At 46.4% G+C, this 144,179-nt stretch overlaps 1 protein-coding gene across 3 annotated transcripts; it reads left to right on the top strand.

The window, feature by feature from the left end:
• Positions 1-38,640: 38,640 nt before the first annotated feature.
• Positions 38,641-118,630, top strand: LOC115466859 (dynein light chain Tctex-type 1-like). 3 transcript variants are annotated; one of them, XM_030198417.1, is made up of 5 exons: positions 38,641-38,784; positions 55,462-55,503; positions 69,203-69,326; positions 114,087-114,164; positions 118,179-118,630. In XM_030198417.1, the coding sequence occupies exons 1-5, from the start codon at positions 38,707-38,709 to the stop codon at positions 118,247-118,249; spliced, it is 393 nt and encodes a 130-aa protein (XP_030054277.1). In that variant the 5' UTR covers positions 38,641-38,706; the 3' UTR covers positions 118,250-118,630. The 3 variants fall into 3 exon arrangements, with proteins under 3 accessions (XP_030054277.1, XP_030054279.1, XP_030054278.1); XM_030198418.1 differs by lacking the exon at positions 38,641-38,784 and adding an exon at positions 39,269-39,351; XM_030198419.1 differs by lacking the exon at positions 114,087-114,164.
• Positions 118,631-144,179: the final 25,549 nt, after the last annotated feature.

The following is a 144,179-nucleotide window of genomic DNA, read 5'->3' as shown; positions in this document are numbered from 1 at the left end:
TGATGACATCTTCTAGACCTCCCATGGCTTGGCACCACTGGGAGGCTAGAGGAAATTGAGATGATCTCATGTGATGGTGTGTCATGGGGTCAAACTGTGGAGGCCATGTGGCCCAACAACCTCAACATCTGCCTAGCATTGGCCTGCTGAGAGGATCGAACCCAAGAAGCCAGTAAGACTAGAGCAACCTTCTACATACCGAGCAGGGCTCCAATGAATTCCAATTGCTGGGCAGGGCGAAGATGGGACTTGGGTTAGTTTAAAACGAACCCTAGTGGCTCGAGCACCCGAATAGTCCTCTGCATGGACACCCAAGCATCATCTTCCGATGGGACTTGGGCTACTTTAAAACGAACCTTAGTAGCTCAAGCACCCGAATAGTCCTCTGCATGGACACCTGAGCATCATCCTCCGATGTGCTCTTCACCAGCCAATCATCGAGGTAAGGGAACACAAACACTCCCAGCCTGCATAGCAACGCTGGAACTGCTGCTGGGCATTTGGTAAAGACCCTGGGACTGAAAGTGGTGTGTTCCCACCGAAACCGAAGATACCTCCGGTGGGCAGGAGGTATTGAGATGTGAGTATATGTATCCTTCAAGTCCAGAGAGCACAGCCAATCATTTTCATTGGGAGAAGGATGCCCAGGGAAACAATCCTGAAATTTTCTTTGACCAGGAATTTGTGACGTGGAGGCGAGAGGAGGAGCGGCTGCAGAGCCGACAGCCAATGCCTGATGGGTGTCTGCGGTGCCGCACTTGATGTTTAAAAACATTTATGGCTTTTTTTATTTTTGTAGCGGCCGCTGCTGCTCAACAGGAGAAGCAGCAGCGGCCAGACAGCGTTACCAGTGGCAGCTATGGGTGGCGAGGGGGGTGTTTGATGTGCCGGGGGGGGGGGGGGGGCTTGGGTGATGCGCCGAGGGGGTGTTTGAGCGGCGCACTCACAGCTGATTCCCAGACAGGAGGAGGAGTAGGGAAACAAGCGGAGCAAGTTGCTCCGCGTGTTTCCCTACTCCTCCCCCTGCCTGGGAATCAGCTGTGAGTGATGTCAGCCTGGCTACGGAGCTTAGCGCAGCAAACTCCAGGAGCCACGGACACAGGCAGCTACTTTAGAACGTTGGTTGTGAAAATTATTATATAGGATGAAGTCATTCTTTCATACTTACAGAAATTATCAAACTGTCATATTTTGTATAGTCTATAACCTTCACATGACTGCTTTTGAACTATCCAAGTAGATAACATTCCAGTAATCAATTTCGGGCAGTAGTAATGCTTGAACTAAAAAGCTGATCTCCTGCATTCTAAAGAATTTTCACATTTGTCTTAGTTTCCTCATTAGATAAAATGTTTTCTTAAGAAAATTAACTTAAGAATCTTATGTAAGCTTATAATTGGACATTATTCCCAAAATTTTAAGGAACTAACATATTTCTAATTAAAATGGAGTGAGCCAGTTTATAAATATTACTCCTATCCACTAACATAAATTTAGGGCCCTGTTTATAAAGGCACGCTAGCGTTTTTAGCGTGCAATGTGTATATGCCTTTAATATTATAAATGGGCATCTACATGGTTAGCGCACGCTAATCTTTAGAGCGCCTTTGTAAACAAGGCCCTTAGTTCTTTCCTTATTCAATTTTAACTGATGCTGACACATCCACTTCTCAATCAAATCAATGCCCTGTTCTATTCTATTTCTTGTTAATTCTAGAGTAATAAGAATAGGAATAAGAACCGTCATGTCATCAGCATATATGAATGCTTCAAATTTTGCTTCTTCTAAATTGTTGACCCAATATATGAAGGAAGATGTTAAAAAGAATGGGGGGGGGGGGGAGTGGGTAACTTTGTGGTTCCATTTACTTACCCTAAGATCTTTTTAAGAAACCCCTAAACCAATTCAGTACATTCCCACAAACCCCAGCCATCAATTATAACAGAATACAATAATGATTTACCAAATCAAAAGTGCTTTAAGGTCAAACTCTAGGATCAATGCTTTATTTTCCCCCAGACAGTACATTTTTATTATCAATGGCCAGGTTATAGGAAGGGTTGCCGTGATAACTTTTGTAAAAGTGGTTAAAAACTGGCAAATTAAAAGTATTGCAACCTGTTTTTGAAAGATGGGGCATTAAACTCTCTTTCAATATCATTGGCCTGATCCCTAATGGTAGGAGAGTTAGTATCAGAGGAAAATCCACAGAGGTGGAAGAATAGCTCACTACATATAGAAGTGCTCACAAGAAGAGTTGTGTAGCCAGCAGGGCTCTTCAAAAAAACAACAGGAGGATGAAGGAAAGATAAAATACTTTTATTCTTGAGAATACCCGACACAGCACGGTGTTTCGGCAAAGTGCCTGGGCTTCAGAGGTCTTAATGCAGCTTGTCAATCTCTTTGAACTAATGTGGATAAAATGCATGCTGTCTTGAAAAAGACATGAGGTTAAAAGTAGGGTGAATCAATCCAAGAGCGGTATATAAGTGCTGCAACCAAAAGTCGCCAGAGAGTTAGAATCAACAGGATCTAATATAGGAAAAAAGTGTGACTTTGTATTTCAATCACTGGCAGTAAAAAAAAAAAAAAAAGTTACCAGATCATCAGCTGTTAGGCAGTTATCTTCTCCAAAGAATGACTCAGTGAGGTGAGTTCTTTCAAGACAGCGAAACGTTTCCTGGGTTACTTTACAGAAGAGAGAATCAAAGATGAGTGGAAAGCCTTTTTGGCTTATTTGAATTTGCACAATAGATACTATAGCACTGTTTGTAATTGACAAGTGTAGGAGGAGACCTATGTTTTCTCTAAAGTGCATGACAGGTTTTGACTCTTTAAAAGATGCAGACCGGCGTTACCTAACGCTTGGAATAAAAATAGGAGATTTAAAAGGAAACTTGCATGAAGGAGTGGCCAACAATACCTGGGAGCATAGGATGGAATTCCAAGTGGAGGCCTGTTCCTTCAAATGAGAGGAGGGAAAATCAGAGGTAAAGATGGCAAACTAAATGAATCAATGCCAGAAAATTTACTAGTAACATTTGAAGAGATGATACGAGTAGGTGTGTAAGCAGAACACGGGAAGTAAAAGAGAAAGAAGATTAAGGTGTGCTGATACCAGGTTATGCTAACATTCTATAATGGAACACAGGCACCCAGATTCCATTATAGAATAGGCTCCTACCATGTGTCCTTGAGACACTACTACTACTACTATTTAGCATTTCTATAGCGCTACAAGGCGTACGCAGCGCTGCACAAACATAGAAGACAGTCCCTGCTCAAAGAGCTTACAATCTAATAATGACAGAAGAGATGGAACACATTTTTGGGGGATTTTACTGTTATCCTATATAATAAAACTCACCTCCAAAGTTCTAAAGTGCTTGGGACCGTGGCTCCCTCAGCACGGAGGTGGTCTGTTAGGCAGCATCGAACTCAATGACGTCACCAGACCCAGCTGATCGCAGGAACTGGCTGCTGGCACGCGCAAAAAAAAAAAAAAAAAAAAAATAAGTGAAACAAAAAAGGCTCGAGAAGCACTCCCGAACCTGCCCTGCTCTAACGAAATCCACAACTGCCATCAGAACGCTCGCACAGCACGAGACTGCCGCCCAGCTGAGGAGAATACCACTGCCCTGACAGTGCTATCCTGCAGAACCTGCCGCTCCGAACTGCCATCCGAACCCGCACCAACAAACAAAAAAAGTGAAGAGACAGCCTCCAGCAGCCTTCGGGATACACACTAACCAAAAAAAAAAAAAACCACAAGTGAAGAAACAGCCTCCAGCAGCCTTCGGGATACACACTAAGCAAAAAAAAAAAAAAACACAAGTGAAGAAACAGCTTCCAGCAGCCTTCGGGATACACACTAACCAAAAAAAAAAAAAAACCCGTGAAGAAACAGCCTCCAGCAGCCCTCCGGACCCACACTAACAAAACAAACAAAAAAAAAAGGTGAAGAAACAGCCTCCAGCCGCCTCAACAGGGGACTTCACAAAAAGCAAAGCAAGAAGATAAAACCAACTGCAGTCTTCTCTGGACCAGGTTCACAGCCGCCCTGAACCACCCTGATACTGCAGCACTAACAACAGGGCAAGCTGGATGAGGTTCACAGACACCGATCCTGCAGGCAGCAGTGCAACGTGTAAACCAATAGGTACAATTAAGGGGGCAGAAACTTTAAGGGAGGGGGCATGGAACTTGAAGGGGAGACAGACAAACACATGGAGAGGGGGTGAGAGAACAGAATGGGAGGGAAGGGGAGAGGAAAAATTATGCAGATGGAGGGCATGGTAAAGAGAGCACAATCCCTGGATAAAAGAAAGAATTCAAAACAGAAACGGGGGGGGGGGGGGGGGGGGCACCCTTACATTGCCACTCACAGGAGGGAAGGGGGGAAAACTAACAAAGGGGGGCACTGCACTTCACACAGAAGGAAGGGGCCATGCACACATACACACAGTCTTTCACTCTCTGTGTCACTGTGACACACACTCTCTCGAACACACACACACACACACACACTCTCTCTCTCTCTCTCTCTCTGTCTCACTGTCACACCCACATTCTCACACAGGCATACACTGTTTCAATGCCCACCCCTGTGGTCCTGCAACAGCTTAAAAGAAGGATATGGAGACACACACTCACGCTCTCTCTCACACACAACCAGTCTACAAATCTCTGTTTCTCACTGTCACACACACCATGTCTCACACATACACTCTGTCTCACTCCCGCCCCTCTGGTCACAGAACTTCAGACACAAAGGGTGCGGGTACCTGCACTTTCGAAGGAATGAGGGAGTCATGAACACACACAGACACATACTCTGGCACACTGTAGCACAGTGTCACACACAGACACAATCTCTGTCTCACATACACTCTTTCACTCTCTGTGTCTGACTGTGACACACACTCTTTCAAACACACACACAATTGCTGGATTAAAAAAAGGAAAAGGAACTGAAAAACCAAACACGGGGGGGGGGGGGGGGGGGGGAACGACCCTGCACCTTGGACAGAAGAAAGGGGTCATGCACGCGCACACACACACACACACATAGTCTCACACACACATAACCGCTCTCTCTCACTTGCAACCAGTCTTTCACTCTCTGTGTCTCACTGTCACACACACTCTCTCACACACACTCACACATACACTCAGACTCACTGCTCGCTGCTATGGTCCCAGAACTTAAAACACAAAGGGTAGGGGTACCTGCACTTCTGACAGTATTAGGGGGTCATGCACACACATACACACATACTATGGCACACTGTACCTCAGTGTCACACACAGACTCTCTCTCTCTCACACACAAACTCACACTTTTCCACTCTCTGTGTGTCACTGTGACACACACTCAAACACACACACACAATCAGTCTCTCTGTCACACCCACACTCTCACACACAAATACACTTTGATTCACTGCCCACCCCCGTACTCCTGCAAGGGCTTGCTGGAAGGAGAAGAATATGGAGACATTATAATACTTTTCTAACAACTCTGTAGTTACCAAAAACAAACAAAAAAAAAACCCCATTGCTAGCGCCCGTTTCCTTTCAAACAGAAACGGGCCTTTTTTACTAGTTAGAAAATGATTTGAAATAACATCGGAATTACTGATGCCTAAATAGAGGCATCCCCTTATAGAATTGCCTCAATAGCGTAGGGATCTCTAAGGTTCTAATCTATGAGGATGGCAGAGACCTCTGGTGGCTCTACTAAAATACTGGACTTTAACTTGTGAATGCCCCCACCATTTACAAACAAGAGGGGGGGGCTTTCCTGACAAGTGTATATTCCTTCCTATACTACACCTGTAATAGGGTACTAGGCCTGTAATATGGCCCTAACAGCCCTCAGCTTTCCTAGCCTTGCTGTCTTCAGCATATTTTTAGTTTATTCCTGCAGCTGCATGCAAGTTACAGTGCTTTCTCAGGAAATGGAAAATACATGTTACATGTCAAGGTGACAGGAGGAACTGAGGCTATGCAGCCCATATTTGGCAGATACACATGGATATAACCTTGATGGTGAAGAGAGACTGAGGACTCTCCAAAGAAGGAGTTGTTCCTGTCAGATAGAAGGACACCATGTGTTTTATAATATCTACTTGCTTGCTACATGGTTGTGGCACGCTGTGATCACGCTTTACTGATAAGGAATTAGCCAATTGCCACAAAGTGTGCATGTGAACACAAGTAGGAGAGGATGGTAGAATACAGGAAATTGCCATTTTTGTATATTACTATATTGTATGATGGAAGGAAACAGGAAAATCCATATATGACCATAAGTTAGTTTAGGGAAAAAAAAAATCACATGATTTGGGAGAAACAAAACTTACAACGGTATATATGTGATGGCTAAGAAAGTTTTTGCTGAGCAGTTTTGTTAGTCAGTCTTTGCGTCTGGCTTTTCTGTGTGACAACCTGCTCCAGAGAGAGCAATTATTTTGTATTGGCTTAGTAAGATACCAATAAAGATTTTTACTGGTTGCGCCTATATCTAAGTCTGATTGTCTCTCTTATTTCAGTCATTAGGGCTGAAGTGTTTTCCCCTCCCCAGGGGCAAGGGGCAGGATTACACACCAGTGAAGTAATGGTGGGAGAAGACCCCTTTCAGATGGAAGCTGGTTAAAAAAAAAAAACCACCAGCCCTGTTTGAATTAGTTGGCTTTGGTTCCTACTTCCCTAGGTATCATACCACAGAGTGAGGGGAAGTGTCTTTGGCTCCAATACCTCAGACATTGTACCAAGTTACTGGAGGGCATCAAGGGACTTTGGCTCAGTGGCGTAGCCAGACCTGACATTTTGGGTGGGCCCAGAACTAATATGGGTTGGCACTAGGTGTGAGTAGTGTTTCTTGGGATACTCCTTAATAATGCCTTAGAGTGCACTTGATGATGGATTTCTAAGTAAACAACGGTCTGTGCAACAGCTCTACTGCATTAACACAAACCACATACCTGTTTCATGGAACACCATTTAAATATAGTGATTTTATCCCATATCTTGTATGTTTCGGGCAGGGGAGGAAACGGAAAGCAGCTGCAATCATACAGGCGATTTCCTGTCTGCCTGAGGTTGGTGATGCATGAACAGCGATATCAGTCAACTGATAAAGGCACAGCTTCAGCACCTCTAGCTCATCCTACCCGCAAACATATCAGGCTGAAGCACAAAGTGTGTCTGATTTTTAATTACAAAGAGAAAAATGTGCTTAAGAAGGGTGAGCCATGCACATTAAGCAAATCCCTTTGTTTGAACAAGGCTTGATGCTGACGGGAGACCAGCTGAAGAATGTTCAATGAATTTATTTCAAACTGAATCTCTTAAGCAGCAGTGAAGTTAACAGTCAGCATATCAGCTACATCTGTTTCATTCAGATTCTTCAAATAGCCATGGAAGGGGGAGGGATTCTTCAATTAGCTACGGAAGGGGGAGGGGAGCTGTTTACATTTTATGTATTTCATATTCACGGTGCCCTTGGATTTATTATACTGTCATAAAGCAGGAGCGTCTCTACTCACCCCACAATTTGCCCTAAGCCAAAGAACTACAAGGGTCCTTTAGAAAAAAAAATCTGGTACCTGTTAAATTATTCATTCATGGAGAATGGCCCAAGGTTACCTTGTTCCTCTCTCCTCATGCCCTGGACCACTGTCAAGGTGCCATTTTCATAATCCACTACTACCCACTACTGATTCTGTTGAACCCGTGCTCGAGTACGAGGGCCGCATTGTCATAATCCATGGCATGACACAAGAATGAGAGAAAATAGTTTCTAAGTGATTTAAACAAAAACCATATATTAAAAAGCCTGATCAACTCACAGACGAGGCGCCGACGACCTGCTCTGGGACCTTCCCTCTGCCGTGTGCGTTCTGCCCTGCATAAACAGGAAGTTGAAACAGCACGGCAGAGGGAAGGCCCCAGAGCAGGATGTCACGCCGCATCTGTCAGCTGTCAGGCAGCGCCGAGCAAATTACAAGCGCAGCCGCAGGGGTGGGAGGCGGAGACTAAAGTGCAGGAGGAGGCAGCGCCAATAGCATTAAATGCAGGTGCTACTGTGGGGCTGGGAGAGGGTGAGCCAGCGAGGAGACACGGCGAGGGACTCTGGATGGGCCTGAGACAAAACTGGGTGGGCCTGGGCCCATCCAGGCCCACCCGTAGCTACACCCCTGCTTTGGCTAGTCCAGCCATTTTTTGCTATAAAGAGTAAAGAAGGGGTGAGCAGTGACAATGTTGCTGAGGCTTCTGCACTTGCTCTGAGGTATTCATATAGAAGATGGGCTTCTAAGAAAGAATAACAGGGAATCCTGGCCCTAAGAAGCAGAAGAGGACACTGTGGACATCCCTGGGATCTACAAGGATAAGAGACTAACAGTAGTGATTTCATTGAGGTAACCCTGTATTTAAAAAATTCAAGGACTAAAAGAAATACAGAGGAGTATTTCAGAAGAAGAAAGTACTGGAGAACTGCTTGCTATTTTTGTTTTTCTGCCTCTGCCTGTACCCTTATTGCTGAGATTATTACTCGTTTTTGCTTAAAGAATATGGGCCTGGTGTTCAAAAAGGGTTTAACCAGGAAGGAGAGGCAGTGGAGAAACAGTCCATGGGCAGAATTAGGGAGGAACCAAGAGTTATGTGGGTGTCAACAATCCAAGCAGCAGCCTGAAGCATTCTCTGTTTTCCCTCCCTCCAAACAAGATCCATCCCCTTTTGACCCCCCCCCACCACACATAAACCCAGGCTTCCCCCCTCCCCCATTTGTCAAGCACCACCCACCCATTGGTGTGGGCTGAGTGACTGTGAAGACTTCTCTGCTCCTTGTGTCCATGAGTGCTCTGAACACCTACAGGAACTGAAGTGCCCTCTTTTAAAACACAATAGTGATGACCTTGCTTAGATTCAGGGGTTTTCACTTAACCCCTTTGTTCAGTTTCTGATAAGGGCATCTGGTGGGCCCTTTTTCCCGCTACAAATTTCAACACAAATTCCAAAAATGTTCAAAACAAAAGTTACATGTGTGTGTCCAGGAAATTGTCTTTTTAACTCAGACTTGTTTGGAATGAGATACCCAAAATAAATGCCTTCTTTTGTTGGGACTAGGCCCTGTCCTATCCTCCTGCTGCCACCTGTGTAACTGATTGCAGCTACATCCACACGCCAACAGAAAATAATGTCACACAGTCTTACTCCAAATCACTACAAGAGCAATGCACTGTATGAAAACTACAAGGTGGGAGGGGAGGGGGAAAGAAATTTGGACCTCAGAAAATGTACTACAGACTCTGACCCAGCTTTCTTCAGTTTGGCCTCCCAGCAGGAAGACTGTGCTCTGCTCCAACTTCTTCTTCTTATAGGGTAGTAGATTCCTCCCCAAGCCCCACCTTGGTACTAGATTGGAAAGGGATAATTGTTTCTACTGGAGGACCTAGGTTATATCTTTAGGGTTCAGGTGTTTTCCCTCTTTTGCCTGCTCCCTACCCCCACCACCCAAGATGGATTCTGCAGTTCATGGGGACAAGCTTGTTATGCAACTCCCTACTGAGACTGGAGCAGATTCATTTTAAAATCACCGCCTTCACCCTTTTCCCACATTCCTGAGTTTCTTTAACTGAGGGAATTTAGATGCCCTAACACTGTTCCCCCCCTTGCAACTAGCTTAATCCCCCTCCTGAACTCATCCCCCTCAACATGTGACAGGTCCCCAATGCTCACGACAGAAGAATCTCTCCCAGAACCTCCCTGAAGAGAAGCCTCCTCCCAAGCTACAGTAGGTTCCCTTTAGTCTACCTTAGCATTACTGACTGTCAAGGGCAGCCCTTGAGGGCCCATAACCCAGTTGGATTTAAGATTTCCACAATAAATGTGCATGACACTGCATACAGTGGAAGCAGTACATGCAAATCTCATGTATATTCATTGTGGAAATCTTGAAAACCACAATGGATTGTGAGCCCTTGAGGTTGCCCACCCCTGGTCTAGGGGATAGTCCAGGAGGACGCAGAACATTTTAGGTACTACCGTTTAATCACCAGGACATTTAGACTCTGGGATGTTTATGAACCAAAAGGTTCCACCAAGCTCATTCTCTCCTTTTGTAACGTTTATCATGATCCTAGCCCACCAATCTATCAGAGAAGACTCCATCTGTGGACCTCCAGATCACGTGTATCTGAGGGCACCTTGACCGATCCGCTTTCTCTCTGCCTCCATGAAGCTCCTGTTCCACCTTGTTCCTCTGGGACAAGCAGGGAGCACTATGGCATAGGTGATCTATTCCACCTCCTGTAAGGGCCTTGCCTCTGCCCAACACCAACCACTGTGGGCTCCCTGTCTGTGTGGATGCTCTGATCTAGAGTCTGCTCCTCCTATGATTGCAGGCCCTGCCTCTGAAACTGTCCATTGTGCCTCTGACCTCTAGTGAGGTCACCCAAGTGCCCTACCACTTCCCCTGTGCCAAGAGATAAACGAGACAGAATCAGGTGGCGTGTGTGAAGTTTAGGAACTGGGGAGGAGGCAGGCCACTTGCAGCAACATCACTAGAGGTCAGAGGCACTATGGACAATGTTGGAGCGGGACCTGCAATCATAGGAGGAACAGATTCTCGATCAGATCATCCACGCAAGCAGGAAGCTCACAGCAGTCAGTGCAGGGTGGAGCCAAGGCCCTGCAGAAGGTAGAGCAGCAGCTGATCTTCCACACCATCAAATGCTTCCCTATGGTCCAGAAAGAAGGGTTGGAAAAGGAGCTTCATATAGGCAGGGGGAGGGGGGGAAAAGAAAAGTCAGTCATATGACCTCCAATGCACGCTGGAGTCCAGTGGTTGGGGTCTCCTCTGACAGATAGCGGGCTGTGACCAGGATAAATTTAGTTATTAGAAAAAGGAGAAAATTGGCTCAGAGGGACCTTTGGTACCTAAAAAGTGGCACCTAAATGTCACACCTTATTCCAGGCAACAGCAAACCCCAATTACTCCTGTCCATGCTGGCTCTGGGCGTAAAACAGCAGCCGCAGTCTCTAACAGTAGTTCACTATTTTCCTTATATAGAAAGCTGCCCATAATGGTAGTACCACAAGACTACTGCTAGATATTGTGGCTGCAATTTTGCATTGAAGAGGTCGTATAGGCACCCCAATCAATTGGGGTTCACTCCTGCTTGAACTACCCCTTAGACAACCAGTGAAGCTAAGGTAGGCCCAGGGGAGCCCTACAGGGGCTTGGGAGAGTGGCTTCTCTTGGACAGTCCGGGAAGGGCCCTGGCTCATATTGGGGTATTCGAGAAGGATTGATTTTTGGGGTAGGGAGGGTGCATGAAGAGAAATTGGAATCAGGGAAGGGGGGGGGGGGGAACTGACAGATCCTCTTATGCATGAATATCAGCTGGGACCTGCATAAGTGCCAGTGGCCAGCACATGTCTACTCAGACCTGGATATTCGATGCCATATGCCTTGCATTTAATAACTCTTACCATTCACTAACTCCAGACTGCCCCAATTTGACCGCCCCTATCGGACTGTCCGTTCACTTGTCTCTTAGATTGTGAGCTCCTTGAGCAGGGACCGTCCCTCTATGTTAAATTGTACAGCGCTGCGTAACCCTAGTAGCGCTTTAGAAATGTTAAGTAGTAGTAGTAGTAGTAGTATATCCAGGTCTAATTAAACAGCGACGACTAGTGCTTTAAAAACTGATGACCACCACCAATCAAAAATTGGCCAATATTCAAGTAAACCCTTTGTTCCAGAACCCCAATGTGAAGTGTGCACACTGTGATGCCTACAGTAACCCAGTGATTATTAGTCTCAATTTGGATCCATCAACAATATATTTATGTAAGTGACCCACTTAAGACTGATCCAGGCGAGAAGGGGTTATAATAGCCAGGTGAAGTATGGGTCACTGTCACATCCTAAAGTTAAAATAAATAAATACAAAATAATAAAAGGAACGATCACCTTTGACAGTACATTTATTATCTTGATAGCAAAGAAAGCTGTCATATGAATCATGCTTATGGAAAAAATTCCTACCTGATAATTTTCTTTCCAATAGTCCCAACAGATCAATCCAGAGACTTGTGGATTGTGTCCCTCTACCAGCAGGTGGAGATAGAGAGAACCTCCAAGGTTTGCTATATGTGGACCTGTGCAGCCAGCTGAACCTCAGTATGAACGATACCAAAGCAGTGGAATGGAAACAATAGAAAACTCTCCTGACATTGTCAGACCAGTGGCCCAACATACTTCCACCACTTCTATATTTATTTATTTTACTTTATTTTTTAATCAAACGAAGAAACATTCAGAACAACGGAACCCCAAAAAAACTAACCAACCGCAACAAAACCGCAAACAGTAAACCCGGGGGAGGGGGCTCTGGATTGATCTGTTGGGATTAATGGAAAGAAAATTATTAGGTAAGAATTCATTTTTCCTTCCATGGCGTCCCACAGATCAAGCCAAAGACTTGTGGGATGTAACCAAGCAGTCCTCAAGTAGGGCGGGACACCCCCAACCTGGCAGAAATCACCAACGAGCCACACACCGCATCTTGACGAGCTGCCACATCCACCCGTTAATGACGAGTGAATGTATGGATTGAAGCACATGTAGCTGACCTGCAGATATCTTCCAGAGAAACCAAACAGGACTCTGCATTGGAGGAAGCTTTGAGCTCACGTAGAATGAGCACGAACTTGCAAAGGGGCTTGATTGCCCAATGCCACGTATGCCGAAGAGATGGCCTCCTGCAACCAACAGGCTATGGTGGCCTTGGACGCCATACGACCCTTCTTACTGCCTCCAAAAAGGACAAAGATGGTCAGAAAGACGAAATTCATTCGTCACCTCCAAATACCTGAGAAGAGCCCGTCTCACGTCAAGGCAGCAAAAAGCCTGGAATTGCTCAGGGTAATCTTCCCGGTGGAAGGCCGGCAAATGCAGGGACTGCCCCAAATGGAAACGAGAAACCACCTTGGGCAAAAACGAAAGAACTGTCCTAATTGATACCCCTGCCTCTGTAAAACGCAGGAAGGTGTCTCTGCAAGAAAGGACCTGCAACTCTGAAATTCTATGAGTGGAAGTAATGGCTACTAGGAAAATCGCCTTCAAGGTGAGATCCTTAATCGTAATCCCCGATATGGGTTCAAAAGGAGGACGCTGAACCGCTTTGAGAACTAGATTAAGGTTCCAGGGTGGCAGAACTGGCATGTAAGGAGGGCACAAACGATTTACGCCCCTCAAGAAACTAACCACATCCGGGTGGGAGGCGATGGACGACCCCTGAAGCCGGCCTCTAAAACATGCCAAAGCTGCCACCTGCACCTTAAGAGAACTCAACGAGAGTGATTTTTGTACAGCCTCCTGAAGAAATGCGAGGATAACCAATACTGAAGCCAAAGCCGCTGATAATCGCGAATTCTCACACCACGAATCGAAGGTACGCCACACCCTAACATAAGCTATCAAGGTGGATCTTTTCCGAGCCTACAGCATCGTAGCGATAACCACATCTGGATATCCATTTCTTCTCAACCTCGCCCTTTCAAGGGCCAGGCCATAAGACCAAAGGGGGAGGGATCCTCCATCGTGACTGGCCCCTGCAGCAGGAGACCGTCCTGTGCCGGTAGCAGAAAAGGACGATCGAACAGAAGCCTGAACACATCTGCGTACCAGGGTCATCTGGGACAATCCGGGGCCACTAGGATCACTCAACCGGGATAACTGGCAAAGCGAGTCAGTAACCTGCCCACCACTGGCTGCGGGGGAAAGGCATAGAGCAGGCCCCTGGGCCAAGGTTGAAAAAGGGCATTGATGCCTTCTGAGCCCAGCTCTCGTCCCCTGCTGAAGAAACGGGGAACCTTCGCATTGAATGCGGTGGCCATTAAGTCCATCTCTGGAATCCCCCAACAGGCAGTTAGCTGATCGAAGGCCAGAGGGGAGAGCGTCCACTCCCCCAGCTCCAACAGGTGGTGACTGAGAAAGTCCACTTGCACATTCTGTGACCCCACTATACGAGCCGCTGTCAAGAAAGAGATGAGTCTCTGCCCAACGGCAGATCAGAGCCACCTCGCGCGCTAGGGGTGCACTCCTGGTGCCCCCTTGATGGTTTACGGTGACTGACATCACATTTTCCAAAAGAACTCAAACTGGGCAACCATGGAGAAGAGACAAACTCCCGAAGGGCCAGACGAATCGCCCGTAACTCCAAGTGGTTGACGGACTATGACGCCTCCGTCAAAGTCCAAATGCCCTGGGCTGTCTGTTGCAGGCAATGAGTCCCCCAGCCAGACAGTGATGCATCCGTGGTCACTATCTTCTAGTCCGGGGTTGCCAGAGGAATGCCTGATACCAGATTCTTTTGAATTAACCACCAGTGCATGATTGTGTGAAGACGGGACGAACAAGGCACCCGAACCTCGTAATCCTCCGAGAGCGGAAACCAACGGCTCAGAAGGTGCCAGTAGAGGGGGCGCATGTGAGCTCTGGCCCACTTTACCACGTCCAAAATGGAGGCCATGGAACCTAGAACTTGTACATAGTCCCATGCCTGCAGGTTCGGAGTTTGAAACAGCGCTCGAAACTGAGCCTGTAACTGCTGAGCTTGAGCTGAAGGAAGAGAAACTATCCCTGTTCAGGTAGCGAAGCACACCACCAAGTATTCCAGGGTTTGGGAAGGCGTTAGTCTGCACTTCGGGAAGTTGATCACCCAACCAAGCGACTGAAGCAACCCGACCACTTTGTTGGTTGCCCGCCGACTCTCCTCGAAAGAAGACACCCGCACAAGCCAGTCGTCTAGATAGGGATGGACCTGAATCCCTTCTTTCCTGAGATAGCCGCCACTACTACCAGGACCTTGGAAAAGGTCCGAGGCGCTGTGGCTAGGCCGAAGGGCATCGCTTTGAATTGAAAATGACGACCGAGCACTGCAAAGCGAAGAAAGCACCTGTGGGGAGGCCAGACTGGAATGTGTAAATAGGCCTCTGAGATCGAGAGGTCAAAAACTCCCTTGGCTGTACCGCTGTGATCAGCGATCGGAGGGTTTTCATGCGGAAAAGTCGAACCCATAAGGACCTGTTGACGCACTTGAGATCTAAGACGGGTCGCCAAGAACCGCCCGTTGTAAGTTGAGGAGGGTGTGTCGAACGGCCCGCACCTTGGCGGGACATTTGCAAGGAGATTCCAGACAAGAGTCTACTATCGGACAACCCAATTCTAACTTGTAGCCGTCTCTGATAACCTCCAAGACCCATTCGTTGGATGTTACCCTGGTCCACTCCACCAGGAATAGGGACAGTCTGCCCCCAATAACTGGCTGGATATGGACCAGGGCCCCCATCATTGTTGGACCTGGATGCGGGCTGGTTTCTGTTACCGGAAAGGAAGGCCCACCTGTCACCTCAAAAAAGCTGAGGCCTTTGAGAAGACCTTGCTCTCTGAAAAGAGGCCCCGCGACCTGGATGGTAACGCCATGTATCCCTAAACTTAGGTCTTGGTCCCGCCAGTCGTACAAGCTTGGACCTGTCCTCCAGGAGGTGCTGGCCCTTAAGAGTCACCGAGGTCCTTCACAATCTGTTCTAAGTCTGTCCCAAACAAAAGCTTTCCCCTAAAAGAAAGCCCTGCTAAACGTGACTTAGGAGACCACGTCTGCAGCCCAATGCTGCAACCACACCCAGTGATGCACGGCGACCACTAGGGAAACCTCCTTCGCCAAAGCCTTCAAAAGATCATAAAGAATAGGGTTACCATATGGCTCCAGAAAAAGGAGGACGGATTGAGCCAGCCGTGTTTTACTTCCATTGCTTTCAATGGAAAGCAATTGCTTTCTCAATCCGTCCTCCTTTTTCTGGAGCCATATGGTAACCCTAATAAAGAAGATCCGCAAGGAAGGCTAAACAAGACGCCAAAGCCGGCAAAACATCTTCCAGAGAGGAGGCTTTCTGTACCCACGATAAGCATGCCTGCACCGCATATGAGCCACAAACTGAGGACTGCAGGGAAAGGGCTGCTACTTCAAAGGACAGCTTCAAGCAAGTCTCCAACTTACGATCCTAAGGGTCCTTGAGTGCCGTGCCACCCTCCACAGGGAGAGTGGTTTTCTTAGTGACCGCTGTGATAAAGGAATCCACCGTAGGGACTTTCAGCAAATCTAAGTCAGGAGCAGGTAGCGCATAAAGACACGGCATAGCTCTAAGCAACCTTAAGCCCACTGTGCCGAAATAAGGATCTTCATGACCTCATGCACATGAAAGGAACGAGATGGGCATTTGGTGCCAGACATAATAGAGGGCACTGGACCTGTTCCACCTGACGATTCAGGGGGGAAATGGACAAAATCTCAAAAGCCCTAACAGTGAGGGAGGGAAGCTCTTCCCTGTGAAAAGGCAGGCAACCGTCATATCATCCCCCTCCTCAGAGGGCAGGGTGACCTCATCTGCCAAATCCAAAGATTCAGAGGGAGAGCCCGGAGGCAAAAACGGGCCATCTGTGTCAGATAGCTCCTCGGGATCCAAAATCTCCAACCGGGGACATTTTGGCAGGAAAGACTTGAGAGTCTGCAGCAACTGAAATTTGCTGAGAAAGAGATGGGGCTGCCTGAAGAGAAGCTCCTGACTTCTTCAAAAGAAAGGCATTGTGCATTCATAAAACAAAATCCGGGGAAAAAGGAACTGCAAGGGACTCCCTTGCTCCCTGTACATCGCTTCCCTCCATCGGAGCCTGTGCCACAGAAGTGTGCTGCGCCTCTTGTCTATCAACCACCACGTATGGAGCGGGTCGCGCCTGAGAGGAAAATATGGCGCCCACCAACGCACGCTGCACTAACTGCCCCGAGGAAACTGCAGAAACTATCCCCTGCGCTTCCGACTCACCGGATGCCTAAGGGGAATTCCCATTGCACTGAACACCCGCTGCGGGCTGACGGCGGCAGGACTCACACTCTCCCGATGCTGCTCTCCAGCCCCCACACCGGGAGCAACGCTTAGCCACCTCAGAAAGCACTGGCATGCTACACAAACGCCTGCCCCAAAACTGACTCGGCAGAACATCTAGTTCCTCCGTATGATTAAACAAAAACAAACAAAAAAAAAAAAGGTAAGAGACTAAGTCAGGAGAGAAAGGAAACACCCAATCAGGCCAACAGCCCCGGGTGACGAAGGAAAGGTAGGGGGAGACCGGGAGGGGCCTGGCACCACAAGCTGCAAACAGCCACTCAACCCCTGTCTGTGCTAAACTAGGCCCAAAGGACACCAGTAGCCAGATCAAATCAGAGCTTCACAGAGATGTCCCTCCACCTGCTAGATAGAGAGAATACTGAGGTTCAGCTGGCTGCACAGGTCCACATATAGCAAAACTTGGGAGGTTCTCTATCTCCACCTGCTGGTAGAGGGACACAACCCACAAGTCTCTGGATTCATCTGTGGGATGCCATGGCCATGGAACTCCTTGTTTGCAAGCAGAGACACAAGGTTTTGTAAAAAATCATGCTGCTGTGAACTGTAGTTTCAGGAAAAACTTAAGAAAACAGTTAGTAGTAGTAATTTATGATTCCAGGCAGTGGACAGAAATTTAGCAGTTTAGGATGAAAGTATGTATTCATGTAAAACATTGTAACAGTAGAAGTGAACCCTTGCAAGCCTTGGTGGGAGGGGTGTGGTTAATTTTATAACTGCTCACATTAGTGAAAAGTTGTACATGTACATAGGTGCCAGCTCTGTGGCTGCCTGAGCATCCCCAATATTTTTTCTTGCAAGTCTGCAGATTTGGGGCAGCCAGCTCCATGCTGCAGAGTTAACAGTAAGGAAGTGCTTCTGTATTCTAGATACTACTGCTCCTACCCAAGAAGGTTTAATGACAGGAGACCACATGACATCAAAACTTTTAAGCAGTTCCCCCACCCCCACCCATAGCCACCCGTATTGGCCAGAACAAAACAATTGCTATCACTATTGAAAACAGCAAACTTGAGAGGTTTTATTAAACCTCCTAGGTGCGGTTGGGCTATGGAGGAGTGAGGAGGGGAAGTGTCGCTGCTCCGGAGCACCCGAGAAATCAGCAAAATATTCGGCACCTAAACCCAGCCTAATAGCCCAAAGCCTAGTGTAAACGAACCTGTATTCGAAAGGAAGTGGTGAGGAGACTGAGTGAGGGTGGATGGCAACAAAATCGGCACGAAAGGAGAATCGTGAAAAAGGGCGGATTGTGGAACCCAAGATGGCGGTGAAAAATTCGCCGCTGTCTCCCACACCGAGTTCGCTGTGGACTGCGGAAATAATCACAGAAATGAAAGCGGCGGTGGAACAGGCTATGGACACCAAGCTGCAAAAAATCATCGATAAATTAGATGGCATGGAGGAGAGGCACGTGTCCATGATGGCGGATATACAAGCAGCACAGCAGCGGCTCAGGACGGTGGAGGATGAGCTGCAGAAAATATCTACAGAGCACCCAAAGTTGTCTCGAAGAGTTCAAGAACTAAAAGAAAAAAATCGACGACCTGGAGAACTGATCGAGGCGGAACAATCTGCGCCTGGTCGGTCTCCCAGAGGCCTTGCCCGACAAAGATCTGCAGAATTTCTTGGAAACTTGGATCCCGCAAGCAGCAGCGTTCCCGGATATGGCTGGCGAATTTAAAGTGGAGCAAGCACATCGGCTGGGACAGCGGCCGGCAGGAGGAGATCGCCCCAGAACAGTTATCTTCAAAGCGCTCAACTATGCCCATAAAATGAAGATTTTACAAGCGCTGTGAGGCAGGAAATACTTGCAGTACCAGAACCAAAAAATCCTATGTTTCCAGGACTATTCAGCAAAGGTATCCATTGCAAGAAAGGCTTTTGTACCACTTTGCTCGAAATTGTTTGAAATGAACTGCCGTTTTAGCCTTCTGTACCCGGCATGACTGCGAATTCAAGATGGAGGTAAAGTGGTCTTCTTTGATCGCGTGGAAGAAGCGAAGGCCTATGTGAACAAAATGCAGGGCGACAGACAGCAATTCACATAAGCAGCACTATAAGGAAAGGCAGGTACAATAAGTGGAGACTGATGCGATTTAACTTTAAAGTAGGTGAAAAACCTTCTGTTTGGCAGCAGCAAGCCATTAAGATACAAGATGAGATGGGCTGAGTTCTGCGTGCCCTGCAGATGGACTGGAGGTTGCGGGACATAGCAGTATGGGCCCTGTCTGCAGGAAACAGTTGTAATAAAGGGCATATCTGACAGAAGACACCAATAAACTGAAAAGAACCAGACGAGTGGATACTGTCTGGTCGGGACGGTACAGTCTACTGAATATAGTGCTTAAACACATGTTCAGTACTGAACATAGTAGGTTACCTGTATATTGATTATTAGCATGTTGGGCAAGATAATGAATGGAGGGATGGTTGTTTGAATGTCTGAACGATTGGATGAATGAAGAGTTGACTGAAGCGAGGGGGATAAAGTGATAAGTCTAAGATTATCTGAAATGTAATCCCGCTCTACCCTACAATAGTCTGTATAATAGAGAGTTTAGACGAAGACCATTGCTCCATCCTATACACGTGGAGGACACATGGTCATATGCAGATCAGTGCAGGACATCAATATGAGACCGTTTTGACAAGGTAATGAATGAATGAATGAATGCTATTGGGGAGGCTGTCCAGGCTAACCTAAGATAGAGTGCGAATTTCCTATTTTCGATTGATCAACTGCTCAGTCAGTAGCGGTAACGGACTGGAGCTGAGCGGATATTGTCCATAGTTTCATTATTATGGAGATATAAGACAGCCTAGGACGTTATACTTATACGGGGCGGAGTGGCACTGGCTCACACTACAGAGAGTAGCAGAAACTGCTAAAGGATGCCATCTCCTACAGCTATGAGCGGTCAAGAATGGTCTGGTTGAGAAACCAAGACTGAATGCAAAACTGGAATGGGGAGAGCTGAGTGAATACCTATTATAATTACTATTCTTTAGGTCCATATACTAGGCCATGCAGGGGAAGAGGAAAGCCTGAGGATCGGCTGATAGGATGCATGATTGAAAGATATCTGAGGGACAATGTATATGCTTAAAAGAGCGGAGGGCAGAGATGGATTCGAATAGAGGAGGAGGGATTGGGTGTTCTGTATAATAAAGGGGGGGGGGGTAGCTCCAAGTCCAGAACGGAATGGATTCGGGGAACCGAATGGGAGGACTGGGGGAAGAGGGGAAGGGGGGGAGGGCGTTGCTCAAAGTATGTAGAGCTACGGGACCGGGGGGAAGTAGGGAATGGGGAATGTCTGGTGGGGGAGTGGAGGCTGGGGCACTCTCTCACAAATCAGAGATGGAAGACACTTGGGGGTATTGCCTATAAGGAGAGATTAGGGGTAGGATAACATGCCTAATCTAACATTTACCACTTGGAATGTTGGAGGGATCCAATCCCCAATTAAGAGGCATAAAATTTTGAAAGTACTTAAAGATAGGGGGACCTCCATTGCCTTTCTACAGGAGACACATCTTTCCGTGACAGAACATGCCAAACTCAAAAGATGGTGGGTGGGTGACCTTGTAGAAGCCCCGGCAGTGGGAAGGAAGGGAGGTGTGGTAATCTTATTTAGGAAGGGTTTGCATTTAGAGATTTAAAAAGTCATTACAGATCCAGAGGGTAGATATGTTCTGGCCTCGATAATCCTTGAGCATCAACCTATACTATTGTGCAACCTCTATGCCCCAAATACCTTTGATTGAGTATTTTATACAAAGGTGATCAGACAGATATTGGAGCTGGGTGATATCCCGATAATATTAGGAGGAGATCTTAACGATGTAGCAGACCCTCAGATAGATAGATCTCAACCCACAGATAGAGAACTAGAAGGACAGTGAGAGGGGTAAACCTTTTAGGGTCAGCATTGGGACTGGTGGATGTGTGGCGGACTCTTAATCCTTTGGAGAAGGACTTTACACATGTGTCAAGGGCTCACTCCATACTCTCCAGAATAGATTATCTGCTAATATCCAGAGAACTTTTTACACAGGTTGAAAGCACAAAGATAGGGCCTATAATGATATCCGACCATGCATGGGTAGAGTTAAGCCTCCAAGGAGGGCATTCTAGGCAATCCGAGAGCGGTTGGAGATTCCCCTCATCTATATAGAGACAGTAAATTTCCTCCATTTTTACTCTCCAAGTGGCAACAATATAAAATTGACAATCAGCAGCATAGATTAGATGTAACATTGTTTTGGGAGACAGCAAAAGTGGTTCTTCGGGAATAAATTATTTCATATGTGAGTCACCAAAGGTGAGGAAACGAGAGCTTTTGCGCCTAGAAAAACAAGTGACCATCTTAAGACAGCAGTACGGAGCGAGTCACTCATTGCGAATTAAGAAGCAATTATTGGAAACCCAACAAATTTTAAATGAGCTAACACATACAGAGGCAAAGAAATCATAGGCTTATTATAAATTTCAGCTCTATAAGTTTGCAAATAAGGGTAGCACTCTACTGGCTAGATTAACAAAAGGTAGTACGGGTCAGAGTAAGATAACTACATTGGTGGACTCTAGAGGGAAGCGAGTGAATGACGACAAGGCAATCAAAGTGTTTCGGGACTTTTTTACTAAACTATATGAGTCCCAGCAACCTCAGTTGGTCGATAGTGATATTTATTTGAATAGCATAGAGCTTCCACGGGTATCGCGTGAAGAGTTATCTCAGTTGAGCGCACCAATAGACACGGAGGAAGTGGCATGGGTAATCAAGCAAAGTGCTCTTGGTAAGGCGCCTGGTCCTGACGGACTCCGCAATGAGTTTTATAAACTATTACAGGACGATATTAGTCCGGTTTTGACAGAAGTCTTTCAGAAATCTGTCCAACAAAGAACGCTCCCAGTACATTTGAATACGGCACAGATCATAGTATTACGAAAACCTGGTAAACCTGAGGATCAACCAGAATCTTACCGTCCCATCTCCCTGCTTAACACTGAGGTTAAGCTTTTGGCCAAGATATTGGCAAATAGATTGGCGAGAGTCTTACCACCCTTAGTAGCTGAGCCCCAAGTAGGGTTCACACGGGGAAGGGTAATAGCCAAAAACATAAGACGGATTCTAGCAGCTCTGGAAACAATCAGATTGGAAGGGCATCCAGCTCTACTTATCAGTTTCGCCGCGGAAAAAGCGTTTGATAGAGTGGACTGGGGCTTCTTGTTTGGTATATTAAAGGCTTATGGGATAGAAGGCTGGTTTAATGAGGCTGTGCGGACGCTGTATGAGGACCCCGAGGCGTGTGTGTATGCAAATGGTATTACCTCAGATAGATTTAAGATCAGAAGAGGGACTAGGCAGGGATGCCCGCTCTCCCCATTATTGTTTGTTTTAACTTCAGACCCGCTGTTGCGGGAGTTGCAGCTTAATTCCGATGTGAAAGGGGTACATATAGGGGATTTTCTCTTTAAAACAGCTGCTTTTGCAGATGACTTATTGGTATTAATAACTGAGCCTAGAGAGTCCCTGCATTACCTGATGGAAAGCCTGGAGGAGTACGGGGATTTCTCTGGTTTCCAATTGAATCTTTCAAAATCGGAGGCGTTGGCTAGTTCAGATGATCTGCGGAGATTGTGGGGAGCGGGGTTCCCATTACAGTGGGCAAATGAATCATTTAAATATCTGGGGATACAATTGGCAATGAATCCGACAAAGATATATGAAATCAATGTACCAAGGTTCCTCCGGGAAACAAAGGTGCAGCTGATGAATTGGGCTAACTTGCCATTAACTTTATTGGGACGATTGCATCTGTTTAGAATGATGGCATTCCCTAGATGGCTCTACCTTCTACAGACCCTTCCTCTGTGGTTGTTCAAAAAAGACTTAGAAGCCCTTAGGAAATTAGTGATGAAATTCTGTTGGGGGGGTGGAAAATCTAAAGTGAGGTGGAAATATTTATTAGGGGCACAAAAGATGGGTGGTTTAGGGCTCCCAGACATTCGGAAATATAATCAGGCATGCCTGTTAAGGCATTTGAGAGACTGGCTGATGGATTCAGATGTTTACACACATGTGGAACTTGAATGAGACCACTTTAGGCCTTGGCATCTGGTTTCCCTGTTACATTCTCCAAGGAGAGATTTGCCAGAAAGAGTAAGAGGAAGCGTATTGTTAAAGTCAATGTGGCATGTGTGGAAGACAGTGCTCACATGTTGGGGGCAGGATAGCAGAGGAAGCGATGGTTACCTTTGAGGGGGAATGTATCATTTAGACTTGGAGATGAAAATAGGATTTTCCGACTATTTGAGAATAAGGGAATCCACTCGTTGGAAAAACTGGTAATGGAAGATGGATCTCTGCTCTCATACACTGACTTTTTGGAGAAATGTGGGCAGGGGACGGCGGCCTGGTTGGCGTACAGGCAGTTGTCTCATTATGTGAGTACCCTCCCACCGGATAGTCTGCGCCCACAGTGCGGGAGACAATTAAGAGAATTATTAGAAGGAGATGCAGCTAAAATATTCTGGAAAAGGATCCATAATTACCTTGAGACTCTCATAATTCCCTCATGGAGAGGGGTGTTATTAAACAAAAGGGGGGCCTATGAGCTATCAGACAAGAACATGGATCTATTACTGGGTAAGGCATACGCAGTGGGGAAAAAATGTATACTGAGGCATTGGTTGCAAGAGGAACCACCCACCATCTGGTTTTGGAGGAATAAATTTCATGAGTTGATGTTATGGGAGGCTAGAGCGGCACGCGGCATCCGAAAGAAAAGAAAAGCCTTTATTTCAATTTGGAACAGATATTTACACAGTATCTCACATAAAGCGAGAAGCGCAGTGCTCAATAATCTGCCCCTATTATAAGAGGAGCACAGTGTTCTGTTCCCTGACAGCCTTGCACTAGTTCATAACGTGATCCTAAAATGTGTGTAATGTCTTTACTGTTATTCTAATTTCTAAGAACTTTCGCTGCTGCAGTCTCTCATTGTAAAGATATATGAGCAAGGCACTGTGGTTAATGTAGTTCACAGGCAGTGCAGCCACACTTGCTTGGTTGTGCAAGAGTTGTTACCACTGGTTGTAAGGCTGCCTGGACCTCCCCTCTCTCTCTCTGCCAAACTTGGCTCCTCTGTCTCCCTGCTACCATTTCCTGTTCAGCCTTACTATCTCTGTCCTAAGAGGTCAGCCAGGTATGACCTTTCCTTCATATCTCTAGGACCACCCCTTGCCACCCAATGGCAAGCTCTGTTCCCATTGGCCTCTATCTGCACCCCCCCCCCCCCCCCGAGCCTGTAAAAAGCCCCATCACCTCTTTGTCCTTTCAGCCATGAGGTATGCTAACACCATCCAGCCAGGGGCATGGAGATGACCCCATCTCGCTCCAGACAGCTCTGTCCTGCTGAAAATCCCTGTAACGAACCTGGATTTTTTACCCTGTAAATATCTTCTTCCAAATGAGATATCGCACATCGCAGTCATCCAGCTTTGGACTATTTCTACCTGTTCAACTACCTTCCCCTCCCCCTGCAATACAACTACCTCTCTTCAGATCTCCACCTCCCACAGCCTCCAGATTAAGAAGTCTCTGTATCCTGAACATCTATCTGTGAGTAAATTATCTGTGATTTATTCAATAAAAGAGACTTCATAAAATAAGAGAGACTTCAGGTGATTGCTGCGCCAGAGTTATGCTCCATGATATTGGGGCTTCTAATTACCAAGCTCCAAGAGTCATGACAGTAAAAAATCCAGTGGTTATAACTGAATAGCTGTGAGGAAAGTTTGGAGCAGGACAACTGTGCCTTTAAGAGAACAGAAGGGTCAAGTGTGTGGAAAAGAAAAGGAAATCAGTAACTGTGTGCAATATTCGATGATCTGTTAAAGTTAAAATGCATTTACTAGATAAGTGGAGCTTGTGAAAGAAGCATCAGCAGGATGTGCCTTTGAGACAGCCAGCTGCACTGTGTTTAAAGAAATCAGTGACTCTGCTTGCACTGCCTATGTTCATTGAAATGCATTTAAGTGAACTTGCAGCCAAAGAAAGCAACATTGGACTGTTTAAAGTTTAAAAGCATGTATCAGAAGAACTTAGTTGTGAAAAAGCAGAAGATTGTGGAGTTCTAAACTCAAACCAGAAGCTGTGCTGCATGTCCTAAGGGTGATTGAGTTAAACGCCCTTCTATTGTGTTTCTAAGTATTCTTCCTTGCTCGAGAGCAGCCCCCACCACTTCTGGGTCATCAGTAAATATAGCCAGCAGCTAAAAAGTCAGAGAGAGAAGAAAACTGTTTTTGTATTGACAAACCTGTGAACGTTTAACCTTCAAGCAAGACATCAGAGTGAGCCAAAGAATGTGCAGCTAGCTCTTTGTCTGAATATCACACCTCTGTGATCACTGAGGACACTTGGAAGGTCCCCCTCCCCTCTCCCTCCAGCCTCAGAAATCTGAGCCCTGAAGGTCTTTGGGCAAGAAGGGCGGGAGGCAATCTGTTGCTAGGTTACTGCTTGAAGCCACAGCCCTGACACAGAGCTACTCTCTCCAGTCCCCCCTCCCTCCTCCTTTGCCCAGTAACATAACAGTGAAACTTGATCCAGTTGAATCCAACAGCTTGAAAGACAAACTGCTTCGTGCTGGGTAATCCTTACATCCCCAGCCCCCCTGCACACAAGAGTTGACTTTTCACTTAATAAAGACAGATAAGCAAACCAGTACATGATGGCAGAATTCAATGTCTCACAAATTGTACCGGAGAAAGCGTCCTCTGCGCCGGACACACAAGAGGCCAACGCGGATGTGATAGACACCCTCTCCCTCCAGTCCCAACAAGGGTTCCAGGGCAGAAGAGCTCGCAAGTTAACCCAAAAGGCCCTGGAAGCGTATCAAGTGAAACAGGAAAGCTATACCAGGAAACTGAACAGACTCTGGAAAGAAGCGGAAGAAAGTTTACACCGCGCTGCAAAGGCAGGGGCGGACAATGACGCCTGTCTGACGTCGATGAAGACCAACTATGCACGTTATCGGCAAAAGGCAGAAGAGTATTGCCAGTTCTTAAAGGAGACAAACACGGAGCAGAGTCTCTTGGAAAAAGAACTCCAAGAGACCACGGATCATGAGCGCTATACAGAGGTAGCCAAAGCCGAAGAGATAACAACAAATGCAACTGTAGAACCACAAGACAGCATCTCCGTGCGCTCTCACTCTTTCAAAAATTCGTCCAAAAGCTCAAGAACCTCCAGGTCACACGCAACAAATCGCTCCAACCATTCTGTAGCTCCAGAAGACAGCATCTCCGTGCATTCTCACTCTTCCATACATTCATCCAAAAGCTCAAGATCCTCCAGGTCACACGCAACAAATCGCTCCAACCAGTTGAAAATCAGCGAGGTGACCTCCAAAATGAAGGCCCTCATTCAACAAGAAACCACCCTGAAGTTAAAACGAGTTGCGCTAGAGGCCGAGGAAGCACACAGAGAGGCCGAGGAAGCACACAGAAAGGCCGAGGATGCTCGTAAAAAATCTGAGCTAGACAGCATGATAGAAGCACTCCGGCAAAAGAGAGAATTGGTTAAACTGGAGGCGAGAGCTAACTCCCTCGAAGATGCTGTGGGACAGCATGATGAGGTCGAGCGACTTAACCACCTCGTGTTTGAAGACCCTGCTCTAAGAACCGAAACTTACGTGTCAACGCACTCCCCTCTGCCTGTCAGGACAGCGGAACGGTTCGATTTAGATGAGCCCTCAAACACGGAAGTACAGCACACCAAGGGAATCAAGCCTCACCGTACCAGCTTACACACTCGTACAAGCTTCAATGCACCGCCGCTGGCTTATGCCCTGGGAGCAGCCGATGAAATGGATGTCCCACCCCAGCCATGGGCTCCAGTGCCATACGGCAGCCAGAGGCAAGGAGAGTCTGGGTCACCGTCTCTCGGAAGAGCGCCAGCTACACGCACTTCGTACAAACAAGAAATGGCAGGGTGGCCATACTCTGCACCTATTCCCACTGAGACCGAGACCAGCCAGCCCGCAATGGTTATGACTGACCAGCCCGGAACCTCAACCAGAGATGAACTAGTGAGATATCTGGCATGCAAGGATCTGGGGGGGCTCAAGGCTTACCCAGTTCGACGGCCGTCCTGAGCGGTACAGAGCATGGAAATCAGACTTCAAGGACGCTATCGTGGACATGAGACTCACACCCAAGCAAGAGATGAACATGATGTTACATTGGCTGGGAAAGGGAACAGCCGCACGTGTGGAGGAGTTGAAGCATTCATACTTGAATAACCCGTCTGAGGGGTTAAAAGAGATGTGGGGAAGACTCGAGGAGTATTACGGCAGCTCAGAAGCCATAGAAAATTCATTGTTCAATAGGCTGGACAGATTCCCAGCGGTAACCGGCAGAGACAACCACAAGCTGCAAGAGTTGGGAAACCTCCTTCACGAGCTGGAAGCAGTCAAGCCCGAGAACAGCTTTCCAAACCTCAGCCAGCTAGACACACCTCGAGGCACCAAGAGTATCCTGGGGAAGTTACCATACGACATAAGGGTGAAGTGGTCAGTAGTTGGCACACGTTACAAGGAAAAGAATCAGGGGAAATATCCCCCTGTCAACATTTTCGCAAAGTTCATAAGAGACATAGCCAAAAGGAGAAACGATCCATGGTTCATGGTCGAGCCATGTGAATCAAGCCAATCCCTGGAAGGGAAAACAGCCAAACTAGGCCGAAGACCCATATCTGTGCACAAGACAGGAGTGTCGCCCGCAACGTCTACACCGGCTGACCCCTCTCTCACCACAGAGAACGTAGAGGATCCCAAAGAACCATGCCCTATACATGGGATGCCCCACCCACTCAGAAAGTGCCGAGAGTTCTTAAGGAAACCGTGGGAGGAACGTAGAGAACTGCTCACAAGGTACAGACTTTGCTACAGGTGCTGGGCTTCTTCAGACCATATCGCCAAGGACTGCAGAGCACCTAGCAAGTATACAGAACGCGGCAGTGGCCAGCAAACCAACACTTCACGCCCGGGTGATGCCGAACCGCATCCCAACCCCGAAGCGAATCACGGCGAGGAGACGGGAGAGGTAGGGGCACAGGCACTCCAAGCCACGCTGAAGTGCACGAGAATATGCGGTAAAGGCCGCGAAGGGAGATCCTGCACCAAGATATGCCTAGCCAAAGTGTATCCCGAGGGACGGCCGGAGAAGGCAGTCAAAATGTATGTTATCATAGATGAGCAAAGCAACCGATCTCTTGCAAGGTCAGAGTTTTACGACCTGTTTGGAATCCAGCAAAGCTACTCCTCATATAGCATTAAAACGTGCGCAGGAGTCACACAAGTGTTGGGGAGAGTAGCAAGCGGCTATACGATAGAAGCAATAGATGAAAGCACCAAGTCAAAATTACCTGCACTAATGGAATGTGACCAGATACCAGATGACAAGGATGAGATTCCTACACCAGAGGTCGAGTGGAGTCACCCTCATCTGAGACCTATAGCCAACCAACTCACACCCTTGGATCCAGACGCTGAGATCCTACTCTTGCTGGGTCGCGACGCACCAGAACTCCTGGACATCCATGAATCACGCAGAGGCCCACGGGGTGCTCCCTACGTGCACCGTCTCGATCTGGGATGGACAATAGTGGGCGGCGTCTGCCTCAACTGGACGATAAGACCGAACATCCGTGCGCTCTCTACCAGTGTCTTAGAAGGTGGACGCGCCATGCTATTTGAATCGTGCGCCAATCACCTGACTACCAAAGAGGTTCACGAACACAAAGAACATAACGTTATCTCACTCCGTAAAACCAGCTCCGTAGCAGGTTTAGGAGAACATCTGGGGAGCTCGGTGTTCCAGACCACTAAAGACGATGACAGACTCGCACTCTCTACAGAAGATAAAGAGTTCCTGAACATTATGGACAAAGGCCTAGAGAAAGACGAGTAACGGCTGGGTAGCGCCCCTTCCATTCCGTAAGCCCAGGGCCCGACTCCCAAACAACAGGAGTTACGCCTTCTCCCGACTCGCTACAAAAGACCTTGAAGAGGAAACCAGAGATGAGACAACAGCTCACAGCCTTCATGCAAAACATGCTCACCAACGGCCACGCGGAGCTCGCCCCACCGTTGAAAGATAACGAGGAATGCTGGTACCTACCTATCTTCGGGGTATACCACCCACAGAAGCCACGACAAATCCAAATTGTGTTCGACTCTAGCGCCCAGTTCCAAGGGACTTCACTGAACAGCGTGCTGCTCACTGGGCCCGACCTAACCAACAGCCTACTGGGAATCTTAATCCGCTTCAGAAAAGAACCCATTGCCGTGATGGCTGACATCCAGCAAATGTTCTACTGCTTCACCGTCCACGAAGACCACAGGAATTACTTAAGGATCCTGTGGTTCCATGACGACGACATCAACGGAGACGTGGTGGAATACAGAATGCGGGTACATGTTTTTGGAAACAGCCCGTCACCAGCAGTAGCCGCCTACGGGCTCAGACGGACAGCACGTGAAGGAGAGAAGGAACACGGTGTTGATGCCAGGCAGTTCGTGGAGAGAGACTTCTACGTGGACGACGGGTTGAAGTCCTTACCCACTGAAACAGAAGCTACTGACCTGCTGAAAAGGACACAGATGATGCTAGCGGGAGCTAATCTGAGACTCCACAAAATCGCATCCAACAGCGCCAATGTGATGAGAGCGTTCTCTCCAGCAGACCACGCTACGAACTTGAAGGATCTGGACCTAGGAGTGGACACCCCTCCTCTACAGCGCAGCCTCGGCCTAAGCTGGGACCTGAAAACAGACACCTTTACCTTCCGAGTCTGCACGCAAGAGAAGCCGTACACCCGACGAGGCATCTTGTCTACGGTGAATAGCCTGTATGACCCACTAGGATTCGTAGCACTAGTCACCATCCAAGGGAGGTCACTGCTTCGCGAACTCTCAAGCTCAACTGAATGGGATGCCCCATTGCCGCCAGGAAAAAGGCAAGAGTGGGACACATGGAGAAACTCCCTAAAGACACTTGAAGAACTCCACATCCCACGGACATATGTCCCAGTGTCTCTCACGAACGCCCGCCACAAGGAGGTTTGAACCATGAGAGGTTACTATTGCGTTGTTTACATGTGTAATAATATGGTTTATTGCCTTTGTATTATGTCATCAATAAAAATATTGAAACACATAAACCTCCTAGGTTTTGCATTCTGTCTCAATCTAATCTCCTTGGTCCAATAGGCTGCAGGACAAGGAGAGAATTGCTGTAGCTTAGCAGCTGCCAATGGTGATGGGAAATGTAGCAGACAGATACTGAGAAAAAGAAGAGAGATTCAGGTAACTTTATTGGCATGACAATTTTAGATATGTTGCCCAAGTAATATCTATAGCGGTTAAAGATAAATAAATAAATAAAAACTGGGAGGGGAATAAAAGGGGCAAGGAAAGGGAGTGGCAACCCAAGACACAAAAACAGAGATAATGTTTGTGGTCCACTGTGACTAGAATATGGAGATGGTCCTCCGAAAGTTCTAGAAATGTCAAGAAGTTACCTGGACAGACTGGGGCAATCATCCAGCAGAGCATCTCAATCTTAAAGTGCTGGACCTTGAGGCAAGTATAGGCTTAAAGGATCTCCATTTATTTTGTGGTCTCAAAGAAAGGAAGTAATACCTCTGCTCCCGCTCTGCAGGCAGTACTGGTTCCACTGCTCCTAGCTCTAGAAGATACAGCAGAGGTAGCGTGACTGCCTGCCATTATACCACTGCAGATCTACCAAGCTACCCATTCCAAAAGGAAGACTGTCTGGTTCTGAATTTCTGTCAACCTCATCCTGGTGCATTATGGTACCTGCAGCACTGATTTCAATGGATAGAATCAAGGACTACAAATACTACATTGCTATACGTTTAAAACCAGGACCGGCTCAAAAGTTTCCCTCCTAGAATGGGTAATTTGGCAGCTCTGCCACTGAGCCATAGGCCAAGACCATAAAAATGTCCAAGATGAGCAAACTCCAGGGCATAGCCACATTCAACCATCTCAAGGACCCACTGGTACAAGATGATATGGGCCCACTCGTGACTGAAGAGGGACAATCTTCCCCCCCATTCAAGCCATTGAGGAGCCTGACGCATCAGTGGTGTAGCCATGGGCCCATCCAGCAGCGATGTGGCTGGCAAGGAACCCCTGAGCCCTGCCAGCTGAAGAATCCTGGTATCTCTCCCTCCAAGGAATCAAGGGGAATCACTTAACTCCCCTTCCCTGACCCCCCCTCCCCCCAGGTATTTTTAAATCCTTTAGTTCTTCACAGGCAGTGAGCAGCAACACATTCCCCCTGCTCATACTGGCTCGAGCCTTCACACTTAGGAAGTTGCATCAGAGTGAAGGCTCGGAGCCAGTGCGAGTGAGGGGAGCCAGTGCGAGCGAGGGGAATGATTTGCTCTTGGCAAAGACATAAAGGATTTAAAGGTACCAGGGGGGGAGGTCAGGGAAGTGGAGTTAAGTAACCCCCCCCCCCCCCCGATTGCCTGGGAAGGAGGGGAAAGAGATGTCAGGCAGGGGCAGGGTTGTTATGCCCACGCACTTGGGGCTCAGGCCCACCCAAAAGAGACAGATGAACAAATATTTACACAGATTAGGAAAGCTGGCAAATTAGGAAACACTATAATAATAGGTGATTTAAATTACCACAAATTATTATTAGCATTTGTATAGCGCTACCAGACGCACGCACAAATGTAAATAATCTGTAGAATTCAAATCAAACATACAAAACAATAACTTCTACAATAATGTTCTCTATCAGAAGAATTGCCAGAAAACATTCAATATAAAGTGGAGAAAAAAAGACAACACACCTAATTGAAAGACAAACCTACATTATATAGGTGGCTCACGATAATCATCAGTCATTAAAAAAAAAACTTCACTTGAATATAAATCCTCGTTCAACCACTTAAGAGGAAGGAAGCCCAGTTCAAATCCCACTTCAGCCCTTGTGATTGTGGGCAAGTCACTTTACCCTCCATTGCTTCGTGTGCAAACTTAGGGACCCTTTTACTAAACGGCACTCGTAAATGGGCTTAGTACGTCCTAACTGGGACTTTCCCGCACGATAAAGCCCATTTTCTGTTATTTCATTCTCTTGCCATTCACTAATGTGAGCATTAGCACATGGCCAATGAAAAAAAATTAACACAGGAGCCCTTACCACCTCCTATTTAAGAGACGCTAAGGGCTGTAACATTGTGTTAACCATTTAGCGCATGGTAATGTCAGTGTGCTAGTTGCTTTACACTTTCACACTCCCTCCTAAAACTAAATAGAAAAGAATTATTATCATGTTATTACTGCGTGCAGACAGGTAAATTACCGCAGGATGCTTTAGTGCATCTTTCGGTCAGTGGCATAGCCAGACCTGACATTTAGGCTGGGCACTATATATTACAAAAACATAAAGACCTTCCCTACCCTACCCCATCCATCCCAGCAGCCTGGCATCAGCTTTTCCCTTCAATACTCTCTATCCATCCCCATCCCTCAGCATCAGCCCTTCCCTACCTCACCCCCCTCCCATCCATCCCAGTATCAATCCTTCCCTTCCCCACCATCCATCCCATAGCTAAGCATCACCTTAAAACCCACCTCTTCACCACTGCTTTTGACTCCTAACCACTGCTCACCTGTCCTTTTTCCTCACCTCTTTATTCCCATACTCTTAATTGTTCTGTCTGCCTGTCTTATCTAGATTGTAAGCTCTTTGAGCAGGGACTGTCTTTTGTGTATGGTGTACAGCACTGCGTATGCCTTGTAGTGCTATAGAAATGATAAGTAGTAGTAGTAGGATGAAAAACCAGAAACCAACTTACTGATCCAGAAAAAGGCTGAACGTTACGTCAAAAAAACTTTTTTTTACTTGCCACAACAATCATTTCACATCGTACTTATCTTGGAAACAAAAGTGTCTGTATACGCCTGTGTGATTTCAATTACCCCAATATTGACTGGATAAATGTTACAATCAGAGAGTGCCAGGGAGATAAAATTTCTAGATGTAATAAACAACTGTTTCTTGGAGCAACTGGTCCAGGAAACGACAAGAGGAGGAGCCATTTTGGATCTTGTCCTTGGTGGCATGCAGGCTGCTTCAAATTAGAGAGCTGCACGGCTTCCGTCCCCGCGGGATTCCCGCGGGGACGGAGGCAGTTCCTGCGGGGTTCCCGCGGGGATGGAAGCAGTTCTGCGGGGTTCCCGTGGAAGTGTAAGCTGCACCTGCACCAGCCTCTCATGTACCGAATACCAATTTATTTGAGTGCTGTCTCCTCCTCCTCCTCCTCCTCTTCTTCCTTGCTTTAACAGCATAAATGTGGAAAGTCTTCCATTAAGGAGGTGGTAGAGTCACAAATGATGACTGAATTCAAAAAGGCGTGGGATGAACACAGAGGATCTCTAATTAGAAAATGGAAGTTATATAAAAGCTAACCTTAAATGGCTGCATGTGTGTGGATATGTCAAGTGACACTTAGATGGCGACTCTGGCTGTGATGAACTAGAGCTGATACCTGGCAGACTTGTATGGTCTGTGTCTCATACATGGCAATCTGGTGTAGGATGGGCTGGAAAGGGCTTAGACAGCAACTTCAGTGGCTGGAACATGAGGACAGTGCTGGACAGACTTTTATGGTCTGTGTCCCACAAATGAGAACATGAATAGGCTGGAGTGGGCTTCGATGGCAACTCCAGCAGTTGGAACTTAAGGATGGAGCCAGACAGACTCCTGTGGTCTTTGTTCCAGAAACACGAAAGAAAGACCATAATCAAGTATATAATATCACACTCGTTGATTTAATGATGAATTGATCATGAGTGTGACTATTGGGCAGAGTGGATGGACCGTTCAGGTCTATTTGCTGTCACTTACTATGTTACTATTAATCCTCTTTGCTCCCAGGCTGGTGCACAGACCTCAGCTCTGACACAGGCACAAGAATCAGATGTCACCTGACCTACTGGCGGTGCATGTGGCGGCCTCTCAGCACACACTGCCAGTGAATCAGAGACAAATCTTACATGTGCGCACCAGAGTGTTCCAAGTTCCAACTTCCATTCCTTCCTTGCCTACAGTGCTGTGGCTCAAATCCAGAAAGAGACTGAGGGAGCTGACTGGAACTTTCTTTTATGTACTATTAAATTCTTACGGGGATGGGTGGGGATGGGTTAAATTCTTACGGGGACGGGTGGGGACGGGTTGGGATGGTTTAAATTTTTGCGGGGATGGGTGGGGATGGGTTGGATTTCTGTCCCCGTGCAACTCTCTACTTCAAATCCCACTGCTGCTCCTTGTGATCTTGGGTAAGTCATTTAACCCTACATTGCCTCGGGTGCAAACTTAAATTGTGAGTCCTCCTGGGACATAGAAATGTTCAGTGTATCTGAATGTAACTCACCTTGATTTACTACTGAAAAAGGTGTGAGCAAAATCCAAATAAATAAATAAAATAAATAGTGCAAGAGGTGGCTGTGTTGGGTCTCCTGGGAAACACTGATCATACCATGATCAAATTTGAGCTGCTATCTGGAATAAACCCACAGAGGAAATCTACTGTAGCTGCATTTAATTTTCAAAAGGGTGACTACAATAAACTGAGGAAAATGGTTTAAAAAAAAAAAAAAAGCTAAAAGGATCGGCTGCTAAAGTTAGGACACTAAATCTGGTGTAGATGTTATTCAAAAAATACCATACTGGAAGCCCAGTATAGATGCATTCAACATATTTGCAAAGGTGGAAAGAAGAGAAAATGACTGCCAGCATGATTAAAAGGTGAAGTGAAAGAGACTATTACAGCCAAAAGAATGTCCTTCAAAGAATGGAAAAAGGACCCAAGTGAAGCAAATAAGCACTGGCAAGTCAGATGCAAAGCATTAATAAAGAAGAATAAAACAGAATATGAAAAGAAATTGCCACAGAAGCTTAAACTCTGTAATAACTTTTTCAGGTACATTAGAAGCAGAAAGCCTGCGAGGGAATCCGTGGAACTGTTAGATCACGAAGGAGCAAAAGGGGCGCTCAGGTAGGACAAAGCCGTAGCGGAGAAACTGAATGAATTCTTTGCTTCGGTCTTTACGGAAGAAGATGTAAGATCTGCCTGTATCGGAAATGTTTTTCAAGAGTGAGGATGCAGAAGAACTGAAAGAAATCTTGGTGAACTTGAAAGATGTACTGAGCCAAATTGACAAATTAAAGAGTAGTAATTCGCTTGGACCAGATGGCATACATCCAAGGGTACTCAAAGAACTCAAGCATGAAATTGCTGATCTGCTTTTAGTAATATGTAACCTATCATTAAAATCATCCGTAGTACCTGAAGACTGAAGGGTGGCCAATGTGACGCCAATTTTTAAAAAGGGTTCCAGGGGTGATCCAGGAAATTACAGAACGGTATGACTGATATCAGAGCCGGGCAAAAAAATTGAAACTATTATAAAAAATAAAATTACGGAACACAGACTAACATGGTTTAATAGGCCAGAGTCAGCATGGGTTCTGCCAAGGGAAGTCTTGCCTCACCAATCTGCTTCATTTCTTTGAAGGCGAGAATAAACATGTAGAACGAGTAGCAAGTAGATTTTTTACTCATTCCAAAAGTACAAAGACTAAAGGACACTCAAGTAAGTTACATGGAAATACTTTTAAAACAAACAGGAGAAAATATTTTTTCACTCAATGAATAGTTAAGCTCTGGAACTCTTTGCTGGAGGAAAAGTGGTTAGCGTATCTGGGTTTAAAAAAAAAGTTTGGACAAGTTCCTGGAGGAAAACTCCATAGTCTGCTACTGAGACAAACATGGGAAAACAACTGCTTGCCCTGGGATTTGTAGCATGGAATGTTACCATGATTTGGGTTTCTGCCAGACAGTGGCGTAGGAAGGGGGGGCGGTGGGGCGGTCCGCCCTAGGTGCACGCGCTGGGGGGGGGGTCGGCGCCGCTGGTTACCTGCTCTCTTTGCCCCAGAACAGGTTGCTTCCTGTTCCGGGGCAGAGAAACCAGGGAACCAACGGATCTGACGCAGCTCCCAGAGACGACATGCACTCGGCGGGGCGGAGCGCCAGCGGTAAAGATGCACTCGGGGGGGGGGGTTGCGCGCGCCGAGGGGGGGTGCGCAGCGACGACCCACCCCTGGTGTCAGCCGGCCTCGCTACGCCGCTGCTGCCAAGATATTTGTGACCTGGCTTGGCCACTGCTGGAAACAGGATGCTGCGCAAGATGGACCATTGGTCTGACCTAGTATGGCTACTCTTATGTTCTTATATTCCACCTCCCACTTACACATAACATCTAACATATACACATATTCCCCATAAAGTCCACCAACACTCCCTAAAGCATCCAATCAGTAGTCCCCGCCCACACCTACTTACACCCTTATCTAGAGATCTTTGGTGGAAAACATTTTGAACCCTTGCCTCTGCGTAGTTCTCCTATTTGTTATCTTAGGGAATAATATACGAAGTTTAACGGGTAAAGACTTGTGAATCTGACCCCTCCTGCCTGTAACACAAAAATACAGTTTACCAAATTAAGTCTTTTACTGAGCAACCACAGCGTACATTTCTAAGATCTCTACAAATCTTTTACAGATTTTACAGTCCTGCATTCAGAAAGCAAAATTACTCACCGCTCAAACTGCAAGACAGCAAAGATACAGACAGCTCACTATTCATGAGATATCCGAAACACGAGAGAAATTTCTTTTCTTTCCTTTGCTGTGGGAAGAAGAGACGTCATCAACCTTTTCCTTCCTGCATACTCGCCAGCAAGCCCCCGAGGGAGCTACTACAGAGCTACAACTTACTTTGAGTAGTCTCACTGATTTGGAACGAGTGAACAGGTGCTCTGCTGGAGTTTTCTAATAAAGTACAAGACTTCCTCAGAATTTGAGGCAATTGCTTATGAAGAACTTACAAAACAACCTAACTGAACCACTTTCAACTAAATTATTAGAGTTATTTTGAGGTCAAGCAATTGTGCAGTACCTTTAGCTAAATGTGCTTCAGGTTTGCTCCCCAGAGAAAAAAAAAAATTACCATAACCACATGATATAGCGAAGGCTGTGAAGTGAGGAAGTTAGTGTCTGAATTATACATCCTATCCTAGCTATACGGTAGTTAGTTATTTATAGACCAAAACCTCTAACCCCTTGAGAATCATGCTGCAGAAACAGCAGGGTTGGTAGATATATTTCTAGAACTAGACAAGCTTAATAACATACTTGGCCAGATGAAACACACAAATACAACATTCAAAAAAAAAATATATATATACATACCTGAACTCAACTGAACAAATGGTAGGTAGCAAAGAGAATATATCCTTTCAAATATTTGTTTTCTGTGTTCCATACAGAACCTGAATTACTAAGGCTTAGAAGAAGATTTTCAAACGATTTATCAGGTTAACTTCAGAAGATAGTCTGATATATGTACCTATAAAACTATCTAACCAGCTAAATCACAAGGTGCACAAATTGAGCCATTAGGAAGGGAATGGGACCTGAGATATTCCTGGGATTGTTTTTTCAAATTTAGCCATCCAATGCAAATTTACAGTAAATAGACAACTTAAATCTAATGGACAAATTTTGTCTGACTGATTTAGAATTTTCAGCTGTAAACATAGCTGGTTAGTTGTGGCTGGAAATTTAGCTAAAGAAAACCGCTCAGATGGTTGAATGAGGTCCTATTGGTTCAGGTCATCACATTTATTCCTCTCACAAAAGAGATTCTGATTTGCCCATTTTTGGTCTATAAAGTTCTTCATGAGGATTAGGCATGACCACCAAAAAAATAAAATTATGTAAGCTCCATAATGCAAAATTCTCATCCATACATCAAGTGCCAACCTTTTCTTTTAAAATTAAGAAACGAAGAATTTAACAAAGAAAAAACAAAAACAATCATATACAAAAGACATGTCACTCCTTGGTACACTGCAAAGCTACTAGGGACATAGCCAGACAACAGATTTTGGGTGGGCACCAAGTGTTCTTCACAACTCACCAGAAAAATATCTGAGCTGGCGCTTGCAGGAAAACGCTTCTTGCCACCTTGGTAGTCTGCACTAGGCATGCGCTGAAAACTGAGCATGCACAGGTGCCAGTATCATGGAGAGCAGCATTTTAATTACTATCAGGAGGATGTCTTCAGCTGGCGGAGCTTGGGATCCCCACCAGCTACCGCTAAACGTGTGCTACTGTTGGGTGGGCCCTGGCCCACCTGTGGCTACGCCACTGTTAATCTACCTTCCCCCAAACCTCCTGAGTCATAGGTGCTTCTAAGAACTGTCCAATAAACTTCAGTCAAATTTAGTATTATGAGTCAGGGGGCAGCGGAACACCTTTTTATTTTTGGGGAGGGGTCCAAGCTCTGCCTCCAGCTCCATTACCTACCATCTCATATTCGTTCCCCTGCTACACACAAAGCATCCAGCATCCTTCCCTACCTCTGAATCCCCCATCATGGTGCCCACCCAGCATTTCTTTCCTTCCCTGCCACCATAGTCTCCAGCACTTCTCTCCACCTCCCTGCCCCTGTGATATGTTTAATGTTGTACCTTCCACCCCTGGGGCATCTGCTTCCCCGCCCCCCCTCCAAACTTCCTGTTTCAGAAGGGGCAGAAACTGACAGACTTTAGGCATGTGCAGATGCTCAAAGTGCCCACCGACCTCAATGCTTTTGGTGCCAGTTGGACTAATACTGCCCTGGAGGAGAGAGGTAAGGTACTTAACTCATTGCGGGAATTATGTACCAAAAAATAAATAAAAATAATGGATGGCAAAACAATGCTGGCGAATCCAAACCATAGACTGTAGAGATTCCCTTCTTCCTGCTGTGAAGAGGTGTGTAGATGATCCACCACTGGCAGGAGGAAAGGCCTAAAAAAAATACCCGGGTGCTGAGACTAACTTTTCAGTTACAATCTTTTAAAGCACTCACCAGGTTCGTGCTCAGCATTGGCCAAAACCTCCTATCCTTAATAGCCTCCTACCCTCTTTAAATCACATTTGGTCGCTCGCTCTTTTTTCTTTACCTTAGAATAATGAAAGTAAAGACGAAGGTCAAGAAACAATATAGCGTTTTGTGTTATAGTAACCACTGCAGTGCAGACATGTCTTTATTAATTAAGCGCCACCACGCCCTGCTCTCCCCGTACCTCTGGCGCGCTCTGCCGACAATTGGCACCCCTCCCCCTCACCAGCGCGCGTGCGGCCCGGCAGCTGGTGTGCGCACTGCGCAGTGCGTGACAGGGAAAATATGGATGAGTTTCATTTGGTGGAGGAGGTGAGGGAAGACATTAACGCTATAGATAACCCTCTTGTCCGGGATTAATGTGCTTGTGTTACCGTCCCTGCGCATTTATTTAGTTATCCACTTTTTATCTCCTCTGGTACCTTCAGCCGTTGAAAAAATGAGGAAAGAACGCATTTAAACCATCCATCCCAGCAACTAGTATAACTATCTTAACTGGTTACTTACATCCAGGGGTGTGCTGGTAAATTGTTAACAGGGGGCTCTCTCTCGCCAGCAAAGTAAAAGAGAATTCAGGAGGGGCCCAAGCCCACATTTTGGGATCCATTTGTTAAAGTAGCTATGGAGAACCGGCTCCCAAAATTCTTAAAAAGTTAACAAATGGCTCTCGAGAGCCTGTGAGAGCCGGTTACATCTTTGATTTAAAATGTTGTTGTGTTTTTTCACTTGTCCATTTTCTTGGTCTTCCCCCAAGACCCCTTGTTTATTCTTCTCTTGAAATCTTTCTTATCTTCTTTCATTTGTTGACCTCCATCTCTTTAGGTCTATATCAGTATTACTCTTTCCCAAAATTAAGCTTGGTCAACTTCTCTAGTCCATTTTATTTCATCTCGTCATTTTCCTCCTCACTCCATCCAAGGCCGGCGCTAGGGACGGTGTAAAAGCTAGATCTGCGGGATCCTCCGGATCTAAGTACAACCTTAAAGCTGGAGCGTGACTTTGTTTTGACGGCCGCTGCTGTTTACACTGCAGTGATCACCAGCCATAACCCAGCGCAGCGATTCGCTATTCTCTTTCCTCGGCGAATCTTTAAGGAGGTGTAATAGACTGGAGTGGAAGTGAGCCTATCTAGTCCACTGTAAGTAAGGAAGACATTTGATTAATCTCTGTTTCCTCTCCCCCGCGCAGCCGTCATTGCCGTTCATCAAAACACAGCAAGCAAACCTGTGAGCTGCTGCATCCACGTTGTCAATCTTTATTGTCGGTCCATCTGTAACAAGTACTGTCTAACACTGTTTTTGTTGGGTAGGCAGTGTCTTACAAGGTGGAGGAGAAAATATTGTTTTTAAATTATGTTGCTGCAGGGCAGATGTTGGGCATACTACTTATTAATCCATCATCAAGTACAGTGCCGTAGCTAGGGCTAATGGCACCCGGGGCGGGTCGCCGCTGTGCACCCCCCCCCCCCCCGGGTGCAGAACGGCGTGACACCCCCCCCCCCCCCCCCGGAGCGCAACCCCTCCCCGGACCGCATTCTTACCTGCGGGAGGGCCGATCCGCCCCGAGTGCACGTCACTCGGAGCTGTGTCGGCCCCGCTGGTTCCCTGCTCTCTCTGCCCCGGAACAGGAAGTAACCTGTTCCGGGGCAGAGAGAGCAGGGAACCAGCGGGGCCGGCACCCTCCCGAGCGCGTACACCCGGGGCGGACCGCCCCTCCCGCCCCCGCCCCCCCCCCCCCCCTTCCTACGCCACTGATCAAGTACATTCTAATGCATTATTTTGTAGCAAGAAACACTACTTATACCTGTATGCTCTGGGCCCACCCAAAATGTTAGGTCTGGCTACACCACTGGTTTTAGTGATATTCAATTTTGTCTTTTTAAATATGGTTACATTATCACACTCTTAAACTTGACCAGGCATAAGTCTACTATAATGGCAAACATAACACACATGACAGGATCCTACAATATAAGTACTTAAGTAATGCCACACTGGGAAAAGACCAAGGGTACATCGAGCCCAGCATCCTGTCCACGACAGTGGCCAATCCAGACCAAGGGTACCTGGCAAGCTTCCCAAACATTCTATACATGTTATTCCCGGAATTGTGGATTTTTCCCAAGTCCATTTAGTAGCGGTTTATGGACTTGTCCTTTAGGAAACCGTCTAACCCTTTTTAAAACTCTGCTAAGCTAACCGCCTTCACCACGTTCTCCGGCAATGAATTCCAGAGTTTAATTACGCATTGGTTAAAGAAAAATTTTCTCCGATTTGTTTTAAATTTACTACACTGTAGTTTCATCCATGCCCCCTAGTCCTAGTATATTTGGAAAGCGTGATTCCATATCATCATGCTGATCAATCCATAGACTGGTGGGTTGTGTCCATCTACCAGCAGGTGGAGATAGAGAGCAATCCTTTTGCCTCCCTATATGTGGTCATGTGCTGCTGGAAACTCCTCAGTATGTTCTCTATCTCAGCAGGTGGTGGTCACACACAGCAGCAGCTCTGGCTAGGCCTCCAAGCCTAATTTTTAGGTTTTGTTGAGTGCCTGGGGTTGAGGGCTCTTCTTGAGCAAGTGCAAACCTGGTGGCGCCAGGTCCCTCCTTTTCTCCCCCCTCCCGCTGGCTCCGTTAAAAAAAAAAAAAAATTTGAACATCCTTAAGGGCGTTTATTTCGACGTTTATTTAAACGTTTATTGCAGCTACTCACTGGGACACCAGGTCGTTACAGCTCGGAGCGAGAAGCAGGTAATTTTTACCTTTTTATAGCGGGCAGGGGGTTCCCCGATTGATCTCCACGTGGCCTATGGCGTCGGAGGGCGAGGGCGCGAAGAATCGCTCCCCGGACCGCGTGTGCGCTTCTAGCGGGGATGCGGGGGTTTTAAAGTCTGATTCGCCCTTGTTGGGTGTCAGTTTGGAGGCCGGTCAGTGTCCCGGGTCTTCCTCCGGCGCGGCGGTTTTTCCCGCCATAAACGCCCATTCCCCGCTGCTCGCCTCCGCCATCTTGGCCGGCCACTCTGCTCGGACGGCTTCTTCTTGGGCCGCCCTTGAGCTGGGAGACGTTCATGCCATGGCCGCCCTTGATTTGGGCGACGGCAAAAAAGCGGCTAAAGTTAAGCGCTGTTCTTCCCGCGCGGCTCCTTCGCGGAGTGTCGCGCCGGACGCCATCTTGGATACGCAGCATGGTTCTCCCCCGCTCTTGTGAGCGCCGGTTGAGGGTGCGTCTAGGGCTGTGGCCCAGGCTGCTGAATTGCACAGGTTGGGGGGTTTCTCCCCCGAGTTTATTTTGCTGCTGCATCAGGCCTTCCTTATGCAGAACGCTGCCCCTTCTCCCTTGTCCGATAAAGGGGTTGAGGCCCCCGGAAGTAAACGCCCTCGGGTGGATGCCCAGGCCTTAGAGGACGCTGTTTCCTCTGATGTAGATGAGGGCAGCGTATCTGAGTTCTCCCAACGGTCCTTTGGGGATTCCTTGGAGGAGACGGATTCCCGCTCGGATGGAGCGGATGACCCCTCTGCAGCACGGATCTTTCGCTCAGAGGATTTGCCCAACCTGTTAACGCAGGCCATGAGCATTTTGAAGATTTCCTCTGCGGAGGACGTCTCTCCCTCAGCCCCTGTTGGCTCCGCCATTATGCTGGGGACGAAGCGCCCGCCCAGAACCTTCCACGTGCATGATGCCATGCACACCTTAATTTCGGCTCAATGGGATGTCCCGGAAGCGAGCCTCAAAGTGGCTAGGGCTATGTCCCGCCTCTATCCTTTGCCTGAAAGTGAGCGTGAGGCCTTTGTTTGGCCTACCGTGGATTCTTTAATCAGTGCAGTGACTAAGAAAACGGCTTTGCCGGTGGAAGGTGGCACGGCACTAAAGGACGCCCAAGACAGAAGATTGGAAGCGGCTTTAAGGTCGTCCTTCGAGGCGGCTGCCTTAAGTTTGCAGGCCTCAGTTTGCGGCTCCTATGTGGCCAGGGCGTGCCTGACGTTGGTGCAGCGGGCTTCCCCCTAGGATCCTTCCTTGAGGGCTGACTGGCCGGCCCTGGAATCGGGCTTGGCTTATTTGGCAGACTTACTGTATGATGTCTTGAGAGCCTCGGCTAAAGGCATGGCTCAGACAGTCTGTGCGCGGCGCTGGCTTTGGCTGAAACATTGGTCTGCGGACCATGCCTCTAAGTCCCGCCTGGCTAAGTTGCCTTTTAAAGGCAAGCTGCTCTTTGGGGTCGAGCTGGACAAAATCGTGACCGATCTCGACACGTCTAAGGGCAAGAGGTTACCAGAGGTCAGGGCTCGGGCCAGTGCTCGCCCCGGTATCTCCAGAGGACGGTTTCAAGAAGCCCGTCGGTACCGCCCGGGCAAGTCGGGCTCCTCTGCCCCCTCTTCCTTCAAAAGGAACTTCTCCCCCAAGCAGCATTCCTTTCGCAGAGACCGCCGTCCCGGAGGTACGTCCTCCGGTCCTCCCCCAGGGTCTCGTACCCAATGACGGGGTCTTGGTCCATGGCCCAGTGCAGATTGGAGGACGCCTGTCCTCGTTTCTGGGCGAGTGGACCAAAGTAACTTCAGACGCTTGGGTGCTGGAAGTCATCAGAGACGGCTACAAGTTAGAGTTCTGCCGACCCTTAAGAGACGGGTTTGTACTCTCTCCCTGCAAGTCTCCGGTCAAAGCTGTGGCAGTGCAGCAGACCTTGGACAACCTGATCCACCTGGGTGCGGTCGTTCCGGTGCCAGAAAATCAGACTGGCAAGGGACGTTACTCCATTTACTTTGTGGTACCAAAGAAAGGAGGTTCTGTCCGGCCTATCCTCGACCTCAAGGGGTCAATCAGGCCTTGAAAGTGCGGCACTTTCGCATGGAGACTCTCCGTTCTGTTATAGCGGCAGTGAAGGCAGGAGAGTTCTTGGCTTCCTTGGACATCAAGGAAGCGTACCTGCATATTCCCATCTGGCCTCCTCATCAACGCTTTCTGTGTTTTGCAGTCCTGGGCCGACACTTCCAGTTCAGAGCCCTCCCTTTCGGGTTGGCTACTGCTCCGCGGACCTTCTCCAAAGTAATGGTGGTCATCGCGGCCTTCCTGCGAAAGGAAGGAGTACAAGTCCATCATTATCTGGACGACTGGTTGATCCGAGCCCCCTCTTATGCAGAGTGCGGCAAAGCTGTGGACCGGGTGGTTGCTCTTTTGAGCTCCCTGGGCTGGATCATCAACTGGGAGAAGAGCCAGCTTAGCCCGACTCAGTCCCTGGAGTATCTGGGAGTTCGATTCGACACCCAAGTGGGCAGAGTGTTCCTGCCAGACAATCGGATTGTCAAGCTTCAGGCTCAGGTGGACCAGTTCCTAGTAGCCTCTCCTCTTCGGGCTTGGGACTATGTGCAGCTGTTGGGCTATATGACGGCCACGATGGAAGTAGTGCCCTGGGCCAGGGCTCATATGAGACCACTACAACACTCTCTGCTGCAGCGCTGGACTCCGATGTCGGAGGATTATGCTGTGCGCCTTCCCTTGGACCCAGCAGTGCGCAAGGCGCTGAGCTGGTGGATGCAGACAGACAAGTTGTCTATGGGAATGCCTCTGGTGACCCCGGAGTGGATTGTCGTCACGACGGACGCCTCTTTGTCGGGCTGGGGAGCCCACTGCTTGGGAAGGACAGCGCAGGGGCTCTGGTCTCCTGCAGAGGCAAAGTGGTCTATCAACCTCCTGGAACTCAGAGCCATTCGGTTGGCGCTTTTGGAGTTCATCCCGGTACTGGCGTTGAAGCCAGTACGGGTCCTGTCGGACAATGCCACGGCTGTGGCTTATGTCAACCGCCAGGGAGGTACCAAGAGCGCCCCTCTAGCCAAGGAGGCCATGAATCTATGCCAGTGGGCGGAAGCGAACCTGGAACAGCTGTCAGCGGCCCACATTGCCGGAGTCATGAATGTCAAGGCGGACTTTCTCAGTCGCCATACCTTGGAGCCCGGAGAGTGGCAGCTATCTGCTCAGGCGTTCTTGGACATCACGAAGCGCTGGGGCCAGCCGAGCCTAGATCTGATGGCGTCATAGGCCAATTGCCAAGTGCCGCACTTTTTCAGCAGAGGACGGGACCCTCGATCCCTGGGAGTAGATGCTCTTCTCCAACAGTGGCCAACACAAGAGCTTCTCTATGTGTTCCCGCCCTGGCCCATGTTGGGCAGGGTGCTAGACCGGGTGGCAAAGCATCCGGGCCGGATAATCCTGGTGGGTCCGGACTGGCCCAGACGTCCCTGGTATGCGGACTTGATCAGGCTCTCAGTGGACGATCCTCTGCGGCTGCCAGTGGAGCAGGGCCTGTTACATCAGGGTCCCGTGGTGATGGAGGATCCCTCCCCCTTTGGGCTTACGGCCTGGCTATTGAGCGGCAGCGTCTGAGAAAGAAGGGCTTCTCAGACAAGGTCATCGCCACTATGCTGAGAGCGAGGAAGCGCTCTACTTCTACTGCTTACGCCAGGGTTTGGCGTATCTTTGCAGCGTGGTGTGAAGCAGGCTCACTTTCTCCCTTCACTGCTCCAATTTCTTCAGTGTTGGCGTTCCTGCAAGAAGGTCTGGAGAAAGGCCTGTCGCTCAGTTCCCTTAAAGTCCAGGTAGCAGCTCTGGCTTGCTTCAGGGGCCGCCTGAAGGGTGTTTCCCTGGCTTCGCAGCCAGATGTGGTGCGCTTTCTCAAGGGAGTTAATCACCTGCGCCCTCCTCTGCACTCAGTGGTGCCTGCGTGGAATCTCAACCTGGTGCTAAGAGCATTGCAGAAGCCGCCTTTTGAACCCTTGTTGAGGGCATCTCTGAAAGACCTGACGTTGAAAGCAGTCTTTTTGGTGGCTATCACTTCAGCCAGAAGAGTTTCCGAGCTCCAGGCGCTCTCATGTAGAGAGCCTTTTCTGCAGTTCACTGAGGCAGGAGTGACTATTCGTACAGTGCCTTCCTTCCTGCCCAAGATTGTTTCTCGCTTCCATGTGAATCAGCAGCTCTGTCTCCCTTCCTTTCGTAGGGAGGACTACCCAGAGGAATACTCTGCTCTCAAATATCTGGATGTGAGACGTGTCATCATCAGATACTTGGAAGTGACCAATGATTTCCGGAAATCGGATCATCTGTTTGTCCTGTTTGCAGGTCCTCGTAAGGGTCTGCAGGCTGCTAAGCCTACAGTGGCAAGATGGGTCAAGGAAGCCATTGCAGCGGCTTATGTGGCCGCGGGGAAGGTGCCGCCTATCCAGCTGAAGGCTCACTCCACTAGAGCTCAGGCGGCCTCGATGGCAGAGGCCGGGTCCGTCTCCTTGGAAGAGATTTGCAAGGCGGCAACTTGGGCTTCGGCCCATACCTTCTCCAGGCATTACCGCTTGACTGTGGCTGCTCGGGCGGAGGCCCGGTTTGGAGCTTCAGTGTTGCGGTCAGGGATTTCAATGTCCCGCCCTGGGTGAGTACTGCTTCGGTACATCCCACCAGTCTATGGATTGATCAGCATGATGATATGGAAGGTAAAATTATGTATCATACCTGATAATTTTCTTTCCATTAATCATAGCTGATCAATCCATAGCCCCTCCCAGATATCTGTACTGTTTATATTCTGGTTGCATTTCAGGTTCAAGTTTAGTCTTCAGTTCCTGTTCAGGAGGACTTCGGGTTCAAGTTTTTCAATGAATTCTTCAAGAGTTGAGACGAATTTGTGTTACAGTGAGCTGCTGCATTCCTCTCCCCTCCGTTTTACGGGGCTGGATTGAGACTTAAATTCTGCCGGCGCTCCCTCCCGCTTCGTGCGGCAGTAGGGCAGCTTTGTACCCCTCCCGCTTCGGCGGTGTTAGGGTCAGTCAGCTCCTCCCGCGTTTGCGGTTGCAGGATAAGCCAGATCCCCCCGCATCGGCGGGGTGGTGTCCCTCCCCCGCTCCGCGGGGATGAGCTGGACGGATTCCCCTCCCCCACTTGTGTGGGGATGAGCTGGGTTAATTCCCCTCCCCCGTTTCGGCGGTGGTGAGCTGGGCAGAGTGTCCCTTTGTGGGTGTAATTCTCTAAGTGCTGAGTCCTGCGGATGGAGCTTGGATATCGACATACGGAGGAGTTTCCGGCAGCACATGACCACATATAGGGAGGCAAAAGGATTGCTCTCTATCTCCACCTGCTGGTAGATGGACACAACCCACCAGTCTATGGATTGATCAGCTATGATTAATGGAAAGAAAATTATCAGGTATGATACATAATTTTACCATAGACGCTTCACATCCACCTGTTCCACTCCACTCATTATTTTATATACCTCTATCATGTCTCCCCTCAGCCGTTTCTTCTCCAAGCTGAAAAGCCCTAGCCTCCTTAGTCTTTCTTCATAGGGAAGTCATCTCATCCCCGCTATCATTTTAGTCACCCTTCGCTGCACCTTTTCCAATTCCACTATATGTTTCTTGAGATGCGGCAACCAGAATTGAACACAATACTTAAGGTGCGGGCGCACCATGGAGCGATATAATGGCATTATAACATCCTCACACCTGTTTTCCATAACTTTCTGAATAATACCTAACATTCTATTCGCTTTCCGAGCCGCAGCAGCACACTGAGCAGAAGGTTTCAGCGTATTATCGACGACGACACCCAGATCCCTTTCTTGGTCCGTAACTCCTAACGTGGAACCTTGCATGACGTAGCTATAATTCGGGTTCTTTTTTCCCACATGCATCACCTTGCACTTGCTCACATTAAACGTCATCTGTCATTTAGCTGCCCAGTCTCGTAAGGACCTTCTGTAATTTTTCACAATCCTGTCGCAAGTTAACGACTTTGAATAACTTTGTGTCATCAGCAAATTTAATTACCTCGCTAGTTACTCCCATCTCTAAATCATTTATAAATATATTAAAAAGCAGCGGTCCTAGCACAGACCCCTGAGGAACCCCACTAACTACCCTTCTCCATTGTGAATACTGCCCATTTAACCCCACTCTCTGTTTCCTATCCTTCAACCAGTTTTTAATCCACAATAGGACTATAATTACAGCAATGATATTATCCTTCAAACTTTGCTTCTCTACGCCTCCATCCAGCCCGGCATCAGCCCTTCTTTACCCAGCTTCCCCCCACCCATAGCCCAGCATCAGCCCTTCCCTTCCCCGTCATCCATCTCATTGCTATGCATCAGCCCCACCCTAACCCCCACCCCTACCTTGTAGTCTAGTGTCAGTCCTGTCCTATCCCCTACCCATCCCCCATAGTCTGGCACCCCCCAACCCTGAAGCACACCAGCATTAAATATAAAACCTTTTGGGTTTTTTTAATGTCCTGGCCACTGCAGAGGCCACCCCCATCCAGGAACCTGCCTACATTAAATATAAAGGGTTTTTTTTTTTGTAATTTTAAACCTGGGCACTGCAGAGACCATCCCCACCCCAAAACCCACCAACATAACATTTTTAAAAAAGGTTGGTTGTTTTTTTTAACCAGTGCAATGAGCCTACCTCAACATTATTGGTGGGTTTCTGGGTGGGGGTGGGCTCTTCACTGTCTAGGGAAAAAAGATTAAATATACCTTTTTTCCCGTAGGCAGTGAAGAGCCCATCCCCACCCAGAAGCCCACCACCATTACACTCACAAAAAAAAACATTCAGACAAAAACTGAAATAAAGACCACCCCCCCCCCTTACCTCCACCCAAGAAAGCCAGTCTCTACAAGCAGGGCAATATGGGTAAGAGAGAAACATAAATGTTTTTTTTATCCTGTACTCTGCAAAATACAAAACTAAAAAAAAATTAAAATTTAAAGTTTTTTTAAAAAGGTACATTTCACAAAGCAGGCACATCTCAATCTGTAAAAACTATTAAATAAAAATGATTTTTTTTCTTTTCTACCTTTGTTGTCTGAGCACTTTATTTTTCTGGGTGAACTGGTCCCACTCTCTTCCACTTTCCATGTGTCAGTCTTCTAAATTCTTTTCCAGGTTGGCTTTTCCATTTCTTGTCTTTCCTCTTGTCATTCTTTCCCATTCAGTCACCAAGTCCCACTCATCTCCCCCCCCCCCCCCCCCCCGCCTGCCTGCCTGCTGCCGCCGCCACCACCAGCACTGGAGTCTTCTTTCTCTCCTTCCAGCCCCATGGTGCTCGGTATCGCCCCCCCCCCCCCCCCCCCCCCCCCCCGATCTTCCAATCCCTCCAGTTGGCAGCAGCTTCAGTGAGAAAGCAGTACACATACTGCTTTAGACCTACCCTGGAAGCCTTTCTCTCTCCTACAGTTTCCCTCCTATGCGGGAACAGGAAGTTGAAGCAGAAAGAAAGGCTTCTGGGGGCAGGTCTAAAGCAGCGTGTGTACTGCTTTCTCGTTGAGGCTGCCGGCGGTTTGGGGACTGGAGGATTCGGGGGCGAAGGGGGGGAGCAATACCGGGTGCTGCGATGCTGGAAGGAGCGAAAGATGGATGCTGTTGCAGTTCGTTTAGGAGGGGCAATTGGGCATTCTTGAGTGAGCTGCTCTTTTTCCTGTTGGCTGTGCAGTGATTGGTTGGAGGAGTAGGACAAACTGGGTGGGCCTGAGCTGTGATTGGTGGGCCTGTGCCTACCCAGGCCCATCCATAGCTACGCCCCTGACTAAAACAACTTCAAAACCTATTGTAGCTAGTAGAAACAGCAATTATAAATTCTGTAGTTTGTGCTAATTTTTCTTCAGTGTGCTTTATAAAATTCAGGTGGCCAGATTTCAGTGAGAATATTTTATTTTTGTTACATTTGTACCCCGCGCTTTCCCACTCATGGCAGGCTCAATGCGGCTTACATGGGGCAATGGAGGGTTAAGTGACTTGCCCAGAGTCACAAGGAGCTGCCTGTGCCTGAAGTGGGAATTGAACTCAGTTCCTCAGTTCCCCAGGACCGAAGTCCACCACCCTAACCACTAGGCCACTCCTCCATTATATTTCCTGATGGGTTCATCTTAACTGGTTGTAATCTGGCTTGGGAAGCCTGGTGTTTATAAAGACGATGGAATATATTGAAATTAAATGGAAGTAGAATTAAACTCTCCTTTCATTGAGGCACATGAAATCACATTTTCATCTCTTTTGTAGAAGTTTGCCTTTTAGATACACAAATGGATTATTCTGTTTTGGAACATGTTTCAAGGGCAAGTGGTTTTATAACTCCAAATAGAAATAAATATTTTGTTTAATTCAAATCTCTTTTGTTTAAACATAACTAAATGGGCTATAAGCCCCAAACGCAGTCCAGTGGTTTTCTTATATTCTGTTCAGTGTCTTATACTGTGCCAAAACTGAAAACTCTTATCTCCTTGAGGATAAATGAGGGGACATGGGATAAGCTTATCTGGCCCACAGGAGACAGTATGACTATAAAGTTGAAGCCGGTCCCCCTACAGCAGCCATCTCCATTTGTCAAAAACAATAGCTAAGTAGATTTGCATTCGCTCTTGTAAGGGGATGGGGGGGTGGAGAAGATCTAAGAGGAGTTGTGGGGGACTGGTGGAATTTTCAAGGTTCTGTGATGGGGGGGAAGGTTATTTTCAAAATATATTTCTCATTACTGCAGAAGCTGCTTTATTTCAAATGCTGTATTGTGGTTTTCACTGGAGCACTAGATGCCTGCTTTTTTCTTCTTGATGACAATAAAGATAGTCCTCTATAAAAATACTTGCAAAAGTTTTAATGCCTATGTGTGTAATTTTTTTTTAATTTGAAAAAAAAATGTAATTTATTTTAAAGCTTCCCCTATGAACACATAACATAAAATTTTAAATCAGCAAAACAGCATTAAAATTATTGTACCTGCTAGACACAGCAGAAACTCTCTTTGCATATGTCCAAAACTTTCTGGAAGGGCTGCTCACACCTAAATCCAGCTGTATTCATTGTCTGAGGGGCAGCATACACCTAGATTCAGCTCTATTTCTCATCAGAAGGGCCACATACACCAGGATCCTGGTGTATTTGGGATCAGAAGGGCCGCATACACCAGGATCCTGGTGTATTTTTGATTAGAAGAGATGCTGGTCTATTTTCGATCAGAAGGGCCGATAAGTTCCGTCATGTAATCTGGTAAGAGTCCGTAGATGATTCTGTGGACTATTGTGCATATTTTGAAAGTTATGCGAGCGTTAATAGGAAGCCAATGTAAGCTTCTTAGGAGGGGTTTCGCATTTTCGAAGCGTGTTTTTCCGAAGATGAGTCTAGCAGCCGTGTTTTGCCTGTAGTTTTCTTATGATTTGATCTTTGCAGCCTATTGTCAGCACCCCTCCTCCAGTGTGCCGGGGTAGCTCCTCCTCAGGCTCCCTAGGTTTGGGACAACCCCTTGAGACTCAAAAACATCCAAAACACAGTCTGACTCTTCTCCAAAAACCCCTTTATTAATCTCCATCAGTTCACACACCCAGTTAGAGTGCAGTTTCCCTCTCTCTCCGGTTCACATTCAGCACCCCAGAAGAATGCAATTCCTCTCCCACAGTCCAAATTCAAAACACAAAAAGAAAAGGAAATATAGTTTCTCTCCCACAGTCCAAATTTAAAACCCCAAAACAAAAGGAAATGTAGTTTCTCTCCCACAGTTCCAGGTCAAAAACACAGGGCAAAATGCAAGGCCCTCCTAAAGTTCAGGTTCACAAACCCAATGAAAATGCAGTTTCTCACCCACAGTCCAAGTTCAAAACACAAAAAGAAAAGGAAATGTAGTTTCTCTTCCACAGTCCAAATTTAACACAGGAAATAGTGCAGTTCTCCTTACACCGTTCAAGTTCATCACACAGGGAAGAATGCAGTTCCACTCCCACAGTCCAAGTTCACAACACAAGGAATAATGCAGTTCTCTCACACTCCTCCTCCTCCAGAAACTGCTCCCTTTTTCTCAGGGACAAGGCTCTTAGATTTATTCCATGTCCCCCTTAGTTGGGAGAACTGAATGGCTATATAGTCCTTTATCTTCTTCCCCGATGCCTGAGCCCAAGCAGAAATCTCCATAGGCTCTTACCTCCCTGGCTTCTCTTTCCCTGCCTCCTCCTCCTCTCTCCTCTCCAACCTACAATTCCATTAATTCATCTCCATCTGGGCTTTTCAGCTGTTGCCCTTCTGCCTCATTAGTGTCCATCAGCCAGTCCCCATTCTCTCCCTCAGCATTCTCCTCCTGGTAGCTCCCAGTCTCCTCTCTGTTTCTCCCTCACACTGCAGGGGATGCTGGGCTTTGGAGTCCTCCTCCCTTCCTTTGAGTCTGGTCCACCTACAGCCTCTAGGGGGCCTGCCCTCCCCGCCTGCAGGATTCTGGGCTTTGGAGTCCCGCTCTCCAGGTACCAGACTGCCTGTTCTGCCTCTGTCCTTATCTTCCTCTCCTTTTTCCCCTTTAAGTGCCTCACATTATGTAAATACTAGTGCAGTAGTCTACATGGGTTTGCACCATAGTTTGGATCATGTTGCGGAATGAATCCCTGGGAAAGTAAGGTTTTATACGTTTGAGCTTCCACATAGTGTGGAACATGTGGTCGTGTTCTTTACTTGGCTTTCTAGCGTTAGGTTGCAGTCAATTGTTATGCCTAAGATTTTTAAGTGGTCTGAGATTGGGAGGGATGAACCCTGTGCGTTAATTGCCAAGGGGGAACATTATTGTATTGGGACGAGAGAATGAGACATTGGGTTTTATATGTATACCTGAGTTTGATTTTTCCATGCCATTCTCAGGGCACAGACCGTAGAAGTCTGCCCAGCACTCTTCTTGTACTAAAAGTTCTGAAGCTAACATCGAAGCTCCTTAAAATTTACACTCAAGCCCATCCATATCTATTCAGTCACAATCAGGGCGTAGACCATAGAAGTCTGTCCAGCACTGGTTTCGCTTCCCAATTACAGGCATCGCCACCCAATTTTCTAAGATTTTGCAGATTCATTCCTTCTAAACAGGATTCCTTTGTGTTTATCCCGCGTTTGAATTCCATTACCATTTTCATCTCCACCACCTCCCGCAGGAGGGCATTCCATGTATCCACCACCCTCTCTGTGAAAAAATACTTTCTGACATTACTCCTGAGTCTGCCCCCCCTTCAACGTCAATTCATGTCCTCTAGTTCTACCGCCTTCCCATCTCCGGAAAAGGTTTGTTTGCATATTAATATCTTTCAAATATTTGAACGTCTGTATCATGTCACCCCTGTTTCTCCTTTCCTCCAAGGTATACATGTTCAGGTCAGCAAGTCTCTCCTCGTACGGTTTGCAACGCAAATCCCAAACCATTTTTGTAGCTTTTCTTTGCACCGCTTCCAGTCTTTTTACATCTTTAGCAAGATCTGGCCTCCAGAACTGAACACAATTCTCCATTTGGGGCCTCACCAACGACTTGTAGAGGGGCATCAACACCTCCTTTCTTCTGCTGGTTATACCCCTCTCTATGCAGCCTAGCATCCTTCTGGCCACGGCCGTCGCCTTGTCACATTGCTTCTTCACCTTTAGAACCTCAGACACCAACTCCCCAAGGTCTCTCTCCTGAGTGGAGCTAACTAATCTCTCCCCTTCTATCCGGTATCTTTCTTTTGGGTTTCTACACCCCAAGTGTATCACTCTACACTTCTTGGCATTAAATTTTAACTTGGCCCTTTTTTAAAAAGAAACCCTAGTATCTTTATATCCTAACTATCCACTTTGCTGATCTCAATTTTGCTGACACATTTTCTTAATAAATTGTGAATTGTGCTCAGTAATTGGTGCATTGCATTTGACCAAATTTCTTTGATCCATAATGTCACCTTCCACCCATCATTGCACAGATACCCTTCCTGCCTGCCATTATTTTGTTTTATTCTGCTTTAACATATTCTTAAATATGTATATATTTTCATGTATGCTAAGAATAAATAACACACTTAACTTAATCTGATGAATACGATCTCTCACTATGGGCTGATGGTATTCAATGTGATGGATTTGCGTAACGTTGATTCTCTTAGCTTGAAATTATATGCTCGATCACTCCATTTTGGTCTTGTGCAGCGCTGTTTTTCTTTCAATGTACCACCTTCCTCTTAAACTGTCTTCAGACTTTAAAAGGTGAAAAATACTTTATCCTCAACATGGACATGTTTCGCTATGAATAGCTTCTTCAGGAGGATTCAACGTCCTGAAGGGATGAGTGACTCCATTCCAGAGACATTGACTATATTTCATCAACAGCTAAAACTCCCTCCACAATTCTTATTAGTAGGGAAATTAGATCACTTATATCCACTTGTTCAAGGGAATAGTTTTCTGTTATATAAGGCTAGTGTAGTGACAAAATGTATGTCACAAAACTGGAGCTTTGATCATTCACCATATTTTTCACAATGGTGTAATGCTTTTCCTGCTTTAATAATATGGGGGGCCCAAGATGCTTGCCATACTGTGAAACGCAAAAAATGGTTTTGGACAATATGGGAATCATAAATACAGAATCTTTCTCCACGTGCACGTAGTATGATCCTTAACGAACTACAATTATAGGTATTAGTAAGAACACTCGTATGATCAATTTGATTGGAGAGAGAGGGTGGTAATGGGGGGGATGGGATCCAGGAGATTGGTAGATAGGAGGTTGGGTGATGTGAGATGTGATGTTGGGTAGTGGAGAGCCATTAGAGTCAGAGCTCTCTACTCCCTTGATTGTATTGTCTTCTATTTGGGGAGAGGGGTATATTGCTCTTGTTGAAATACAGTTTTGCCGGTTTGACGTTCTGTCATTGTAACCTTCTCTAAAAAGATTTGTATTTACATCCATATAGAGGGTAGAGAAAGATTATAGGTAGGGGATGGGGGATAAAATTGTAAAAGCTTTGATGACAGACTTTATCATGCTGTTTTTATTGTGTACACTTTGATACTTGAATCATTGTACACCTATATTGTTGGATGTGTTTCTTTTGAACTGTCATCAATAAAAATGCTGAAACATTAAAAAAAAAATACAGTGGAGCCCAATATTCAGAAAATGCTGAGCTCCTAAATTTATAGGCTCCTAAATTTGTGCCCTGTTTTCAGCCAAATTTAGGAACATAATTTTTCAGATGAAAATTCATTTTAATTTAGGGGCTTAAAAGTTATGCTTATAATTTTGGGTATGTTATTCTTTTGCCTAGATTTATGAGCCTGGTACTGAAAATCAGTGCTAAGCTCCTAACTTCCTCCCCACTAAAACTGCCCCTGATGCCACCTACCTTTTATGCTCCTAAAGTTAAGAGTTCAGTGAAATTCACTCAACCTTAGCAAATGTTCAAAGAGGCCAGTTTATTAGACTTTTTTTTCTTTTGTGTACACTTTTTTCATACTTTTGCGTCTTTTTGTAAGAGTGTTCTATGCACCATTTTTCTGTTTTACAGTTGTAATTTTCTTGTAACATATATTTGCAATCATCAATTTTTAAAAAATTGGGTTTGAAATCAAAAAATGATTTTTGAATTTAAAATCCTATCTCTTTTTCCTCTTAGACTTCTTTTATTGTTGATGAAGTAAGCCTTATCATTAAAGAGGTAAGTGGTGATTTTGTTTTCGCCATATCGACTTTCCTCAAGTTACTAAACAAATTCATAAAGCCCTACCTGTTTTAAGTTAAGTAATGCAGTTTTGTCCACTTCCAGTGTCTGACATTCTTCGTTGCGGCAATTCTGTAACAGGCAGCCAAAATTTAATTCTCCGAGGACAAGCAAAGGGTATTCCCACATGTGGGTGACATCAATTTACAGAACCCGGTGCAGAAACACTGCCCAGCGTAATGTTTCTTTTAAGAGCTCGAGGCAACACTCCCATTGCATGCGTGATGCTTTTCATTCACGGTGAAGGGAAGACACGTCTGAAGCAGCTCCTCTCAGCGATATATGTTTTCCAGTTCTTCTGGTGCCTTCCCTCAGGTGGTAATTTAATATTTTTTTCTTCCGGATCTAACTCCTTTATTTTATTTTGTAGTCCTTATCATCTTAGTTACTTTTTCCCTGACTTTAAGTTGTTTTTTTTTTTTTTTTGGGGGGGGGGGGGGGGTTGGCTCATTGGGCCTTCTTAGACCTGAGCATCGGTTGGGTACACCCATTATTTTATGAGGTGATATTTCCCTCTTTTTTTCAATCATCATTGAGTCATTGATTTAGCCACAGCTGTTTTTCCTTCCATGCCATCAAAGGTTCCCAGTGGCTCTAAGCACTGTGCACGGTGCAGTCGGACCATCTCTGGAGCTGACACACATTCCTGGTGTATAATCATAATCATCTAAACTGGATTCGCTCTTCTTTGAACCTTTTCTAATTCCGCTACATCTTTTTTTAGATATAGCAACCAGAACTGAATGCAGTAACCAAGGTGAGGTCGCACCATGGAGCGATACAGAGGCATAGTATTCTCGGTCTTATTTACAATCCCTTTCCTAATAATTCCTAGCATCCCGTTTGCTTTTTTGGCCGCCACCGCACACTGAGCAGAAGATTTCAGCATATTGTCTACAATGACACCTAGATCTTTTTCTTGGGTGCTGACCCCCAAGGTGGACCCTAACATCAGGTAACTTATGTTTCGGATTATTTGCCCCAATGTGTATCACTTTGCATTTGTCCACATTACAATTCATCTGCCATTTGGATGCCTGATCTTCCTGCAATTTTTCACAGACCGCATGTGTTTTAAGGACCTTGAATAGTTTTGTGTCATCTGCAAATGTAATCATCTCACTCATCGTTCCGATTTCCATATTATTTATAATTCAGCTACAGTAGATTTCCTTTTCGGTCCTGTGGAACAGTCTTTGGCGTCTCGCCGGGCATTGATGTTGACATCGGCCCATGCAGTAACGTGCTCAGCATCGGGAGAGGAAGCTTTCCCAGAGTCTGAGGGTAGGGCTGTATCTTGGCACCCTTCAGGGCGTGGCATGGTCTCACTGAGCTGGGGCAGGCACAGAGTTACTCAGTCCATCCAGAGTACTGATCTGGACCGTTCATGGGAGTCAGAGGAGGATCCATATTACTTCTTGGAGGAGGAGTCATACGGTATCCTTTCTGACCTCTCCCCTCCACAAGAGAGAAGTAATCCCCACCTGAGAGTCTCTCTTTTGCTAGATTTGTCAAGGAGATGGCTACTGCCGTCCCATTTAAGTTGGAGTCAGAGAAGGAGCACAGAGCAGAGATGTTATTTGTCCTAGAGTATGACTCTCCTCCCAAGGGAAGGGGTCACGGTTCTGCTGCATCCTATCTTGAACACACACCGATGAAGAACTGGGAATCTCCCTTCTCAGTGCAGGTTGTGTCAAAGAATGTTGATACACAATATTATATCCAGAAGGCTCCTGGATTCGAAAAGGCGCAACTGCCTCACCATTCCTTCGTAGGTTCCAGGCCTCATGCCTTGCCTCCCCTAGGTAGATAGGCCTGGATTCTGGACTTGGAAGCTTTATCAGGCCTGTATGCTCATTGCCTGCATCCAGATGTGCCAGCTCTATATGAGCATTAACTTGAAGTTTCTGACACGCAACATGCTTAGTCTCATGTACTCTCTCCCTTAGTAGCAAGCCACAGAGCTTTGCCAGTTAGTCAAAAAGCAGCTGGAATGCAGAACATATCTGGTAAGGGGTACATATGACACATTTGATATTGCGTCCAGACTCTCTGCCATGGGTATGGGAAGTCGTAGACTTATGGCTACATGTCTGTGACCTGGAACCAGCGATTCAAAAGAGATTGGCGGACATACCTTCCCAAGGTGATAATCTTTTGGGGACAAGATGGAGAAGGTCACTGACTTCATTAAAAAGCATACTGACACTAACCAGTTCCTTGTCTCAGCAGCATCAAACTGCATCCTCCTCTTCTAAGAGGCTCTTAAATGGCCCTAGGCCAGTGGTTCCGAAACCTGATCCTGGAGGCTCCCCAGCCAGTCAGGTTTTCAGGATATCCACAATGAATATTAATGAGATAGATTTGCATGAAGTGGAGGCAGTGCATGCAAATTTCTCTCTTGAATATTCATGGTGGATATCCTGAAAATGTGACTGGCTGGGGTGCCTCCAGGGCCAGGTTTGGGAAACACTGCCCTAGGCAGGGTGATATCTCCCGTTGGGGCGCCCCCTTCTGGCCCTAGGGATTAGGCTTTTACCCTCTGCTCTGGGATGCCTCTCCTCTACCTTTTTGGGCTAACCACAATGAAACACAAACTAAAGACCATTCAGTAAGATGCAGGTTCTTTAATATGTCCAAACTAAACAGCATATAACAGAATGTCACGCTCCTCACCTCTGTAGCGGGCCCGACGTTCTCTTCGGTGGCGCTGTGCTGGACCGACGCTTCTCTTGGTGGTGCGGTGCTTGCGCCGATGTTGCTGGTGTTGCCCGCTGTTCACACCAGTGCCGTGCGCACGCCAATGTCTTTCCTCCGGCGCTCCATCTTGCAGGCTGCTCTGGGCCATGGCCCTGCCTCCTTGCTCCGTGGGGATTGGCCTCCGCAAGCAGCCTCCTGCTCTACTTTCCCTCACTTCCATTGGCCTATGACAGCTCTCCTCCCAGCTGGTTCCTGCTGACATCTCACTAGTGCCTTGAGCAAGATACCTAATCTAACAGTTGATTCAGTCAGACAGCTCTGCAGAATTTTTTGGGAGTCTAGAACCCAATTCCACTCTTCAAAGCCCATTTCTCTTTTGTTCCAGGCTGCACTTTCACAATCAGTATGTATATAGTTTCAGGTTAATTGACTTCTAAGTGTCAACATTTCTGTTGCCCTAGCATTGTTGTTTTTGGTGATCCTGGTAGCTAGGCGATTCCTACCTGTGAAAATACCTCTTGCCTACTTGTCCTCAGAGAAAGTGAAGTTACTTACCTGTAGCAGTTGTTCTCCAAGGGCAGAAGGCCATGTATTCTCACACCCCCTCACTCCTCCCCTAGGAGTTGTCTTCCATAAGCTATGTCATCTTACTGGGGGACCCGCGCTTGCTGTCAAGTGGGAATGCATGCATGGTGGCATGCTGCCAGAACTTTCTTTGTTATATGCTCTAGGCAGAGTCTACACCGGGCTCTGTTAGAAGATGTCTCACACATGTGAGAATACTTGGCTTGCTGTCCTCAGAGAACACCTGCTACAGGTGAGTAACTTCACTGTACCAAATTTCTCAGGTTGCAAGCTTGTTATATATGAACACTTAGGCACATAACTGTTGTTATAAAATGCTGGTATTAACTGGCATTAAAGTATCTAAATGTAGGCATGCACGTTTACACACATAACTTACAGTATTCTGTAAGTTTCCATGGCTCTCTCCTGTGAATGCACCTTGCAATTATGCACTAGGGAGGTAATTCTGTAACTTAGCACCTCAGTTTAGGTGCTAGAATGGGGCGCATTTAGAACCAATTCTGTAATTCAAGGAATGCCTTAGCTGTTAGTTTGAAGCTATTTTTATTGGTAAGCAAACAACAATAGAGCAATGTATACAATGTTCAAGTATATCAAGAAACAAATGCTCTAAACAACCATACGTATATGTAAGTACATAAGTATTGCCCACTGGGACAGACCAAAGGTCCATCAAGCCCAGTATCCTGTTTCCAACAGTGGCCAATCCAGGTCACAAATACCTGTCAAGGTCTCGAAAAAGTTCAATACATTCTATTCTGCTTATTCCAGAAATTGGTTAGAAGATAGAAAACAGAGAGTAGGGTTAAATGGTCAGTATTCTCAATGGGGAAGGGTAGTTAGGGGTCTGTGCTGGGACTGCTGCTTTTTAACATATTTATAAATGACCTAGAGATGGGGGTTACTAGTGAGGTAATTAAATTTGCTGACGACACAATGTTATTCAAAGTAGTTAAATCGTGGGAGGAGTGTGAAAAAATTACAAGAGGACCTTACGAGATTGGGAGCTTCCTTCACCTTACTTTTTAACCATGCCAGCTGTCGTTTGGTCTTCCTCCCTCCTTTTTTAATACATGGAATATATTTAGCCTGGGCTTCCAGGATGGTGTTTTTGAACAGCATCCATGCCTGATGTAAATTTTTGACCCTCGCAGCCGCTCCTCTAAGTTTTTTTTTCACCGTTCATCTCATTTTATCATAGTCTCCTTTTTGAAAGTTAAACACTAACGTATTGGATTTCCTGTTTATACTTACTCCAAAGCTAATATGAAATCTGATCATATTATGATCACTGTTATCAAGTGGCCATATCACCATTACCTCCCACACCAGATCATGCGCTCTACTGAGGACTAGGTTTAGAATTTTTCCTCCTCTTGTTGGCTGCTGTACCAGCTGCTCCATAAAGCAGTCCTTGATTTTAAAGAAATGCTGTGCCCACTGTAAAGGGAACTCACCATCCCATTGCTGTTTCATCAAATTGGAAGACTTTTGAAGATTCAAATGGAATCCCGTGTAGTCTCCATATTCCCTCTGGAGTTTCAGAAGTGTAGCTAGCAAGTGCTGCAGGTTAACTAAATGAACAAAAAGGTCATTGGCAAAAGCCGCCACTGTAAACCTTCTATTTCTGAGTGAGAATGAATCTCCCTAATCAGAGGGTCCAATGTCAAAATAAACAGTAAGGGTGAAAGCGGACAACCCTGTCGCATTCCTCTGCCCACCACAACTGTATCAGATCTAAGGCCTTTGATCAAGATTGTAGCTTGAGGCATAGTATAAAGCATTTTGATCAGGGAGAGAAATCTTCCAGGGACACCATAGGTGTGGAGAATGGCATACATAAAGTCCCAGTGAAGTTTTTCGAATACCTTCTCGGCATCGAAACTAATTAACAGAGACGGTCTACTCATATGTGGCCGATATTTCAACGAAACCAGAATATGCCTTAGGTTTTTAAGAGGTTGTTCTACCTTTACCAAACCCAATTTGGGAGTCATGAATCACCGAGGGTAGCACTTTGGCCTATTAGTCATAACTTTAGCCAATTTTTAACCACTTAATTTAAAAGTGAAATAGGGCAATCAGATTCCGGGACATCAGGTTCCTTGCCCAGTTTAGGAAAGACAATTGAGATGGGTAGGCAACAGTTCCGTATCCCCAGCCACACCTGAGCCAGAATTCCCACCACATCCTCACTCAGAATCTTACAAAATTCAGCCCGGAAGCCGTCAGGTCCCACGGTCTTAGTATGTGAGCTTTGCCAAATAGCCCACTCCACTTCATCAGGAGTAATCAGAGCATTAAGCATGTCACTATCCTCCCAAGTAAGTCAGGGCAGATCTAAATTATTCAAGTAGAGCTCACCTGGTAGTCCCTTATCCGCTGGTGGATTTAGTATTGACCAATCGAGCAAGTAATTTGCCAGCCTTGCTACCATGCTCGTATAAACAATATTTATAAAAAGCTTGAGACTTACAACATAGTAACATAGTAGATGTCAGCAGATAAAAGACCTGTGCAGTCCATCCAGTCTGCCCAACAAGATAAACTCATATATTTATTTATTTAGATTTTGCTCACTCCTTTTCAGTAGTAGCTCAAGGTGAGTTACATTCAGGTACACTGGATATTCTCTGTCCCAGGAGGGCTCACAATCTAAGTTTGTACCTGAGGCAATGGAGGGTTAAGTGACTTGCCCAAGATCACAAGGAGCAGCAGCGGGATTTGAACTGACCACCTCTAGATTGCAAGACTGGTGCTCTACCCACTAGGCCACTCCTCCACTCCATATATTGTCACCAGGTCCCCCTTCCAGTAGTGCAGCCTGGGCTACTCCTGCTTAGCTCTCCGCTCGTTACCTCTGGGAAACACACATCTACCAGGCTCCAGCTCACACGTTCCTCCAGAGAGTGAGGGAGGAAGGGAGCCTCCTCCCGCTGTGTACGGGAGCATCCTTAATCGTTACAAGATGGTACCTTCACACTTGTTCTTTCCAGGTTATAGGAAGATTTATTGGGATTCCAAAACACAAAAGTTCACCAATACACAGGTTCAACAGCCCCAATACAAAACCAGGAAAAGATAAGGAAAAAGGAAAAAACATTTCTCTCCAGGGATTCCCCCAAAACGCCCCCTGTTCATCAGTTCATAATTTCAGTCAAAAAAAAAAAAAGGTAAGCCGCACCCGTCCTTCCTGCGGGGCGTATCTTTTGGTGTATTCAAAACTCAAACATTCAGTTATTCACAGTTCCAACCTGACAGCAGTGTCCACATTCCCCTATTGCTTCTCCCTCTCACTGGCTCTGAGCCGGCCCCACAGACTCTTCCAAGGGCCCTTGAGCTGGGAAAAAAGGCAGCTGCCACTGCTTGCAATTTACATCTTCCTGGAGTCTGGGCTAGAGTAGAAGTGTCCATAAGTTCTCCACAGCTCCCTCTCTCTTGGCTTTCAGGTGCCCACTCCATAAAATCCCCCCCTCCAGGTTCTGCCAGCTGACTCCCCTTCTCCTGATGAGTATCCATTAACCAATCATCTTCCACCTCCTCTGCACCTGGGGCCTTCCAGTCCTCTTTTCCCTCCTTCTTCAAAAGCCTCTCCCCTCCCAAGATCTCTGGGAGTTGTAGTCCCACTTCCCTCCTTCAGCATCAGTGAACCCCTGCCTTCTAGGGACTCCACCCTCAGGGTACTGAGCCTTCTGGGACCTGTAGTGAAGATTCCCCAGGGGTTGTAGGGCCCTTCTACCACCTCCCCCGACTCCTACCTCAAGCTCCCCTGGAGGGTTCTCACAATATATATATATACAGTATATAGTATGTATACCTGTTCTTGATTTATCCTTTTGATACTTCCTGGGAGTGTATTTATTCAACTTTCATTTGGTACACTATTAACTCTCATAATATCAAACCAGATATTTTATTTTTTGTTATAACATATAACCATAAGTTAAAATTAATGTTCTTCTAAAATTGTGTAATGTGCTCAGAAACTATTTAGTAGTTATCCTACATTGGGAGTGTGTTTAAAATGTTCCATTCCAAATGCCTCTTATAAACATTGTGTATGGGAATGTCCTCAAATACAAAATGTATCGGTGGTAGTTCATAATAGTTACTCCCATATATACAATTGGGAGATAGCTTCTGGCTTCACAAACTTAGTAACACTGAAACAGAGAATTTAGGCTCTTAGGTAGAAAGCTCAAATCCAAAACCTCTAGGGTAGCATTTTCTGAAATGTTACCTGTTCCACGCACAGGGCCCAAGAGACAGGCAGAGCTCCGGAGTCTCAATGCGTGGATGAGATGATAGTGCAGGGAGGAGGCTTTTAGCTTTGTTAGGAATTGGTCTGGGGAAGGGGGAGCCTGTTCCGAAAGGATGGGCTCCACCTTAACCAGGGTGGGACCAGGCTGCTGGCATCGGCATTTAAAAAGGAGATAGAGCAGCTTTTAAACTAGAAAGGGGGGGGGGGGAAGGATGACAGTCGCTCAAAAGCGCATGGTTCTGCATAAGGTATCTTTCAAAGATATCACCAAAACAGGGACGATAGGATATCCTAATAGTGAGGTTTCAAAAGAGACTGTAGTAGATCAGGTGTCCTTAAATAAAAATAAAAATCAGACAAAAGATTGCAAATTAATACTGTCAAGTACTAAGCTTGATGTAAATAGAAACAACAAACATAGTTTGAAATGTCTATATGCGAATGCCAGGAGCCTAAGAAATAAGATGGGAGAGTTAGAATATATTGCACTTAATGAAAAATTAGATATAATAGGCATCTCTGAGACCTGGTGGAAGGAGGATAATCAGTGGGACCCTGTCATTCTGGGGTACAAATTATATCGTAGTGATAGGGTGGATTGAATTGGTGGAGGGGTAGCATTGTATATTAACGAGAGTCTTGAATCAAATAGATTGAAAATTTTTCAGGAAACAAAACACTTCTTGGAATCACTGTGGATTGAAATTCCTTGTGTAAAGGGGAAAAGGATAGTGATAGGAGTGTACTACCATCCGCCTGGCCAGGATGAACAGACGGATGCAGAAATGTTAAAGGAAATTAGGGACGCAAACAAACTGGGCAACACAATAATAGGTGATTTCAATTACCCCGATATTGACTGGGGCACGCTAAGGAGGTAAAATTCCTTGATGAAATCAAGGACAGCTTTATGGAGCAGCTGGTACAGGAGCTGACGAGAGAAGAGAAAATTCTAGACCTAGTCTTTAGTGGAGCGCATGATCTGGTGCGGGAGGTAATGGTGCTGGGGCCACTTGATAACAGTGATCATAATATGATCGGATTTGATATTAGCTTTGAAGTAAGTATACATAGGAAATCAAATACGTTAGCGTTTAACTTTAAAAAAGGAGATTTTGATAAAATGAGAAGAATGGCGAAAACAAAACTTAGAGGAGCGGCTGTGAGGTTCAAAAATTTACATCAGGCATGGATGCTGTTCAAAAACACCATACTGGAAGCCCTGGCCAAATATATTCCGCGTATTAAAAAAAGAGGATGGAAGACCAAATGACAGCCGGCGTGGTTAAAAAGTGAGGTGAAAGAAGCTATTAGAGCTAAAAGAAAATCCTTCAGAAAATGGAAGAAGGAACCGACTCAAAATAATAAGAAACAGCATAAGGAATGTCAAGTCAAATGCAAAGCGCTGATAAGGAAGGCTAAGAGGGACTTCAAAAAAAAGATTGCGTTGGAGGCAAAACACATAGTAAAAATTTTTTTTAGGTATATTAAAAGCAGGAAGCCAGCAAAAGAATCGGTTGGACCGCTAGGTGACCGAGGAGTAAAAGGGGCAATCAGGGAAGACAAAGCCGATTTTTAAAAAAGGTTCCAGAGAAGATCCGAGAAATTATAGACTGGTGAGTGTGACGTTGGTGCTGGGCAAAATGGTAGAGACAATTATTAAGAACAAAATTTACAGAGCATATTGAAAAGCACAAATCGGGAGATGGCCGGCGATTTCTTAAAAGAGGCGAAATCTGTATAATCGAAAGCGGCATTTTTGACAGCATTGCCGCTTTCCCGTCGCGTTGCTGGTGAAAGTTCAAGGGGGCGTGTCGGTAGATTAGCGAAGGCGGGACATGGGCGGGTATGTGCGTGGCTACCAGATGGCTGGCTTTCACCGATAATGGAAAAAAAAGTGGCGTTAAGCAGTATTTCGCCGGATAAACCCATGGTCCTTTTATTTTCACGACCAAGCATCAAAAAGGTGCCCCAACTGACCAGGGACCTCCCCATACTCCCCCAGTGGTAACCAACCCCCTTCCATACTAAAAAAATAAAACTAAAAACCTTTTTTGCCAGCCTGTATGCCAGCCTCAAATGCCGTACCCACCTCCATGACAGCAGAATGTGTTGTATCCTCCGAAAGCCTTTCCCTGGTTGCGATGTGGCTCTCGGGTGAGTGTGACACCTTTTATGTTAGGTGCCCTGCAGAGTCACATTAGCAATGCATTGTGGTGGGTGTAGGGTACTGGGCTCTACTCCCATGGTGCTTTTCCCCCCTGCTAACTGGGTCAGAGTGTGCCCTGTTTTTTTTCCCGTTGTAGTCCATGCAGTAGTGGCCATTTTTGTAAGCCAGTTTTAGTTCCCTTTCCTGTGTTACCCACGTTAGAGAACGTAGTTCTTACCTTGAATGGTGCTGAAAGAGGGCATTGTACACCATTGTGCCAGCTCTGACCTACTGCTAATCTTAGTACCAGGGGACTCTTTGCCAGTGGGGCACAACCTCTGATCTGCAGTTAACTGTGAGTAAACGTGCTTATTTCAAGAAAGGACTTTTCCAGAGAGATTAGTCTTCAGGTGTGAACTGGTGTGCCAAATTTATACAGCAGCAATAAGTCCTAGACGCTGTGTGCAGGTCCCTGGAGCAAATTTAGTGGGTGCAGTGCATTTGTGGGTAGTGGGTTTGGGGGGCTCAGCTCCCAAAGTAAGGGAGCTATGCACGTGGGAGCTTTTCTGAAGTCCACCGCAGTGACCCCTAGGGTGGCTGGTTGGTGTCCTGGCATGTCAGGGGGGCCAGTGCACTAAAAATGCTGGCTCCTCCCACGGCCAAATGCCTTGAATTTGGCCGGGGTTTGAGATGGCCAACATAACTTTCCATTATCGCTGAAAAACAAACCCAGCCATCTCAAACCCAGCAAACTCCACGGCATTTGGCTGGGCTAAACCATATTATCAACAAAAAAGATGGCTGGCCATCTTTTTCGATAATACGGTTCCAGCCAGCTGTAGCGCCGCCGCCAACATAGATCGCCGGCGACGTTCAATTATGCCCCTCAATGTCAACATGGATTTAGTGAAGGGAAATCTTGCCTCACCAATCTACTACATTTTTTTTGAAGGGTTGAAGAAACGTGGATAAAGGTTGATATTGTGTATCTGGATTTTCAGAAGGCGTTTGACAAAGTACCTCATGAAAGACTCCAGAGGAAATTGGAGAGTCATGGGATAGGAGGTAGTGTTCTATTGTGGATTAAAAACTGGTTAAAAGATAGAAAACAGAGTGTAGGGTTAAATGGTCAGTATTCTCAATGGAGAAGGGTAGTTAGTGGGGTTCCCCAGGGGTCTGTGCTGTGACCGCTGCTTTTTAACATATTTATAAATGGCTTAGAGATGGGAGTAACTAGTGAGGTAATTAAATTTGCTGATGACACAAAGTTATTCAAAGTCGTTAAATCGCGGGAGGATTGTGAAAAATTACAAGAGGACCTTCTGAGGCTGGGAGACTGGGTGTCTAAATGGCAGATGATGTTTAATGTAAGCAACTGCAAAGTGATGCATGTGGGAAAGAGGAACCCGAATTATAGCTAAGTCATGCAAGGTTCCATGTTAGGAGTCACAGACCAAGAAAGGGCTCTAGGTGTCGTAGTTGATGATACGTTGAAACCTTCTGCTCCGTGTACTGCTGCGGCTAAGAAAGCAAATAGCATGTTAGGTATTATTAGGAAAGGAATGGGAAACAAAAATGAGGATGTTATAATGCCTTTGTATCGCTCCATGGTGCGACCGCACCTCGAATATTGTGTTCATTTCTGGTCGCCGCATCTCAAAAAAGATATAGTGGAATTAGAAAAGGTGCAAAGAAGGGTGACGAAAATGATAAAGGGGATGGGATGATTTCCCTATGAGAAAAGGCTAAAACGGCTAGGGCTCTTCAGCTTGGAGAAAAGGCGGCTGAGGCGAGATATGATAGAGGTCTATAAAATAATGAGTGGAATTGAACGGGTAGATGTGAAGCGTCTGTTTACACTTTCCAAAAATACTAGGACTAGGGGGCATGCGATGAAGCTACAATGTAGTAAATTTAAAACGAATCGGAAAAAATGTTTCTTCACTCAACGTGTAATTAAACTCTGGAATTCGTTGCCAGAGAATGTGGTAAAGGTGGTTAGCTTAGCGGAGTTTTAAAAAGGTTTAGATGGCTTCCTAAAGGAAAAGTCCATGGACCATTATTAAATGGACTTGGGGAAAATCCACTATTTCTGGAATAAGCAATATAAAATGTTTTGTACTTTTTGGGGGATCTTGCCAGGTATTTGTGACCTGAATTGGCCACTGTAGGAAACAGGATGCTGGGCTTGATGGACCTTTGGTCTTTCCCAGTATGGCAATACTTATGTACTTACGTATATGTACTTATATGGTTTCTGTGCTGTTGGTATGGGAGTTCTGAGCATTGGCCCAACAGAGACAATGACTTTTCATCTAAGCTTCTATCTATTCATCTAAGCTTCTATCTAGCTTTAAAACATGCACTAAATTTATCAATTTTAACCTCCAATGCTCTTTTCCTCAAGTTTTAACACAAATTTCCTGGTAAGCAAATACTTACAATTCCCAAGCGGTATCATCTGTCTGAGCACTTGCTTCAGGATAACAATTTAAATAAGTCAAAAATTAGTATCTATGAATATGAATATGTGAATACAAGAAAGTGATTGTGGTGATGGTGACACACCCTGGCAGAATTAAGATTCAAAAATAACAAACAAAACAAGGGTCTATCAATATGATTACAAAGCAAATCACACCCAAAATTCACTTCTTAACTCAAAGGCACTAAGGGGTCCTTTTACAAAGGCGCGCTAACATTTTTAGTTTGCGCTAAAATTATGCGTGCGCTAAATGCTAGAGATGCCCATATATTCCTATGAGCATCTATAGCGTTTAGCACGTGGTAATCATTAGCTACCACGCCTTTGTAAAAGGACCCCAACTACATAAGTTTTATGTTTGTTTGTTTGTTTTAAATCCAGCATTTTTTTCTTGTAATTGAATTTTGTCCGAAATGCCACTAAATTCTTCAGACTCACAATGCTTCGATTTTTCTTTTATTTTCTTATGAATGGGCCCTTTTACTAAGGTGCGCTAAGCCCTAATCTTCCGGATTCTATATAGCGCACCTAGAGATCTGTGCCAAAATCCAGGCATATTCTATAACAAAGCGAGTAACATAACTGGCTTAAGCTAATCAGCGTTGATAACAGCACTTAACAAGAAATAATGAGCACTAATTGGCAATAATTAGAATTTACGCACACAACTCGCTAAGCGTATTCTGTAATGCAGTATGCCTAACTTCTAATGTGCACAGGCAAAAAGGGGTGTGGTTATGGGTGTTCTGAAATTTTCGCACATTGTTATAGAATATGGCCCTCTGTGCCTACATCTGCGTGCTGGAATTTACGCCATGTTATTATTCGTATAAATGGAGGCACATAGTTTTAGACACTGGTATATCAGCTAAGGGTATTCTGTATACCATGCCTAAATCTAGGCGCTGCTTATAGAATATGCTTAAGTAGAAATGTTTTCCACACATTTTTTTTAGGCATCATATATAGAATCTGGCCCAGTGCAGGCTTAACTCGCCGAAGAAGGCTTACCACAGGATGCATTAAAGTGTCTTGTGGTAATTTTCTCTTTTGCGTGCACTAATCACATGAAATGTTTCCTGTTTATTTTGTTGAAGGGGCATGACAAGGATAGGGAATGGGTGTGGAAGTGTTGACCAGCTAGCACATTCACATTATCAGGCGCTAACTGGTGAACCCAGGAGCCATTAAGTGCTCCCATGCTCATATTTTTGCCAGACCCCCCACGCTAATGGAAAAAGTAGTGCAAGACTGGCAAAAAGAAAAGGTGCTATTTTATAGCTGCAGTAAAAGTGGGCTCAGCGTGTGGGAAAGTCTAGTATTAGGATGAGCAAAGCTTTTTTTTTTTAACCGCAGCTTAGTAAAAAGGCCCTGAAATTATGAAATACAAACTATAAATTAACATTGAATTAACTTTGTTAGATGTGGCACTGACCTTTGCACACATTTTTAGGCAATAGAAAATACAATTGGTGGTAGTGCTTACCAACAGAATAGAGTAAACCATTGGAGTACGAGTGTAGTAGAAGCAACTCTGAGTCAACTAGCAAAACTGGAAAAGCCTTTCAAGTATATTGGTAAGTGTTTCCTAGTTTCTCTGAGGACAAGCAGGACACAATATACTCACATAGAGGTGATGCAATCTGATGGAGCCCTGCACAGAGAACTTCCCAGCAACTGTTCTAGAAGCCTTTGGAAGACTGCACCACACGTGCATTTCTAGCAAGAGTCATTTAAATTCGGTTTGCACTTCAGTAAGCACAGCTGTGGATCTGTATTCCTCTGCCTATGCTGTCACGTAGGTGGTGCAGGACAACAGTGAAGTAACTATATGGTTCAAGAATCAACATCAAGAGATCAGTCCAAACACCAGGGTAAGATGCTCCCAAATCAAACTTTATTTGGACCCTACACGGTCTGTGTTTCAGCTTTAGAAAGCCTTCATCAGGGGTCGATCAGTGAGTGCACAATGTCTCTTGATTAGGGTAGGTATACTATCTCACACCAACAGGTACCTGTTGGTGTGAGATAGTATACCTACCGTAATCAAGAGACATTTGCTCATGCGCTCCATCGTCAGTATACAATTGTGCACTCACTGATTGACCCCTGATAAAGGCTTTCTAAAGCCGAAACACGGACCGTGTAGGGTCCAAATAAAATTTGATTTGGGAGCATCTTACCCTGGTGTTTGGACTGATCTCTTGAAGTTGGTTTCTTTTCCACTTTCTTTTGTGTTGTTGTATTATTTGTGGAAATTGTGAACCCCTTTTGTTTTTTTGCAGTTCAAGAATCAACATCTCATACTGAATACTGATAAGACACTGGCCAATTGTATTACAGGCTCACTATCTCCTCCATTGATCAGCCCTATCCTATATGACAGGCAGTTCACCACAGTCTCTTCATTTAAGTACCTAGGGATCATCATTGATTCCGCATTATCTTTTGCTCCCCAAATTTCACATGTTCTTAAGACTGGGTTTTATTTCTTGGGTCAGTTGAGATCAGTTCGAAACATGGCTAACACTGACTCATTTTGCTCCTTTTTTTAAATTAAGTTAAATTTATTTATTTATGTTATTACAACTCTCATGAGAAATAATTCAGAAATGGGAAATAAAATCTTAAAGAAATAACAATATTGTCAAAATTGAGCACAAATATAAACTATACAAACTTCGTCCAACATATTTAAGTAATTTGGATCCAAGGTGATAGGAAATTATACAAATAATTATTAAAAGAAATCTAAATTATTGCAACCCATCAGGCTTTTTCCACCCTGTCTTACAGTGTGCTCCTGTGACTTAAACAATGATATTTACCTCCTCATTAGCTAACAAAAATTATTTTAGCTGCTTAGGATCAAAAAATTGAAATGGTTTAGATTGAAATAATACCCGACATACACAAGGAAATTTAAGTACAAAATCAGCGCCCAGGGCCAAAGTCCTTGGACGAAGAATCAAAAAGGCCTTACGCTTTTTCTGCGTTTCTCTAGAAAGATCAGGAAAAATTCTAACTTTAGATCCCAAAAACTGTGAATCTAAATGTCGAAAAGAAAGTCTCAAAACAGCATCTCAATTCATTTCCAAAGCAAAGGACACTACCATAGTAGTTCTCTGTGTAATCACTTCTAGTGAAGATTCCAAGAAAGATGTAAGGTTCATACCGTCTCCTGCTTGGGCCTGAAAATTCTCATCAACCGGTTTTCTAATAAACTGCAAATACTGTGCTCGAGTTATAGGAGGCAGTGATTCACCCGACATTCCCAAAACTTGAACCAAATATTTCTTTACCATATCTACTGGAGCTGTTAGAGGTGACTTGGGAAAATTGGTTAGTCTCAAATTAAGTCTCCTAGCCTGGTTCTCAAAATATTCCAACCGACGAAAAGTAAAATTCTTCTCTTTAATTGAGGTTAATCCCAAAGATTCCAAAGTCTGAATTTTTGTATCCAGAAGTTTTACTTCAATGGACTGTTGAGCAGTTACCTGTGCTTGAATAAGGACTGCTTCAGACAAAACCTTAATTTCACTTGAGTTTTTAAATGTCACTATTTGTAAAGAGGAGTGCAAATCAAATATCAAGTCCCAGAGTGACTCCATTGTCACTACGGCAGGTTTTTTCAAAACCCCCAAAGAAGTAACAGGAGGGGAAGCATTAATAGTCTGGTTAAGAATACTCTCTAAATGTTGAGGTAAAACTTGTGCTGCAATATGGGTTTCAACCAAGCTGATCTTCTCAGTCTCCCTCGATGCGGGCAAGTTCTTTCCCTGCTCAATCAGCGTCTCAACATTCAGAGCACCAAAGGCAGGACTTGCCATTGCAGCATTTCTTCCTGGCTGTGGGGGAGCCGCACACAAGACAGGGCTCAGAGAAACCCCTTCAACATTGCCAGCTAACATGGAAGCGTCAGCTCCAATAGAAGAAGAGAAAGCTTACATAGGTCCTGACGTCAGTCTAAACCTCTCCAATGTCGTCTGCTGTGGAAGGTGGGCCCCGGTGGGGGTAGAGGGGCGCTCCCTCACCTTCTCTACTATAATAAAACTCACCTCCAACGTTCTGAAGCTGACTCCGTGGCTTCAGTGAAGGGTTCGTAAGGGTTCGAAAGATCGTAAAGTCTGTCACATCTCTCTCTGCCCCGCCCTTGCGTCAAAACATGATGACGTCGAAGGCGGCGGACCTATCAGAGGGAACCGCGTCAAAACGTCATGACGCGAGGGCGGGGCACAGACAGGTATGACAGACTAATGAATGCGAAACCTTCAATGAAGCCACGGTGTCAGCTTCACAACATTGCAGGTGCGTTTTAGCGCATCAAACCCCCCCCCCCCCCGGCCACAGACGACCCTCCTGCCGCCAACCCAACGTCGACCCCCTCGGTGCATCACCCCCCCACACCAAGGGCACATCAACCCCCTCGCCACAGGAGGCAGCGGGAACAATGATTCTTTGTAAACGTGCAGCGGCTCACTCCCCAACCAACCCTCCAAACATTTAAAGCGCCAGGTACGGCCCTCACTTCACCATTTTCCTCTCTGGATCTCGGCCGCATGCTGCGTTTTCGCAGGCTTATGTTCTGGCACTGGCAGACACCTGGTGATAGCGCTGCAGGAACCGGCACTAACACACTGCACAGGCTGCTTGCAGCAGAATCCACGTTCTGTTTGCATGCAGAAACAGCATCACTGTCACTCACACCCACATACTCCCCTCCCACCCCCCCTTAATACACAAAATGCAAAATCAACATCTCTATCTCTCACTCAGACACACACACACACTCCCCCCAAACACCTCCACAACATCATACACAAACTCTGCCACATGAATCAAGATCTGTCTCTCACTCACACCCACACACTCCCCCCCACAATAAATACACAGGCTGTACCATGGAGAATCAACATCTCTCACTCACACAACCCCCCCCCCCCCCCCCCACCAAGAACATACATACACTCTGCCGTGGACAGACAGCATCTCTCTATCTCGCTCACATACACAAACTCTACCAAGGAAATTCAACATATCTCTCTGACTCACACACAGACACATACACAAACTCTGCCGTGGTAAATCAAGATCTCTGTCTCTCACACCCACACACTCCCCCCCCCCCCCCAATAAATACACAACCTCTAACATGCAGAATCAGCATTTCTCACTCACACCCACAACCAACACAAAGAAAAAACAGAAAAACAACAAAAAAGATATTACACATAATACAACAATGTAAATTATTCATTAGCATGAAAACACATTTCTCCTAACAATCCCTTTCAAAACATTAATTGCAGGAAGCCAATACTTTACTTGCGCCCGTTTCATTGGTTTCAGAAACTGGCCTTTTTTCCTAGTTTCCTCATAATTTGAGGAATAAAGAGCCGTTCCAAGAAACGATTCAGTGTTTGTTTGAGCGCGTCCGTATCAATAACACACTACAGCACCATCTTGAATCCTCACTTTGCTCCTTATTCTATGCTTACATTAATTTACAATACAACTACTGTAGCGTTGCTTATGCAGGGATTACTTAATGCACCTTCAGATGCTCCAAAACACTGTGGCCCGGATCATCTGCCATGCCACCTACCTTGATCATGTCACACCTCTTCTATAACACCTTCATTGGCTACCGATTGAATATAGAATTAAAATAAGGATCCTCACTTTGACACACAAGGCCCTCTACACTACCACTCCATCTTACTTAGCATCGCTGACCATTCCCTACAAACCATCTTGGACCCTTTGATCTTTAACTGATAACAGGTTAGTCTTATCACATCCTTCCAAAGCAAGGTGGGAATCTTCTGCTTTTTATTTTCTGTCTCCTGCTTTATAGAATTCTCTTCCACGACATCTCAGGCTGGAGAGATCATATTCTCTCTTTCAGGTCTCTCTTAAGAGCTATCTTTTTCAGTTTGCATTTAATGCCTAATGCTTTCTGGTTGGTTCCTGAGATGAGAAGAGAAAACTCGTGTTATTTGATAATTTGAGTGTGCCTCTTTCCTTGTACACTTGGTGGTCAACTGGCTCTTTCTTATTAATTTATGGAGTTCTTTTTCCTTCTTTACTAATTTGAATTGTAAACCTCTGCAATTTGTCTGCAGCGAGAGGTGGTATAGTAAACCAATAAACTATAAACGATTTACATCTCTCTTGAGATGGGGCGGGATCAGAAAGTACCTCATAAGACTCCTCCCCATACTCAGACTGGGCTGATTTGAGTCTGTGCCTGCCTTGACTCAGTGGAACAATATCTATGTCTCAAGGAAGGCTGTGGTACAGCCCTACCCTCAGACTCCGGGGAAGCTTCCTTCCCCGAAATTGAGAGCGGTACTGAATGTGTCAATGTTGATACCCTTGGAGGTGCTGGTGTCAGATCTATGCACAGGCATGGATGGAGCCTCAGGAAGAATTTGGGGCTGATCTGCATCTGGCGCAAACACCCTTGATGCCTGAGCGGTTTGCAGCTCCTCCCTGAGCATTGCTCAGAAATGCTTATTGAAGGTAGGCATTGGCAAAGGCGGGGAGCCAGGAGAGAGGCAGCCTATGAAGGCTTTGGTGCCAAACCGGTAGCAGAGACCTGACTGCCCAGAAATTTGTGCACCAACACCTCTACCAAAGAGGGGGAGCACTCCTTTCATGCTGGCTCTTCTTGGGTACCAGCAATGTGAATGCCCCAGTGCTTCTAGCATGGTACATCAATGAGGATTGTGCTTATGCTTCTTGGGCTTCCCCCGATGCTCAACATCACGGACCTTTGGTGCTGACCAGGATGACATCGAACCCGTATATGCCCATACTCTCGGCATCCGATGTTGAGAGAGGTGGAGAGCTTCTCGATGCCAATGCACACATGATGGATGTTGAAGTCTTGCCAGCCATCGAGGTTGATACTTCCAGTGCTGAAGTCGATGCACCGATCATCGTGGAGCCAAAATTTCTCTCTTATTGGACCTGCTGCGCTTTCTGTGTTCTCAACTGCATTTTCAAACAGAGATTACAAGAGTTAGTCTCTGGTTAGTACCAAGGCACCCGATACACCAAGAATGCGAATCTGTCACAGAAATCACTTCATTACGTTGGGCACATATTTTGAAGCCACTGGAGGTCTTCTGGGACATAGAGAAAAGAATCTCAGCCAAATTAAACAACTCAACTGTAAACAATAAAAAAGGGTGCTCCAGCCTAAATGGGCCTTGTAACTCTCGAAAAACAAAATCTTAAGAGATTGGGTGGCGGAGCTGGTGGTGGGAGGTGGGGCTAGTGGTTGGGAGGCATGGCTAGTGCTGAGCAGGCTTCTACTATCTGTGCCCTGAAAATGGCAGATACAAATCAAAGTCAGGTATACACATAAAGTAGCACAGATGAGTTTATCTTGTTGGGCAGACTAGATGGACCATACAGGTCTTTCTCTGCTGTCATCTACTATGTTACTATATGTTAGATGAAAAACTACTAAAATTAAAGGGAAACAAAATTAAGAAACAAAATGCTCAAAAAAGGGGCAAAAATACCCACACAAGAAGGCATGTAGATATCTGGGTGGCTGTGGATGTGAGGATAGCATAATCACTTACCTTCCTGGAGCGAAGGTGGCGGACCTCACGCCAGGGGCGTAGCCAGACCTCGTGGTAGGAGGGGGCCAGAGCCCAACGTGGGAGGGCACATTTTGGTCTCTAACCCCCGCCAGCTGCAGCACCACCAACAAGCCTAAGAAACAAGATGGGAGAGTTAGAATATATGGCACTAAATGAAAAATTAGATATAGTAGACATCTGTGAGACCTGGTGGATGGAGGATAACCAGTGGGACACTCTCATAGCAGGGTACAAATTATATCGTAGTGATAGGGTGAATTGAATTGGTGGAGGAGTAGCACTATATGTTAAGGAGGGCCTTGAATCAAATAGATTGCAATTCTGCAGGACACAAAACCATCTTGGAATCCCTATGGTTTGAAATTCCGTGTGTAAAAGGGAAAAGGATAGTGATAGGCATATACTACTGTCCACCTGGCCAGGATGAACAGATGGATGTAGAAATGTTATCAGAAATTAGGGAGGGTAACAAACTGGGGAACACAATAATAATGGGTGATTTCAATTACCCTGATGTTGACTGAGTAAATGTAACATCAGGTTATGCTAGGGAGGTAAAATTCCTTGACGAAATCAAGGACTCCTTTATGGAGCAGTTGGTACAGAAGCTAACAAGAGAGAGAAAAATTCTAGACCTAGTCCTTAGTAGAGCGCATGAGCTGGTGCAGGGGGTAATGATGCTGGGGCCTCTTGATAACAGTGATCATAATATGATCAGATTTGATATTGACTCTGGAGTAAGTTGTAGATGTAAATAAACAACTCTTATCGGAAAACAATTCCCCACAGGTTATTTATTCCAAGGTTCCTAGCTCAGCCTAGGGGAATATTATACAGAACCTTGCTTCTGGCACCTCGCCAGGTCTGTCCTGTTAGAGAAGAGAAACCATGTCACAGATGATATATATATATATATTATTTATTAGAGGTAAGAAAATCTCAACCTCGATCCAGGACAAAATCTCAGCCTGCTTGTCTGACATTGCTGCTTGGATGTCTCAACGCCATCTAAAGCTCAACATGACCAAAATGGAACTTCTCATTTTTCCCCCTAAACCCACCTCCCCTCTCCTCCCTTTCTCTATCTCTATTAATGGCTCTCACATCCTCCCTGTCTCCTCGGCTTGTAACCTTGGAGTCATCTTTGATTCTTCTGTCTCCTTCTCTGCCCATATTCAACAGATCGCCAAAACCTGTCGCTTCTTTATCTACAATATTTGCAAAATTTGCCCCTTCCTTTCTGAATACACTGCCAGAACCCTTATCCACACCTTTGTCACCTCTCGCTTGGACTATTGCAATTTACTTCTCACTGGTCTTCTGCTCAGCTATCTCTCTCCTCTCCAATCTGTCCAAAATTCTGCGGCACGACTTGTTTTCCGCCAGAATCGTTAGACCCACACTAGTCCGCTCCTCATGTCAATTCACTGGCTCCCTGTCCGCTTCCGCATTCAGTTTAAACTTCTCGTACTGACCTTTAAATGCATCCACTCTGCAGCCCCCCATTACCTCTCCGCTCTCATCTCTCCCTACATTCCTCCCTGTGAACTCCGCTCACTGGACAAGTCTCTCTTGTCGTCCTCCTTCTCCTCCACTGCTAACTCCAGGCTTCGCTCCTTTTCTCTCGCGGCACCTTATGCCTGGAATAGACTTCCTGGACCTATACAGTGGTGGAAATAAGTATTTGATCCCTTGCTGATTTTGTAAGTTTGCCCACTGACAAAGACATGAGCAGCCCATAATTGAAGGGTAGGTTATTGGTAACAGTGAGAGATAGCACATCACAAATTAAATCCGGAAAATCACATTGTGGAAAGTATATGAATTTATTTGCATTCTGCAGAGGGAAATAAGTATTTGATCCCCCACCAACCAGTAAGAGATCTGGCCCCTACAGACCAGGTAGATGCTCCAAATCAACTCGTTACCTGCATGACAGACAGCTGTCGGCAATGGTCACCTGTATGAAAGACACCTGTCCACAGACTCAGTGAATCAGTCAGACTCTAACCTCTACAAAATGGCCAAGAGCAAGGAGCTGTCTAAGGATGTCAGGGACAAGATCATACACCTGCACAAGGCTGGAATGGGCTACAAAACCATCAGTAAGACGCTGGGCGAGAAGGAGACAACTGTTGGTGCCATAGTAAGAAAGTGGAAGAAGTACAAAATGACTGTCAATCGACAAAGATCTGGGGCTCCACGCAAAATCTCACCTCATGGGGTATCCTTGATCATGAGGAAGGTTAGAAATCAGCCTACAACTACAAGGGGGGAACTTGTCAATGATCTCAAGGCAGCTGGGACCACTGTCACCACGAAAACCATTGGTAACACATTACGACATAACGGATTGCAATCCTGCAGTGCCCGCAAGGTCCCCCTGCTCTGGAAGGCACATGTGACGGCCCGTCTGAAGTTTGCCAGTGAACACCTGGATGATGCCGAGAGTGATTGGGAGAAGGTGCTGTGGTCAGATGAGACAAAAATTGAGCTCTTTGGCATGAACTCAACTCGCCGTGTTTGGAGGAAGAGAAATGCTGCCTATGACCCAAAGAACACTGTCCCCACTGTCAAGCATGGAGGTGGAAATGTTATGTTTTGGGGGCCTTTCTCTGCTAAGGGCACAGGACTACTTCACCGCATCAATGGGAGAATGGATGGGGCCATGTACCGTACAATTCTGAGTGACAACCTCCTTCCCTCCGCCAGGGCCTTAAAAATGGGTCGTGGCTGGGTCTTCCAGCACGACAATGACCCAAAACATACAGCCAAGGCAACAAAGGAGTGGCTCAGGAAGAAGCACATTAGGGTCATGGAGTGGCCTAGCCAGTCACCAGACCTTAATCCCATTGAAAACTTATGGAGGGAGCTGAAGCTGCGAGTTGCCAAGCGACAGCCCAGAACTCTTAATGATTTAGAGATGATCTGCAAAGAGGAGTGGACCAAAATTCCTCCTGACATGTGTGCAAACCTCATCATCAACTACAGAAGACGTCTGACCGCTGTGCTTGCCAACAAGGGTTTTGCCACCAAGTATTAGGTCTTGTTTGCCAGAGGGATTAAATACTTATTTCCCTCTGCAGAATGCAAATAAATTCATATACTTTCCACAATGTGATTTTCCGGATTTAATTTGTGATGTGCTATCTCTCACTGTTACCAATAACCTACCCTTCAATTATGGGCTGCTCATGTCTTTGTCAGTGGGCAAACTTACAAAATCAGCAAGGGATCAAATACTTATTTCCACCACTGTACGTCTAGCTCCATCTCTACCTGTTTTCAAATCTATGCTGAAAACCCACCTTTTCACTGCTGCTTTTAGCTCCTAGCCACAATTGCCCTCCCCTTGTCCCTTCCTCCCTTCTCACCCATTACTTCCCTCACCCGTAACTGTCTTGTCTGTCTGTATTATTTAGATTGTAAGCTCTTTTGAGCAGGGACTGTCTCTTTGTATCAGGTGTTCAGCGCTGCATGCGTCTGGTAGCGCTATACAAATGCTAATAATAATAAGATACAAATATAGAAACTCTGGCAAAGCTTTAGCTGAATACAAAATTACTGGCTGATAAAATTACAAACTATATTGTCACACTACACACTCTGTCCTTACCGGTTGCTAGGTAAATTGCACAACTGATTGGTAATGCTACAACTATGTTACGAGGTAGTACAGTTATTAGCAGCTTATCTCCTGACCATGGTTATGACTATAAACCAGTCTTTTGCTCAGGTAATCACCGCTCACTAAACCCAGACTAATAGGAAATACATCACTGTATCTCTCACCAGGCTGACCTTCGTGGCAGTCTCTCAGGAGTTGGCACAGGACACTTCCCAGACTCAAGCTGAGTTTTCCAGCAAGTCTTGGTCTGAGATAGGACAGGTACTCTGCAGCAGACAAGGAGGGCACAGGTCACTCCATGCAGGTACAGCTGAACCAATGATACTTCCTCCGGATACACAGTTCACCAGACGATGGACCTTATCAGGTCTCTCTGGTCTTCCTTCCAGTATCCACCTTCTTCCAAGGATTCCGACTAACTGATTTCTCCTTGTTCCCGCTTTTCCCAGTACCTCTCGGTCAGGTGACTGCAAGAACCCAATCTGGATCTTCCTCAGCTCACTGCATGTCAAGAAGGGTCCGTTGTTCTTGACCTTCAAGTTGTTACATTTTGGTATGCATTTTCTGTTTCTCACCCGGTTTGCTGGAGCCATGTCTCACTCCCTTTCAGCTTCTTAGGGAGATAAAGGGGGGCTGGTTTGCCCACAGCATGCCCTTAGATGTTACATGACTGCTAGTGATTTTCCAGAAAGCTGAATTAGCTCAATCACTGAAGTGCAGGTCATAGGTTGCAGACTCCATCTTGATGTCATAGGATTATACAGGCCAAGACCAGCAAGGCAAGACACAGGGAAATACCCCTACAAAGTACACACAGGAAATCCAATATGTTAGCATTTAACTTTCAAAAAGGAGACTATGATAAAATGAGAAGAACGGTGAAAATTTTACATCAGCATTAGATGCTATTCAAAAATACCATCCTGGAAGCCCAGGCCAGATCTATTCCATGTATTAAAAAAGAAGGAAGGAAGACCAAACGACATCCAGCATGGTTAAAATGTGAAGTGAAGGAAGCTATTAGAGCTAAAAAAAAATCCTTCAGAAAATGGAAAAATGAACCGACTGAAAATAATAAGACACAGCACAAGGAATGTCAAGTCAAATGCAAAGTGCTGATAAGGAAGGCAAAGAGGGACTTTGAAAAAATGATGCGTTGGAGGCAAAAACATATAGTAAAATCTTTTTCAGGTATATTAAAAGCAAAAAGCCAGCAAAAGAATCAGTTGCACCGCTAGAAGACCAAGGGGTAAAAGGGGCACTCAGGGAAGACAAAGCCATAGCATAGAGATTACATGAAGTCTTTGTTTCGGTCTTCACTGAGGAAGATTTGGGAGAGATACTGGTGCCAGAAATGGTATTCAAAGCTGACGAGTCAGAGAAACTGAATGTAATCTCTATAAACCTGGAAGATGTAATGGCAAATTTGACAATCTGAAAAGCAGCAAATCTGGACCGGATGGTATTCATCCCAGAGTACTGACAGAATTGAAAAATGAACTTCAGAACTAGTGTTAGTAATATGTAATTTATCTTTAAAATCAAGCATGGTACGGGAAGATTGGAGGGTGGCCAACATAGAGCTGATTTTTAAAAAAGGTTCCAGAGTTGATCCGGGAAATTATAGACCAGTGAGCCTAATGTCAGTGCCGGGCAAAATGGTAGAGACTATTATAAAGAACAAAATTACAGAGCTTATTCAAAAGCATGGACTAAAGAGACAAAGCCAACATGATCATCAGTCACCCTTGATACGTGGTGCCAGGAGCTCTGGGGCGTCGAAGGATTCAGCACCCAGGAAGCGTCTGCACCGGGAGGATTGCTCTCCCTCCATTCAGGAGGTACTGATGCGCCTTCCTCCAAGCACCCGAGATCCTGCTCCCGCATTGAGCCCTGCAGGTCTGTAACCTATGCCTCAACCAGCACACCAGCTTTTCCTGGTGTTGGCCCTCGATGAACACATCCGGGCCTTGCTTCCAGAGCTACTGGATGGTCTTATGCAGTGGTGTGCATCAGTATCAGGGGATACTTGCGCCTGCCGTACCTCCCCCATGGCCCCCAACCTGTGGTGCAGCCTCCGACGCCAGCGTTGCTTGCAGCCCTGGTGTTGACTGCTACCCAAGCTGGTACCCCCTCGACATCAGTGGAGGAAGCTTCATCGGAGTCGAGATGGGAGCAGACTGAAAGGATACGGTCTCTGCCATAGAGCCTCTCATTCCCTTCTTTTGTAAATGAAATGGCTGATGCCATTCTATTTCCTTTAGAAATGCCCAGGGCCAAGATGCTCAACTGTCCCTCTCCACGAGATACTCAAGGAAGTCCTCATTAGGAACGTGGCGTCTCCTCTGTCGGTGGTCCCTGTTGTGCTCAAGAAGATTCACACCCAGTATTGTATCCACAGTAAACCTGGGTTTGTTAGGCCTCAGTTTCCACACGATTCCTTGGTGGTGGAGTCCGCTCTCAAAAGAGCCAGGAGTACTAGGGACTATGCCTCTGTGCACCCAGGCAAAGAAGCTAGAACCCTGGATTCTTTTGGGAGGAAGATGTACCAGGCTTCAATGCTGATCTCCTGTATACTGCCTTACCAGCTCTTCATGAGCGTTTACTTGCGAAACTCGGTGTGACAGCTGTCAGACTTGGTAGATGCGTTCCCTTCAGAGCAGGCTGAGCATTTTAGCCAGTTAATCAAGCAGCAGAAGGCATGTTGAAAGTTCTTGGCCAGGGGCACTTACAACACTTTGGATGTGGCATCCAGGATCTCTTCTCAAAGTATAGCAATGCGCAGAGTCTCATGGCTGCGTGTTTCTGACTTTGAACATTCTGTTCAGCAGAGGTTGGTGGATTCCTCTTGTCAGGGGGATAACCTTTTTGGAGAGAAGGTTGAGGAGGTCGCAGACCAGATCAAGAAACACACTGATACTACCTTTTCTCTCTCCCACTGGGTACCTTCTGCATCCACCTCCTCATCTAGGAGGGTTTTTGGCAAGCCATGGAGTGGTCCCTACTACTATTCTAAGCGCTGGTAAACTCTTTCGGTTTGTCAGCGAACTCAGCCCCAGCGCGCTTGTTCATGTCAACAGCATGCACCTAAGGCCCCTGCTGGTCCCCAGTCAAAGCAGGGGAAAAGCTTTTGACTGGCTCCAGCAGAGCATAGCTGCAGTAAAAGTGTCCGTCCCAGACAACTTGCAGGTCAGGAGGAGGCTAAAATTTTTTTTACCAAAGGTGGCCTCTTATATCCTCTGGCCAGTAGGTTCGTCAAATAGTCTGTCTTGGATATGCTCTCAGTTGGCTCTCCAAGCCTCCAAATTGCCCACCAAGAGCTCATTCTTTCAGCTCTCAGCAGGTACTTGCAGAGGAACTCTGCGCCCTTCTAAAGGTTGATGCAGTCACACCCATTCCACCAGGGTAAGAAGGGCAGAGTTTCTATTCCAGATACTTCCTTGTGCAGACGAAGACGGGGGATGCGTCTCATCCTAGACCTAAGGGCCCTGAACAAATTTCTAGTCTAAGAAAGTTCAAGATGGTTTACCTGGGCACCCTTCTCCCTATGATTCAGGAAAACGATTGGCTATGCTCTCTGGACTTAAAGGATGCATATACTCGCATCCCAGTACTTCCAGTCCACCAGAAGTATATTTGATTTCGGCTGGGAACACATCACTTTCAGTATCACTTGTTGCCTTTTGGCCTTGCGTCTGCTCCCAGAGTATTTCTCTAAATGTTTAGTGGTAGTTGCAGCATCACTAGGCAGACTGGGAGTCCATGTGTTCCCGTATCTGTGATTGGCTGGTGAAGAGCACCTCAGAGGACAGTGCTCGGGAGTCCATGCAGATGACTATTCGAGTGCTAGAGCTATAAGGGTTCGTTTTAAACTACCTTGCACCCTGTCCAGCGATTGGAGCTCATAGGAGCCTTACTTGACACACAGAACGTTCGAGCCTACCTCCCGGAGACGAGAGTAGACAATTTTGTCTCGCTGGCTTCCAAGGTTCGTGCGTCTCAGAAGGTCACAGTTTGGCAGATGTTGAGATTGCTGGGCCATATGGCTTCCACAGTGTACATTACACCCATGACACGTCTTCACATGAGATCACCTCAATGGACCCTGGTTTCTCAATGGTATCAAGCCATGGGAAGTTGGCAAGATGTCACTCAAGTGTCCCCAGAACTTGTTCGCTCTCTTCAGCAGTGGACAATTTGATCCAGTTTGACTCTGGGACTTCCATTCCAAATTTCTCAGCCACAAAAACTACTGACGACGGATGCATCTCTCCTGGGTTGTGGACCTCATATAGATGGTCTTCACACTCAAGGAGCTTCCAGGAAACAAATCTTCAGTTCAATCTCCTTGACCTCCGAGCGATTTGGAACGCTCTAAAGGCTTTCAGACGTAGGCCGTTTCACCAAATTGTTCTCATTCAAACAAACAATCAGGTTGCAATGTCTTATATGAACAAGCAGGGGGGCACCGGATCTCGTCCTCTGTGTCAGGAGGCTGTCTGGATGTGGCATTGGGCTTGCCACCATGGCATGTTTCTTCGAGCCACCTAACTGGCGGGTGCAAACTACACCCTGGCAACAGGCTGAGCAGGATATGTGGTCTCTCAATATGGGCATGGCCCACACGTTCTTCTGAGCGTGGGGCACCCCCTCGGTGGATCTTTTTGCCACTCAGATCAACCACAAGATCCTTCAGTTCTGTTCTAGGTTTTAGGCACACTGCAGACTAACGGCAGATGCCTTCCTCCTCAATTGGGGGACAGGTCTTCTGTATTGGTATACTCTGATACCTCTAGTGGGAAAGACTTTGTTGAAACTCAAGCAATACCGCAGAACATTGATTCTGATCACGCTATACTGGCCATGGCAGATATGGTTTCCTCTTCTTCTGGAATTATCCTCTGAAGAACCATGGGAATGAGAGTGTTTTCCAGCCCTCATCACACAGAACGAGGGGTCGCTTCTACATTCCAACCTCCAGTCTCTGGCTCTCACAGCTTGGATGTTGAGAGCCTAGAATTCATTTTCTTGGGTCTTTTGGAGGGTGTCTCCCAAGTCTTGCTGGCTTTCAGGAAAGATTCCACTAAAAGGTGTTATTCTTTTAAATGGAGGAGGTTTGTAGTCTGGTGTGAGAGCAAGGCCTTAGATCCCCTTACTTGCCCTACACAGACCCTGCTTGAATACCTTCTACATTTATCAGAGTCTAGTTTGAAGACCAACTCCGTAAGGGTTCACCTTAGTTCAATTAGTGCTTATCAACGTGTAGAAGGTAAGTCCATCTCTGGACAGTCTTTATTTGTTTGCTTCATGAGAGGTTCGCTTTTGTCAAAGCCCCATGTCAAGCCTCCACCAGTGTCATGGGATCTCAGCGTTGTTCTCACCCAGCTGATGAAACCTCCTTTTGAATCACTGAATTCCTGTCATCTGAAGTACTTGACCTGGAAGCTTATTTTCTTGGTGGCTGTAGGTTCAGTGAGCTTCAGGCCTTAATAGTGGATGCACCTTATAATAAGTTTCATCACAACAGAGTAGTCCTGCTCACGCACCCTAATTTCCTGCCAAGGGTTGTGTCAGAGTTCCATCTGAACCAGTTGATTGTCTTGCCAGCATTCTTACCCTGATCTTATGCCCATCCTGGCAAAAGCTGCTTGCATACCTTGGATTGCAAGAGAGCATTGGCCTATTACATGGAGCGGACAAAGCCCCACAGACAGTCCGCACAGCTTTTTGTTTCTTTTATCCCAACAGGATGGGGGTCGCAATTGGGATACACACCATTTCAATTTGGCTGGCAGATTGCATTTCCTTCACTTATGCCCAGGCTGGGCTGACCTTGGAGGGTCATGTCATGGCTCATAATGTCAGTGCCATGGCTGCGTCAGTAGCCCACTTGAGGTCAGCCTCCATTGAGGAAATTTGCAAGGCTGCGATGTGGTCTTCAGTGCACATATTCACACCCTACTACTGCCTTGAGCAGGATACCTGATACTACAGTCAGTTCGAGCAGTCAGTGTTGCAGAATCTGTGTGGGGTCTAGATTCCAACTCCACCCTCCTAGACCCGTTTTATTCTGTTCCAGGCTGCACCCTCATTCAGATTGTATATAGTTTCAGGTTAATCTGTGTTATGTCCTCGCCGTTGAGAGGCTGATCAATGTCTGTTTTTTGGGTGAGCCTGGATGTTAGGGATTCCCCACGTGAGAAGATTGAAGCCTTCTTGTCCTAGGAAAAAGCGAATATACTTATCTGTTGCAGGTATTCTCCGAGGACAGCAGGCTTCATATTCTCACAATCCCTCCCACCCCCTCTTAGAGTTGTCTCCTTGGTTATTTTTACTTATTTTTTACTTTAGTATTAAACTGAGGAGACCGGAAGGCAGTCGCACATGCTCAGTGGAGGGCAGCTTGCATGGAGTGATACAAATGCATTATAGTATTTTTTGTCTTATTCACCAATGCTTTTCTAATAATTCCTAGCATCCTGTTTGCTTTTTTGGCCGCCGCCACACACTGAGCAGAAGATTTCAGCATATTATCTACAACAACACCCAGATCTTTCTCTTCAGTGCTGATCCCGCTTTTCTCGCTTTCTTTTTTTTCCCCTAAGACTAAACTAGGTCTTGCTGTACCTGCTAGAGGCTGTCTGTTAATGCTGTTTTACAAAGTTCAAGTTTAAAACTAGGGGGAAAAGAGTATGGAGATTAGTTGATAAAGTTTGCTTTTTTATATTTTTATTCTGCCTATCACTAACCTACAATTCCTCCATTAAACCCCAATCTTTAAATTCCCAAAGCACAAAGCAAAATAGCGTTCATTTACTAGAGAAATGTCCTCTTCTTTCCAAACTTTTCAGGGCCGTGCCAAGATACTTACTGCTGTGCAGGGCCCTTGGACCATCCAGCGTCGAATCCAACCCTGAGGCGACATGAGGATTCGACGTCTTCTCGTCGGTACCGAGGAGCCTCAATGCCAAGGCTCAGGCAAAGGCCAAGCATCGGAATCGATCGTCCTTGATGCAGAATGCCGGGAGTCCCAGAACGTCAAGGGATTCAGCACCCGAGAAGCGTTGGTGCCGGGAGGACTGCTTCCTCTCCATTCAGGAGGTGCAAATGCATTGGTCCTCTTGCAGCCAGGACCCAGCTCCTGTTTCAGTCCCATCAGTTCTGCAACCTGCCTTGGAGCCATCGGCCCTCAATGAGTGCATCCAGGCCTTGTTCCCGCATGTGCGTCGGAATCAGGGGAGCTTGCACCTACCTTATTTATTTATTTAGATCATTTATACCCCGCTTTGTACCACATAAAGCAGCCTCTAAGTGGCTTACAATGAACCAAAGAAACAATGACAGTAGAGAGGGTAGAGGGAACGGAGGAAGAAGGGAAGGAAATATAAATACAATATTTAAACAAATAAGTAGGCAAGGAAAAGAAAACAAAAAGAAGAGAAAGTAAGCCCCACTTGGTCCTAAGCCTGCAGTGCGGCCTCCGACGTTGATGTCACATGCAGTTGTGTTAAGTGCCACCAAAGCCGGCACTGTTTTGATGTCGGTTGAGGAAGGTTTGCTGGAGTTGAGGCGAGAGCCGATTCCCTGATGCCTCCAGAGTTGAGGCGCGAGCCGATTCCCCGACGCCTCCAGAGTTGAGGCGAGAGCCAATTCCCCGATGCCTCCAGAGTTGAGGCGAGAGCCGATTCCCCGATGCCTCTCTCGAGGACATAACTCCTTTAAGTCGAAGCAGGCTTGGTCTCAGCCTTCCCATGAGGAGTTTCTGTCTGACATGGATGATGAGGACTCATGGGAGTCAGAGGAGGATCCTTTTCGGAGGATGAGTCCTATGGCATCCCCTCTGAACCCGCCCCTCCACTGGAAAGGAGAAAATCTCCGGAGAGCCTTTCATTTTCCTCTTTTGTGAAGGAAATGGCTGTGGCCATTCCATTTCCTTTGGAGGTAGAGGACAAGCCTAGGGCCAAGATATTCGAGGTCCTGGGCTACGAGTCTCCTCCTAAGGATGCTGTGACTGCGTAAGGTAAGGTACTCCATGAAGTAATCATTCGGAATTGAGAGTCCCCTCTGACGGCCCCTGTCCTGCCCAAGAAGATCGACACGATGTATCGGATCCATACACACCTGGATTTGATAAGCCCTGTTGCCTCATCATTCCATAGTGGTGGAATCCGCCTTCAAAAGAACCAAGAGTTCTAGAGACTATGCACAGAAGCTAGGACTTTGGACTCCTTTGGGAGGATGCTCGTGTCCCATATACAGTCTTACTAGCTCTTTATTAGTGTGTACTTGCGGGATTTTAGCACACAAGTTGCTAGTCTTGGCAGACTGTCTCCCACCGGAGCAGGCCGAGTTGGTATACCAGTTGGTGAAGCAGCAGAAAAAGCATGTTGTAAGTTCTTGGCCAGGAGCACCTATGACACTTTTGAAGTGGCATCCAGGATCTCTGCTTAGAGTGTAGGAATGTGCAGACTCTCATGGCTGTGTGTTTCTGACTTGGAACAGGCAGTTCAGCAGAGGTTGGCAAATGCCCCATGCTGGGGAGATGAACTTTTTTGAGAAAAGGTTGAAGAGGTTGCTGACCAAATCAAAAAACATATTGATACCAACTCTTCTCTCTCCCGCCTGGCGCCTTCTGGAGGAGTGGCCTAGTGGTTAGGGTGGTGGACTTTGGTCCTGGGGAACTGAGGAGTTCGATTCCCACTTCAGGCACAGGCAAGTCCTTGTGACTCTGGGCAAGTCACTTAACCCTCCATTGACCCATGTAAGCTGCATTGAGCCTGCCATGAGTGGGAAAGCGCGGGGTACAAATGTAACAAAAATAAAAATATAGGAGGTCTTTTGGCAAGTCGAGAAGGGGTGGCTACTACTTCCAGAGATGCAGGTGTGCTACCTCCTCTTGCCAGCCTGCTCTGGCTCATCCCCGGCATGTTTGTTCTCATCAACAGCATGCGCCTAAGGTCCCTGGCCCCTGTTGCTTCCCAGTCAAAGCAAGGGACGAGCTTTTGACTGGCTCCAGCAGAGCATAGCCGCAGTAAAAGTGTCCATCCCGGATGACTTGCCGGTTGGGGGAGGCTGAAGTTTTTCCATGAAAGGTGGCCCCTTATGACTTCTGACTAGTTGGTTCTCCAAATTGTCTTGGATACGCACTAAATTGGCATCTGAACCCTCCAAATTACCACACCGAGAGCTCATTCTTTCAGCTCTCAACACAGGCAGGTACTTGCAGAGGAACTCTCTGCCATTCTGAAGGCCCATGCGTTTGAGCCCATTCCACCAATACTTCCTAATGCAAAAGAAAAAGGGGGATACATTCCATCCTAGACCTAAGGGCCCTGAGCAAATTCCAGCTCAAAGTAAAGTTCAAGATGGTTTCCCTGGGCACCCTTCTCCCCATGATTCAGGAAAATGATTGGCTATGATTTCTGAGTGCACTATGGCAGTGTCCATACTGGGCTCCGTGGATGACATCACCTCCCCCCACATACACATGAGAATATATGGCTGCTACAGGTAAGTAACTTTGCTTTTTAAGTAGTTAATTACTAAGTAGTTTAACTACATTTTAAGCAGTTAACAACAAAAAAAATCTCAGTTGTGTTTTTAAGTTCTTTTGCACAGCTTGCATACTGACTTACTAACACCCAATCTAGTGCAGTTCTCCTGTGATCTTTGGTTCTGTAGCAAGTGATTGGATAAAATGAGAAACTGCATTGTAATTGATTAAAATGAAAAACTGTATTTTGATTGGATAAAATAAGAAACTATTGTGAATGATCTTTAGAGTTTGTATATTATATGCTACCATTTAGGTGCCAAGAATATGTGTAAATGACCAGAAATCTGACATATACATGCATAAATGTGGACATACACAGGTAGGTGCAATATTTGGGGTAATATTCAGGCCACATCTTCTCCTGCCCGCTTAAATCGCTTTAAATATTGGCCAGATTCTGGCTAAACACTATTCTATAACATGGCACCTAAATGCAATGACAAGTACTTTGTAAATGTGAGTACAGATGGGTGGAGTGGGGGGCACACAGTTGAGGATTGAAATTATAGAATATTATATGCACAATTTTTAACAATCTAGTCATGAGCTTAACAGTGGCCATGGAGTTGGTGTAAATGTTTGTGCCTAAAATATAGGTGCAAATTTGACCTGTTAAGCTATTATTCTATAAAGAAAAGTGTGCCTTCTTTTCTGAATAGAATAGGCTCCCAATAGGTACCTTCTAGGTGCTTAATTACAGGTGCACCTTTATGGAATTGTCCTTTAAAAAAAGTAACTTTATAAACTATTTTCGCTACTAAAACTGTGTTTAGCAGATGTACTATAAATGGGCTGTTGTTCTGAGGCAAGACCCACTTTTTAGGTGTGCACAGGGGCAATGTTTTGGCAGAGCATGGGTAGAGTCAATTTCCACAATATAAGTGTACTACTGTTTTCTCCGAGGACAATTTGGGCAACGTTGCGCCATGTTTCCCGATCGGGAGTTTATAACAAGCTTAACAGAGCTTTGTGGAGCACAAGACATGCTCCACCGCACATGTGCAAATGGCTTCCCGCCCGCTGTGAGAGCACAGTTACTGCAGTTCTTTTTCTACCATGGTGAAGAGAAGCTGTTTTTTTTTTCAGTGTCTCTTCATGGGTCTGGTCTGGAAGAGCTTTTTTGTGACTTTCGGCGTTCTTTTGTAAGAATATATATATATATATATTTTTTAATTTTCCAATATATCACCACATAAAGTGAATATGCAATCGGCATTATTTAACATTAGGAAACAAAAGTGATAAGTATATATCTTTACAGCCCATTTGTCCACAAGTTAAAGAAATTTGATTCCAAGATTAAGGAAATTAAAAAAGAAAAAAAAATACAAAAATTAATAATCAATAGATGCTTCCTCTGGTTCAGACCCCAGCCTGCTAAATTAGGGAAGGTTTACTATATTCACATCAACTCTTGCATCAATAAACTCTTTCAACTGTTTTGGATCTACAAACTGAAAATGTTTACCCTCAAGCATCACATTACAAAAACAAGGAAATCGCAAAACAAAATTTGCTCCCAATGCCACCACCCTGGGGCGAAGTTCCAAAAAGGCCCTTCGTCTCATCTGTGTAGGCCGTGAGAGGTCTGGAAAGATACGGACCTTTGAACCCAAAAAACAGATTTTCTAAGTGTCTCAACGAAAGCCGTAGTACGGCATTCCTATCAGGCTCCAACGCGAAAGTGGCAAGCAGAGTTAACCTCTGAGTAACTATTTCTAATGAGCTTTCTAGGAATGAGGTAAGATTCATTCCCTCCCCTATTACGGGGGGGTTTCCCACCACCACTCCAGTACTCCCGATGTAATAAGCCCGTGTAATGGGAGGGAGTGAGTCCTTGTCCATTCCCAGGATGTCCACCAAATATTTTTTAACCATATCCAAAGGAGAAATTAACGGCGATTTGGGTAAATTAAGAAACCTAAGGTTAAGTCTTTTAGTCTGATTTTCAAGGTATTCAAGTCGTTTATGTAGGAAATTATTGTCTTTAACCAAAGCTGTTTCTATAGATCCCATTTCTTGAATTTTGATATCCACACGTTCCAATTTCTGGGTTTGCTGTGCAGTCACTTGTGCTTGAAGCAGGACAGCCTCAGAAAGAACTTCAATATCAGAAGAATTCTGCTTTAAAGTAGTTTGCATAGAGGTTTGGATATTGTAAACCATGTCCCATAGTGACTCCAGCGTCACAATTGCTGGTCTAATCACTCCACTAGCCACAGGAGGAGATTGAGATAGACTATCAGCCCAAGCTAACTTGGAAACAATAGCTTGAGGCAATACCTTTGAAGCCTGTTGTAGTAATGTTTCCCGAAATTGAGAATCTATCTCTGTTGCTGCAGTCACACCCTCAGACAGGACCAGCTGAGCCACTTCGGCGTCTGTCTCTGTTTGAACAGCCAGCAACTCTCTTCCAGGCTGGGGAGGTGCAATTCGCTCCACAGGGCTCAAGGAAGCCCTGTTTCCACTCTCAATCGACTCCGAAGGGCCGAGAGCTGCAGTGGGGGTCGAAGTTCCCTGAGGATCCGGTTGCTGCCTGGGAAATTGCAGGGTTGTTTGTTTCATCGTCGAGGAGGTCACAGGAACCGAGGGAAATTCCTTTACCTTCCCCCTCCGCTTCCCCATGGTTAACGAGGCTATAGAGGCACCGAGAGAAACTCACAAACACAGCAGCCTCCAGGAGCAAACACAGGTGCGTCTATTCACAGCGCCATCTTGGAAATCATTTATTGTAAGAATATTTTTGTGTGCCTGTGTTCAAGTCCTCTTTTTCCTCTTCCCTTATATTTTTAGATTTTTTTGTCCAATTTTTAAGTTTCCTTTGTTTTCTGCATCACTAGTCTGCGTTTAGCCTTGACTTCGGCCGGGTTTTTCCTTTTCTTCTTTTCTGGTGCCTTACCACTTTTTTCGGCACCATCACTTTGTTTGATTTGGCTGCAGAGGTTTTCATGTCCATTTCCACTCAAGTTCCCAGTGGCATTCAAGGGTCTGGTAAGGACACCCATTCTTGGTGTCTTCAGTGCTTAGGTCCCAACCATAGCCCTGCTAACTGTGTCCTCTATCTTCGAATGAAGAAGCGGACCCAGGATGCCAGAGAGGCTCAACACGTGAAGATTTTTGGAGCCAAGTCTGATTCCTTGACGTCAGCATTGACATCGGAGTTGGTGGTGTCAGCATCAATTTCGTACTGGACCTCGTGACACTGGGAGTAGTAGTGCATCGAGTGGGTCTCGATGCCGACTGTCTCGATACCGACTGCTTTGCAGGGCCCTAGGTACGTACAGCGTCGGACCCAACCCCGAGGAGACGTGAAGATTCAGCGTCGGCACTGATGAGTCTCTTGATGCCGAGCATCGGGCGAAAGGCCAAGAAGCTTTGGCATTGGTCTTCCTCCACGCATGGTACCAGGAGCTCCGGGACACAGGTATTCAGCACCCAAGAAGCATCAGCGCCATAAGGACTGCTTCCCCTCTAACCAGGAGGTGCTGATGTGTGGGTCCCCTTACAACCAGGACCCGGCTCCTGTCTCAACCCCAGAAGTTCTGCAGCGTGTCGCGGAGCCGGTGCCTCAGTATTTCCCGGCGTCAGCCCTTGATGAACATATTGGGCCTTGCTTCCTCAGCTGCCGGATGGCCTTTTGTAACGATGTGCATCGGCTTTGGGGGTGCTTGTGCCTACCCTGCTGCCCCTTGTGGCCCCACTTGGCCCTCATCCTGCGGTGAGGCCTTTGATACTGGTGTTGTATGAGGCACCAGTGTCAACAGCCACCCAAGCCGGTACTCCCTCGACGTTGGTGGAGGAAGCTTCGCTGGAGTCGAGGCGGCAGCCGACTCCTTGACGCCTCTCTTGAGGACATGGCTCCTCAAGTTTGAAGCAGACTCGGTCTCAGCCTACTCATGAGGAGTTGCTGACTGACACTGATGAGGATCGTTCTTAGGAGTCAGTGGAAGATCCAAGGTACTTTTCGGAGTGTGAGTTCTGTGGTATCCCCTCTGAACCCTCCCCTCCACTGGAAAGGAGAAAATCTCTGGAGAGCTTTTTGTTCCCATCATTTGTGAAGGAAATGGCTGAGCCTATTCAATTTCATTTGGAAATGGAGGACAAGCTCAGGGCTAAGATACTCGAGGTTCTGGACTACGAATCCCCTCCTAGGGGAGGCTATGACTGTCCCCCTCCACGAAGTACTCAAGGAAGTTCTCGATCGGAATTGGGAGTCCCCTCTGTCAGTCCCTGTCTTGCCCAAGAAGATCTATTCTATATATTGGATCCACAGCATCAGTGGCGTAGCTACGGGTGGGCCTGGGTGGGGACAGGCCCACCCATTCTTGGCGTAGGCCCACCCAGTGGCAGCGCCACACTGCTCTCTTCCCCCATCTCCTCTGCGGCGTCCCGGCATCTGCGCTGTCTCTGAATCCCATCTCTCCGCAGTGTCAATACAGTCATCCTCGGCACCTGTAGCGATTCATTCTTGCTGCCTGTGCCAGCCCTGCAGGCTTCCATTTGTTGCATTCTTCCAGACAGGAAACAGGCACTGATGTCAGCAAGGGCAGGACATGGCAGATGGAAGCCTGTGGGTGCGGCGCAAGCAGCAAGAATGAATCATTGCAGGGTCCAAGGATGCCTTTATGGTACACCAGGGAGGGACAGGGTTCAGAGACAGGAGCGCAGATGCCAGAATGCCCGGAGGAGAGGGAGGAGATGTGGGATAGGTGAAAAAATATATATGTTCTTAAAAAATATCTCTGGGAAGATATTTGTGGTGTGGTATGGGGGGGGGGGGGGGTGGCAGCACGTGCATGTGGAAGGGCCCATCCAATTTACCTCTGGGCCCATCCAAAATGCTGAGTCTGGCTATGCCTCTGCACAGCACACCTGGTTTTGATAGGCCTTAGTTGCCTCAATTCTATGGTGGTGGAATCTGCCCTCAAAAGAGCCAGGAGTTCTACAGACTATGCCTTGGCTTCCCTAGGCAGATGTTTCAGTTCTCAATGCTTGTGTCCCATATTCAGTCTTACCAGCTCTTTACAAGTGTGTACTTGTGGGACTCTGTGCACAAGTTGCTAGACTTGGCGGACTCTCCCACTGGAGCAGGCAAAGTCTGTGCACCAGTTGACCAAGCAGCAGAAGGTGTGTCGTACGTTCTTGGCCAGTGGCACCTACGACACCTTTGATGTGGGATCCAAGATCTCTGCTCAGAGTATAGCAATGCGCAGACTCTCATGGCTGCATGTTTCTGACTTGGAGCAGTCGGTTCAGTAGAGGTTGGTGGTTGCCCCATGCCGGGGATAACCTTTTTGAGAAAAGGTTGAGGAGGTCGCTGACCAAATCAAGAAACACACTGATACTATCTCTTCTTTCTCCCGCTAGGCATCTTCTGCATGAGCCTCCTCATCTAGGAGGTCTTTTGGCAAGTCGAGGAGGTGTGCCTACTACTCTCAGGCTCAAAACCATTGTGCTCATTCTCGTCAACAGCTTGCGCCCGAGGCCCCTGCTGCTCCCTAGTCAAAGCAAGGGACAAGCTTTTGACTGGCTTCAGCAGAAAGCAAGGAACAAGCTTTTGACTGGATCCAGCAGAGCATAGCCACTGTCAGTGTCTGTACCAGATGACCTGCTGGTCGGACGGAGTCTGAAGTTTTTCTACAAAAGATATCCCCTTATAACCTCCAACCGGTGGGTTCTGCAAATAGTCTGACTCTGATACGCCCTCATTTGGCTTAAAAAAATCTCCAATTCGCCTACCAAGAGCTCATTACTTGAGCTTTCACCAAGAGCAGGTACTGAACTCTCCACCATTCTGAAGGTCCATGCAGTCGAGCCTGTTCCACCTGGGAAGGAAGGGCTAGGATTCTTTTCCAGGTATTTCCTTGTGCAAAAGAAGACAAGGGAGATGTGTCCCATTCTAGACCTAAGGACCCTGAACAAATTCCTTGTCTCCCCATGATTCAGGAAAACGATTGGCTCTGCTGTCTGGACTTAAAGGATGCATATACACACATCACGATACTTTCTGCTCACCAGAAGTATCTTCAGTTGGGGCTGGGAACACACCACTTCCAGCACCGCATGTTGCCTTTTATCCTTAGGTCTGTATGTAAGGGCTTCACCAAATGCCTATCAGTAGTCACAGTGCTGCTACGCAGGCTGGGGGTGCATGTGTTCCCTTACTTTGATGATTGGTTGGTGAAGAGGACGTTGGAGGACTGTTCTCAGGAGTCCATGTGGAGGACTATTCAGGTGCTAGAGCTATTAGAGTTCGTGATAAACTACCCCAAGTCTCACCTTCACCCTGCCCAGCAGTTGGAATTCATTGGAGCCCTGCTCGATACGCAGAAGGTTCAAGGCTATCTTCCAGGACCGAGAGCAGACATCTTGTTGCTCTGGCTTCCCACGTTCGAGTTTCTCAGAAGATCATGGCTCGGGGTTGGCCACATGGCCTCTACTATTTATCTGACTCCCATAAGTACATATGTAATACGACACTGGGAAAAGACTAAGGGTCCATCGAGCCCAGCATCCTGTCCATGATAGCGGCCAATCCAGGCCAAGGGCACCTGGCAAGCTTCCCAAACGTACAAACATTCTATACATGTTATTCCTGGAATTGTGGATTTTTCCCAAGTCCATTTAGTAATGGTTTATGGACTTGTGCTTTAGGAAACTGTGTAACCCCTTTTTAAACTCTGCCAAGCTAACCGCCTTCACCACGTTCTCCGGCAACGAATTCCAGAGTTTAATTATGTATTGGGTGAAGAAACATTTACTCCGATCTGTTTTAAATTTACTACACTGTAGTTTCATCGCATGCCCCCTAGTCCTAGTATTTTTGGAAAGTGTGAACAGATGCTTCACATCCACCTGTTCCACTCCACTCATTATTTTATATACCTCTATCATGTCTCCCCTCAGCTGTCTCTTCTCCAAGCTTAAAAGCCCTAGCCTCTTTAGTCTTTCTTCATAGGGAAGTCGTCCCATCCCCGCTATCATTTTAGTCGCCCTTCGCTGCACCTTTTCCAATTCTACTATATCTTTCTTGAGATGCGGCGACCAGAATTGAACACAAAATACTCAGGTGCGCTCACACCATGGAGCAATACAACAGCATTATAACATCCTCACACCTGTTTTCCATACCTTTCCTAATAATACCCAACATTCTATTCGCTTTCCTAGCTGCAGCAGCACACTGAGCAGAAGGTTTCAGTGTATTATCGACGACGACACCCAGATCCCTTTCTTGGTCCGTAACTCCTAACGTGGAACCTTGCATGACGTAGCTATAATTCGGGTTCTTTTTTCCCACATGTATCGCCTTGCACTTGCTCACATTAAACGTCATCTGCCATTTAGCCGCCCTTGTAAGGTCCTTCTGTAATTTTTCACAATCATGTTGCGAGTTAATGACTTTGAATAACTTTGTGTCATCAGCAAATTTAATTACCTCACTAGTTACTCCCATCTCTAAGACATTTATGAATATATTAAAAAGCAGCGGTCCTAGCACAGTCCCCTGAGGAACCCCACTAGCTACCCTTCTACATTGTGAATACTGCCCATTTAACCCCACTCTCTGTTTCCTATCCTTCAACCAGTTTTTAATCCACAATAGGACATTTCCTCCTATCCCATGACCCTCCAATTTCCTCTGTAGCCTTTCATGAGGTACCTTGTCAAACGCCTTTTGAAAATCCAGATACACAATATCAACTGGCTCCCCTTTGTCCACATGTTTGTTTACTCCTTCAAAGAATTGAAGTAAATTGGTCAGGCAAGATTTCCCCACACTAAAGCCGTGCTGACTTGGTCTCAGTAATCCATGTCCTTGAATGTGCTCTGTAATTTTGTTTTTGATAATAGCCTCTACCATTTTCCCCGGCACCGACGTCAGACTCACCGGTCTATAATTTCCCAGATCTCCCCTGGAACCTTTTTAAAAAATCGGCGTTACATTGGCCACCCTCCAATCTTCCAGTACCATGCTCGATTTTAAGGATAAATTGCATATCACTAACTGTAGCTCCGCAAGCTCATTTTCCAGTTCTGTCAGTACTCTAGGATGAATACCATCCGGTCCAGGAGATTTGCTACTCTTCAGTTTGCTGAACTGCCCCATTACATCCGCCAGGTTTACCATGAAGTCAGAAAGTTTCTCCGACTCGTCTGCTTGAAATACTACTACTACTTAACATTTATAAAGCACTACCAGGGTTACGCAGCACTGTACAATTTAACACAGAGGACAGTCCCTGCTTGAAGGAGCTTAAAATCTAAAGGACAAAAAAGTGCAGTCAAACAAATTGGGGCAGTCTAGATTTCCTGAATAGATGAATAATGGTTAGGTGCCGAAAGCGACATTTTGAAGAGATGGGCTTTGAGCAAGGATTTGAAGATGGGCAGGGAGGGGGCTTGGTGTATGGGCTCAGGGAGTTTATTCCAAGCATAGGGTGAGGTGAGGCAGAAAGGGCGGAGCCTGGAGTTGGCAGTGGTGGAGAAGGGTACTGAGAGGAGGGATTTGTCCTGTGAGCGGAGGTTACGGGTGGGAGCGTAAGGGGAGATGAGGGTGCAAACTGAAGACTGAAGCAAAGAATTCATTCAATCTCTCCGCTTCATCTTTGTCTTCCTTGATTGCCCCTTTTACCCCTCAGTCATCCAGCGGCCCAACCGATTCTTTTGCCAGCTTCCTGCTTTTAATATACCGAAAACATTTTTTACTATATTTTTTTGCCTCTAATGCTATCTTTTTTTCATAATCTCTCTTGGCCTTCTTTATCTGCATTTGCTTTGACACTCCTTATGCTGCTTCTTGTTATTTTCAGACGGTTCTGTTGGAATGTAATTGTATTTTACATGCATTGCCTGTCACCTATTATTTCTCTGTGATTACTCTGTGACCTCTGATGTGAATTACTTAGAGAGGTCACACAGCTATGCAACTTCCTGTGGGGGTTAGATGCAGCAGATGCAGCACATGGAGCTCATGATCTCTCCTAACCTGAGAGGATCTATGGTGGTGTGAGCATCCATTACCATCTAAGCACATGGAAGGAGCTGATAACACAAATGTATAGTAATATGTATATATAAGCCTGTCTGATTATAATCTAACTACAAACTGTGAGTAAACAGATGTTTTGTTACTTCAACTTTAAAGTGACTCAGCAGTGAATTATTCAGGGGTGAATGAGAGAGAGATGAAGAAAGAAATTAACATTTCTAAAGCTGAAGCTGTGTGTACTAAAATCTGCTAATTATTTACTACAAATAATCCAACAAAAGGGTTATGGGCCCAGGGCCAGGAATTGAAAAAGAAGAGAAATATTACCAGGCAGAAAAAAAGGCCACATTTTTTCTCTTAAGTTTTAAAGGAAAGATTCAGTCTGTCTCTCTCTCTCCCCACACAGCAGACAGAAGGCTAAGAAAATGGCTGAGGGAAGAAATTCACCATTGTTCTATTCTCTCAAGGTGCCTAAATTAACTGAGTTTAATTATCGGCAGTGGGAACTAAGATTCATATGTCTCCTTCGAGCAAAAAGATTAAATATATGCTTAGACCAAGACAGAACAGCTGAAAATATGGCTGAATGGGACAATGCAAACTATTATGTGAAGTGCATGCTTTTGGAAGCTCTCTCAGAGAAACAAGCCATATTAGTGGAGGGAAAAGATACACCAAAGGACATTTTATATAAACTGAGAACTATGTATGCAACTACATATGCAAAGCAGCAACCAATTTGGTTGGCAGAGTTGAATGAAACCAAATTAAGGGATAAAAGTAAATGTAATGATCACATTATGCATCTTATGTCTTCATTTCAAAAGTTAGAACTTTCTGGAATTCCCATGTGTGATGCATTGAAAAGAGCATTTCTTTTTACCTCACTATCAAAGAAGTTTGATGTTTTTAGGTCTGTAAATGAGGCCATTGAAGGGCAATCTTTTGAACAGGCAACATCAAAACTAAGGCAGGAATGCATAATAAATGATTCTGAGGAGATGTGTTCTCAAAGCAAGTCAGAGAGAAATGAAACAAATTTCTTGGCAAAGAACAGAGGAAGGCGGAGCTATGGGAAAACTCCACCCAAGGGCAAGCTGATTTGCTACTCATGTGGAAAGGAGGGACATGTATCTAAATGGTGTAAGGAAACACAAAACACTCCCTCTAGCTCACCTAAGCCAATGGAACTAAAGAATTTTCAAACCAGGAAATGTATGAAGGACAAAGATAAACACAAGGGCTTTCTAATGGCAGAAAAATCTTTGACTATGGTAAATAATAATTCAAATGAAAGTACTTGGATTTTGGATTCGGGGAGCGCATGCCATTTAACCAATTGTAAGGATTTCTTTCAGGAAATGTGTCCAGAAGAAGGAATTCTTCAAACTGCAAACGCAGGGACTGCTAAGATCCAAGCAAAAGGTATTGGATTCTTAAAATGCAAAGTGTCTAATGAAGTTAAAGAAATTCCTGTAAGTGATGTCTTGTATATTCCCCAAGCAGTTTGTAATATGCTTAGTGTATCTACATTAGATAAGAAGGGATTTGCGATTCATTTTGAAAACAGTAAGTGCACAATCTCTAAAAATGATGAAGTGTATGCTGAAGCTTTGATGCATAATGATGTTTATAAGCTGAACATTTCAGGTGAAGCCTCACATATGGCGCAAGTAAGGAAGAATGATGGTAAATGTAGTCTGGAAATCTGGCACCGCCGCCTGGGACATCGTGATTCTAAGGTGATCCAGGATCTTTACAGTAAGCAACTGGCCACCGGCATTCAGATAAGTGCAGATGCTGGTAAAATGGAGAAATGCATAGACTGTGTTACTCAAAAAGGTGTGAGACCCTCATTTCCTGCATACACAGGAAATAGGAGTAATAAAGTGCTGGACTTAATACACAGTGACTTATGTGGACCGTTTAATATCCCATCATTGGGAAATAACAGATTTGTGCTAATATTCTTGGATGATTTCTCTAGATATTGTGTGGCCTATTTGCTGAAAGAGAAAAGTCAAGTCACAGACATGCTGAAGAAATACGTAGCCATGGTGAGCAATAAATTTGAAAGAAAACCAAAGGTTCTTCAGACCGACAATGGTGGTGAGTTCACTTCACAAAGCATGCGCACATTTCTAGAACAAGAAGGCATTCAGCATATCACAACAGTAGCTTATACACCAGAGCAAAATTCTGTTGCAGAGAGAAAATTTAGGTCACTTGTGGAAATGACCAGATGTATGCTGTCAGATAGCAATCTCCCTAAAAGACTATGGGGGGAAGCCATTCTCACAGCAGTGTACCTACAAAACAGAATGCCAACTAAAGGCGCTGAGCGCACACCACATGAGACATGGCATGGTAGGAAGCCAAACCTGTCACACATAAGAACATTTGGAAGTACAGCATATGCTCATGTACCAAAGCAAAGAAGGCATAAGCTGGATTCCACAACAGAAAGGGGCATTTTAGTTGGCTATGCTCCAGGACACAAAGGATATAGAATTTTGAATCTGAAAACTGGCATTGTTGGCATAAGACATGTTACATATTTTGATGAAAACAAGAGGGTTGATAAAGGCTGGATTATCCCAGATGAGCCTTATCATCCAGAATATGAAACTAGAACCATAATAGACATGCCAGTGTATATAAATGCCATACCAAGGCAGATGTCTGAAAGCAACTCACCTGTATCTAACGAGGAACAGGCAGAGGAAGCAGACACAGAAAGGATCATTGAAGAAGACAGTACAGTTGGAGAAGGGGAATCAATTGGAGAAGGACTCTCAGATTTAGAGGATGCGGAAAGGTCAGACCAACCTGTTGTCAGACGCTCATCCAGGGAAAACAAAGGTGTTCCACCCCCAAGACTGTCTTACCTAACAAAGTCAGCAGAAGCTCAAGAGCCCTTAACATGGGATGAGATTGAGAAAATGCCAGCAGAAGAAGCTGCTGAATGGCATAAAGCTGCACAAGAAGAAATTGATGCATTGGATAAAAATAATACTTGGATTCTTACAAAATTACCTCCTGGCAAGAAAGCTATAGGATGCAAATGGGTATTCAAGTTAAAAAGGAATGCACAAGGAAAAGTGGAAAGGTATAAAGCCAGATTAGTCGCAAAGGGATATCTTCAAAAATATGGAGAAGATTTTGATGAAGTGTTTGCACCTGTAGTGAAACACACGACAATAAGAACACTTCTGAGCATTGCAGTCTCAAAAGGCATGCAAGTCAACCACATTGATGTGAAAACAGCATTTCTTCACGGAGAAATAACTGAAGACTTGTACATGGAACAGCCAACAGGTTTCATAAATACAAAACAAAGACAGCTAGTGTGTAAATTAAACAAAGGTCTTTATGGATTAAAGCAAAGTGCAAAATGTTGGAATGAAAAATTGCATGAAATATTGACAAATTTAGGATTTAAGCAAGGTGAAGCAGATAAATGTTTGTACACTAGGTGCACAAATGGACAATATGCATACATTTTAGCTTTTGTTGATGATCTGCTCATTGCAAGCAAAAGTGAGCAAGAGTACAAGGACATTGTAAAGTGTTTAAACCTCAATGTTGAGATAAAAGAACTTGGTAATGTGTCATACTATCTTGGTATAGAAATTGAGAAACAAAATGATGGTTCTTATCTTCTAAGCCAGAAGCAGAAAATAAATGAGCTTATTGAAAGTTTAGGTATGCAAGATGCCCAAGTTGTAAGCACTCCCATGATCACTGATTTTCTGAAGGATGAAACAGTAAGAGAACCTTTACCAGATAACATCCAATATAGATCAGCCATAGGTAAGCTTTTATATCTAGCTACCACATACAGGGCTGATATAGCAAATGCAGTAGGAATTTTGAGCAGAAGGGTCAGCTCACCTACCAAATCAGATTGGACTGCAGTTAAAAGGATGGTAAGGTATTTAAAGGGTACCATTGATTGTAAATTAAAGATTTCAGCCAATAGTAATCCAAAACTAATATGTTACTGTGATTCAGATTGGGCAGGGGATCATTCTGATTATAAGTCCACAAGTGGATATGTGTTTATGTATGGAAATGTACAAATTTCATGGGCCAGTCATAAACAAAGTATTGTGAGTTTGTCTTCTACAGAAGCTGAATATGTGGCCGTATCGGAAGCGTGCAGAGAACTGATGTGGATTGAAAAACTTTTGCTGGATTTTGGAATAGCTGAACAGAGACCAATCCAGATAATGGAAGATAATCAGAGCTGCATCCGACTGTCACAGAATGACAAGGTTCAGTCACGCACCAAGCACATCGCAACGAAATACCACAACGTGCGAGAGTTGGCGAAAGAAGAGGTCATCAGTCTACACTATTGTCACACCAGTGAGATGACAGCTGACATCATGACCAAACCGTTACCCAGAGAACATTTTGTGAATCTGCGTATGAATAAATAATTGCATGACAGTTATGCATGAGAAGGGGTTTGTTGGAATGTAATTGTATTTTACATGCATTGCCTGTCACCTATTATTTCTCTGTGATTACTCTGTGACCTCTGATGTGAATTACTTAGAGAGGTCACACAGCTATGCAACTTCCTGTGGGGGTTAGATGCAGCAGATGCAGCACATGGAGCACATGGAGCTCATGATCTCTCCTAACCTGAGAGGATCTATGGTGGTGTGAGCATCCATTACCATCTAAGCACATGGAAGGAGCTGATAACACAAATGTATAGTAATATGTATATATAAGCCTGTCTGATTATAATCTAACTACAAACTGTGAGTAAACAGATGTTTTGTTACTTCAACTTTAAAGTGACTCAGCAGTGAATTATTCAGGGGTGAATGAGAGAGAGATGAAGAAAGAAATTAACATTTCTAAAGCTGAAGCTGTGTGTACTAAAATCTGCTAATTATTTACTACAAATAATCCAACAGGTTCCTTCTTCCATTTTCTGAAGGCGTTTCTTTTAGCCCTAATAGCTTCCTTCACCTCACTTTTCAACCACGCCTGCTGTCTTTTGGACTTCTGTCTTTCTTTTCTAATTCGCGGAATATGTTTGGCCTGGGCCTCCAGGATGGTATTTTTGAACAGCGTCCATGCCTGTTGTACAGTTTTTACCCTCTCAGTTGACCCCTTAAGATTTTTTTTAACCGTTCTCATTTTATCATAGTCTCGTTTTTTAAAGTTAAACGCTAATGTATTTGACTTCCTGTGTATAGTTACTTCAAGGTTGATATCAAAACTGATCATATTATGATCACTGTTATCAAGCGGCCCCAGTACCATAATGTCCCTCACCAGGTAGCGCTGTAGAAATGATTTGTAGTAGTAGTAGATCATGCGCTCCACTAAGGACCAAATCTAGAATTTTTCCTTCTCTCGTTGGCTCCTGCACCAGCTGCTCCATAAAGCTGTCCTTGATTTCATCAAGGAATTGTACATCTCTAGCGAGTCCCGATGTTACATTTACCCAGTCTATATTTGGATAATTGAAGTCACCCATTATTATCACATTGCCCATTTTGTTTGCGTCTCTGATTTCTTTTATCATTTCTGCGTCTACCTGCTCATCATGGCGAGGCGGACAGTAGTACACTCCTATCACCGTCCTTTTCCTTTTTATATATGGAATTTTAACCCACAATGATTCAAAGGTGTGATTTGTGTCCTGCGGAATTTGTAATCTATCTGAGTCAAGGCTTTCGTTAATATACAATGCTACCCCTCCACCAGTCAGGTCCACCCTATCACCACGATATACTTTGTACCCCGGTATGACAGTGTCCCACTGGTTATCCTCCTTCCACCAGGTCTCAGTAATGCCTACTATATCCAATTTTTCATTTAGTGCAATATATTTCAACTCTCCCATCTTATTTCTTAGACTCCTAGCATTTGCATATAGACATTTCAAGCATGTTTGTTGTTCCTATTTGCATGATGCTTAGTACTTGACATTATTGATTTGCCATCTTTTGTCTGATCTTTAGTTGTATTTAAGGGCAACTGGCCTACCATGGTCTGTTGTGTAACCTCACTATCCAGAAACCCTATCTTCCCTGTTTGTGAGGTATCCTTGCAAGATACCTTATCCCGAACCATGCACTTTTGAGCGACTGTTGGCCTCCCCCCCACCCCTCCCATTGTCTAGTTTAAAAACTGCTCTATCTCCTTTTTAAATGCCGATGCCAGCAGCCTGGTCCCACCCTGGTTAAAGTGGAGCTCATCCTTTCGGAATAGGCTCCCCCTTCCCAAGAATGTTGCCCAGATCCTAACAAATCTAAAACCCTCCTCCCTGCACCATCATCTCATCCACGCATTGAGACTCTGGAGCTCTGCCTGTGTCTTGGGTCCTGCACGTGGAACAGGTAGCATTTCAGAAAATGCTACCCTAGAGGATCTGGATTTGAGCTTTCTACCTAAGAGCCTAAATTTGGCTTCCAGAACCTCTCTCCCACATTTTCCTATGTCATTGGTACCCACATGTACCAAGACAGCTGACTTCTCCCCAGCACTATCTAAAATCCTATCTAGGTGACGCGTGAGGTCCGCCACCTTCGCACCAGGCAGGCAAGTCACCAGGCGATCCTCACGTCCACCAGCAACCCAGCTATCTATATGCCTAATGATCGAATCACCAACTACAACGGCTGTCCTAACCGTTCCCTCCCTGGCAGCACTTGGAGACATATCCTTGGTGCGAGAGGATAGTACATCCCCTGGTGGGCAGGTCCTGGCTACAGGACTACTTCCTACTTCACCAGGGTGATGCTCTCCTTCTAGGAGGCCTCCCTTCTCCAAGGTAGCACAAGGGCTACCAGCTGGAGGTGGGACTTCTCTACAACATCCCTGTAGGTCTCCTCTATGTACCTCTCTGTCTCCCTCAGCTCCACCAAGTCTGCTACTCTAGCCTCAAGAGAACGGACACGTTCTCTAAGAGCTAGGAGCTCTTTGCATCGGGCACACACATATGACATCTCACCAACTGGGAGATAATCATACATGTGACACTCAATGCAAAAGACTGGATAGCACCCCTCTGGCTGCTGGACTGCTGACTCCATCTTAGTGTTTTTGAGTTTTTCAATAATTTAAAACTTGCTACAGTATTAAGGATATTAGCCTAATATAAAAGTGTCTTTTAGTTTATATAGTATATTGTATGATTTATTTAGTGTTTCCTTCTTAGATGGTAATGAAATGTATTTAAAACTCTGTAAGAGCATTCCTTGCTTGTTACCCTAATTACAATAACTGACTATAAATGAAGAGTTGCCCTAGGGGTGGGAAGACTAAACTAGATCCTGCAGTGCCTGTTATATTCTATCTGTTAATGGTACAAAGCTTTTAAAACTAAGTGGAAAAGACTATGGAGATTAGTTGTTAAAATTTGCTTTTTATATTTTTATTTTGCCTAACACTAACCTACAATTCCTCCTTTAAACCCCAATCTTTACGTTCCGAAAGCACAAAGCAAAGTAGCGTTCACTTACCAGAGAAATGTCCTCTTCTCTCAGAACTTCTCAGAAAGAAAGTTCAGTGGGACCTTTCCTCTTTATATAGTTTTGAATCTAAGGGGCCTCTTTTAAACAGGCTCTTTCCATATCATCAAGCTGATCAATCCATAGACTGGTGGGTTGTGTCCATCTACCAGCAGGTGGAGATAGAGAGCAAACTTTTGCCTCCCTATATGTGGTCATGTGCTGCCGGAAACTCCTCAGTATGTTCTCTATCTCAGCAGGTGGTGGTCACACACAGCAGCAGCTCTGGCTAGGCCTCCAAGCCTAATTTTTAGGTTTTGTTGAGTGCCTGGGGTTGAGGGCTCTTTTGAGCAAGTGCAAACCTGGTGGTGCCAGGTCCCTCCTTTTTTCCCCCCTCCCGCTGGCTCCGTTAAAAAAAAAAAAAAAAAAATTTTGAACGGCCTTAAAGGCGTTTATTTCGACGTTTATTTAAGCGTCTATTGCAGCTACTCACTGAGACACCAGGTCGTTACAACTCGGAGCGGACAGCAGGTAATTTTACCTTTTTATAGCGGGCGGGGGTTCCCCGATTCTTCTCCTCGTGGCTCATGGCGTCGGAGGGCGAGGGCGCAAAGGGTCGCTCCCCGGGTCGCTCGAGCGCTTCTAGAGGGGATGCGGGGGTCTTCAAGCCGGATTCGCCCTTGGTGGGTGACAGTTTCGCGACCGATGCATGTCCCGGTCCTTCCTCCGGCGTGGCGGTTTTTCCCGCCATAAACGCCCATCCCCCGCTCCTCGCCTCCGCCATCTTGGCCGGCCACGCGGCTCGGACGGCTTCTTCTTGGGCCGCCCTTGAGGTTGGAGACATTAATGCCATGAACGCCCTTAATTTGGGCGACGGCACAGAAGCGGCTAAAGTTAAGAGCCGTTCTTCCCGCGCGGCTCCTTCGCGGAGTTTCGCGCCGGACGCCATTTTGGATGCGCAGCATGTCTCTCCCCCGCTATTGCGAGCGCCGGTTGAGAGCGCGCCTAGGGCTGTTGCCCAGGCTGCGGAGGTGCACAGTCTGGGGGGTTTCTCCCCCGAGTTTGTTTTGCTGCTGCATCGGGCCTTCCTCATGCACAACGCTGCCCCCGCTCCCTCCTCTGGTAAAGAGGTTGAGGTTCCCAGAGGTAAACGCCCTCGGGTTGATTCCCAGGCCTTGGAGGAATTTGTCTCCTCCGATGTAGATGAGGGCAGCGTGTCTGAGGTCTCCCAACGGTCCTTTGCGGATTCCTTGGTGGAGACGGATCCCCGCTCGGATGGAGCGGATGACCCCTCTGCAGCGCGGCTTTTTCGCCCGGAGGATTTGCCCAACCTGTTGTTACAGGCCATGGACACTTTGAAGATATCCTCTCCGGAGGACGTCTCTCCCTCAGCCCCTGTTGGCTCTGCCATTATGCTGGGGACTAAGCGCCCGCCTAGAACCTTCCACGTGCATGATGCCATGCACACCTTAATTTCGGCTCAATGGGATGTCCCAGAAGCGAGCCTTAAAGTGGCTAGGGCTATGTCCCGCCTCTATCCTTTGGCTGTGAGTGAACGTGAGGCCTATCTGTGGCCTACCGTGGATTCTTTAATCACTGCGGTGACTAAGAAAACGGCATTGCCGGTGGAAGGTGGCACGGCCCTAAAGGACGCCCAAGACAGGAGATTGGAGGCGGCTTTAAGGTCGTCCTTTGAGGCGGCTGCTTTAAGTTTGCAGGCCTCAGTTTGCGGCTCCTATGTGGCCAGGGCGTGCCTGACTATGGTGCAGCGGGCTTCCCCCTCGGATCATTTCTTGTGGAATGATTGGCCAGCCCTGGAATCGGGCTTAGCCTATTTGGCAGACTTGCTGTATGATGTCTTGAGAGCCTCAGCTAAAGGCATGGCTCAGACTGTCTCTGCGCGGCGGTGGCTTTGGCTGAAACATTGGTCTGCTGACCACGCCTCAAAATCCCGCCTGGCTAGATTGCCTTTTAAAGGCAAGCTGCTCTTTGGGGTCGAGCTGGACAAAATCGTGACTGATCTCGGCACGTCTAAGGGCAAGAAGTTGCCGGAGGTCAGGGCTCGGGCGAGTGCTCGTCCCGGTACCTCCAGAGGACGGTTTCAGGAAGCCCGTCGGTACCGCCCGGGCAGGTCGGGTGCTTCTGCCCCCACTTCCTTTAAGAGGAATTTCTCCCCCAAGCAGCATTCCTTTCGCAGAGACCGCCGTCCCGGAGGTGCTCCCTCCGGTCCTCCCCCAGGGTCTCGTACCCAATGACGGGGTATTGGTCCACGCCCCAGTGCAGATTGGAGGACGGCTGTCCTCGTTTCTGGGCGAGTGGACCACAATAACTTCAGACGCTTGGGTGCTGGAAGTCATCAGAGACGGCTACAAGCTGGAGTTCTGCCGACCCTTAAGAGACGGGTTTGTACTCTCTCCCTGCAAGTCTCCGGTCAAAGCTGTGGCAGTGCAGCAGACTTTGGACAATCTGATCCGCCTGGGTGCGGTCGTTCCGGTGCCAGAAAGTCAGCTTGGCAAGGGGCGTTACTCCATTTACTTTGTGGTACCAAAGAAAGGAGGTTCGGTCCGGCCTATCCTCGACCTCAAAGGGGTCAATCGGGCCTTGAAAGTGCGGCACTTTCGCATGGAGACTCTCCGCTCTGTTATAGCGGCAGTGAAGGCAGGGGAGTACCTGGCATCCTTGGACATCAAGGAAGCGTACCTGCATATTCCCATCTGGCCTCCTCATCAACGCTTTCTGCGTTTTGCAGTCCTGGGCCGACACTTCCAGTTCAGAGCCCTCCCGTTCGGGTTGGCTACTGCTCCGCGGACCTTTTCCAAGGTAATGGTGGTCATAGCGGCCTTCCTGCGAAAGGAAGGAGTACAAGTCCATCCTTATCTGGACGACTGGTTGATCCGAGCCCCCTCTTATGCAGAGTGCGGCAAAGCTGTGGACCGGGTAGTTGCTCTTTTGAGCTCCCTGGGATGGATCATCAACTGGGAGAAGAGCCAGCTGCGCCCGACTCAGTCCCTGGAGTATCTGGGAGTTCGATTCGACACCCAAGTGGGCAGAGTGTTCCTGCCAGACAATCGGATTGTCAAGCTTCAGGCTCAGGTGGACCAGTTCCTAGTAGCCTCTCCTCTTCGGGCTTGGGACTATGTGCAGCTGTTGGGCTCTATGACGGCCACGATGGAAGTAGTGCCCTGGGCCAGGGCTCATATGAGACCACTACAACACTCTCTGCTGCAGCGCTGGACTCCGATGTCGGAGGATTATGCTGTGCGTCTTCCCTTGGATCCAGCAGTGCGCAAGGCGCTGAGCTGGTGGATGCAGACAGACAAGTTGTCTGCGGGAATGCCTCTGGTGTCCCCAGAGTGGATTGTCGTCACGACGGACGCCTCGTTATCGGGCTGGGGAGCCCACTGCTTGGGAAGGACAGCGCAGGGGCTCTGGTCTCCTGCAGAGGCAAAGTGGTCTATCAACCTCCTGGAACTCAGAGCCATTCGGTTGGCGCTTTTGGAGTTCATCCCGGTACTGGTGTTCAAGCCTGTACGGGTCCTGTCGGACAATGCCACGGCTGTGGCCTATGTCAACCGCCAGGGAGGTACCAAGAGCGCCCCTCTAGCCAGGGAAGCTATGAGTCTATGCCAGTGGGCGGAAGCGAACCTGGAACAGCTGTCAGCGGCCCACATTGCCGGAGTCATGAATGTCAAGGCGGACTTTCTCAGTCGCCATACCTTGGAGCCCGGAGAGTGGCAGCTATCTGCTCAGGCGTTCTTGGACATCACGAAGCGCTGGGGCCAGCCGAGCCTAGATCTGATGGCGTCATCGGCCAATTGCCAAGTGCCGCGCTTCTTCAGCAGAGGACGGGACCCTCGATCCCTGGGAGTAGATGCTCTTCTCCAACAATGGCCGACACAAGAGCTTCTCTATGTGTTCCCGCCCTGGCCCATGTTGGGCAGGGTACTAGACCGGGTGGCAAAGCATCCCGGCAGGATAATCCTGGTGGGTCCGGATTGGCCCAGGCGTCCCTGGTATGCGGACTTGATCAGGCTCTCAGTCGACGATCCTCTGCGGTTGCCAGTGGAGCAGGGCCTGTTACATCAGGGTCCCGTGGTGATGGAGGATCCCTCCCCCTTTGGTCTTACGGCCTGGCTATTGAGCGGCAGCGTCTGAGGAAGAAGGGCTTCTCAGACAAGGTCATCGCCACTATGCTGAGAGCGAGGAAACGCTCTACTTCTACTGCTTACGCCAGGGTTTGGCGTATCTTTGCAGCGTGGTGTGAAGCAGGCTCTCTTTCTCCTTTCACTGCTCCAATTTCTTCAGTGTTGACGTTCCTGCAAGAAGGTCTGGACAAAGGCCTGTCGCTCAGTTCCCTTAAGGTCCAGGTAGCGGCTCTGGCTTGCTTCAGGGGCCGCCTGAAGGGTGCTTCCCTGGCTTCGCAGCCAGATGTGGTGCGCTTTCTCAAGGGGGTTAATCACCTGCGCCCTCCTCTGCACTCAGTGGTGCCTGCGTGGAATCTCAACCTGGTGCTAAGAGCATTGCAGAAGCCGCCGTTTGAACCCTTGTCAAGGGCATCTCTGAAAGACCTGACGTTGAAAGCAGTCTTTTTGGTGGCTATCACTTCAGCCAGAAGAGTTTCCGAGCTCCAGGCGCTCTCGTGTCGAGAGCCTTTTCTACAGTTCACTGAGGCAGGAGTGACTATTCGCACAGTGCCTTCCTTCCTGCCCAAGATTGTTTCTCGCTTCCATGTGAATCAGCAGCTATGTCTCCCTTCCTTTCGTAGGGAGGACTACCCAGAGGAGTACTCTGCTCTTAAATATCTGGATGTGAGACGAGTCATCATCAGATACTTGGAAGTGACCAATGATTTCCGGAAATCGGATCATCTGTTTGTCCTGTATACAGGTCCTCGTAGGGGTCTGCAGGCTGCTAAGCCTACAGTGGCAAGATGGGTCAAGGAAGCCATTGCAGCGGCTTATGTGGCCGCGGGGAAGGTGCCGCCTATCCAGCTGAAGGCTCACTCTACAAGAGCTCAGGCGGCCTCGATGGCAGAGGCCGGTTCCGTCTCCTTGGAAGAGATATGCAAGGCGGCAACTTGGGCTTCGGCCCATACATTCTCCAAGCATTACCGCTTGACTGTGGCTGCTCGGGCGGAGGCCCGGTTTGGAGCTTCAGTGTTGCGGTCAGGGATTTCTATGTCCTGCCCTGGGTGAGTACTGCTTCGGTACATCCCACCAGTCTATGGATTGATCAGCTTGATGATATGGAAGGTAAAATTATGTATAATCATACCTGATAATTTTCTTTCCATTAATCATAGCTGATCAATCCATAGCCCCTCCCAGATATCTGTATTGTTTTTATTCTGGTTGCATTTCAGGTTCAAGTTTAGTCTTCAGTTACTTCAGAAAGACTTCGTGTTCAAGTTTTTTCACTTGGATTCTTCAAGAGTTAAGACGAGTTTGTGTTACAGTGAGCTGCTGCATTCCTCTCCCCTCCGTTTTACGGGGCTGGATTGAGACTTAAAATTCTGCCGGCACTCCCTCCCGCTTCGTGCGGCTGTAGGGCAGTTTTGTACCCCTCCCGCTTCGGCGGTGTTAGGGTCAGTCAGCTCCTCCCGCGGTTGCGGTTGCAGGATAAGCCAGATCCCCCCGCATCGGCGGGTGTGGTGTCCCTCCCCCGCTCCGCGGGGATGAGCTGGACGGATTCCCCTCCCCCGTTTCGGCGGTGGTGAGCTGGGCAGAGTGTCCCTTCGTGGGTGTAATTCTCTAAGTGCTGAGTCCTGCGGATGGAGCTTTGATATCGACATACTGAGGAGTTTCCGGCAGCACATGACCACATATAGGGAGGCAAAAGTTTGCTCTCTATCTCCACCTGCTGGTAGATGGACACAACCCACCAGTCTATGGATTGATCAGCTATGATTAATGGAAAGAAAATTATCAGGTATGATTATACATAATTTTACCTTGAAGCTGACTCAGCAACCTATGCAAGTATTCTACTTCCCCACACCTTAATTAACACTTAATTGAGGTCGCTGGATGAGCTACCTCTCCAGCAGCCAAGGAACAGAAAATAACTGCCTTTTAGAACAAGAGTTTTTGGCTGTTTAGTTTCTACCTCTAGAAAAGGTTTCAGTTTAAAACTATGGGGGAAATGCCTATTTCTAGAGAAAATTTCAGTTTAAAACTATGGGAAAAGGGTTTGTACACTATGGCAACTAGTTAATGATGCTTGCTTTTCTCTCTCTCTCTCTTTTTATTCTCCCTTAATACTAAACTAGATCCTACAGTGCCTAATGGACTAGCCTCCAAGTGGTGCCAAGGTACAGGAGATCTAGAGGATGTCATCCATGTGTCCCCAGAGCTTGTTCGCTCTCTGCTATGGTGGACCATTTGATCCAATTTGACTTTGGGACTACCATTCCAAATTCCTCAGACTCCAAAGATTCTGATGACAGATGCATCTCTCCTGGATTGGGGAGCTCATGTAGATGGGCTTCACACTCAAGAAGCCCGGTCTGTCCAGGAAACAGGTCTTCAGGTCAACCTTCTGGAGCTCTGAGCAATTTGGAACCCTATAAAGGCTTTCAAAGATAGTCTGTCTTACCAAATTGTTCTCATTCAAATGGACAACCAGTTTGCAAAGTATTACACCAGGAAGCAGGTGGGCACCGGATCATGCCCTCTGTGTTAGGAGGCCATCCAGATGTGGCACTGGGCTCACCGACAAGACATTTTTCTTAGGGCCTCTTATCTGGTGGGCAAAGAGTCTGGCTGACAGGCTGAGCAGGGTTATGCAACTGCACGAGTGGTCTCTTAGCATGGGCGTTTCCTGCAAGATCTTCCAAGTGTGGATCTCTTTTCCACTCAACTAAACCACAAAGTCCTTCAGTACTGTTCCAGACTTCAGGCCCTGGAAAGACTAGCGTCGGATGCCATCCTCCTGCATTGGGGGACAGGTCTTCTGAATTCCTATCCTCCCATTCCTCTTCTGGGAAAGTCTCTGCTAAAACTCAGGGAAGACCACAGGACCATGGTCTTGATTGTACCCTAGTGGCCCCGACAGATCTGGTTCCCTCTTCTTCTGGAGTCATCCTCTGAATATTTGTGGAGATTTTAGTGTTTTCCGACCCTCATCATGCAGAACGAGGGATTTCTTCTTTATCCCAACCTTCAGTGTCTGGCCCACACAGCCTGGATGTTGAGAGCTTAGAATTTTCTTCCTTGGGTCTTTCAGAGGGCATCTTCTGGGTCTCGCTAGCTTCCAGGAAAGATTCCACAAAGAGGTGTTACACTTTTAAATAGAGGAGGTTTGCCATCTGGTGTGAGGGCAAGGCCCTAGATCCTATTTTCTGCCATACACAAACCCTGCTTGAATACCTTATGCACTTATCAGAGTCTGGTCTCAAGACCAACTCCATGTGGGTTCACCTCAGTTCAGTAAGTTTTTATCATCAACGTATAGAGGGTAAGGCCATCTCTGGACAGCCACTAGTTGTTTGCTTCATGAGAAGTTTGCTTTTGTCAAAGCCCCCTATCAAACCTCCACCTGTGCCGTGGGACCTCAATGTCATTCTCACCCAGCTGATGAATGCTTTTGAGCCATTGACTTCCTGCCATCTGAAGTACTTGACCTGGTAGTTCATATTTTTGGTGGCTGTTACTTCAGCTCGTAGGGTCAGTGAGCTTCAAGCCTTAGTGGTGGATGCACCTTATACTAAGCTTCACCACAACAGAGTAGTCCTCCACATGCACCCTAAGTTCCTGCAAAGGGTCATGTTGGAGTTGCATCTGAGCCAGTCAATTGTCTTGCCAACATTCTTTCGCCGACCTCATTCCCATCCTGGTGAGAGTACCTTGCACACTTTGGACTGCAATCGAGTATTGGCCTATTATGTGGAGCAGACAAGGCCCTACAGACAGTTCCCCAACTTTTTTTTTTTATCCCAGCGGAATGGGGGTCACCATTGGGAAATGCACAATTTTTAATTAGCTGGAAGATTGCATTTCTTTCACTTACACCCATTCTGGGCTGACCCTGGAGGGTCATGTCAGTGCTCACAATGTCAGATCCATGGCCGCGTCGGTAGCCCACTTGAGGTCAGCCTCCATTGAAGAAAATTTCAAGGCTGTGTTGTGGTCTTCCGTCCACACATTCACATTTCATCACTGCCTTGAGCAGGATACCCAACGCAACAGTCGTTTCAGGCAGACAGTGTTGCAGAATCTGTTGGGGTCTAGAATCCAACTGCACCCCTCTAGGCCTGTTTTATTCTGTTCCAGGCTGCACTCTCACTCAGTTTGTATATTGTTTCAGGTTAGTCTGAGGTCTTCCTCATTGTTGCGAGGCCCAGTTGACCAACGTTTGTTGTTTTCGATGAGTCTGGATGCTAGATGTGAGAATTAATGGCCTGCTTGTCCTCATAGAAAGTGAATATACTTATCTGTAACAAGTAATCTCTGAGGAGAGAGCAGGCCTTAAATTCTCACAAACCCTCCCACCTCCCCTTGCAGTTGTCTCCTATTTTTTCGTTTTTTATGCTGTAGTATTTTACTGCAGTAACCGAGCTCTCGCAGTTGGTGGGATGGCACTTGCACATACACAGTGGAGCCTGTCTCACGCTCCACAAAGCTCTGTTGAGCTTATTATAAGCTCCAGACTGGGCAACATGGCACTGCGTTACCCAAATTGTGGGAATATAAGGTCTGCTTTCTTCAGAGAATACCTGCTACAGGGAAGTAGGTTTGCTTTACCTGCTAATCTCTAAGCCTTGAAAAAGTAAGTACTGTTGCTGTTTCTATCTTTATAAAATAGTGCAAAAATAAGTGCCTTCTGACTCCCTTAGGTGCTCTGTGAAAAAAGTACCTTCTAGAAGTGAAAACTTTTCCAGGAAGCTCTGGAAGGATTGCCCATTTAACAGTGGCACAATCACTGATCCACTTGGTTGACTTGTGAACTTCTTGTCTTCTGAGAACACCTGTTACAGCTAAGCAGCCTTGCTTTATATAGGTTTGTACACATTCATTTGTCACTGAAGTGGTTAGGCTAATAATTTTCTTCTTTATATTAACAGTTACCTGTGTAATTATGCAAAAGAACGGTGCTGGGATGCATAAAGCAAGTGCATGCTTCTGGGACAACTCCACTGATGGTATAGAGTATTAATACCCTAATTTAATTCCTTTATAGGATAACTGTATCACAGGTTTAAAATATGACATGAGAATATTTAAAATATTCCTAATCAAAAATTATATTAGAGCTTTTGATAGTTCTGTCCATGCTTCGACTGGTAACTGAATTTTTCCAATTGTGATTCTGGAAAATGTGTGTTTCTCTGAGGACAAACAGGATCCTAATATCCTTACATATGGGTGACATCATCCAATGAACCTCACACAGGAACAGCTCTCCAGATTTAGAAAAACTTCTAAGAGCATTCACTATAGATGCACACACCTTCCCAATTGCCACTGTTGTGTGGGACCTATCCAGTGGTCATTTTTTTGTGGAGCAGAAGAGTTGGAATCTTCTTGTGCTCCCTGTCAGCTCACATCTATTTGATGTTTTGAGGTATTTCCTGCCACTATTCCATTTTCTCACTTATATAAGTCATGTTGCTGTTGTGCGGGGTCCCTCTTTCCCTGATAGCCACTTAAGTTTGTCAAAGGCTTATAAGTTTGATTTCTTTTTTTTTCATCAGCCCTCTCTTAGCCTTGGTAAGCCTAATGCACCCAATTGGTTATTTGTCATCAGTGAGTCATTTAATTTCTTTGGCTTTTTTTCTGGACCTATTCTTGTTTATGTTTATTGGTCACTTGATAACCCGTCAGTTCTACAAATAGGTCTCAGCAGTTTACAATCAAATAAAATAACATAAAAAGAAAAGAGCGCCATATTGGAGATAGGACAGAGTAAACTATCACACAACATACATCTTCAAGTTAAACCAAGAACAAGAGCAAGAGCTAAAACTGAAGATAAAAGTTATTCTTAGCCTGATTGCTGGGAGTATGCAGGTCCACTGGTCCAGGTAATTGTTCTCCAAATGCCAGTTCAAAAAAAGTGAGCCTTAAAGAGATATTTAAAAATTTTGGCAAGGATAACTCAGCTCGCAGATAAGGGTGCAAAGTATTCCAAAAAAAGGGTGCCTAGGAAAAGTAAGCAGAGTGATGGGTAGTGCTGCGTACGTCTAGTCAGCGCTGCGTACATCTAGTGGTGCTATAGAAATGATAAGTAGTAGATTCATAATGTGTATTCTCCGAGGACAAGCAGGCCTACTATTCTCACAGTTGGGTAGCGCGATCTGCATTGCCCAGTTCGGAGTTTATATCAAGCTGGATTCAGTTTTGTGGAGTGAGAGATTTGCTCCACTGCACATGCACAAGTGCCTTCCTGTCCACCTTAATAATGCAGGACCGCAAGTTCCTTTTTTTTACTGCTGTGGGGAGTAGATGACATTTTTTCCTCACAGCCCAGTTCAAAAGAGCTTGAGTGCTTTTTGGTGGCTTTTACTCTGTGTTTTTTCTTCTTTTCCTGTGTTCAGAGTTTTTTCTTTTCTCTTCTCTTATTTTTTAGTTCTTTTTCCCACTTTTAAATTTCCTTTCTTTTTCCCACTTTTAAATTTCCTTTCTTTTTCCCCACTTTTAAATTTCCTTTCTTTTTCCATGTCACTAGGCCGCACTTAGGCCTTGACTACAGTCGAATTCCACTAAGAGGTGTTATTCTTTTAAATGGAGGAGGTTTGTAGTCTGGTGTGAGAGCAAGGCCTTAGATCCCCTTACTTGCCCTACACAGACCCTGCTTGAATACCTTCTACATTTATCAGAGTCTAGTTTGAAGACCAACTCCGTAAGGGTTCACCTTAGTTCAGTTAGTGCTTATCAACGTGTAGAAAGTACGTCCATCTCTGGACAGTCTTTATTTGTTCACTTCATGAGAGGTTCGCTTTTGTCAAAGCCCCATGTCAAGCCTCCACCAGTGTCATGGGATCTCAACGTTGTTCTCACCTAGCTGATGAAACCTCCTTTTGAATCACTGAATTCCTGTCATCTGAAGTACTTGACCTGGACGCTTATTTTCTTGGTGGCTGTTACTTCAGCTTGTAGGTTCAGTGAGCTTCAGGCCTTAGTAGTGGATGCACCTTATAATAAGTTTCATCACAACAGAGTAGTCCTGCTCACGCACCCTAATTTCCTGCCAAGGGTTGTGTCAGAGTTCCATCTGAACCAGTTGATTGTCTTGCCAGCATTCTTACCCTGATCTCATGCCCATCCTGGCAAAAGCTGCTTGCATACCTTGGATTGCAAGAGAGCATTGGCCTATTACATGAAGCGGACAAAGCCCCACAGACAGTCCGCACAGCTTTTTGTTTCTTTTATCCCAACAGGATGGGGGTCGCAATTGGGATACACACCATTTCAATTTTGGCTGGCAGATTGCATTTCCTTCACTTATGCCCAGGCTGGGCTGACCTTGGAGGGTCATGTCATGGCTCATAATGTCAGTGCCATGGTTGCGTCAGTAGCCCATTTGAGGTCAACCTCCATTGAGGAAATTTGCAAGGCTGCGATGTGGTCTTCAGTGCACATATTCACATCCTACTACTGCCTTGAGCAGGATACCTGATACTACAGTCAGTTCGAGCAGTCAGTGTTGCACAATCTGTGTGGGGTCTAGATTCCAACTTGTATATTAGACTGGCTTGGCCCCACACGACGACAGTGGGCAGAAAGGCACATGCATGTGTAAGTGATCGCTTCTAAAGGCTTCTAGAAATAGAACACAAGGGAGGGTGTCTGCATTGTGGCTCCATCAATGATGTCTTCCATCAATGTGGATATTCATCCTGCTGTCCTTGGAGACCACCTGCTACAGTCGAGTAATGCTTTCCTGTTGGCCATTGAACACAGTGAGTATCATGAAGTTCAGCAGTCATACCAGTTCATAAAAATACTTCTGTGAGCCTTAAAGAATTTAAGAGTGAAGGAGTAGCCTAATGGTTAGAGCAGAAGGGTGAGAACCAGGGAAGCCAGGGTTCAAATCTCACTGTGGCTTCTTTTCATCTTTGGCAAATCACTTATTCTTTAGCAGGATGTACAAATTTTAGTGCCTCTTGTGTGCCTAAATTTATAGAGCTCTAGTACTTACATGGGTGAATACACACTTATATGTGTAAATGCTAATAGAGTGCTCAATGGTATTCTATAAAGAATGCACACATCTGCCTTAGCATGTAACTGTAGGTGGGGGAGGGGCATATACATGGGTGAGGCTCCCAATTGAGTGCATAACTGTCAGTTATGTGCTAACATGCAGTATTTAGGTACTAACATTTACACAAGCCTTAGACCTGTGTGTTGATGCCAAGTTGCTCTAGTGTTCTATCACAGAAAGTTTGTGCATACTTGCTGTTATAAAATAGGCATACAACCTGCTTACATTTGGCGCCTAACTTTAGCATCCAGTTGTAGATTTACCCCCTTAACCCTTATTTATTTAGTGGGATTTATTAACTATCTTTATGAAGAAATTCATCCTAGACAGTGTACAACCTTCCACTGCCTCAGGTACAAACTTAGGGCATCTTTTACTAAGGTGCGCTCACGTTTTTAGCGCGCACTAAAATTGTGGCCGCGCTAAACGTTAGAGACGCCCATAGGAATGCATTGGTGTCTCTAACGTTTAGCGCGCCAAAAATGTGTGTGCACCTTAGTAAAAGACCCTTTTAGATTGTAAGGTTTCTGAGGACAGGAAACTATGCGCTCTACATGAGTGTAGCATGTCTTGATTGAATAGTCAAAAAGGTGTGAGCTAAATCCCAAACCCCTTCTGTTCCCTACTTTCCAGGCAGTTGTATCCATTGATAAATCCTAGAAAAGAAAGTAATAGAAGTGTCATCAACATGACAACTAAGGCCTCATTGAGATAAGAATGGATGTATCAGTAGAATGGAAGAGAAAGCCAAGCAGTAAAACTGAGACATACAGATGGTGGCGGAGGGCAGAGAGTTAGTATATCTTACTGTAATGAAAATGTATAAACAAATGTAACATTTTAAATGGGGCATTCTATGAGAGAAGGGATCCTCTTATTTTGCTGTATGTAATGTTTATAAATTTAGTTCTGCAAATCTTTTTATTCCCTTTTCATTTTTGTTTTGCAGGAAGTTGCACTGTAAGATGGGAGAATAAGACCATGTACTGTATAGTCAGTGCCTTTGGACTTGGAATATGACTTCTTTTGAATTATTTTACGTTTTGTTTATTTTCAGGTTCAGTATTTGTCTGCTTATTTAGTATACAGTGAGGCATATTTTCAAAGCACTTAGCCTTCCAAAGTTCCATAGAAACCTATGGAACTTTGGAAGGCTAAGTGCTTTGAAAATATGCCTAACATTATACCAGCAGCAAACGTCTTTGTTTTAAAGGGATTTTTCAGCATCCATAAATTTAAACATGTAAAAGCAGATTACAGAGGTTACATGATATTAATTTTATCTAGTTAAATTTCTAGGCTATTACATCAGAGGTTCACATTATTACTGTGTCTCAAAGCTCTGAACATGATGCTTTATTTTTCTCTGTGGCACTAAAATATGTTCTTACTGTAAACTTTTATTTTGTTGTAAAAGCTGAATTTAAAAATAAATATACCCCTATTTACACCGTGTATATATTTTTTCCAAATATTATTTATTGAGTTTTTCTGTTTTTTTACATAATCATGACAAATGATAATAGAAAAAAGTCATGTAGAAATGACCGGTTAACTATAAAAGCTGCAAATGTCAATTTTAAGGAAAGCAAAAGCCGAAAAAGTTTATTCCTTAGAATATGTAGCAGATGAATCCAGGAACTTGTAGGTTGTGTCCATCTACCAACAGGTGGAGATAGAGATTACAAAGCTGAAGGGAGTGATACCAGATGGTCAGCTCCTCCTTTGCTTCAGTATATCTCTATCTCCAGCAGGTGGTAGACGGTGTCTCTGCAGCTCCTGGATTTGTCTCTTTGGCCTGCTCTTGGACCTTTTGGCCAGTTGAGCTTAGGGGGTGTTTGGGCTCTGTGCCAACTTTAGGGGCATACCTGGTGGCCTGGGTCCCTGCCTCACCCCGTGGTCCATTTTCTCCCAGAGTTTGGGCTGTTCTTTTGGACTGTAGTTTTCCTCACCAAAAAAAAAAAAAACCTCTAGTCCACAACTGACCTCATGTTTGCTGCTGTTATCAGCTGTTTAAAAAAAAAAAGAGCAATTCGGGAAGCAGGCTCTGCAGCTGCAACAGGGCCACAGGTTGCTAAGAGGAGTCTTGGGGGCAGCGTCTCTGGAGTCGCTGTGTGTGTGTAGCCTGCTGAGCTGGTTTGGCGGCAGTCTTGCCTGGGAGGTTCCACTGTTGGCAGGAAGTCTGGCTTTGCATCTCCAGTGAGTGCATTTTTTTCTGCCATTGGGGGATGCACGGTATTGGTGCCGGAGGCCACCATAAGAAGTTTATGTTGTGAGCAAGCATTGGTGACCGCAGGGACTTGTGTTCCCGGGGTCCACAGAGGCACAGGCAGGCACCAGGGACTTCCTTTCTCCTGAGTGGGATTCCTGCTCTGAGGCGTCGGGCACACACGCCGTTTTCTTTTGGTGCCTCCCAATGTGGCTCCTACTTTCTGGCTGTTGGCTGCGTTGGCGGCTTCGCCTCTGCTGTGGGGACCCTTTCAGGCTTTGAACTGACCTCTCCTGATTCGGGGGAATTGTTTTGTGCCCATATTTCATCCTTCTTTTTCTCCAAATCCAATGGTTGAAGTGGCTTTTTCTCCCTCAGCGTTTGTCTGTAGACCACCCCTTTTGAGGTTTTCTTCGGATACCGTAGTGGCTTTGGTATCCTCTGCGGTAGATCCGGTGTTCCAGGAGAGGCGGCTGGGTGCCATGTTGGAGGTGGGGTAGTTGGGACCCCTCTCTGGGTCCCCCTTGAGAGCTTCGGGCTTGGGGGAGTTTTTACACCCATTTTGGGTGGATGGGTTCTACATGGCAAGGTTTTCCAGAAGGAACCTGATGGTCCTTCTGCGGTGCGCCTTGTGTTTTGGGAATCGCATCAGCCGATCTGGGGGCTTCTCTGGGGCTGGGGTCTTCTGACCTTTCCCCCAAGTTCATTCTGCTGCTCTATATGCCAATATGTTGCAGAAGTCTGGTAGGGGAACTGACAGCTCCTTTTTAGTTTATTTATTTGCAGCATTTGTATCCTACATTTTCCCACACACAAGCAAGGCTCAATGTGGCTTACAAGAAAATAAGAAATAGGGTCAAGCAAAGGAGGGGGTAGGCCTTACAAAATAGATAGCTCTTTAAAGATCGCCTAAAGTCTTGATGATCATACATCGTTTTCACACAGTTCAGTAACGCATTCCACAGCTGAGTACTCAAGTAGGAGAAATCAGACGCGTAACTGGTCTTGTATTTAAGACCAATGCAACTTGGATAATGAAGATTCATATAAGTACGAGATGATCTGTTTCTATTTCTCTCCGGAAGATCAATTAAATCAATCATATAACCCGGGGCTTTACCGTAGATTATTTTGTGGACCAGAGTACAAAGTTTGAAGGTAATACGGTCCTTAATTGGGAGCCAGTGTAGTTTCAGACGAAGAGGTGTAACACTATCATATCTCGTTTTGTTGAATATCAATCTGGCTGCAGTGTTCTGGGCTGTCTGGAGTATTTTCAGAAGCTGAACTTTACAACCCGCATATAATCCATTGCAATAGTCTAGATGGCTCAATGCCAATGATTGCGTCAACTTGCAGAATATATCCCTTGGAAAGTAGAGTCTTAAGTTTCCACATAGAATAAAATATTTTCTTTGTAACGGCAGTAACTTGACTCTCTAATGTAAGGTGGTCATTAATAGTAACTCCTAAGAGTTTAAGGTTATCAAAGATTGGTAGAGAATACGTTGACGTATCGAGGGTAGCAGGCTTATAAGTATTATATGGGGATGAGACAATAAGACAATAAGTTCAGCCTCTGGAGATCTCTGGCTTGTTCCCTGTCTCATCTCCACTGATGGACCCTGCCCCGAAGAAGGGATGTTTACTCTCCAGTTCAGCAGTAGGGTCCATTGTTCCCCTGTCTTCCTCTAATCAGAGGGAGTCTTTTCAGGGCAGTCACTTTGTACACAGAGGCAGCAGGAATTGCCTGAGCTGGAAAGCCATATTTGCCTAAGTGGGTGCACTGATGGCAGTAATCTCCAATAGGCCTCTCTGTTTGTGGTTAGTTAAGATTTTCTTTTAATTCCTGCGTTGGTTGAAGGCTGTTCCTAGTGTGGGAAACAGTGAACAGCATCAGAGCAGGGCTCCTATTTAGTATTTTTATTTACAGACTTTTTGGTCCCCTCCAGTTATTTCTCTGAGGGCAGTTGCTTAAACTCCCTGAAAGTTTCCCTCACATCCTTTGTGGAGCTCTCTTTATATTGGCAGTATAGGTATTGCTAGGGTTACCATATTTGCTCCCCCCAAATATAGGACACATGCCCCGCCTCACCCCGACCCGTCACATACCGCCCTGCCCCTTTCACACCCCCATCCCACCTCCTGTCACACCCCCTAAGGGTGTCCTATTCTCCTCTCCTCTCCCCATACCTTACTGTACTGCCCTAGTGGTCTAGTGACTTCGGGGCAGGAAAGAGCACCCTCTTTCCTGCTCGGAGTGGCTGCAGGCTGTCTTGCTGCCTCCCGTACCGGCGCCAATTCAAAATGGCTGCCGAGAGTGACCTTGCAAGACTTCTGCAAGTCGCCCCTTGAACTCTTGGTGGCCATTTTGAATTGGCACCGGGACCGGAGGCAACAAGAGACAGAGGTCACTAGACCAGGGCAGTACAGTAAGGGGAGGGGAGGATAGGACACCCCTAGACCCGCCAGCCTGTCCATTTGTCCACAAATCTGGACAAACCGGCAGGCTGGCAAAAACAGAACCTAACAAACAGATCCCTATTCAGATACTTAGACTTGTAGTCACACATGCAGAACAGAGATAGCCCCTCTACAAATTCTTTAAAAATTAACCCGAAATCCTAAGAAGCTAGACTCTGCATGCAGCACAATACCAGAAAAACAGAAAGAAACACATTGCTATACATTGCAAAATAAGACAGCAGATGTAAATTCACAAATTGGACATATTCCAAACACTAAAGTGAAAATAAAATGATTTTTTTCTACCTTTGTTGTCTAGTGACTTTGTTTTTCTGATCATGTTGGTCCCACTCTCTGATTCTGCTGCTCTCTATCTGTTCTCTTAACTCCGTTTCCAGGGCTTCCTTTCCATTTACTTTCCTCCTTTCTTCTTCATTTCTTGCCCTACATCCATAGGTAAAAGCTGGGTCCTCCGAGGACTTGACTGGAGGAGGAATAGAGTGGATCCAGCTTTTGCCTATTTTCTCCATCCATGTGTAGTTTTCCTCTTTCCCCTTTCCCTCATCTCCGTCAGTATGCATCTCCTTCCTCTTTCTTCCCTCCCTTCTATCCATATGCATCTCCTTCCTCTCCTCCATCCATGTCCAACATTTTTCCTCTCCTCCTCCATCCATGTCCAGCATTTCTCCTCTCTCCCCTCCATCCATGTGCATCTCCTTCCTCTGTCTTCTCTCCCCTCCATCCATGTCCAGAATTTTTCCTCCCCTCCATTATTCTCAAAGGCGTAGGCTCCCAACACCCTTCCACTCTGCCCAGCTGTTTTAGGACCAGCATCCCCAGGCCCGCCAACCCCAACCTCATAAGTCCTAGTTGGCACCACAGTCAAAGCAAATGGCCAGCTTTTGACTGGCTCCAGGAGAGCATATCCACACTTCAAGATACTATCTCGGACAGTCTTCTGGTTGGGAGGAAGCTGAATTTTTACCATCACAGGCGGCCCCTTGTAACCTCTAACCGGTGGGTTCTTCAAATAGTCCATCTCAATTACACCCTTCACTGGCAGCAGTTCTCAGCACAAGCAAGTACTTGTAGAGGAAATCTCCGCCCTTATCCAGGCCAATGCAGTTGAGCCCATACCACCAGGGAAAGAAGAGAAGTAATTGTATTCCAGATACTTCCTTGTGCCCCCCCAAACCCCGTGTACTGCCATTTGGCTTCGTGTCAACTCCTAGGATATTCACCAAACATCTAGCGATAGTAGCGGTTTATCTAAGCAGGCTGGGAGTGTATGTGTTTCCTTATCTGAATGATGGCTGTGTTATGATTCTGCTGGATAGGCAGGGGAATGTTTGGGACTCACTCCTGATTGGCTTGTCAGGGGCTGAGCCAGCAGATGTCAGAAGCCTGATCCATTTAAGACTGCCTTTCCCTGCATTCATTGCTTTAATGTTGATTGCTTTGTTTGCTCAGCTGAAGCCAGCCTGTGCTTGGGGCTTGTGTTTCCATTGGAGTTTAGCCTTTCTCCTCGTGCTTGTTTATTAGGTGTGTGTGTGCTGGGCTTCCCCAGCAGGACCTTGATTGCCCCACTTCTCCACAACTGGTCTACTTTCAGCTTCTCTAACATTGTGCTTTCCGTGGTAAGCTTTTGCCTTGTATCCTTCAATTTGTTTGTTTAGCTTTCTCTCTCTGTGTTCCCTTTGTTGTGCTGAGCTTTGGGCTCTGCTCCCTGTGGTTCTGCCTCCCTTTGGCAGTTCCCCTTGTCCCTGTATTTTGCTCCTGTTTGTTTGTTTTAGTTCTCTTTGTTTGCTGACTCTGGCCCAGATGCACTAAAAAAAACATTAGAGCCCTTCCCTTACTGATTCCCTAAGCGAATCGGTAAGGAACGGGCATGCATCAAGGAAAGGGAATGCAAATGAGCTGCTCGTTGTAGCTCACTTGCATTCTCTATTCCATCGGTAAACACTCGGCCAGTCGAGCATGCGCAGAGCAGCCAAGCGTTATGCTGGCTGCTCTGCACATGCCAAGGACGTCCTTTATGGATGTCCTTCACTATAAAAAAAAAAGGACTGTCCTTCCCCCCCTAGGGTTACCATTTTGTGTCCTCTGAAAAAGAGGACACATGTCACGCCCCTCTACCCCGCCACGCCTCATGCCCCGCCCCACCACGCCCCTTTCGGGTCCTCGTTCCGCCCCCTATTCCCCGACCCCCCCGTCACATAGTCCCCTTCCCGCCCCCCATCACATACCCCCCCCCCGTCCGTCACATACCCCCCCCCCCTCACTATCTAGCCCTGGTGGTCTAATGGCGTCTTCTCTTCAGGGCAGGAAAGAGCCCCCTCTTTTCTGCCCGGAGCGCTGCCTGCCCTTGCCTGCTGCATCCTCCTCGGTCTGGCTGGGGATTCAAAATGGCCACTGAGAGTTGAAGCGGCATCGCGAGACTTCAACTCTCGGCGGCCATTTTGAATCCCCAGCCAGACCGAGAAGGATGATGGACAGGGGAGGCAGCGCTCTGGGCAGGAAAGAGGGGGCTCTTTCCTGCCCCGAAGACGTCACTAGGCCACCAGGGAACATGGTAAGGAAGGGGAGGGGACGGGAGACCAGACCCACGGCGCCGATCGCCCGCCCACCGCACGCACGCGCCTGCCCGCGTCCACGTTTGTACAGAAATCCGGACGTGCGTGCGGGCAAAATCCGCCGGACGCCCCGGACATGCCCTCAAAAAGAGGACATGTCCGGGGAAATCCGGACGAATGGTAACCCTACCCCTCCCCCCCGAGGTCGCCGCTGCTTCCCCCTCCCCCCTGCATTGAAATGACAGCTTCCCGCATCCCCGGCCTCCCCGCCATCCTCTGCACCCCCCATGGCCCCGCCCCCACTGAGGTCGTCGCTGCCTTGCCCCCCTCCGTCTGCCACCGGGCAGGGCCCTCACAGCGCCTCTCACCTCCATGTGAAGGCGCTGCAGCAAGCAACAGCTGATCGCTTCCCTTCGGATTTCCCTCCTTTCCTTCTTGGCCCGCCCTCGTCTGAAGTATGTTACTTACGTGTTACTTACGTCAGACGAGGGTGGGCCAGGGAGAAAAGGAGGGAAGTCCGAAGGGAAGCGATCAGCTGTTGCCTGCTACAGTGCCTTCACACGGAGGTGAGAGGCACTGTGAGGGCTTGGCCCGGTGGCAGATGGAGGGGGACGGGAGGAGGGGGGGGCGGCGGCAACAACCTCAGGGGGGGTGGCGGGGCGGGGCCACGGATGTGCGGAGGATGGCGGGGAGGCCGGGGCTGCGGGAAGTTGTCATTTCAATGCAGGGGGAGGGGGGAGCGGCGGCGACCTCGGGGGGGGGGGCTGACCTAAACGCGCTGTGAGAGACTTCCAGTTCTTTCAGCTGAGTGAAGCACGTCCATAAAGGATGAGCACTTTTTTTCCCCAATTTTTTTTTTTTTGTAACATTTTCAATCCCGCGCAGCCCCAACGACAGGTACAGAGCTCTCGTTAGATTTTCCAGCGTTAAGGCAATCGGAAAGCGTTAGTGCATCTCATTACAATAGGGTTTCTACACAATTTGTTCATCTGCATTCCGTTTTCGTTTGCTGCTACCGTCGTTGGAAAATGGCTCGGAGAAGTCTTTAGTGCATGCCAGGGTTTACTACTTGCTCGTTAATGGCTCGTTTAGTTTAGTGCATCTGGCCCTAGTCTCTTGTTTCCTGGGAGCAGTGTTCCTTTTCTGGTCTGTGTGTGACTGCTTTGTGGAGCCTAGTGTATTCCTGTGTGTGATTTCCCTTTTTCCTTGGGTGCCTCGTGGCACACCTTAGAGTATTTCTTGAGTGGCTTCCCCTTTCCCTGTGTGCTGAATGGTTCAGCCTAGAGTGTATTCCCATAGTTGGTTCCCTTTTCCCCTGCTGTGTGGTACAAGCCTAGCGTGTTCCCTTCTAGGGCTTCCTGTATTCTTGATTGCCCTGTGGAACAGCCTTGTATACCTTTAGAGGCTTCTGCCTCTCACCCTTTTGCCTTGTGTCTTTACCCTGCAATGTGTGTGCTGCTTGTGCTCCAGTTCTGTGGGGAACCCTTGTTGTTCTTTCTCTCTTCCCAGAGTGTGACTGGGTTCCCGGTCGGCTGTGAGGCCCACTTGCTTGGACTCTGCATGAGTGGGTTCCCGATCGGCCGTGAGGCCCACCTGAATGCTATATCTCCCATTTTCTGGTGGTGCCTGTTGGCTGTTGTGTGTGTGCGGGGCTTGGTGGCTGGGGTGGTACATAGGGCCTGTTCGGTCTACCCTAGGCCTTGGCCAGAATCCTATATTAGGCTTCGGCCTGGGCTCAAGGGCTCACGTCCCGAATAACAGGCTGGTCAAGAGCACATTGCAGAAGGGAGTATCAGAGTCCATGTGCTTAACTATTTGGGTGTTGGAGTTGCTAGGATTTGTTATAAACTATCCAAAGTCCCAACTGCTCCCAGCCCAGCAGTTGGAGTACATAGGAGCCCTGATAGATACATTGCAGACTCAGGCTTTTCTTTCACAAACCAGAGCAGAGACTGATCAACATAGGTCCATGTTGAGATTGATAGGCCACATGGCCTCAACAGTGCATGTCATTCTCACAGCACATCTCCATTTGAGAGAAGCCCAGTGGACCTTAGCTTCCCAGGGGTCTCAGGCAGCTGGAAACTTAGTGGACACCATCCAGATTCCCCTAGGGTTGATTTATGCCCTTCTCTGGTGGGCAATTTGGACAAATTTGACTATGGGACTACTATTCCAAATTCCACCGCTACAGAAGGTGCTAACGACGGATGCATCTAACCCGGGCTGGGGAGCTCATGGGTTTCAGGGACCTGGTCAGCTCAAGAAACAGATTTGTATTAATCTGCTTGAGCTGCTGACCATTTGGAATGCTCTAACGGCTTTCAGATTGGCTGCAAAACCAAATTATTCTCATCCAAATGGACAACCAGGTTGCAATGTTTTATGTGAACAAGTAGGGGGGTACGGGATCCTACCCCTTGTGTCAGGAGGCAGTGGGCCCTTTTTCATGGGATGGACCTTCAAGCCACATACCTTCTGGGACAGGATAAATGCCTGGTGGAAAGACTGAGCAGGGTTTTGCAACCACACAAGTGATCTCTCAATATAGGCAAAGCCTATAAGATCTTCCAAAAGTGGGACACCCCATCGGTGGATTTTTTTGCCACTCATCTCAACAACAAAGTCCCACAGTTTTGCTCCAGGTTCAGATCACATGGCAGACTAGTGTCGGATGCCTTTCTGCTGTGTTGGGGGGAAGGGTCTCCTGTATGTGTATCCTCCAATACTTCTTATAGAGTAGACTTTGCTGAAACTCAAGCAGAATCATGGAAGTAAGATCCTAATCACGCCCTATTGGCCAACACAGATATGGTTCTCGCTTCTTCTGGAGTTTGGCGATTGGACTGTTTTCTTACTCTCATCACACAGAACAAGGGGTCTCTTCTGCATCCCTGGCCCTCATAGATTGGATGTTGAAAGTGTAAAATTTGAACCCTTGGGCTTGTCGAAGGGTGTCTCCCGCTTCTTGCTAGCTTCCAGAAAAAAACTTCACTAGACAGTGTTACTCTTTTAAGTGGAGGAGGTTTGCTGAGAGTGAGGCCTTAGGTCCCCTCACTTGTCCTACACAAAAACTACTTGAATACCTCCTTCACCTCTCTGAGTCTGGTTTGAAAACCAGCTCTGTAAGGGATTATCTCAGTACGATTAGTACTTACCATCACTGTGTGGGAGGTAAGCACATCTCTGTTCAGCTTCTAGTAGTTCACTTCCTGAGAGGTTTGCTTTGACAAAGCCCCTAGTCAAACCTCCAGCTGTGTCATGGGATCTCAACCTTGTCCTTACCCAGCTGAAAGCTCTTTTTAAGGCGCTTGATTCCTGTCATCTGTAGTATTTGACCTGGAAGGTTGTATTAATGGTGGCGGTCACTTCAGCTTGCAGGGTCAGTGAGCTTCAAGTCCTAGTTTTACACTAAATTTCACCACAACAGAGTAGTTCTCCGCACGCACCCTAAGTCCTTTCCTAAGGCAGTGTTGGAGTTCCATCGTAATCAGTCAATCGTCCTGACAATATTTCTTTTCCAAAACCACATGCCCATTCTGGCAAGAGTGTATTGCATAATTTGGACGGCAAGTGAGCCTTCTATCTGGAGTGGACTAAAGCCCATAGACAGTCCACCCAGCTTTTTCTTTTAACCCAAACAAGATGGGGGTAGCTATTGGCAAAAACACAATTTCCAATTGGCTATGATTGTATCTCCTTTACTTTTGCCCAGGCTGTGCTGACTCTGGATAGTCATGTCAAAGCTCACAATGTTAGAGCCATGGCTACGTCAGTAGCCCACTTGAGGTCAGCCTCCATAGAGGAGATTTGCAAAGCTGCAACATGGTCATCTGTCTACACATTCACATCTCATTACTGCCTTGAGCAGGATACCTGATGTGAAAGCTGGTTCAGTCAGGCAGTCCTACAGACTTTGTTCAGTATGTAGAATCCAACTCTACCCCCTTAGGCCCAGTTTTGTTCTGTTCCAGGCTGCACCTCCAAAACTAGTCCAGGTTGATTGAGTACAAGCCTCGACGTTGCGAGTCCTTGTTGTCCTAGCGTTGTTTATGGTGAGCCTGGTAGCTAGTGATTCCCACATGTGAGAATACAATGGCCTGCTTGTCCTTGGAGAAAGCAAAGTTACTCACCTGTAGCAGGTGCTCTGCGAGGACAGCAGGCCAAGTATTCTCACATACCCTCTTACCACCCTTGGAGTTGCATTCTATGGCTTTTTACAATGACTGAGGGACCCTGAGCTTGCACATCAGGCAAAAAAAGGCACCAGCGCCTGCTTGGTGAGACAATGCTAGGAATTTATTCAACTCGCTGTTCAACATCTGCACCGTCATATGACGTCACCCACATGTGAGAATACAGTATTTGGCATGCTCTCCTCAGAGATCACCTGCTACAGGTGAGTAACTTTGCTTACAGGCTGTATGGGATTACTCTATTCTCTGAGGACATGCAGGCCAGTTGATTCTCACAAGTGGGTGATATAATCCACGGCATCCGGTGTAGAATGCTACTTAGTGTACTATCTAAGAACTCGCAGCAGAGCTCTCACTGCACATGCGCCTTTTCGCCCACTGCGTGGGAGCAGGAGCATCAGTCTCTGGTCACGGCTCCTCAAAGCGTCTGCGTGTTTTTGTATTTTTGAGCTTTTGTGCCGTTCCTCGTGGGTATTTTTGCCCTAAATTGGCCTTTTCCCTCTTCTGGATATTTTTTTTCTTCTTTCTTTTAAGGTTTTTAGTTTGTTTTCCCTGGATTTTAAGTTTTCTTTGTTGGTCTCAGGTTCACAAGGCCCTCTTAGGCCTGAGAATCAGGTAGAAGTTTTACCCTTTGTTTTTGCTATGATTTGTCCCTTTTTGTATCAACATAGAGTTGTTTGATTTGGCCACGGCTGTTTTCCCTTCCATGTCATCAAAGGTTCCCAGTGGCTTCAAGCACTGTGCTTAGTGCAATCGGGCCATCCCTGGGGCTGAGATCCATTCCTGGTGTCTCCAGTGTTTGCAGGCAGACTATCAATTGTGTTCTTTGTTTGCATATGCAAAAAAGAACACAGAAGTCCAGAGAGGCTCAAAAGAATAACATTTTTGGAGCCTGGTCTGAATCATCGACATCAATGTTGGCACTTGCACCGGCATCGGTCCCCATGGCTGGTAGTCCCATGTCCAGCACTGAGAGTGGACATGTATCAAGCAGGTCTCCACCTGCCTCAAGGCCAACCACTATGCAGGGCTCCTGGGACCAGTCAGCATCAGACCCAACACTGAGGAGGCGTGAGGATTTGATGTTCTCGTTGGCATTGAGGGGATGTTGATGCGTGGCATCAGCTGAAGCCTAAGAAGCACAAGTATCAATCCCCCTCAACGCATTGTGCCGGGAGCACCGAGGCACCATGAGATCTTGTACCCAAGAAGAATCAGCACCAGGAGGAGCTCTCCTCCATCGAAGAGGTGCTGACCCGAGGGTGTCCATGAAGCCAGGACCAGATACCCAAGATGACACAAGCGATTCAGCAGGTTGTCTCTAACCTGACATCCCAGCCTTTCCTGATGTTGACCCTCGATGAGTGGATCTGGACCATGCTCCAGGAGCACTTGGCAGGGCTTCTCCATCAGAATGCATTGGCATCAGGGGTGATAGCGCCAGCCATGCCTCTCCCTGCTGGCTCGCAGGGCCCTCAGCCTGCAGTGAGGTAATCAACATTGGTACTGCATGCGGTATCGGCGTGCACAGCCGCCCATGCAGATACCCCATCAATGTCGATGGAGGAAGCTTCTATGGAGTCGAGGGTGGAGCCTGCATATTGACGCCATTCTAGGCAGGGACCTGGTTCCATATACCTGAAGGCAGGCTCGGTCTCAACCCTCCCATGAGGAGTTCTTTGCTGACACCAATATGGACCACTCAAGATCCAAGGTACTTCTCAGAGGTTGAATCCTATGGCATTCTATCAGACCCCTCCCCACCAGAGGAGAGGCAAAAGTCTCCATCTGAATCTCTCCTTCCCTGCTTTTCTGAAGGAGATGGCATTGCAATTCATTTGTAGGACGAGTTAGGGCTGAAATGTTCAAGGTCCTGGACTACAACTCTTGTCCTAGAGAGGCTGTCTGTCCCGCTCCACAAGACCCTGTATGACGTTCATGTGAAGAACTGGGAGTCCCCTCTGTCAGTTCCTGTCCTTCCCAAGAAGAATGACACCATGTAATAGATCCAGAGTTCACCTGGGTTTGATAAGCCGCAATTGCCTCATCATTCCCTGGTGGTGGAATTCATGCTCGAACAGGTCAGAAGTTCCAGAGACTGTTTTGGCATCCCCAGGTAGAGAAGCTCAAACTCTGGACTCCTTTGGACAGAAAATATATCAGGCCTCAATGCTCATATCCTGTATACAGTCATATACCAGCTCTACACGAGCCTCTACTTGCGGAACCTAGTGCACAAATTTAGGGGATTCTCTCCCACCGGAACAGGCTGAATCTCTTTGCTAGCTGGCCAACCAGCAGAAGGTGTGTTGTAAATTCCTGGCAAGGGGCCCTTACGATAATTTTGATATGGCATCCAGAATTTCTGCCCAAAGTATAGCGATGCACAGACTCTCATGGCTGCATGTCTCTGACCCAGCTGACTCCACAGTCAAAACAGGGGACAGATTTTTGACTGGCTCCAGCAGGGAATACCCACAATAACAGCGACTGTCTTGGATGACCTAACGGGAGGGGGGGGTGGGGTAGGCTGGTGAAGAGCATGTTGAAGGACCGTGCTTAGGAGTCCATGTGGAGAACTACTCAGGTGCTAGAGCTACTAGGGTTTATTTTAAACCACCTCAAGTCCTATCTGCTTCCAGTTCACCAATTGGAATGCTTTGAAACCTTCTAGACACACAGTATGCGTGAGCCTTTCTTCTTGTGCCAACAGCGGATGCTGTAGTCACACTCAACACTCTTGTTCGAGCCAATCAGCAGGTCACGGCTCAGCAGATGTTGAGGTTGCTAGGCCACATGGCCTCCACTGTGCCTGTCATGCCCTTGGTACGTCTTCACATGAGAACTGCCCAGTGGACCCTAGCTTCCTAGTTGTGTCAAGCTTCCGGGAACCTAGCGGATGTTATCCGGGTGACACCAGAGTTCTTTCAGTCCCTCCTCTGGTGGACAATTCTTTCCAATTTGACTATGGAACTTCTATTCCAAACTCCTCACCCCCAGTGTGCTGATGATGGATGCATCCCACCTGGGGGGGGGGGGGGGGGAGCTCACTTAGATTGGCTTTACACTCAGGGTACTTGGTCATCGCAGGAGATAGATCTCATCAACCTTCTGGAGCTTCGGGCAATCTGGAATGCTCTAAATTGTACTCATTCAAACGGACAATCAGGTTGCAGTGTATTAGACCAACAAGCCGGGGGGGGGGAGGGGAGGGGGTAACGGATCATACCTTCTGTGTCAGGAAGCCATCCAGATGGGTTGTCTGGAACAGGATAGTTCTCAGAGCCACATACCTGGTGGGCAAATCCAACAGCCTGGCCGACAGACTGAGCAGGGTCATGCAACCGCACAAGTGGTCACTCAGTATGGGCGTAGCCAGTAAGATTTTCTATGCATAGAGCACCCCCTTTGCCATTCCTGACAATCAGAAAATCTGTACCAGGCTCAGAGCATACCACAGATTAGCATCAGATGCCTTCCTCCTCTGTTGGAGGAACGACCTTTTGTATGTGTATCCCTCTCTGGGGAAGACTTTGCTGAAACTCAAGCAAGACCAGGAAACCATGATCCTGATAGCCCCATATTGGCCCAGGCAACTCTGGTTCCCTCTTATTCTAGAGTTATCCTCCGAAAAACCTTGGGGATTAGAGTGTTTTTTGACCCTCATAACATAAAATGAGGGATCTCTTCCCCACCCCAACCTCCAGTCTTCATGGTCTGAATGTTGAGAGCTCAGGATTGCTTCCTTGCATCTTTCAGAGGTGTCTCTAGGGTCTTGCCGGCTTCCAGAAAAGATTCTACTGAGAGGTATTGTTATTTCAAATGGAGGAGGTGTGCTGTCTGGTGTGAGGGCATGGTTCTAGATCTCTTTCTTGCCCTACACAGACCTGCATGAATACCTTCTACACCTCTCTGAGTCTGGTCTTAAGTCCAACTGTGTAAGGGTTTACCTCAGTGCAATTAGTGCTTACCATCACCGTGGTAAGCCCACCTCTAGACAGCCTCTAGTTCACTTCATGAGAGGTTTGCTTTTGACAAAGCCCTCTGTCAAGCATCCGCCTGTGTCATGGGACCACAACATCATCCTCACCCAGATGATGAAATCTCCTTTTGAGCCACTTGATTCCTGTTCACTGAAGTACTTGACCGAGAAGATCTTGGCTCGCAGGGTCAGTGAGCTTCAGACCTTGGTAGCAGATCCAGCTTAAACGAAGTTTCATCATAAAAGAGTAGATCTCCACACGGACTCTAAATTCCTTCCTAAGGTTGTGTTTAAGTTCCATTTGAATCAGTCTATCATTCTTCCAACATTCTATTCCATACCTCACACCCATCCTGGATTGCGATCACTGGCCTTTTACCTGGAGTGGACTAGGCCCTAAAGGCCCTTTAGATCCCAACAGGATGGGGGTCAACATTGGGAAATGCACAATCTCCAACTGGCTGGCAGATTGCATTTCTTTCACTTATGCCCAAGCTGGGCTGATGACCCTTGAGGGTCATGTCAAGGCTCATAATGTCAGAGCCATGGCAACATTGCCAGCCCACTTGAGCAGCCTGTATAGAAGAGATTTACTCTACCCTCCTAGTCCCATTTTGTTCTCTTCCAGGTTACACTCTCACACAGTTTGTATATAGTTTCAGGTTAATTCGAATCAGAACTCGCCATTATGAGTTCCTATTGTCCTACTGTTGTTTTCGATGAGCCTAGTAGCTAGGGATTCCTACATGTGAGAATCAACTGGCCTGTTTTGTCCTTTGAGAATGCGAAGATACCCGTAGCAAGTATTCTCTGAGGACAGCAGGCCATTAATTCTCACATACCCTCCCACCTCCCCTTGGAGTTGTCTTGTATAGTTCCATTACTGTACTGATGGTCCCGCACTTGCACATACGCAAGCTCTTAAAAGAGATAGTAGGTTAAATAGTGTTCCACACCAGGCGCTGTGGATGATGTCACCCTCATGTGAGAATTAATGGCCTGTAAGTATCCACTTTATACAGAGGTCATAGGAGTGACTTTAAAAAAAACCCTAAATTTTAAATGATAAATCACCAGGAATACAAAGTTAATATACCACTTAGCATTTGAAATAGAAAACACAGGGAAGCATTAATGATGGAATATTTTTCTTGGAAAGTCATACTGGGAATAGTATACTAGATTATTTCATCCCATTTTAGGTGGTATTAATTGGGCAGCTCTTCATTATGCTCATGATTTGGCTCACATACTGGGTTAAGACAAAGTTTCACCAGATTCAGAAGATAACATCAAACAGACCTACAGTACAAACACTATATACCATGAAGACAGTGTGTGGCAACAATATTTTTTGGGGGGGGTGGGTGTAGGAGTGACCCTAGATCCCTGAAGTGGCTTCAAAAAGAAGCTAGTTCCTGAGGGTTGTGTACATGATATTTGCATGATTAAAAGCATGGAAGTTAATTGTAAGCCCATTAAACCAGACTCGGACTGATATGATCATTAATAGATACCTGGAATGTTCTCTCTGAAAAATAAAAGCAAAACCAATTTAATGCGACTCCCACTCTACCAGTTTGTTCAAACCTAGCTACAAAACGCAAATGATCACTAACCTCAAATTCTGCTGTTAAGTTCAATTGAATCACAAGAACATCTAATGATTTCATCTAAAATTTTCACCAATAACTTTGATAAGGGTGAAAGGCATTAGCTGAATCCCAAAATTGTACCACTTGTTCTGCAACAACCTTTTGCAAGATTTTTACCAGAAAGGGAAGATTTGACACTTAGTCCTGTTTACTACGCCACGCTAGCGACTGCCATGTGCTAATGCCTATACAGCCCATTCAAAGTGAATGGGTTGTGCTGGCATAGACACACAGCTTAGTAACTAGCAGGGTCTGATTTTACTAAGGTTTGTTTCTTATGTATGGGTCTAATTGTAGAATGCTTACAAGATTTAGAGAATAATCCTGCTAAACCAGAATTCAAAATATCTAATATACTTGGAGAAAATGCATGCCAGCAGTGCTTAATCAATTTTGGTGAAATAGCATCTGCTAAAGAAGAGCTTTGGGGGAAAAAAAGTATATTTCTATTTTGTAGCACATAGAAGAAAATTTGTTTATTTTACTGGTACTGCACTGCTTATAGCCTCTGGCTTTCTTAGAAGTTTTGATTTCAGATTTTATCTGTTTTTTTTTCTAATTTATGGTCTTTTATTCTGTATTGGGTAAGGGTCTATGTTCTGCATGTGTGGCTGAGGTGAAGGATTCTTGCTAAGCATGTAGTTTCTGTGTAGGGACTTGTCTAGTTTATTCTAATTTCCAAGTAGTAGCTGTATTGGTGCAGTAGGACCTGCTATAATATTTATGGGGCTGTTCTATCTACATCCTAAGACTAGAAAAGTGACTGATAGTGAGGCAGTGGGCAAAGAAAGTGTTAACTCTGATACATAAGAAATGATATTAAAAGCTTGAAGTTTGAATTCTAGCTTTTTACCTTGCAAGCAAGATAAAGGAATGCAGGCTGGAATTAATTACTAGAAGTCTAGCGTTTGCCGGGCTGGGTTAGAAAGGTCAGAGACAGGAATTTCTTTCACCCTGGTGAATGATGAAAGCTAGCTCAACAGCTGTATATTATTAGGCATGCTGAGCAGCCTTTGTAAGCTCTGGCATGAGCCAGATATATTGTAGTTTACAAGATAGAAAATACTATTTAGAGAGAGAGGCAATAGATTAGTATTTACAAGTTTTTGATATTTAGAATATGTGTTATAAGGATGCTTATTTTAGAATATGTTTTATTCTCTGTAATTTCTATGTAGGATGTTTGTTCAACTCTGTGTTACTTTTAAAATGATCCTTTGTCTGCTGTTTAAGGCTGCAGTGAAGAGGTCAAACATGTGTTTTGACTTATCTGCAGTTCTGGCTGGTTCAATGTATAAGCTGATAGGTGAACGAGGTCAGGACTAGTCAGCTCTCTTCTCCTTGATTAATTATAGGTAACTGTAGGAATAGTCTTGAAAGTATATCTGTATGCTATTAAGTAAGACTGGCTTTTGACCTCTTTAATGAATGCCAGAGTCCAGTAAGCAATTTAAGCTATAGATGAGACATTAATCATAAGGAAAATATAAGAGTTCTGGAGACCAAATGTCTGGCATGAGGGGCCCCAGGTCACAGGTCAGTTTAGGATGTCTGGAACCTATGTAACTGATATTTGTATGGAGCTGATTGGTTGAGGCAAAGTGACCAATCTATTCCTTAACCAATTGGAGAGTAAGGGGGGGCAAGGCTAGGAGGGGGATAGAACAGTATTTAAGTAGGAGCAGAAGCAGTTTACGTCAGAAGAAAGGAAGGAGAGCTGGAAGAAAGCTGGAAGACAACAGGAGAGACAGCAGAAGAGAAGCAGCTGAGACAGAGAGCTGAGAGAAAGACACAGAGAGAGAGAGAAGAGAGCTAGAACTGATGTCCTGCTTTGTTTGCTGGCAAATAAAGAAGATTTCTCCCTCATTCTGGTGTGTGCTGTCTGACTCTTGAAGTATCACAAATTCCTATCTCAATTCCTGCAACAATTCTTGGTGGCAGCGGTGGGATGAATCCTGCATTAATCCCAGCACCCAACTGACTGGAGAACATTCGCCGGGTATGTATTCTGTATTTTGTATTGTAATTCTAGCTAGAAAATTGTAAACCAGCCCCTCAAAGAAAATTGAGGAAGGAGAGCCTGATCAACTCTCAGCGAAGGCCCTAGTACCTTCTAGTCGCGGGGACTAGAAGCGAAAACGCTTGAGCTTATCTGTATTTGAGAAATCTGAAATTGTTGGGTGGGATTTTCTGTATGGAATGTGTGATGCGTGAATGATTATTGAGTGCGGACTTCTTATAGCTGCATTTCCAATTAACGCGAGTTCAATTGGTCAGCAACGGAAGGAAGCGATTGCTGTCTGTCTACCTAGTGTCTCGAGAGTGCAGACCCCTTACTGCACTTTCAAAAAATTCCCTCCCTTTTTGTGTGTTGTAACTGTAAGCATTATGGGTGGGACATCATCTAGACAAATTGCTACCCCCCTAGATTGTATGCTTAAGAATTTCAAAAAAGGCTTTTTAATTAATGACTATGGACAGACTTTAAGCTCAAGTACTTTAAGAACCTTGTGTGAAGTTGAGTGGCCATCTATGGGAGTGGGGTGGCCCCCTAGTGGCAGCTTAGATATTGAAGTAATCCGGAAGGTCTACAGCATAGTTGTAGGAGAACCAGAATATTCTGAACAACTCCCTTATATAGATTCCTGGGATAGCCTTGTGACTGACCCTCCCTCTTGGTTGAAAACTTATATGGGATCCCCAGTAAAATTCATGTTAGGCCGTGTTCAAAGAAAGATTAGAAAATCTAAACTAGAAGAGGGAAAGAGCCCTAGGAAGCCTACCACCCAATCGGTGGCTTCCGCCCCTACCCTGTCCGAGAAACCCATACTCTCTGATGACCCCTCAGACCTTGAGCCACCACCTTATGGCCCATTGTTGGGGTTCCGTGCCACCCCCAGAGATCCACGCCGCCCAGCCCAAGCTTCTCCAGCACAGGCTTCTCCGGATAGTTCTTCCCCTCCTGTGCCAAACCTGCCACACCCTAGGTTGGACTTTTCACCCGGCCTCTACCCTTCTGTGCCACATCCTCTCCTGTTAACCTCTGAAGACCCGTTTTGGGTTCCACTCCCTGACTCCTCAACTCCCGACAGCCCAGCCTCTCCTTCTAATACCCCTACCCACTCATTAGGGGCCCGGCATCCCTTTCAATGGACTGAATCACCTGTGACCACCTCTCAGTCTATGAGTACCCCTCCCCATCCCTCAGGGGTTCAACCTACCTCCCCTGAATGGGTTAGACCTGCTGCAATCACCTTTGAGCATGATAGGAGGGTAGCTCCTAGCTCTACCTCAGATTCCATTCCCACCTCCTCGAGAGTTCTGCCACTCCGACAGGTAACCATCACTCGACCGGATCCTAATAATGAGGGTCAGGTTATACAGGCACAGGCCTATCAGTATGTACCCTTCACAACCACCGATCTCCTGAATTGGAAGACGCATTACCCCTCTTATACTGAAAAGCCTCAGGCAGTGGTGGACCTAGTGACTAGCATTATGGCCACCCATAACCCAACCTGGACTGATTGTCAACAACTTCTCCTGACCCTCTTCACAACTGAGGAGAGGCGGAAGATTTTGCAAAATGCTGAGGCCATCACGCGAGAGCGTGTCCCCGGGGGGACACAGGACCCAGAGGGATGGGTTAGAGCTCGGTTTCCTCGCGCAGCTCCAGCTTGGGATCCAAATGATGGGCAGCACTATGAACTGTTGTCTGGCTATTGCCGGGACTTACTGGAAGGTATGAGGAAAGGCATAAAGAGGCCCATTAATCTAGCAAAGGTCTCTGAAATTCTCCAAGGGGCAACTGAATCCCCTGGGGCCTTTCTAGAGCGACTAATTGAAGCCTACAGAACATACACCCCATTTGACCCTGAAGCCCAAGAAAACCAGAGAATGGTGAATAGTGCATTGGTGGCCCAGAGTATGCCAGATATCCGGAAGAAGTTGCAGCGTCAGGAGGGATTCGCAGGGATGAATACCACCCAGCTAATTGAGATCGCAACCAAGGTTTTCATTAATAGAGATCAGGAGGTGCGCCGAGAGGCTGACCGGAAGATGCAGAAGAAGGCCGACCTTTTAGCGGCAGCCATTACTAATTCCACCCTTAACCGAGGTCGACCTCTAGCTAATGGGAAGCCAAAGTGGGACCCCGGACCACCAGCCAGGCCCCGAGATTCCTTCAATCAATCCCGGCCAAGGGGGGAGAATCCCAGACCAAGATTGGAGAGGGACCAGTGTGCCTATTGTAAGGAAAGAGGGCACTGGAAAGATGAATGCCCCCAGAGGCGCCAGGGACTGAGAAGGGGACCAGGAGATCGAGGAAGCCGAGGCCGAGTTCGAGAGGGAAGATATGAGCCTCCTGAATCTGACATCATCGGGATAGCCGAGATGGCAGAATGGGACGAATAGGACAGACCGGGTTCCTACAAACTGGGCTCCCAGGAACCTATGGTCAAGTTAACTATAGGGAGCCGCTCAATTCCATTCATGATTGATACAGGAGCTGAACATTCTGTTGTGACGGAGCGATTAGCGCCTGTGTCTGGAAAAACTGTCCGAGTGGTGGGTGCCACGGGGGTGCAGAACCGGAGGCCCTTTCTGACGACCCGTAGATGCCAATTAGGCTCACACATAGTCACTCATGAATTCCTGTATATGCCAGACTGTCCAATCCCTTTGTTAGGTCGAGACCTGCTGTCCAAGCTTAGGGCCCAAATTTCCTTTGACTCTGATGGCCAGACTTCAGTCTCCTTTCGGCCCCCGACATCCAGCCCTAAGGGTATATTGAGTTTCTGCTGCCCTCTTGAAGAAGAATGGCGGCTGCATCAGTCGCAGGGCCAAGTTGACCTACCCCTGGTAGACAGCTTTCAGGTCAGTGGGGTATGGGCAGAAGATAATCCCCCAGGGTTGGCCCGAAATATTCCTCCTGTACATGTAGATTTACTTCCAAGTGCCCGGCCAATCCATCTTCGCCAATACCCAATTCCCAGAAAGGCTCTGGAAGGGATTCAAGCACATTTGAATCGTCTGTTATTCCATGGAATTATTCGTCCTTGCCAGTCTCCATGGAATACGCCACTATTGCCAGTTCAGAAGCCAGGGACTGAGGATTACCGGCCAGTCCAAGACTTACGAGTGGTTAACAAATCCACTATCTCATTACACCCTGTAGTGCCTAATCCATATGTCCTGCTAGGATTGATACCTTCTGGAGCTACCCATTTCACAACACTAGATCTAAAAGATGCCTTCTTTTGTATTCGGGTGGCCCCCGCCAGTCAATTGCTTTTTGCCTTTCAATGGGAAAACCCAGTAACAGGAAGGAAGCTTCAGTATACATGGACCCGCCTGCCACAGGGGTTCAAGAATTCCCCCACTATTTTTGGGACAGCCCTAGGGCAAGACCTTAAGACTTTTAAATCTGAGCCTTCCAGGCGAGTTTTACTCCAGTATGTAGATGACCTCCTGATTGCAGCAGTGACCCAGGAAGAGTGTTTTGAGGCTACCAGAGAATTGCTGGAGCTACTCTTGGATGCAGGCTATAAGGTCTCACGCTCAAAGGCCCAACTTTGTCAGTCAGAAGTGAAGTATCTGGGCTTCTGTATTTCCCAGGGAAGTCGGAGACTGGATGCTAGTAGGAAGCAAGCAGTTGCTGCAATTCCCCAACCCAAGTCCAGAAGAGAAGTTAGGGAATTTCTGGGAGCAGCCGGATTTTGCAGAATTTGGATTCCAAATTTTGCATTGATGGCGAAACCCCTTTACCAAGCCACAAAGGGGGGTGAAAAGGAACCATTTGAATGGGGACCTACTGCTCAACAATCCTTCATTGCTATAAAGAAAGCCCTACTCCAAGCCCCTGCGTTAGGCCTTCCTGATGTGGAGAAACCTTTCTCATTGTATGTCCACGAGCGACAGGGGGTTGCTCTGGGTGTGCTGACCCAGATGATGGGATCCTGGCAGAGGCCTGTTGCATACCTGTCTAAACAGCTGGATGGAGTGGCTAAAGGATGGCCAGCCTGCATGAGGGCCATTGCAGCAACAGCCTTACTGGTCCAGGAAGCTGATAAGTTGACTTTGGGGCAAGAACTGGTTGTTAAAGTCCCCCATGCAGTTCTCACCCTCATGGAGTATAAGGGCAACCACTGGTTTACAAATAACCGTATGGTTAAGTACCAAGCTAGCTTGTGTGAGAATCCACGGATACACCTGGAAACAGTGGCTACATTTAATCCTGCCACTCTTTTGCCAGCATCTGAGGGACCACCAGATCATGACTGTATCCAAACCATGGATGAAGTGTACTCCAGTCGACCAGATCTTAAAGATGTTCCGTGGAGGGACCCAGATGTAATTTATTTCACAGATGGAAGCAGTTATGTGGAGAACTCCAAGCGATTGGCAGGCTATGCTGTGGTGACAGAGGACAAGGTGATAGAAGCAAGAGCCCTGCCCCAAGGAACTTCAGCCCAGAAAGCAGAACTTGTGGCCCTCATACGAGCTCTGGAGTTAGCAGCAGGACTGGTGACCAACATTTATACTGATTCCAAGTATGCTTTTACAACTCTACATGCTCATGGAGCTTTGTATAAGGAAAAGGGACTCATAAATGCTGCAGGCCAACCTGTTAAGTATGGACCTGAAATACTTCAGCTGCTAGAGGCTGTTTGGGCCCCTAAGAAGGTAGCTGTCATTCATTGCAGGGGACACCAAAGAATAGATACTCCAGTGGCCCGAGGGAATCGCCATGCTGATCGGGTGGCCAAGGAAGCTGCTCGAGGATCCCCAGCAAGTACTGTGACCCCCCTGTTCCAAATCCGATTGCAAGAATGGACACCTATGTATACCCAAATGGAAGAGAAATGGGCTCAAGAAGAAGGTGCAGTAAGGAGACCTGATGGCTGGTTACATCTCCCTGATACCAGAGTTCTGGTGCCACGCCACCTAGCTTGGCCTGTAGTGTCTCAAGCTCATGACCTATCACACTTAGGGAAAACAGCACTAGCCCGCCTACTCAATCGAGTAGTGGTGCTGGAAGGATTGGATAGTCTGGTTGCCACTGCCTCTGCCCGATGTACTCTCTGTGCCCAGAATAATGCCCGTCAGGGACCCCGTATTCCACCAGGAGTTCAGTCTAGAGGACTAACACCCTTTGAGTCCCTAGTTATAGACTTCACAGAAATGCCCAGGAGCGGTAGGCTCCGATACCTCTTAGTCATGGTCTGTACCTTCTCTGGGTGGGTGGAAGCATATCCTACAGTCACTGAGAAAGCCACAGAAGTAGCTCGAGCTCTCCTTAGGGATGTCATCCCCAGGTATGGATTGCCCCTTGCCATAGGTTCAGATAATGGTCCCGCCTTTGTTGAAGCTACACTTCAGGCCCTGTCCCGCGCATTGCGCATTACCTGGAAATTGCATTGTGCCTACCGTCCCCAGAGTTCAGGGCAGGTTGAGCGGGCAAACAGAACCTTGAAAAATAGCCTAGCAAAGATTTGTCAGGAAACCCAACTGAAATGGCCACAGGCACTGCCACTAGCCCTCTTCCGCCTCCGATGCACTCCAACTAAAGGAACAGCCCTCTCTCCCTTTGAAATTGTGTATGGGAAGCCCCCAGCCATTTTACAGGGAATTAAGGGAGACATAGGGATTTTAGGGTCTGCCCAGGTGCAGGAGCAGGTAGCCCTCTTGGGTAAGATAATTTCTGAGCTTCAGTCTTATGTGAGAGAAATAAACCCTGTCCCCTTCCAGGCTCAGGTACATTCCTTCCTGCCAGGGGATAGAGTTTGGGTGAAAGACTGGAGGCTTCAGCCTTTGGGGCCCCGATGGAAAGGACCTTTTACTGTTTTGCTTTCTACCCCTGCAGCTGTGAAGGTCGCAGGGATTACTCCATGGGTCCATTGGTCTCGAATTAAGTCTGCTGACCAGACTGAGCCCAGCACGGATCAGACGGAGCCTAGACAGTGGAGAGCAGAAAGTGATCCAGCGGAGCCATTGAAGTTGCGCCTGACCCGAACCAAAGAATCTACTAGCTGAAAAGAAGGGTCAACTGCATACTGCAGGAGCGGCTGAACTTCGGCTTCACACTGAGACTCTTTCTTGCCTGATTCTGGCTTTCTTGGAATTTGAAAGCTTGATCCTTGTCAGTTGAGGGTCTATCCCAACTGGTATAAGAACTCAAAGACTGAGAACACTATATGAGAGTAATCTGTGATTAGCACAGACTGTTGAAATATTATTGCCTAATTAGTTTGCTGTATTTGTTTTAGATTAGGAAGAAAGAAAATGTTAGTAGTTTGGATGCTTTTGTTGTTTTCTACTCCTTGCCTCCTTGTTCCTAATACCCCAACTCGCTCCAACCTTTGGTTACACTCAGTCCAGGAACTAATTAGCCAGGCAAAGATTACTTCCCCTTGTATTGTGTGTTCCCGATTTTCTCCTTATACCACAGATGTCCCAGCTGTACCTGTCCCTGTGCAGCTCCCAGCTCTTATACCTCCCTACTTTTCGAGTTCAGGTCCTTGGAGCCAGGATTATACTTGGTGGTCCTTTTATAATGCTATTTCCCCCTCTGACTCTTCTCTAAGGCCAGTTTTTACGTCTCCCTATCCAGCCTCTGGAGTGTTTTGTTTAACAAGAAGCATCTCAACTGCTCTTCCCATTCCCTGTAACTATACTAATGTTCTCCCAGAAAAAGGAGAATCTGTGTGGGTAGTTTCTCCAGGTACTCCTATGTGCCCTACTACCATACCTGTAGATTATGACCCAGGTGATTATTTGGCTCCTAAGCGTACCACTGAGAAGACTATAGTGTCCAAGCTTATTTTCTACTTTCATAAGTCCCCGGGGTATGAAGAGTTACTAACAAATGAGCAGCCTGTCACAATTGGGGATTGGCGCCTATGGTGTACAAAGTCTCCATTTCGTCTTCGTTCCCCCTGGGATAGGGGCTCGCATTATGGGCACCCTAAGTACCCTGTCCAGCCTGAGCCAACATTTATTGGGAACTTTCCTCACCCTCTTCTTGGTCATTACTGGCTCTGTGATAATGTCCTCCACATGGTTCTTCCCTCCACATATGATTTTTGTGTATTGGTAACCTTGAATTATTTTCCTAAAGTTATTCCTCTCAAGCCACTATCCCCGCACCGCTCTAAGCGAGAGGCTTTGTCCTTACCCTCCTCCGTTGCCACAGAGGATGAGGCGATTGAATTAGCCCTCCAGTATATCAATTCTACTTATCCTCTGACTAAAAAGAGACTTGTAGCCCTTTCTGCCACAGCCTGGATTCCAATTGGAGGCCCGGTAGCGGGTATTACTGAACTAGGTATGGCTACTCGGAGACTTCAATCCCTACTCCATGTTCTAGTTCATGAGCTGAATGTGGTAGTGAATGCATTGCAGGATCAAATTAATGAATTAAGTATAGTTTCTCGGTATAACCGTATGGGTCTTGACTATCTCTTTGCAGCCCAGGGTGGTCTCTGCACAGTGTTAAATTCTTCAGAGTGCTGTACTATTGTCATAAATAGGACGCATGTGGTTAGGCATGCCATGGATAAAGTCCTACAGTTGGCTAGCCTTAATGTGGAGGATTACCGAGGAGGATTAGACCTTACCTCCTGGTGGTGGTCATTGACCTCCTGGATACGTCCTTTGTTCATTTCCCTAATAGTCTTAGTTTTAGCAGGGTTTTTGTTTTGTTTCCTGGCCTCATGTGCTTCGGCAGTATGCCGTCGGACCTTAACAAGTAGGGTAATGGTGGTTCACAAGTCTATTCCCAGTTAGGATCACTATAATCTCCAGAGTTTGAGTTGTGAGACTTATCTCTGCATAAGCTGATTTTAGTCTCAAAGGGGGGAATGAGGCAG

This window comes from Microcaecilia unicolor, chromosome 3, assembly GCF_901765095.1.
Source record: "Microcaecilia unicolor chromosome 3, aMicUni1.1, whole genome shotgun sequence".
Lineage (NCBI taxonomy): Eukaryota > Metazoa > Chordata > Amphibia > Gymnophiona > Siphonopidae > Microcaecilia > Microcaecilia unicolor.
Note: the sequence above shows the minus strand (reverse complement) of the source record. Positions and strands in the feature narration are given on the sequence as shown.

Excerpts from the sequence above, each read along its gene's own strand:
- LOC115466859 (XM_030198417.1), top strand. The coding sequence starts at position 38,707 with ATGTGCAGATGCTCAAAGTGCCCACCGACCTCAATGCTTTTGGTGCCA. Across the intron at positions 38,785-55,461 it reads TACTGCCCTGGAGGAGAGAG|ACTTCTTTTATTGTTGATGA; the intron begins GTAAGGTACTTA and ends TTTTCCTCTTAG. Across the intron at positions 69,327-114,086 it reads AAAGCCTTTCAAGTATATTG|TTACCTGTGTAATTATGCAA; the intron begins GTAAGTGTTTCC and ends TTATATTAACAG.